The 144179-nt window shown below is 42.2% G+C and overlaps 2 protein-coding genes and 1 long non-coding RNA gene across 3 annotated transcripts; 1 reads left to right on the forward strand and 2 right to left on the reverse strand.

The window, feature by feature from the left end:
* Positions 1-9954: 9954 nt before the first annotated feature.
* kat7b (K(lysine) acetyltransferase 7b) lies at positions 9955-80948 on the reverse strand. The gene is made up of 16 exons (XM_078424506.1): positions 80800-80948; positions 60540-60603; positions 54126-54273; positions 50178-50354; positions 45319-45558; positions 42562-42644; positions 40689-40778; positions 39375-39473; positions 36105-36215; positions 34699-34890; positions 32447-32536; positions 29571-29711; positions 20527-20620; positions 18933-19079; positions 16083-16189; positions 9955-11650 (listed from the first exon to the last, which is right to left on the reverse strand). The coding sequence occupies exons 2-16, from the start codon at positions 60561-60563 to the stop codon at positions 11549-11551; spliced, it is 1845 nt and encodes a 614-aa protein (XP_078280632.1). The 5' UTR covers positions 60564-60603; positions 80800-80948; the 3' UTR covers positions 9955-11548.
* LOC144607659 (uncharacterized) lies at positions 68506-80181 on the reverse strand. Its single transcript, XR_013549121.1, has 2 exons — positions 79989-80181; positions 68506-70558 (listed from the first exon to the last, which is right to left on the reverse strand). It is a non-coding gene; the product is annotated as an uncharacterized LOC144607659 (long non-coding RNA).
* An 8348-nt stretch (positions 80949-89296) lies between the features above and the next one.
* On the forward strand, positions 89297-111051 carry LOC144607602 (glycoprotein-N-acetylgalactosamine 3-beta-galactosyltransferase 1-like). The gene is made up of 5 exons (XM_078424529.1): positions 89297-89499; positions 94418-94585; positions 97081-97276; positions 100462-101129; positions 110181-111051. Exons 3-5 carry the CDS (start codon positions 97087-97089, stop codon positions 110349-110351), a joined length of 1029 nt encoding a protein of 342 aa, XP_078280655.1. The 5' UTR covers positions 89297-89499; positions 94418-94585; positions 97081-97086; the 3' UTR covers positions 110352-111051.
* The last annotated feature ends 33128 nt before the right edge of the window (positions 111052-144179 follow it).

A 144179-nucleotide genomic window follows, 5' to 3' on the forward strand; every position in this document is an offset into this window, starting at 1 on the left:
TCTTATACAATCCTTAAACTACATGTTTATTGACACCAGGTTATTTCCTGGTAATTTCCTCAAAAGCCTTGAAAGAAGAGAAAACTGCTCAGACAGCTTTAATGCAGCAAAATGAATCAATAGAAGTGTAACTGTCGCAACATTTTTAGCTTTACCCTTTCTTTCCAAGCAAGAAAAGCATTTGGGGGAAATTATACATTTGGGGAAATCAACTACAGTAGAGCGAAAACTCTTTCATAAAGTAACGCTGCAGGAAAGGAAGAGTATGGAAGAATCAAGTTAGCCAAAGTCATCTGTTTCAACAACATCTTCAGGAATATTCAATGCACCCCTTCCATTTTCCACACGCCTCTTTTGGTCTCTTGCATTGAGTTTCCCAATCACAGCAGCAAGTACACAATTCAAGGTTAGTTTTGACCATTACTAATCAACCGAAGAAAAAGTCACCCGAAACTTTCACACAAAGCTGAGACAAATGTCAATGCAATTTACAAGCTTTGTTTGGTGAACTACAGAAATGAAAGGACAACATAATGATTTAGCATCACTCAGTACTTTGAAATGGCACATTTATTTAATGCAGCTGTGGTTCATTTCTCCTCTCTTATTCTGTACCTTAATGCATCTGCAACCTTTTACATGGCAAATTAATGGGCAGGCAAGGACATTTTGGGAAGCCTTAGTGACCACGAAAGGTCTCAAATCACCTTGACTGATGGAAAGATCATAAGATAATCAGAGCTGAGAAAGGCTATTTGGCAAATCCAACCGGAAAGACACCTATTAAAACATCAACTTGCTCTTGAATGATTTCATTGCTTGCATTTCACTAAATCCAGGAATTCATTTCATATGTTAACTGATCTTTGCAAATTTACATTTAACCGATTCCAACCTACTTTGTGCTGTGGTTTCACCATCCATTTAATTGTCTGAATTTATATCTTCCAATCCATTTACAATCTTGTATATAATTTAGAAGACTACTTTTTGGCAGATTCTATTCAAGGTTAGAAACACAGTTTCTCCTGAACTTCCTCCAAATACAAAATTCTAAAGCTAGGGATCAACTTTTGATTATTTGCACTTACACCAGGGACCAAAACTGCATTTAGGGTTTAGCCTCAAAAGCTTTTTTTTAAAGAAAAAAGCCCTTCTAGTTTCTCTATTTGTATCCCTTCATTATCACCTCTTCCACAGCCAACAATGGACCATTGTGGGCTCCACCTTTCTTGAGCCATCGGTGCCGGCTGTGATTTGTTCTGTACCTTTTCATACCTCGTGTTTCCCTCTCCCATGACTCTCGGTTTGGGGAGGGGTCTCGACCCGAAACATCACCTGTTCCTTTCTCCAGACACGCTGCCTAACCAGCTGGGTTGCTCCAGCATTTTTAGTCTATCTTTGGTGTAAACCAACAACCTACACATTTTAAACGGTGATCTTGATTCCTACTGCTTGTAATCGGTGATTTTGCTGACAAAGTTAACTGTTATTTTCATTATTGCACTTCTGAATTAGCCAGATAATATGAAACTCAAGCCTCCTGGGTTTCTTTCACTGCTACTCTCCACCACATCAACATTTCACCGTATTACATCCATGTAGATATTTTGTCCAGCTTATTCTACAATTTCTAGTTAAATTCTACAATTTTACTGTCTCATCTAAATTATCTTTAATAAAGAAAATAGACCAGATCTGTTTATTAATTTAGTTTCGTTTATTTAGTTTAGTTTATCCTACACACTATGGTCAATTTACAATTTTTACTGAACCCAATTAACCTACAAACCTGTTTATTCACAAAATGCTGGAGTAACTCAGCAGGTCAGGCAGCATCTCGGGAGAGAAGGAATTGGGTGACTTTTCGGGTCGAGACCCTTCTACAAACCTGCATGTCTTTGGAGTGTGGAGGAAATTGGAGCACCCAGGGAAAACCCTCAAGGTCACGGGGAGAACGTGCAAACTCTGTACAGGCAGCACCCGTAGTCAGGCTCGAACCCGAGTCTCTGGCGCAGTAAATACCTCTAAGGCAGCAACTCTACCGCTGCGCCACCATGTTGGCCGATTTGTTGAGGTCAAATTACTACTGCTATTCTCAATACTGAGTCCTACACTTATTTGCAGTTCTACTCCTCTAATCGGCGTTCCACAGTCGCTATAATAAACGCATGGTTTAATCCAATTTTAAATTGACACTGAATTTACCTAATAACCTAACATGCCTAACTTTGTCAAAAAGGCTTCTGGGATTCTTAAGTATAGATTGTAGTGCCTACTAGACCAAATAGGGTATGACCTATTCAAAGAAGTGAAGGTTAGTGAACCAGTATCTTTCTCTTTTGAACTCATGTTGACCGGTGTATATTAACAAATTTACAACCAATGTTTTGGGAAGTTAATGGACCTGTATTGACCAAGTAGGGCTTTTCACTTTAAACTGATGTTAATTTACTGCTATATCCCTGCTTCCCAGCAAGTACACATAGATTAGAAACACCACCTAATTTTCCTTTCTCCCATTCCCTTGTGGAAAAGCTAACATTGAAACCTTATGATTTACTATTTTTGAATCACGCCTGCCAATGAACAAACTTTCATTGTATCCATTAGTTTTGCTAAAAGATGAAGCATTACCCAGATTTTTCCTTTCTGACACTCAATGGACTCCATATTTATTTACAGCTTTGTTTTTGTCACCTCTTTCAACTTCATTAAAATGTTTTGGTTCTCATTACCTCCTTGCTGTTGCAATACTGCAAGTCTTACTACTGTCACACTTTGCATCAACAATGAAGATAGAATGCAGAACAGTGCAGCACAGGAGTAGGCCCATTGGCCCACAATGTCAAATTAATTCTTCTCTATGCACGCAATCCATATCCATCCATATCCATATGCTTATCTAAAAGTCTCCAAATGCCACTATATCTGCTTTCACTACAAGTCCTGTCAGTCTCAGGACAGCCTCACTACCCTCCCTGTCCTTCTCCACGGTGAATGCTGATGCCAAGTACTCATAAAGTACCTCGCCTACATCCTCTGACTCCAAACATAAATCCCCTCCTTTATTTCTGAACGGTCCTATCCTCTCCCTTAGTTAATCTCCCATTTTTAATGCATGTATAAAATGCCTGAGGATTCTCTTTAATCCTACTTGTGAAGGACTTTTCAAATCTTCTGATTGAGTTCTTTCATGCTTTTATTTTCCTCAATGGCCCTCTGGTTTAATATTTCTAAAACAAAGGATTACTTTCACTTTTTGACCAAATTTACAACCACTCCTGTCATCCAAGGTTCCCTTATCTTGCCATCCCTGCCTCTTCTCCTTATGGGATCTTGCCAGTCCTGACCAGTTGGATTTTCAAATGACTTCCATGTGTCAGATGTGGACTTACCTAATAACATCTGCTGTATTTATTCACAAAATGCTGGAGTAAATGCAGGTCAGGTAGCAACTCAGGAGCGAAGGAATGGGTGACGTTTCGGGTCGAGACCCTTCTTCAGTCTGAAGAAGGGTCTTGACCCGAAACGTCACCCATTCCTTCTCTCCTGAGATGCTGCCTGACCTGCTGTGTTACTCCAGCATTTTGTGAATAAATACCTTCGATTTGTACCAGCATCTGCAGTTATTTTCTTATACTAATAACATCTGCTCCTAATTTACATTCCCGAGGTCCTGCTTAATATTGTTGTAATTTGCCCTCCTCAAGTGTAGTGCTTTCCCTCAAGGTCCAGGCCTATCCTTATTCATAACTCTCTTAAATCTTGGGTTGTAAATAGTTTCCAAAATGCTCTCCCACAGAAAACCCAGTCATCTGGCCAGCCACAATTCCCCATACAAGGCCCACCCAGTAGGGTCACTCTACCAGTTCATAAGGTCATAAGTGATAGGAGCAGAATTAGGGTCATTCAGCCCATCAAGTCTACTCTGTCATTCAATCATGGCTGATCTATCTCTCCCTCCCAACCCCATTCTCCTGCCTTCTCCTCATAACCTCTGACACCCATACTAATCAAGATTATATATCTATCTCTGCCTTAAATATATCCACTGACTTGGCCTCCACAACCTTCTGTGGCAAAGAATTCCAGTCTCACCACCCTCTGACTAAAGTAACTCTTTCCTAATAGAACGTCCTTTAATTCTGAGGCTATGACCTCTAGTCCTAGACTCTCCCACCTGTGGAAACGTCCTCTGCACATCCACTCTATCCAAACCTTTCATTGTTCTGTACGTTTCAATGAGGTCCCCCACTCATTCTTCTAAACTCCAGTGCCATCAAATGTCCATCATAGGTTAACCTACTTATTGCTGGGATCATGCTTGTAAACCTCCTCTGGACCCTCTCCAGAGCCAGCACATCCACCCTCCGATATGGTGCCCACAATATTCCAAATGCGGCCTGACCAGCGCCTTATAGAGCCTCAGCATTACAACCCTGATTTTGTATACAAGCCCTCTTGAGAGAAATACTAGCATCGTGTTAACTTTCTTTACTACCAACTCGACTTGCAGATTAACTTTTTGGGAATCCTGCACCAGCACACCCAAGTCCCTTTGCACCTCTAATTTCTGGATGTTTTCCCCATTTAGAAAATAATCCACGCCTCTATTCCAACTACCAAAATGCATGACTCCACACTTTGCTTCACTATATTTCATCTGCCACTTCTCTGCCCACTCTCCTAACCTGTCCAAATCCTTCTGCAGAGTTTCGCCAAACTACCCGCCCCTCCACCTGTTTTCGTATCTTCTGCAAACTGTGCCACAAAGCCTTCAACCCCCTCATCCAAATCATTCATTTACAACGCGAAGAGCAGAGGCCCCAGCACCGAGCCCTGCGGAACTCCTCTAGTCACTGGCAGCCAACCATAAAAAAAACTTCTTTATTGCCACTTTGCCTTCTGCCATCCAGCCAACCTGCTTATGCATGCTAGTATCTGCCCGTTGATACCGTGGGCATCTTCCTTAGCAGCCTCCCGTGTGGCACCTTATCAAAGGCTTTCTGAAAATCTAGGTAAACAACATCTACTGACTCTCCTGCTATTTACTTCTTCAAAGCATTCCAGTAAATTCGTCAAGCAAGACCTCCCATTCACAAAGTCATGCCGACTTTGGGCTATTTTATTGTGAACTTCTAAATACTCCGTAACCTCAACCTTCATAATGGACTCTACAGATGTAACTATTCACTATCTAGGAATCTTCTTGAGTTTATCCAACAAACACTGCTGTGTCTAACCTTTCCTTGGTCATTGGTGCTGACTGATTTGTTCTGTACCTTTTGGGCGGCAGTTGCTGGTTTACAGCACCAGAGACATGGGTTTGATCCTGACCACGGGTGCTGTCTGTACGGAGTTTGTACGTTCTCCCCGTGACCGCATGGGCTTTCCCCGGGATTTTCCCTGCGAAGAAACTGTCCAAAGACGACTTTGTCCTACGTTGTGGTTCAGCGGAGCCAGATGTGGTGCCACTACACTGGCAGCTGCTGTTATTAGCCCATGAAAGGCCATGCAGTCAATGGTATCCAAAGTGGAATACTTGTTTGAGAGGGAGATAACCTCAGGAGACTGCACTACCTGCCTGGCTCAACTGGCAGTCACCCATCCAACTAGCAGAACCTTTGGTGTGACCATCTCCCTGAAACTAGTTTAGAACCATCTCTGCCTCCTGCATGTTCCTCGCCCTCGGTGTGTCTAACTACTGCTCTAACCGATCCATGTAGTCTGAGAGGAGCCAGACATGCACACTTCCCGCTTCATTTTAGATATTTACTAGACCAAGTGGACCCGTTGGGCCCAAACCTTTCTTGCATTGGTGCAGCACCCTCTCCTCGCCCACCCCTCTCCCCTTCCTCCCCCTCCCATCCCCCTCAACCCCCCTTATCCTCTCTCCTCCCCCCTCCCTCCACCCCCTCCCTCCCTAGATTTAAACTTTAAAATGTGAATAACTTTAAAAATATAACACCGATTTTAATGAAACCTCTTCCATTAGGACCAAAGGGACGACGGTGAGTAAGGTGGGCCTAAAATTGTCACGCTATTGTGTACCGTTTTGACTATAGTTCAGGAACAAACAAACAAACGAGAGTTTAGGTATATAGATAGAATTCATCTGATCATAGACAATAGACAATAGCTGCAGGAGTAGGCCATTCGGCCCTTCGAGCCAGCACCGCCATTCAATGTGACCATTCTCAATCAGTACCCCGTTCCTGCCTTCTCCCCATACCCCTGGCTCTGCTATCCTCAAGAGCTCTATCTAGCTCTCTCTCTTGAATGCATTCAGAGAATTGGCCTCCACTGCCTTCACAACTCTCTGACTGAAAAGGTTTTTCCTCATCTCCGTTCTAAATGGCCTACCCCTTATTCTTAAACTGTGGCCCCTGGTTCTGGACTCGCCCAACATTGGAACATGTTTCCTGCCTCTAATGCAGACATGTCCAAAGTCCGGCCCGGGGGCCAATCGCGGCCCGAGGTCAGATTTTATACAGCCCGCAGCTTCCGTCTTAAAATTTATTATTTATGGCCCGCCAGCACTGTCTAACAGAATGAATAAATCATACAGGTTCAAAATAAAATTCCTCTTTTCACATCATGGTGGCAGCACCACTCTGTAACTCTGTCTGGGAGATTTCTGCCATGGCTACTGTAACTAAAAAGTGGAAAGTTTGTACTGAGGGCCGCCGCTTCCAGGAAAGATGGAAATTGCAGTATTTTTTCAATGAAAACCAAAACAATTGTGTTTGCCTAATTTGTCAAGAGACTGTTGCCGTATTTAAGGAATTCAATGTAAAGAGGCACTACGAAACAAAACATGCGAATGCATACGACAGGCTAACAGGAAGCGATCGTGCTGAAAAAGTAAATCAACTCCATGCTGCCTTGGCCTCACAACAGCGGTTCTTCTCGAGGGCCCTCGAGTCAAATGAAAACATCACCAAAGCAAGCTACGAAGTGGCCACGTTAATCGCTAAACCGTTTACGGAGGGTGAGTTTATTAAAGACTGTGTCATGCAAATGGTGGAGAACATTTGTCCCGAGAAGAAGCAAGAATTTGCTAATGTTTGCTTGGCTCGTAACACTGTGGCACGGAGAATTGAAGACATATCATCAGATATTAAGAGACAACTGGGTGACGGGGATGAATTTAGATTTTTTTTCATTAGCCTGTGATGAAAGCAGATTTTTTTTGAGAGGAGTTGACGATTATATCAACGTAGCAGAAGAGCTGCTTGACATTCAAAGCCTTAAAGGCCAAATGGGAGGAACGGATTTATTTGCTTCTGTTTGTTCAGCTGTTGATGACATCAAACTACCATGGAGTAAAGTTAGTGGGATTATTACCGATGGCGCGCCTGCTATGGCTGGTGAACGAAGTGGATTATCCACACTGATCTGTAACAAAGTTAGTGAAGAAGGAGGCAATGCTATTAAACTCCACTGTATAATTCACCAGCATGTTCTCTGCGCGAAACATTTGAAACTTTATCATGTTATGAAACCAGTGGTAAAGACAATTAACTTAATTCGCTCTAAAGCCCTAAACCATCGGCAGTTTCAGCAGTTCCTGCTCGACATCCAGGCTGAATACGGAGATGTATTATATCACAACGATGTGAGGTGGCTGAGCCGAGGGTCCGCACTGCAGCGATTTTTCTCTCTTCGAGGGGAAATTGGACAACTTTTGACTCAAAAGGACAATCAGCTTGTTCTTGATGTTATTTGATTCTTTAGATATGAAAGGCAGAATTGTTTTTAGGTTTTTCGCACCTGAATGGCTTACATTTGGGCACATGTTCATTTAAAAAATGACTATTGTTGTGTCATTGCAAATAAAATAGTTATATAACTGGATTTGTATGTAACTTTTATGGTTCAAAAAGTCTCGAGAGGGGCCATTGGCCCTTGGGTATTTTCACATTATCAAATCTGGCCCTCTTTGAAAAATGTTTGGACACCACTGCTCTAACGTGTCCAACCCCTTAATAATCTTATACGTTTCGATAAGATCCCCTCTCATCCTTCTAAATTCCAGTGTATAAAAGTCTAGTTGCTACAGTCTTTCAAAATATGACAGTCCTGCCATTCCGGGAATTAACCTAGTAAACCTACACTGCACGCCCTCAATAGCAAGAATATCCTTCCTCAAATTTGGAGACCAAAACTGCACACAGTACTCCAGGTGCGGTCTCACTAGGGCCCTGTACAACTGCAGGACCTCTTTGCTCCTCCATCCTTCTTAACGTTTCTTTCTATCCAAACAAACCTCATTTCTATTCTTACTCAGGGGTGCAGTGCTGCCAGAGCTCCACTCCCTGGCACCTCTGTACAAAAAAAGCCAAAATAAACAGCGGGGAATTTTAACAGCGGCTACTCCGGCACCAGTGACAGGTCCGGCACCTAAAAAATCAGCACTGCAACACTGCTCTAACTGCTGGGATGATAAAGGTTTTTAGAGTCAGAGTGAGATAGTGTGGAAACAGGTCCTTTGGCCCAACATGCCGACACCGGCCAACATATCCCAGCTACACTAGTCCCACTTGCCTGCGCTTGGTCCATATCCCTCCAAACCTGTCCTATCCACGTACCTGTCTGTTTCTTAAACATTGGGATAGTCAGAGCCTCAACTACCTCCTCTGGCAGCTTGTTCCATACACCCACCATCCTTTGCGTGAAAAAGTCACCCCTCAGATTACTATTATATCTATTAAGGTGGTACAGGTTGTGAGAGTGGGCAAAGAAGTGGCAGATGGAACACTGCGCAGCAAAAAGTGTCCGGTCATGCACTTTAGTAGTAGAAATAAAGACTATTTTCTAAATTGGGATAGGAATCTGAAATCAGAGGTGCAAAGGACATTGGAACTACTGGTACAGGATTACCAAAAGATTAATTTGCAGATTGAATTGGAATGCAAATGTAATATTAGCATTCATTTTGAGAGGACTAGAATATAAAAGCAGGATGCAATGCTGAGACTTTCCAAGATGCTGGCCAGACGGCATTTGAAATATTGTGAGCAGCTTTGGACCTGATATCTGAGGAGGGATGTACTGGTGTTGGAGAGGGTCCAGAAGGGGTTTATGAGAATGATCCCAGGCATGATTGGGTTAATGTATGATGAGTATTTGACAGGTCTAGGCCTGTACTCGCTGGCCGACGGGGGACCTCACTGAAACTTACCGAATAGTGAAAGGCCTGGGTAAAGTGGATGTGGAGAGGCAGTTTCCACTAGTGGTAGAGTCTGGGACTAGAGGGCACCGCCTCAGAATGAAAGAATGTGCCTTTAGAAAGGGGATGAGGAGGAATTTCTTTGCCAGAGGGTGGTGAATCTGTGGAATTCATTGCTGGGATGAATGAATTCCAGCAATGGGATTCCTCCCAACATTGAGGTCTGTGGAGGCCAAGTCTTTCGGCATTTTTAAAGCAGAAATTGACAGGTTCTTGATTAGTAAGGGTGTCAAAGGTTACGGGGAGAAGGCAAGAGCATGCGGTTGAGAGGGAAAGATGGATCAGCCATGATTGAATAGTGGAGTAGACTTGATGGGCTGAATGGCCTAATTCTGCTCCTATGACATGAACTTTTCTCCTTTGGGTTTCAACTAATGCTTTTGCTACGTTCAATCTGCTCTTTCATCAAACATTGTTCCATGACTTTCTTTGTGCTTCTTTCTTATTCTATTTCCTTTCCTAAGTATCAAGTCACATGACTTCATTCATTGTCAAAACCTTGGAAAAATTCACACTGACAGACTAACGTTTTTCTCTCCTTTAGCCCAGGTTAGTATTCCTTTTTTTGCCCCTCATCAGTTCATTTCATTTATGAGATTTCCAAGCCGTTTTATTTCTAACATTACAGTCTGGTAAATATTTGAATCAATCTACTGAAAACTAACAAAAATCAACAATCTCTTCCAAACTATTAATTTGTTGGAATTTACAAGGTTCTTTTTAATATAACATCAAAAAAAATCATTAACAAATGTTGAAAACACACTGTACAACATGCTTTATTTATAAGCAGGTACAGAAGGCATTACATCACATTTGGTACAACAAGTAATTAAGCAATGTTCCTCAATTCTAACTTTGGCACAGCAACGTCTGTGACTAATTGCGTACCCCGGTTCCATTCTAAAGGGCAAAACAGGTACCCTTCTATTCAGACCAAACAAGGCTCCATTTACAAAGATGCCAAGCTTTTGTTTAGTGCTAAGTTTAGCTGCCAGTGATATAACTTTAAAAGTGTGTTAAGACACCACGTGATAACTGTGCGTACTACAATACCAAATACAGCCTCACTCAAAACTTTGTATCTGTAAAAGAGTAAAATGGGCCAGTTTTATAGAAATCTCATGAACAATTCAATACCTTCACCAGCAAAACCAGTTTTGTCTGTAACGATATTTTCCCAATACAAAGCTTCACATACATCACATGCATTCCCTCATTTGGATTGAGATTTGTTTTTAACTAGTTAAAACATTTTAAATTTGCCTACAGTACATACCCTATAAGGGAATTGTGGGGAAGGACGGAGTGCTTATTAAATCTATGCTGTTGTCTTTACTGTGTCAGGATAAAGCTATATATTGATACATTGCAGAATTTTGTAAACAATAGTCAAGGTACCAATTTTTCATCACGAATTATGTTTAGACGACTATTCTGATAACATAATTTCCTTACGGGCTTTGTATGTGAATTATCTTGGGTGCTTTAGAGATTTTTTAAACCAAAATTAAGCTTTATTAAATTGTGCTTTTCAATATAATAGTGCTAACGAGGTACATTTGGGGGGGAGGTTAGGAGGTCAATTTAATCTCATGACTACAAGATACTACTTTACCAAATATCTCATGAAAAATACACAACTTGAATGGCATTTACAAGATATCAGATGATGACATCTAGCTGATGTAACAAGCAGTAGATAAGTCATCAGGCTGGTGAAAGAGATGAACATTGCACTCTACCCCCCCCTGCTGTTTTGCAATCACTCAAAAAATGTACCATTCATGAAATTCATTAAAAAGCAAGTTCAAGCGTTTAAAACGGAGGGCGAATTAATAACATTACTACTTAAAATATTTAAAAAACTCGAAATGACATATCAAACAACCCAAACGGGGGATTGCAACATTCTTATTTATTCATCTTTGACGTATAAAATTCTTCTATGCCTTCAGGATTAAGGCTGAACATTTCAGAGAAAACTTTAAAAGCATCAACCTTTAAACAAACAAAAAACAAGTTTGTGATTGTTTGAATATATTTCAGATTGTACAACTATAAATTTCAAGCCCATTTGTCTCTCCCAACAACATGTGTCAAGCTGCATTGTTGGAAATGTTACCACAAACAACAAATGGGAGAAAAGCACAATTCTATGCTTGCTGGGGTAGTACGCGTTACTATGCCCGCTGCAGGACAAACACGGGTAAGGAATACCATGTAAGGCTAAACATTTGCTATGGATCTTCTGCTTTGCATTCACTAGCTGTTACAAGGAGATGTCTTGGCTGAGATAGAAACAATGACCAGCTAAGTTCCTTTTGGTGGCATCCACTTCAAACAGCTGGAGTCTATGGTTTTGTTTCCATTTGTTCGCTTTGCTTCTTTGTCCAGCCACTCATCTATTAGATCCTAAAGAGACACAGAAAAAGCAGATGACTGGAAGCTTATGCATCAATTATTATATAAGACTGTTGCAGGGCTATCAAATCATAACAAGCAATTTGCCAAATTAAGATAACACAAAAAATTAATTATTATTTACTATTATCATGCTGACGCATTACTGTAAAGTTATTGGCATCCAAAATTCAGAAAATTATTTTATGCAGTTTCGACTTTAGAGACACAAGGTGGAAACAGGCCCTTCGGCCCACTGAGTACACACATCACCAATCACCCCATACACTAGGAATATCCTACATACTAGGGCCAATTTCCAATCTAAAGAAGCCAATTAACCTACAAACCTGCATGTCTTTGGAGTGTGGGAGGAAACCGGAGCACCCGGAGAAAGTCACAGGGAGAACATACAAGCTCAGTACAGACAGCAGCTCTAGTCAGGATCAAACCCGGGTCCCTGGCGCTGTAAGGCAGCAACTCTACTGCTGCGCCACTGTGCCAAAACATGTTTTAGACATAGAGTCATAGAGTGATACAGTGGAGAAACAGGCCCTTCTGCCCAACTTGTCCACACCAGCCAACAATGTCCCAGCTACCCTAGTCCCACTTACCTGCACGGTCCATATCCCTCCAAACCGGTCCTGTCCAAATACCTGTCTAACTGTTTCTTAAACGATGGGATAGTCTCAGCCCCAACTATCTCCTCTGGCAGCTTGTTCCATACACCCAAATCATGGGTGAAAAAGTTATCCCTCGGATTCCTATTAAATCTTTTCCCCTTCACCTTGAACCTGTGTTCTCTGGTCCTCGATTCCCCTACTCTGGGCAAAAGACTGTGCATCTACCCGATCTATTCCTCTCATGATTTTGTGTAGCTCTGTAAGATCTCCCCTCATCCTCCTGCGCTCCATGGAATACAGACCCAGCCTACTCAACCTCTCCCTATAGCTCACACCCTCTAGTCCTTGCAACATCCTCGTAAATCTTTTCTGAACCCTTTCAAGCTTGACAATATCTTTCCTATAACATGGTGCCCAGAACTAAACACAATGTTCTAAATGTGGTCTCACCAACGACTTATACAACTGCAACATGACCTCCCAACTTCTATACTCAATACCCTGACTGATGAAGGCCAAAGTGCCAAAAGCTGTTTTGCCCACCTTATCTACCTGCAACCCGACCTTCAAGGAACCATGCACCTGTACTCCTAGATCCCTCTGCTCTACCACACTACCCAGAGGCCTACCATTTACTGTGTAGGTCGTGTCTTTGTTCAACGTCCCAAAATGCAACACCTCACACTACTCTGTATTAAATTCCATCAACCATTCCTCTGCCCACCTGGCCAATCGATCCAGATCCTGCTGCAATCGTTCACAACCATCTTCACTATCTGCAAAACCACTAATTTTTGTATCATCAGCAAACTTGCCAATCTTGCCCTGTATGTTCTCATCCAAATCATTGATGTAGATGCCAAACAGTAGCGTGCCGAGCACCGAACCCTGAGGCACACCACTAGTCACAGGCCTCCAGTCCGAGAAGCAACCTTCCACCATCACCTTCTGCTTCCTTCCATGGAGCCAATTTGCTATCCATTCAGCTATCTCTCCTTGGATCCCATGTGATCTAACCTTCCAGAGCAGCCTACCATGCGGAACCTTGTTGAATGCCTTACTAAGGTCCATGTACACAACATCTACAGCTCTGACCTCTTCAACCTTTTGGCCACGTCTTCAAAAAAACCCAATCAGATTTGTGAGCCGGCCTCCCACATACAAAACCATGCTGACTATCCCTAATCAGCCTTTGCGCATCCAAATGCCTGTGTATCCTATCCCTCAGACTATGCTCCTATAAGTTACCAACTACAAATGTTAAGCTCACCGCCCTATAGTTCCCAGCATTTTCCCTGCAGCCCTTCTTGAAAAGAGGCACAACATTTGCCACCCTCCAGTCTTCCGGCACCTCTCCTGTATTTAAGGACGACTCGTAAATTTCAACCAGAGCTCCCGCAATTTCCTCTCTAATTTCCCGCAATGTCCTCGGATATATCTGATCAGGCCCTGGAGATTTGTCTACCTTCATACACAATAGTACCTTCAGTACTTCTTTGACAGTAATCCTGACTGCTCTCAAGCCACTTCCAGTGACTGCTCCAATTTCCTCCGTCCTACTGTCTTTCTCCTCAGTAAATACAAATACTAATTTTGGCCTGTGCCCATCTCCTGTGGCTCCACACAGAGGTGACCGCTTTGATTCCTGAGAGGTCCCACTCTCTCTGTAGTTACCCTTTTCCCCCTTACGTATTCATAAAATCTTTTGGGATTGTCCTTAATGCTACCCGCCAGAGCTATCTCTTGGCCCCTTTTTGCCCTTCTGATTTCCTTTTTTAGTTTACTCCTTAGTTCCTGAAACTTCTCCAGGGATGCACTTGATTCCAGCTGCCTATACCTGTCCCATGCATCCTTCTTGTTTTTGACTAATGTATCAATTTCCCTCGTCAGCCAAGCTTCCTTACGTTTGCCTGCTTTGCCCTTCACTCTAACAGGGACCTACACATCCTGAGCTTTCTTCAGCACACTTTTGAAAACATCCCACTTGGCCGATGATCCTTTCCTCCCAAATAACCTGCTCCTAGCAAGACTCGAGAATCCAAACAGGCAGAAGTGACTAGGTATTGCCCTTTTCCAATTTAGAATTGTGCTACCTGGGACAAAATTCAGGGCTTTGTTGCTTCTGAAGAAGGGAAAGCCAGCAGAGGGTAAGGCAAGCAATAGGGAGAAGGGACAGATGGAGACCAAGGAACTGGAGATCGAGGATTTGAGTAGTTCAGGAGTGGAGGAAGAGTAAAAGTGATAAGAAATCTACCTCATCAGGGTTTCAATCCAGCACTGCAGCATAAATACCACTGCCATTCACTTCCCCATATGTTAAATCAAAGTTCTCTCAATCAGCTTCAATAGGAATAATGCAGGAATAACATTATCATAAGAGTGATGTCAAGATTGTAGAATGGTCTCTCGCGTTTTGAACTGTCTGGTTACATTTACAGCTTGATGTGAAATGTTTGTTATATTTCATTTCAAGAAACAAATTGCCCAACATGGGAAATAATGTGTGACCCAATTATTTGATGGGTATTTTAAAGGGAAATATCAGATATAATCAAAAATTGAGAGCTCGAAATTCAATGGCATAATGCATTTTTTTTAAATATTACATGACTAAAAATTGATTCTGCAGAATTATATGTAAAATCGCTCTTCCCTGTGGCTTCACATCACTCTGGAAATTCAACAAGGCATTACTGGAACAATTCACGTGATTTTATCATTTCCTGCACGGCTCACTATGCACCACTGTGCCTAAAGTTTGTTTGAGGAACCACCATTATTAGGGATTCCTGATTCAATTAGATTTCAATGCTGTTTGCTAATTGGGAATGCTGGAAAGCAATTCCTCCCACATCGGCATCCCCAATTTTGGCACTGAATGCCCTAATGTCCCGATGTCACTGCAACCACTCAATGTCCTGGCACCTTTCTCAAGCCTCAGACATTGCTGAAAGTTGTAGTGGTGGGCACATGACCAAAGCTGACATGGGCATGCCACAGCAAGCCTTAACTATTTACCTATTTGTAGACAATTGTTTTTCATCGAACTTTGGGCTGGTTTCTGGATCAGATTTAGTGTTCAACCACCTTTCTATAACCTGGTCAGTTAAGTCAATGCATTTCTGAGAAGCAATGCATTGCCTGAAGTAATCTCTTTCAGACAAGATTTCAAGCCTTGCATTCCATTTAACAGATAAAGCAAATCTTAAAACCCAACACTAATTGAAGGAATGTAAAGGAATTTTGGCCAATAAGTATAATTCAAAAACTATAGAAAACCTTTATCTTATTGTTCTTTACAGGGAATTGACTACTATATTTGCTTACAAATGAACCGTGTTGAGAGTTCAAATATAACTTATTGGCTCTGAAGGACTTCAGGACAACTGTGAAAGGCACAAATTTAATACGTTCAATCCTTTTCAATGAGTACTTTCACATTAACTGTTAATCAGAAATATTTCAGCAATTTGTCATCAGATTCTACACACGGGAGAAGGGGACATGAGCTGATGTACATCACCAAATGTTAAACCTAACGTGCAAGTGGAATCAACAAATATGGGGAGAAGGCAGGCACAGGTTACTGATTGTAGATGATCAGCCATGATCACAATGAATGGCGGTGCTGGCTCGAAGGGCCAAATGGCCACCTCCTGCACCTATGTTTCTATGTTTTGTTATGTTCAATAATTAATTTACTTGGTGCTATGTTTTTCAAAAATATTGGTGAAGAATGCCATATTTCAGCATTGCACTTGATATGAAAAGACTGAGGAAATCCTAATCAATTTGTTCTATTAATAGGATTTTTAAATTACCTGTCGCTTTAAAACCAGGTGTTTTCCTTTCCAGTATTTCAGCATCTGTAATGCCTGAAGGGTGCTGACAATGTCCACAGGATTAACAGCAGTTTCTTGACTTATTTCTGGAGAGAAAGATTGTTGGGTAATTTGAGGAAACCATCAATGCATTATAAAAGTGGTGACAAATGCCCATGTATAGAGCATTTACATCACAAAGAGAAAGTACAGATTGCCTACAAATTCAATGTAGCCTCCTGAAAGAAAACGTGACTCTAATAACATCTGCCAGCAGCCCTTCCAGATGTTTTATTGTGCTTGGCAATGAAAACACATTTGGCCTTGACTAAATTTTTAATTACCAGTGGTTTAATTTTCCATGGGAAATGTGCCTTGAATGCATGATCATTTACATGAGATTAAATCTTTAAAAAGTATTAGTAAGTTTGTGTTCATTTTGCCAAGAATGGAGTACTATGTTACGTAAAGTTCTATTCATTAAGACAAAAGCAATATATTTATCCGAGCTATATTTAGAGATACAGTGCAGAAACAGGACCTTTGAACCACCGAGTCCATACCAACAAGCGATCACCGTACGCTAGCAGTATCCTACTAGGGATAATTTATAATTATACCAAGCCAATTAACCTACCAAAGCTGTACGCCTGGAGTGTGGGAGGAAACTGGAGATCCCAGAAAAAACCCTTGCAGGTCACGGGGAGAAACTAAAAACTAAAAAGACAGCACCCATAAACAGGATCGAATCTGGGTCTCTGGCACTGTAAGACAGCAACACTACCGCTGTGCCATCGTGCCGCCCCAATGTTGGAATCTGAACAAAAACAGAAAATGCTAGAAATGCGCAGATCAAGCAACATCTATGGAGTAAAAGAGTAAACACTTCAGATCCAGAAATAATTTCTTTCTTAACAGATTATGCCCATCTTGTTTTGAATTTTGAATATTTTCTGTTTTATTTTAAGGTTTCCATCTGAATATAAATAAGTGCCCTCAATTATACAGACTATTTTGCAGATCTATTAACAAATTTGGACCAACACAAACAAACAATTGTAAAAATTGTTTGATACCCATAAAATCAGACATCAATCTTAACATTCAAATAATCTTGAGAAAACTATAGGAGCAGAATTAGGCCATTCAGCCCAACAAGTCTACTCCGCCATTCAAACATGGCTAATCTATCTCTCCCTCTTAACCCTATTCTCCTGCCTTCTCCCCATAACCCTCAAGGTCCAGGCCTATCCTTATTCATAACTCTCTTAAATCTTGGGTTGTAAAGTTTCCAAAATGCTCTCCCACAGAAAACCCAGTCATCTGGCCAGCCACAATTCCCCATACAGGGCCCACCCAGTAGGGTCACTCCTCCAGTTCATAAGGTCATAAGTGATAGGAGCAGAATTAGGGCCATTCAGCCCATCAAGTCTACTCCGCCATTCAAACATGGCTAATCTATCTCTCCCTCTTAACCCTATTCTCCTGCCTTCTCCCCATAACCCGACACCCGTACTAATCAAGAATCTATATATCTCTGCCATAAAAATATCCATTGACGGCCTCCACAGTCTTCTGTAGCAAAGAATTCCACAGATTCACCACCCTCTGACTAAAGAAATTCCCTCCTCATCTCCTTCCTAAAGGAACGTCCTTTAATTTTGAGGCTATGACCTTTAGCCCTAGACTCTCCCACTAGTGAAAACATCCTCTCCACATCCACTCCTTCCAAGCCTTTCACTATTCGGTAAGTTTCAATGAGGTTCCCCCCCCCACCCTTCTAAACCCCAGCGAGTACAGGCCCAGTGCCGTCAAACGCTCATCATATGTTAACCCACTCATTCCTGGGATCATTCTTGTAAACCTCCACTCAAACCACTCCAGAGCCTGAAAGTTACTAAGTTTTTGCAAGTTGCTAAGCTGCTCATCTCATCTAAAGGTATCAGTGAATCATATTTAATCATCAATGTAATTTAAGTTAGCTGAATTCAAATGGGGAACTACTATTATCTGCAGTGTTGGTAGCCTAAGTTTGGATCGAGATGGTGCAGAGAGGGTGAGGCAATTGCAACAGCAGATGCCTCGACAATCATGTAATTTTGTTGGCTTCAACAGGAAAAACGATGACAACACAACCAGCATTGTGTATTACGCATACTTAATAGTAGGGTGGCATGGTGGTGCAGCGGTAGAATTGCTGCCTTATTGTGCCAGAGACCCGGGTTCGTTCCTGACTACGGGTGCTGTTGATACGGAATTTGTACATTCTCTCTGTGGCCTGCGTGGGTTTTCTCCGGGTGCTTCAGATTCCTCCCACACTCCAAAGATGTACAGGTTAGTAGGTTAATTGGCTTCGGTGAAAGTTGTAAATTATCCCTAGTGTGTGCAGGATAGGGTCAGTATACAGGGGTCGCTGGTGGGAGCAGACGGAGTGGCGGAGGCCCGCTGTTCACGCTGTATCTCTAAACTAAACTAAAACTAAATATTCAAATATAACCTGGTCTATTTTTCAAATAGCAAACCATAATCGGAAATAGGAAAATAATTAAAAGTTTAAAAGGCACCAGCACTAGAGGACATAACTATAAGGTAGGAGGGGAAAGTTTAATGGAGATGACGGCAGATAGGATAGTGGCACATGAGAGGCTTTTGGTTCGGCAGTGGAAGTGAAGGGAATAGGATCATGTACAGATGAGATTAGTTTAACTTGACATCATGTTCGGCACAAACATTGTAGACAGAAGGGCCGATTTCTGTGTCGCATGGTTCTATGTTGCATGTAAAACAACAAAACATAAGGTCCTGTCTTAAAACTGGCACATTATGCGAGAGTCCAAAGATAATTTTCACCTTTGATTGAAATTTCTTTGCCCTGGAAGTTGTGCAAATAGCGTAGTAACACTTCCTTCCAATAGCTGCGATAGCTGATGAGCCCCAGGTCTGACAGTGGCCGTTCCGGGGATCCCACCTTCTCTTCTACCTTCGATAACAAATAGCCTTTTAAGGAAAATAAATCTGCATTACAAGGATGAACTCATTTTGCAAATTCACATGCAAGGCGAATAATTATCTGCCATCCCACATTTAAATGATCAATACGCATCAAAAACTCGATGCATCCTTATGCTATGGTGAAAAAAAAAAAAAATATATATTATACATGTGGATAAAGCATTTGCCAATCCGAGAAATTAAATGACAGCTTCACCCAAGAGGTGAAACATTAAACAATCTGGATTTATTTCAGAGTTACAACTGACAAAATCATCCTTGAAAGAAGCAAGAGAACGGTCCCGATATTTAATTCAGAAAATCAAAGATAATGCTGAAATTTCACAACAGATTAAAAGGGCAATCAGGACCAAAAAAACCTAGCCTTTTATATATCTACGAAACTTTAGCTAATAACTTGTGCAAGACACTCAAATGCCAACAGTGAAAAAAAATCCATCTAACCTGGAATCAATATATTTTTGTTGGACATGGGGTTGAGTCAACTATTACTCCCTTCTTTCAAACACTATTTCTAGTCAATTTAACAATTTTTCCACCCCAACATACAAATTTTGTCTAAGACATTCTGGAATTAGCTGTTTATCACAATCAACTTTCTCTTTCATTTTGAATGAAAGAGAGAAATGAAAATTCTAATACCAGATCATTTATGAATATAGGAAATGCACCAATTTTCATATCCACTCTATTAAATACATCCCACTGAACAAAATTTACAGAGATAATATGATTGAAAACAAGTTTATTGTAGCATGGGGGATTAATTTCCCTAACAGGTTATTTGAAAACTACAAAATAAGTAATGTTACATCATCTCGAGGGAGGTTTGACACTTCACTATTAATAGAAAAATCTAAAAATAATTAAGTATTCGTTATGCTGAATTCAGATTAAAAATTGGCAACTGCTGTGATTTTTGTCGGCACCCTTTACAAGGCGACTCCTGCATACTTGTATTCTCTGCAAACAAGGGATCTCACTGTTCCAAGTATATGTGACAATAATGTATCAATCCAGCATTTGCACAATTTGTTAGGATGGCAATATTAGTATAAAGAAAAGGCTTGTGTTTACAAAGTGCTTTTCTTGATACCAATACATTCCAAAACACATTAAACTCACTGAACGGCTTTTGAAGAAATTTCCGTAAGCAATTTGCATAGGAAGATCCCACATAAAATACTGCAATAAAACTTTGGTATATTGGTACATAAACAGAGGGAAAAAATAGTTGAAATGAACTGAGCCTGCACCTAATTTATTCCTTTAAAGGTAATAAAACACCCTCCTCCTGAGGTGGCTGTCCTCTTTGCTGTCACAAAATCAAGATACAATGTCAATTTATATTCAGTATTTGCATTAAACCAGCATCAGAACAGTATTCAGTTAACAGTCCAAATAGTTACTATCATTATACTTCAATACGTACTGAAGTCAATAAGCATTTTTCCAAATCCTTGTCTCATATACTGTGGCATTGTCAAAATGCATGACACATTATAGTTGAGGAATGAGTTCTTCTCCTGAAATGAAAATGAAATCAAACATATATAATGCACCAGGTTTTGTTTACTTGTAGATCTTCAAAGCATATTCCTCTATCTTCAATCTCTTAACAAAAACATCATATACGAAAGCCATCAATTTAATGATTGAACACTGCACTGTGATGAAATTATTCCCATGTAGCAATCTCTCATCCAACTACATGACATTTATGTACCTTTCTTTTGACAGGCCAATAAAGTTGATGAAAGCCCATGCCTATTCTTTTGAAAGTGTATTTCCATAACTATTTTCACACATGGTAAAAAACACTATCTCTATCAGCTAATTGTGTTGTATCTGGTCATCAAGTTCAGCACAAGAATAATTGTGGTCCCGGCTGCCTGTAATGTAACTGAACAAGAATTTCTAGAAACAGACAGGCACATGAAGTAAATGCAGCTTACTGGTGAGATATAGTGGGCTAGCAAAGACCCTCAGCAAGGGTAGCTGGTAGGCGGCACAGTGGCGCAACTGGTAGAGCTGCTGTCTTACAGAGCCAGAGATCCAGGTTCCATCCTGACCTCAGGTGCTGTCTGTGTGAAGTTTGCACATTCTCCGTGTGACCTCGTGGGTCAAGAGTGTTTCATTGTCATATGTCCCAGATAGAACAATGAAATTCTTACTTGCTGCTGCACAACAGAATATTTAAACATAGTACACTGTAAACAATATAATAAACGCGAAAAAAAAGTTCAGTGTGTATATATACACACACACATATATACATATATATGTATGTACACACACACATATATACATATAAAACAAAAAAACAAACAATTGTAGTGCAATAATAATAATAATAATCTATTGTAGTTCAGAGCTTATTTGAAGTTGTAGTGTTTAATAGCCTGATGGCTGTAGGGAAGAAGCTGTTCCTAGACGTTACAGTTTTCAGGTTTCCTGCACCCTCTTCCCGATGGCAGGGGTGAAATGAGTGTGTGGCCAGGATGGTGTGGGTCTCTAATGATGCTGGCTGCCTTTTTGAGGCAGCGACTCCGATAAATCCCTTCGATGGTGGGGAGGTCAGAGCCGTGATGGACTGGGCAGTGTTCACAACTTTTTGCAGTCTTTTTCGCCCCACATCCCGAGACGGGTTAATTGACCTTTGTAATTTGCCACAAATGTGTAGGGAATGGATGAGAAAATAGGATATCATAGAACTAGTGTGTTCGATTGTCAGGGTGCCTCTGGGGCCTCATGATTTTAAAACATGTTTGCATTAAACTTCAACCTACCCTCAGTTTGTTCCACTTCCTAAATGGACCACTCATACAAAATTTGGTTGAAATCAATTATTGTCTAGGGGGTTCACGAGCCAATCATAATTGTATTACATTTGTCATTTTATGCAAAAGGCAGCTATATTAGTCAATGAGCTACTCTGAAAAATAATAGCTCCTGTATAATCATTCTGCATATTTGCCCTATATAAGGTTACGTTGAATCATTTCACTGTTCATATCCACAAAATTAAGCATGAGGCAGCTATTTGATAGATATTGACATAATTAAAGAATAGCTGCCTTATGTTTTATTTGCATCCGAGTTGCCAATGACACTAGTTTTGGTGATTTCAATATATTGTGTGGAATGAAGGCAGTTGTTCCAGTATAGGTGCGTCCTATTGCGCTCCAAGGAATTGAGTCCCAGCCTACTCAACCTCTCCCTAAAGCCCTGGCAACAACCTTGTAAATCTTTTCTGTACCCTTTCCAGCTTGACAACATTTTTTCTATAACATGGTGCCCAGAACTGAACACAAGACTCTAAATGCAGCCTCACCAATGTCTTCTACAACTGCAACATGACCTCCCATCTTCTATACTCAATACTCTGACTGATGAAGGATAATGTGCCAAATGCTTTTTTGACAACCTTTCGACTAGTGGACATGTACAAATAAAGTTTAAATGCAGAAAACTGCGTTGATATTGCTTGATAGAAAGAGTGCGAGAAAATCCATACCAACAGATACAATGCTAGAGAGGTGTCGCAAGGATACAGATCTGCAGGACTTTGAGCATAAATCTTCAAACGTTACGTTGAATCAGAGATAGAAACATAGAAACATAGAAAATAGGTGCAGGAGTAGGCCATTCGGCCCTTCGAGCCTGCACCGCCATTCAATATGATCATGGCTGATCATCCAGCTCAGTAGCCTGTACCTGCCTTCTCTCCATACCCCCTGATCCCTTTAGCAAAAAGGGCCACATCTAACTCCCTCTTAAATATAGCCAATGAACTGGCCTCAACTACCTTCTGTGGCAGAGAATTCCACAGACTCACCACTCTCTGTGTGAAGAAATGTTTTCTCATCTCGGTCCTAAAAGACTTCCCTTATCCTTAAGCTGTGACCCCTGGTTCTGGACTCCCCCAACATTCTTCCTGCATCTAGCCTCTCCAACCCCTTAAGAATTTTATATGTTTCTATAAGATCCCCCCTCAGTCTTCTAAATTCCAGCGAGTACAAGCTCTATCCAGTCTTTCTTCATATGAAAGTCCCGCCATCCCAGGGATCAATCTAGTGAACCTTCACTGTACTCCCTCTAAGGCAAGAACATCTTTCCTCAGATTAGGAGACCAAAACTGCACACAATACTCCAGGTGCGGTCTCACCAAGGCCCTGTACAACTGCAGCAGAACCTCCCTGCTCCTAAACTCAAATCCTCTTGCTATGAATGCCAACATACCATTCGCTTTCTTCACTGCCTGCTGCACCTGCACGCTTGCTTTCAATGACTGGTGCACCATGACACCCAGGTCACGTTGCATCTCCCCTTCTCCCAATTGGTCACCATTCAGGTAATACTCTGCTTTCCTGTTCTTGCCGCCAAAGTGGATAACCTCACATTTATCCACATTATATTGCATCTGCCATGCATTTGCCCACTCGCCTAATCTATCCAAGTCACTCTGCAGCCTCCTAGCATCCTCCTCGCAGCTAACACTGCCACCCAGCTTCGTGTTATCCGCAAACTTAGAGATGTTGCATTCAATTCCCTCGTCCAAATCATTAATATACACTGTAAATAACTGGGGTCCCAGCACTGAGCCTTGCGGTACCCCACTAGTCACTGCCTGCCATTCCGAAAAGGACCCGTTTATTCCTACTCTTTGCTTCCTGTCCGCCAACCAATTTTCTATCCACCTCAAAACTGAACCCTCAATACCGTGTGCTTTAAGTTTGTACACCAATCTCCTATGTGGGACCTTGTCGAAGGCCTTCTGAAAGTCCAGATATAACACATCGACTGGTTCTCCCTTATCCACTCTACTAGTTACATCCTCGAAAAATTCTATAAGATTCGTCAGACATGATTTGCCTTTGGTAAATCCATGCTGACTTTGTCCGATGATTTCACCACTTTCCAAATGTGATATCATATCATATCATATATCTACAGCCGGAAACAGGCCTTTTCGGCCCTCCAAGTCCGTGCCGCCCAGTGATCCCCGTACATTAACACTATCCTACACCCACTAGGGACAATTTTTACATTTACCCAGCCAATTAACCTACATACCTGTACGTCTTTGGAGTGTGGGAGGAAACCGAAGATCTCGGAGAAAACCCACGCAGGTCACGGGGAGAACGTACAAACTCCTTACAGTGCAGCACCCGTAGTCAGGATCGAACCTGTGTCTCCGGCGCTGCATTCGCTCTGCTATCACATCTTTAATAACTCATTCTTCAGGAAACAGGGCTTCCCCTCTCCCATTATAGATGAGGCTCTCACTAGGGCCTCCTCTATATCCCGCAGCTCCGCTCTTGCTCCCCCTCCCCCCACTCGTAACAAGGACAGAATCCCCCTTGTCCTCACCTTCCACCCCATCAGCCAGCGTATCCAACAAATCATCCTCCAACATTTCCGTCACCTACAACGGGACCCCACTACAGGCCACATCTTCCCATCTCCTCTGTTTTCTACGTTCCGCAGAGACCCTCCGTAACTCCCTGGTCCACTCGTCCCTCCCTACCCAAACCACCCCCTCCCTGGGCACTTTCCCCAGCAACCGCAGGAGATGCAACACCTGTCCCTTTACCTCCCCCCTCAACTCCATCCAAGGACCCAAACAGACTTTCCAGGTGAGGCAGAGGTTCACCGGCACCTCCTCCAACCTCGTCTATTGTATCTACTGCTCTAGATATCAACTTCTCTACATCGGCGAGACCAAACGCAGGCTCGGCGATCGTTTCGCTCAATACCTTCGCTCAGTCCGCCTTAACAAACCTGATCTCCCGGTGGCTGAGCACTTCAACTCCCCCTCCCACTCTGACCTTTTTGTCATGGGCCTCCTCCAGTGCCATAGTGAGGCCCACCGGAAATTGGAGGAACAGCACCTCATATTTCGCTTGGGCAGCTTGCAGCCCAGTGGTATGAACATTAACTTCTCCAACTTCTCCAACTCTGTCCCTCTCTTCCCCCCCACCCCCTCCCCCGTTCTCCCACTATCTTCCTGCCTCCATCTATATCCTTTCTTTGTCCTGCCTCCCTGACATCAGTCTGAAGAAGGGTCTCGACCCGAAACGTCACCCATTCCCTCTCTCCTAGATGCTGCCTGATCTGCTGAGTTACTCCAGCATTTTGTGATACCTTCGATTTGTACCAGCATCTGCAGTTATTTTCCTACACTTCATATCTTTCAAACTCTGTTCCCAGCCAATTTAACACTGTTCCATGAAGCTTCTCATATTTTTTCACCCAAAGTTACAGCAATGACAAGTCTGTGTAGGAAAATAACTGCAGATGCAGGTACAAATCGAAGGTATCACAAGTCTATAAATGACAAGTCTATAAATTTGCCCAAGATATTGGCTTCGCCACAATCAGCCATTCCATTCCTTTTAATTAGAGAAAATTGCAAATTCCCAAACCAGATTATTTACGAATAAAGAAAATGTACCAATTTTCAAATCTAGTATAATATTAAATGTATCTTACTGAACAGAACCAACAAAGAAACTATGATTAAAACCAGTTTATTACAGCAGTCACATAATGCAAACACCAGGAAGCTTTGCTGACTACATTACAATGCAACTTTGTTGTAAGTACAGCTTCGCATCTAAGGAAGGATGGTTGATGAGGTACTATAATTGTCGGGATTAGAGATTAATTAGATGGATTAACTGAAAAAAAAATGAAGTTGTTCACTTGGGCACAGCAAGCAAAAAGATTTGGCAAAGATATTTAAAAATCTCAAAAATAAAAGCAGGAAATATTGATGGTATTCAGCAGGTCATGCAACATTTATAGAGAATGGTACAGAGGTTCAAATAAAATTGGAACGGCACGGTGGCGCACAGGTAGAGTTGCTGCCTGACAGCGCCAGAGACCCGGGATTGATCTTGACTAGAGCTGTCTGTGCGGAGTTTGTACGTTTACCCCAAGATCTTTGGTTTAATCCCATACTTCAAAGACGTACAGGTTTGTAGAGTAATTAGCTTCGGTAAAGATTGTAAATCCTATTGTCTAGGATAATGCTAGTGTACGGGGATCGCAGGTCGGCGCGGACTTGGTGTGCCGAAGGCCTATATCTCTAACTAAAATGACCCTTCATGTGAAGAAATCTTGACAGGGTAAATGCATGACTGTTGTTTCCCTTGACTGGGATGTCTACACTAGGGCCATGGTGTCAAAATAAATTTCAACCATTCAATGGCGGGATGAGATGACTTGCAGAGTATATGAATCTTTGGAATTTTCTAACTGAGATGGCAATGGAAGTCCCATCGCTTATTATATTCAAGACTGACTGAGAGTTAAATATTGAGGGAATCAAAAGATATGGGATTAGTGCTTTAGTGATGCTGAAGCACAAAATCAGCCATAATCTCACTCAATGGAAGAGCAGCATAAGGGGTTAAACAACCTCTTCCTGCTATTTATTTTGTCTTTAATGTATTAATAATCCTGATAATGCAAATCCAAATCCCACTGCAGCCATTTAGTATAGTACAGCCACTTAGTACAGGAACAGGTCCATCAGCCCATCAAGTCTACGCCTATCAGTGATCCCCGTTACACTAGCACACACTACAAACTAGGGACAATTTCCAATTTTTTACTGAAGCCAATTAACCTACAAACCTGCACGTCTTTGCGTGTAGGAGGAAACTGGTCACGGGGAGAATGTACAAACTCTGTACAGACAGCACCCGTAGTCAAGATCATCTCTAGTGCTGTAAGACAGCAACTCTATGGCTGCGCCACCAGCCGTTTAATTTATAAAAGTTCCAATGTACTTATTGCTATTAGTTTAAAAAAAAGGTCTTGCAGCTACAGGTTTGTTATAAGAATCCAAATTGATGTTCAAAACAGGAAATTGTCATCCTTATCTAGCCTTGCCAATACATGACTACAATTCCATGATGTGTGGATGACTTTCAACTCCCCGCCGGCAAGACACTCAGTTGCATCAAAAAAGAAACAGATCTGCAGTAAATCAAGAAGGCTGTCCAGCCTAATCATCTCAGCACAGCAAGGGTTAAGTAATTAGGCATAATCTATCTATCTTTGCTACTTCTGAGAATATATATTTTTTAAGTAGTCAGATCTGTTGTAACCTTTGAGACTCCAGATTAATTTAAAATAACATTCAAGAATCTAAATTAATTTAAAATAGTTTCACAATTTTTTTTAAGCATATTCAAACAAAACCATATTTGTCACAACATCGAGCTGGGATAATTGATGGATGAACTCTGACGTGCCTAAAGAATGTTTTCCGTTCTCTACTCTTTTTTGCAGAAATTTCAAACCTGGAATAAATCACTATTTTTGTTGTTAGTGATGACAGAGCAAAGCAATGCTCGAATCCTTCAGAATACAAAGTCTATACTGGCTCTAGGCATAATTGATAACATCCCTGCTATTATTTCCCAGATGGCTTGTATAACTGCAGAATCTATTCAGTGAAATGTTTACTCCATTTGCACAAAGCCTCCTGGGTTTGATATGCTCTGACCGAATGCTGATTATGGATCTGAGATACTGTGAATACATCGGCAAAAAGAAACTCATCTGTGAATAAGCTGAGACAGATTCAAGCAACATAAACAAATTAATTTCTCAAAAGGAACCGGCAGCTCAATTGCCCTGTGAGGATTTGACAGTTGCTTCAATTGCTTATGAATTTTATGCTAATATTACATAACCTATACACTATTTGCGCTTTACAAAGTATTTATTTAAACATTCCCTTGGTAAAGAAACCTATTATGTTTGAATCCCTTATCTTCCAGATTGCAGATTGTTTTTTAAAATTGTAAAAACTGGCCAAGATGTAGTAATGAAACAAAATTAGTTGTCAGGTAGTTTGATTTGCTCACGTGAATAACCCACCCAACACATTATTAGTTTACTTTAGCAATGCAGCACAGAAACAGGCCCTTTGGCCCACCGAGTCCAAGCTGACTATCGATCACTCAATCATACCAGTTCTATGTTATCCCACTTTTGTATCCTCTCCCTACACATTTGGGACAATTTACAGAGGCCAATTAACCTTTGGGATGTTGGAGGAAACTGGAGCACCTGGAGGAAAGCCACGTGGTCACAAGGAGAACGTGCAAATTCCTCACAGATTGCACCCAAGGTCAGGATCAAACCCGGGTGCCTGATGTTGTGAGGAAGCGGCTCTACCAGCTGCGCCACTGTGCCGCTCATCTTTTATATATTTACACAAGTTTGGTATTGGACGGTGCATCAATGTTGTTATAATATTAATTATTTCAGTATGTTCTGCAGCCCATAATTCAGCAACATCAGCACATAACCATAAATTGTCATTTCATTAACCAAAATTTTAAAGGAAAGACATTTAATGCTAATGGAGCAGTTTAAATTACTTCATTAAATTAATGCACGAAAAAACATCTTATAAACATTTTCCGGACGGAAGCATTTTGTGTCTGTCCCATTAGATGTGTTCTTTCATCTCTTAAATATTTTGTTGCTTTGGTTTCGGTGAGTAGGCTCCATGTAAGGAAATTGGAATTAGGGCACATGATAGAAGCAACAGCCTCTCTCCTCAACCAGTGAGCCAAAAATAGAAGCAGAAATAAAGTTAGCCAGCACAGTGGTGTAGCAGGATGGCACAGTGGTGCAGCGGTAGAGCTGTTGCCTTACAGCGCCGAGACCCAGGTTCGATCCTGACTGCGGGTGCTGTCTGTACGGCGATTGTACGTTCTCCTCGTGACCGTTTGGCTTTTCTTCAGGTGCTTTGGTTACCTCCCACACTCCAAAGATGTACAGGTTTGTAGGTTAATTGGCTTCAGTAAAATTGTAAATTGTCCCTAGTCTGTGTGGATAGTGTTAGTGTACGAAATGATCAGAGGTCGGCATAGACTCAGGGGGGCCAAACGGCCTATTTCTGTGCTGTATCTCTAAAGTCTAAATTTAAATTGAGAGGTTGATTTAAAAAGGATGACAGGGAAAGAATACATTTTAAAATGAGAAATTTTGATTATCTCTTAGAATAATTTATCTAATGATGGAACAAAATAGAATGGTTTCAAATGTTCATCTGAGCTACAAATTAGGTGGCATTGCTGCTATGAACAATAGGACTCGTGCAAGGTTGCTATAAGGCTTTTGCAGGATGTTTCATCAGTTTCAACTTCTTGAAACTTACCAGATTAACCCAAAGGCGACTTTTCATGAGGCTACCAACGAAGTAATGCAAATCATCAAGCAGTTTGCAACAATTTAAAATTGACGTAGTGTCATTACCCAATTAAAAATATTTGAATTATTTCAAATAACAACATGGAGATTAAGCTCATTACTTTGATGGTAAATTTCCAGACCAGTATATGTTCAGCATTTCATCAGCAGTAATTTAATGCCTAAGGCTTTAACATCTTTTGCCACGTCAATCAAATTGCCAAAATGAGGCATAAAACCATCACCATCCTTTACCTTGGAGAAATATCCAACAAGATGACATCCTGTATTATCAGCTTCTGTCATCACATAAAACAAGAAAGGTTCTACATCGTAATATAATGTCTTGTGGTCCAAAAATAGCTTCGCCAGAAGGCATAGGTTCTGGCAGTAGATCTAGAGTAAAAGAAAAAATAGATTAAATCAATCCATTTAGAATAGACAATAGGTGCAGGAGTAGGCCATTCGGCCCTTCGAGACAGCATTCAATGTGATCATGGCTGATCATTCTCAATCAGTACCCCGTTCCTGCTTTCTCCCCATACCCCCTGACTCCGCTATCCTTAAGAGCTCTATCTAGCTCTCTCTTAAATGTATTCAGAGAATTGGCCTCCACTGCCCTCTGAGGCAGAGAATTCCACAGATTCACAACTCTCTGACTGAAAAAGTTTTTCCTCATCTCTGTTCTAAATGGCCTACCCCTTATTCTTAAACTGTGGCCCCTGGTTCTGGACTCCCCCAACATTGGGAACATGTTTCCTACCTCTAATGTGTCCAACCCCTTAATAATCTTATACGTTTCGATAAGATCCCCTCTCATCCTTCTAAATTCCAGTGTATACAAGCCTAGTCGCTCCAGTCTTTCAACATATGATAGTCCCGCCATTCCGGGAATTAACCTAGTAAACCTACGCTGCACGCCCTCAATAGCAAGAATATCATTCCTCAAATTTGGAGACCAAAACTGCACAGAGTACTCCAGGTGCGGTCTCACTAGGGCCCTGTACAACTGCAGAAGGACCTCTTTGCTCCTATACTCAACTCCTCTTGTTATGAAGGCCAACATTCCATTGGCTTTCTTCACTGCCTGCTGTACCTGCATGCTTCCTTTCAGTGACTGATGCACTAGAACACCCAGATCACGTTGTACGTCCCCTTTTCCTAACTTGACACCATTCAGATAATAATCTGCCTTCCTATTCTTACCACCAAAGTGGATAACCTCACACTTATCCACATTAAACTGCATCTGCCAAGCATCCACCCACTCACACAACCTGTCCAAGTCACCCTGCAACCTCATAGCATCTTCCTCACAGTTCGCACTGCCACCCAGCTTTGTATCATCTGCAAATTTGCTAATGGTACTTTTAATCCCTTCATCCAAGTCATTGATGTATATTGTAAATAGCTGCGGTCCCAACACCGAGCCTTGCGGTACCCCACTAGTCACTGCCTGCCATTCTGAAAGGGACCCATTTATCCCCACTCTTTGCTTTCTGTCTGTCAACCAACTTTCTATCCATGTCAGTACCCTACCTCCAATACCATGTGCTCTAATTTTGCCCACCAATCTCCTATGTGGGACCTTGTCGAAAGCTTTCTGAAAGTCGAGGTACACCACATCCACCGGCTCTCCCCTGTCAATTTTCCTAGTTACATGAATAAAATGTCAGATGAAAAATCAGAGCTTTCCTCACATAAATTTACTTAGCAGAAGTTATTAGAGAGAAATTAAAAGCAGGCGATCTCTTGAAAGGAAATCAAGATAAGTCGAACACTCCTACTGTTATCAAAACATTCCAAGCTTGAAATCTTTTATATTGGGTATCTGAGCATTGAGTGGAGAGAGCACATTCAATCTGCTGAGCAAAACTCAGTCAGACAGGCAGTATCTTTGGAAGGATACTTCTTCAGACTCAACCTGAAACGTCACCAGTCCATTCCTTCCACAGATGCTGCCTGACCTGCTGAGTTCCCCCAACACTTTGTATTTTGCTCAAGATTCCAGCACCTGCAGTTCCTTGCGTCTTTGTCTTAAACAGCTGAACTGTTCATTCCATAGAAGATTTGAGGTTCTAACAAGTGACAAATCCATACCCTCCGCACCAAGAGCAGCAGCAAAACAGAACAGAATATGTGCACGGCGTGGCTCGGCCGCGGGACTGAACAGCGCCCGGTGCGGCTCGGCCGCGGGACACCATTCTGCTTTAGTTAAACATTTTGTTCAAGATGGCCGCGCCGTTGTGTTTGGCTGCCTGCCACTGTATGTTTCTTTTTTTTTTTTTCCTAATCAGATGTGCAGCACTTTGGTCAACGTGGGTTGTTTTTAAATGTGCTATACAAATAAAATTGACTTGACTTGACTTGACTCCTTTACCAGCTGCAGATCAAATAAAACATGTACTCTTGTTTATTCCAAGAAATCCAGCACATTTTGAAACCCTACTCTCACCAAACAATCACAGTCAGAATGTGATCTCCATCCCTCAACTCACTTCCCATACGAGTTTATAGGCCAAACGAAAATAAACATAACTTTCCTTCATTGCACTTTATAAAGCCAAGACATCAGATGACAATGAATTTCTGGGCTGACAGGATGTTGAGACCCATTGCAACTGGAAGGTGTGTAGGTTATATAACAAAAGTTGATTTGCCAACAATTAAAAGTCATTATTTGTCCTGGTTTAATGAAGTGCCACATAACAGACTCGTCACCAAGATTGAAGCGATGGCTTAAAAGGAGCAGCAGTTGTGTGGGTAAGAGGTTGGCTGAGTGACAGAAAATCATGGCGGATAGCTATTTCTTAGGATTGAAGATCTCCTCGGCAAGCTTTTTACTAATAATATATTCATTTTAGGGATTGGATATATAGGGTATAATTTCAAAATCTGCAGTTGGCACAAAACCTGTAAGTACATATCACCGAGTTTGTTCGAGGAAATATACATCAATTATTAATAGCTTTTGAAATCGTTACTTGGATGTTGCAAAATAATTAAGCTTTGAAATGGGATTGATTCAAATATATTTGGTATGCCATTTCCAAGAGGCTTTCAATAAATTCAAAAATGGTAATTTCAAGATTAACATTATCCATGATCTTTTTTTAAAAAACAGAAAGTACCTTATTTTTCTTCCCATCCACCTCAAATACTGAAATATTTCCTTTTCTGTAGATTTCATCACCTGGAGGGTGTTTCCATACACATTTTGCCTGGAAGTAGTAAAAGAAAATAGAGCAATTGAGCTTACCCACAGAATAAATTATTAACATTTCTATTTCATTTCCGTGAATTGTGTTAATTTTATATATCTTCTGTTTAACATAAAACCAACGTGAAGTTCTATAAACTTAGAAATGAGAGATCAAATTTACTTTTCTCTGGTATGGAGAAAATTTTATAACATTAAATTTCTCCTTCATAACGAGGTAAATATTTGCAGAGTACAATACAAGTCGCCAAAAGTGTTCATTAATAACTATCCATTATTTGGTTATTATAAAACTGCAATACCTATGCATAAAACATCCGATGGTTGCATTTAAAAGCAGTAAAGTAACCCAGAAAAAGGTTGACAATCTTTTTAAGCGAACTTTGAAATGGTCATAAGTGATAGGAGCAGAGTTAGGCCATTTTGCCCGTCTACTCCACCATTCAATCATGGCTGATCTATCTCTCCCTCCCAATCCCATTCTCCTGCCTTCTCCCCATAACCCCTGACACCTGTGCTAATCAAGAAATGATACTAAACGGTGCTCTGTGGCATGCTGAAAGGTCATCTTCAAGAACTGAATGTAATGTTCTTTTTACAGTTGAGTAAAAGATTAGGATAGATAAACGTCAAGATACTTCAGGGAACTAATCTAAAGCCCAATGATAAACCACAGCAGACAGCAAGTGCAAGAACAGCCAAGATTCAAACAATCATATAAAACGGACACCAGCCCCCAGTTGCAATAATCTATTTTGTTCACCCCACATTCCCACCAACTTTCCTCAGGCTCTACCATTCACCTACATATTAGAGGGGATTTACAGTGACCAATTAATATACCAATGTACACAATGATTTGTGGGAGAATACTGGAATTCCTAGAAGACATTCACATAGTCACGTGGATAATGTGCAAACTCTACATACATAGCACAGTCAGCATTGAACCTGAGTCACTTGAGCTGTGAGGCAGCTGTTGTACCAGCTCTGCCACTTGTGCTGCATGATCAAGGACACAAGAAAATCTGACTAGTAGAAGGCCTTCAGGCTCCAAGTCTGGCCCTCATTTGATGTTCTCACGGCTGATCTATGCTGACCACAAATCCTCTTCTTCAGCTTTTCTCCAAACCCCTCAATTTTTAGGTCTATCAAATATTTATCCTCTTCCACTTCAACTAGTTCATCGTGATCCAACTTCCATACTCATTTTCAAAAAAAGTGATAATTTAATGTTTTAGAAACAGTTTTTAAATAATGTTCAGGATAATTACTACAGACAGCTGAACATAAAATATTGTTCACACAATTCAACACAGAATAAAACTCAAAATTAAAAAAGTGTTTGACATACTGTACATTAAACGCTACAACACAGTTTTTCCCAACTTTCTCCACTGATTTTTAAAGTAATATTACATTTTTTACATTCTGACAGATGCTGGCTGACCTGCTGAGTTACTCCAGCACTTTGTGTCCCATCTGCTACATATTTTGATTTTCATTTACTATTAAATTCACTGAACCATTCTCCTCAGGGGGGATTTCTGCCTGTCCATTTCACCTTAAGATCTGTCAAAGGCTCGTAGACCAAAATATTGAATGTTTCTCTTTTCACAGAAGATGGCCATCTGATGAGTTATTCCAACATTATCTGTTTTCATTCTATATTATTTTTTTAATGCATTGTTTCTGCACCTCGCCAACAGTAAACTATAATTTCTGTGCTTTTTAAAGACAATTACATCACAAATGTAGTTGGCAGAGATGGCAAAACCTGCTGCAGGTAAGACACCCAGGTCAAATCTTTTTTGACCACTAAGAACAGGACAGCAGAGATGCTTCTAATTGAGCTTCTGCACCACAGCTCCAATGACCCAGGTTCAATCCTGACCTCCAGCGCTGCCTGGGCAGGTTTTGTATGGTTTTGCTGCAACTACTGTAAAAATCGCAGCAACTGAATGTTATTGAAAATAGGGCAGCCATGTTAGATAAATCAGTTATCACCTTTAGTTGCCTGCAAAGATCAATTTATACCGGGGCTGCTGCAGAACTTCAAATCACCGACATACCCCTTACAAAGGAATTGCCTTTGCGTAATTATTAATCTTGAATTAAATCTGAACTAATTCAATACATCACTTTTGCTACCAAATGACTTACCATATGCCTCCGAAGAATGGTTTGACTTTTCATGTATTTAAGACAGAACTCGCACATGTATAGCCTTCCTAGACGAGCGTACTCTTCAGGATAAGGAGAATGGTACCAGGTATCCAGTTCATATCGACCAAACACAATGGTCTTAATCATGTTACTGCCTTCTGTGATTTGCCCTTGTAACCTCAATTTCTCCTACAGCAAAGAAAGACAATTGAAGGTGTATAATAATGTTCAAGTAATCGGAATGGCTTGCAACTCTGGTCTCGCAATAGGAAAAAAAGTAATAACAATTACATTATTATGCGGCAGTGCATATTTTCAATTTACTGTTAGTTATATCCCACATGAAAATATTTCAAATTCTGTCTTGTTTATCTGCATAAAAAGCAGCGCTCAATCACACAAACTAATACATATTATTGAAACCAATAGAATTTTTTTGTCCCAGAAACAAAGAAAAATACTGTTCACTTTGCTTGTTTAATAATGAATAGTTCATCAATACTGCCATCCAGTGTTAGTACCAAGCTCTCAGGCTAAATACACTAGGAGACCGGGACAAAATGTGGTTTCATGCATCTTACACCTTTATTACTGTATACCTTTTATGATTCAGAACATAAGCCAACCCACGTCATATTATGGGCACCCATGGTTGCCAGGAACTGGGCATTAGTAGCCCAAATTTATTTATTTTTAATGTTTTGATAACTCAATGTAGACAAGGCTAAATGCAAATCATAGTCCCATAGGGGAAATGACACGTTTTTATCGTCATGATCTGTAGCATAAACTTTAAGATCTGTTTTCCTGTGATGTTTCCGCATAAGCCGTAAGTGCTAATGATGTGAGATCCAAGTGGTTACAAACATTAGCAGTGTGAGGAATATAAATAGACACTCAATTTTCAACCAAAACTTCCACAATTGCATACAACGTAATTGTTGAAATTACTCATTTTCTCGGCTTTGACATGAAAATTATTTTGTATAATTTAAACCAAAACCTTTTTTTGGCATTAACAGCAAAATAAATCTAAAAGAATAATCTTATTCAACTGTTTTGCTATTAACTCTTCCCTACCCCAACTCTCACACATTACTAGAAACAATAATCAATGTTGATTTTTCTGAAACAACTCTAAATTTTAAAAGTATCCAAAGGTGAGGTCTGAAAAAAAAATAAGTTTGCTTAAAATTGGTTTTCAATTTTTTTGCATTATAAGAACAAATTAAACAATCATAGACTGTAAAGTTTACTGTTGAAAAGCGACTGTATAAAACCATTTCCTTCCAGCAAATTTCTAACATGCATATGCTCAGTACTAAATTTCATATTTATTTCTCTACATTCCTACTTCAATGGAACAGAGATAAGGTGCAAAATAGACTTAAATCACTTCATACCAGATCCTCGGAGGCTCGTGCTTGAGCTTTACGGAATAATTCTAAGTCAAAATCAGATGTAAGATTGTCCAAAAGGGGTTCTCTTGTATTTCCATGCAACTGCCGATGCTCCTGAAGGCAAATATTACATGGGTATAATTAAGAGACCATACCAAATCAGGTATGCTTTCAGATATAAACAGAATAATAACCCAAAACTCTAATTACAAATGTATAGTCAACTACTCTGCTTGACTTTGAATAACACCACCATTGCCGTATCTACCACTAATGGTCACTGTAGCCTACAAGGCAAACTCAATCACCTACCCCAATTCTACGGCTATAAATGTAGTGCAAAGACCAAGTACTCTTCACTGGATAGTGTTTCTGTAGACAAAAGGTGCCGGTATGCATACCAGTTAAAAATTAAGCAAATTTATCATAAATGTTTTTCCATCAATATACCACCCCTCTTCTGTCTTGATTTTGTGACCTCATAATTTTACGCAGACAACAACTAAAAAGAATAAAAATTAAAAACAAAAAACTTGAAATTCCAGCAAAATCACAACAAAAAAAACACTGACTAGTGGGGTGCCACAAGGCTCAGTGCCGGGACCCCAGTTATTTACAATATATATTAACGATTTAGACGAAGAAATTAAATGTAAAATCTCCAAGTTTGTGGATGACACAAAGCTGGGTGGCAGTGTGAGTTTGGAAGAGGAAGCTATGAGGCTGCAAGGTGATTTGGATAGGTTGGATGAGTGGGCAGATGCAGTATAATGTAGATAAATGTGAGGTTATCCACTTTGGTGGCAAGAACAAGGCGGCAGATTATTATCTGAATGTCAGATTATGAAAAGGGGAGGTACAACGAGACCTGGGTGTTCTTGTACATCAGTCATTGAAAGTCAGCATGCAGGTACATCAGGCAGTGAAGAAAGCAAATGTCATGTTTTGCGAGAGGATTTGAGTAAAGGAGCAAGGAGGTCATACTGCAGTTGTACAGGGCCCTGGTGAGACCACACCTGGAGTATTTTGTGCCATTTTGGTCTCCTAATTTGAGGAAGGACATTCTTGCTATTGAGGGTGTGCAGCGTAGGTTCACCAGGTTAATTCCCAAGATGGCGCGACTGACATATGATGAAAGAATGGATCGACTGGGCTTATATTCACTGGAATTTAGAAGGATGCGAGGGGGTCTTATACAAACATATAAAGTTCTTAAGGGATTGGACAGGCTTGATGCAGGAAAAATGTTGCCGATATTGGGGAAGTCCAGAACCAGGGGCTCACAGTTTAAGAATAAGGGGTAGGCCATTTAGGACTGAGATGAGGAAAAACTTTTCCACCCAGAGAGTTGTGAATCTGTGGAATTTTCTGCCACATAAGGCAGTGGAGGCCAATTCACTGGATGTATTCAAGAGAGAGTTAGATATAGCTCTTAAGGCTAACGGAAGCAAGGGATATGGGGAAAAAACAGGAACAGGGTACTGATTCTGGATAATCAGCCATGATCATATTGAATGGCGGTGCTGGCTTGAAGGGCCGAATGGCCTACTCCTGCACCTACTTTCTATGTTTCTATGTTTAAAACTGGGATGATTTATTTAGCAAATTAAGAAGTATTAATTTAAAGAATACAACATAGGGTATTAAGAAAAACAAAGAAGTATTGCAATTTGGGAGCAAAAGTAGGTCATTCAACCTGAACTGCCATTCAATATGATCATGGCTGCTCACCGCATTCACTACCACCTTCTTTTCCCATAACCCTTGATGCCTTTTGCATTGTATCTATTGCCCTGAATATATATATTCAGTGATCTGATCTCTAAACCCTCTAAAGCAGCAAATTCCACAGGTTCGCCTTCGTCAAAGTGGAAACATCTTTCCTCATCACAGTCCTAAATTCTTTGCCCTGTAACCTGAGACTATGCCGAAGATAGACCCAAAAAGCTGGAGTAACTCAGCGGGACAGGCAGCATCTCTGAAGAGAAGGAATGGGTGACGTTTCGGGCCGAGACCCTTCTTCAGACTATTTGTAGACTATGCCCCGTATTCTTGGCTCCCAGGCACGGGGAAATATCCTACCCTATCAGAATTTTGTTAAGTTTCAACGAGATTCCCCTCTTATACTTCCAAACGCAAGTGAATAAGAACATAAGTTGACCAAATCTCCCGATGTGGGAAACCCACCAACTCAGCATTCTGTCTGATGAAGCTTCACTGTGCTCTCATGGTAGCAAATATATCCTTTCTTAGGTAAGGAGACTAAAAATGTACACATTACTCCAGGTGTGATGTCACCATATATTGATGCACAATATTTGTTGGGAGAAGTCAAATTCTGGTCAGACATACAGAGCAAATGACAGGAGCGATAGGAACGTAAATTCTGAGAGAAATATTGGAACGCAAATCCGTCCGCCAGTGTAAGACCACTGACTCTTCAAAACAGAACTGTCTAGTTCATGGATAAGTCAGAGATCGGGGGGAACAAAATGTGTCCTCAGTTATTTGTGCTAAACATGTTATTCATGAGTGGCTGCACACCAGACATACCTTTTGAAATTTAGTTCTGTTGCAATAAACTCATCAAATTAGCATACACTAGATGATATGCTGGACTAATTTTATTCTGTCCTAAATCTAAGATGGTAGTCCTCTCCCACATCACACGTAACTGATGATGACAGATCTCCATTCCACAGTAGTACCCAGAAGCCAACACTTGCCCCTCACCTTCTGCTGACCAACCTGGTCCTCAAATCTCCCTCTGCACCACCCACCATTGCTTCCTCCCCTCCTCAAGGCTTCTCATTTATTTAAGTCTTACAAGTTACTGATTTTTTTTAAAGGCAAAGCCATTGTTCATTGGCTGATTTTGCAGGCACTTATTTTGTAATAAGTGCTGGATAGAACAGCGTGCAATTTTCTGTATATGAGCAAAAAAACTTAAAAATAATGGTTCCAGTGGATTCTAAATGAGTTAAGGACCTGCAGATAATCAAATGATTAATATATCACATCAGCAAAAATTGTTCAATGTCCTCTGCAACCCCTTCCACCTCAACTCCATTCCTAATAATTTGCCAGGCAAGGTAAAAAAATTCAAAAAAAGAGGGAATAAGAACGGAAAACAAAATACCCTTCACAATTTACTCAATCAATTAAAAATTAGTTCACTTCACTTATGATGATGAAGTGCAGTTCCTCCCTTTTGCACATAACCTCAACCACACATGAAATATGTAGAAATAAAACTTGGCAGAATAATCTTACCATATATTTTTCTTTTTGCTCTTTGGTCAACCCTGAATTCCGTTTCTTCCGAAGTTCTGCCACCTTTTCCTTGTATCGCAATTGTTTTTCTGTTGGAGCCTGCAGACAAGGGGCAAGTTTGAGAAAATATTTATCCACACCAGTCCAAATTTGCTGAAAATTATAAAATAGTTCCACGAGAAAAAAGGTTTAGCGCACCAAAAGATTAAATCCAATTCTAGATACAAAATATAAATTAATATATAAATGAAGCAGCCAAGGCAATTTCCTAACATTAAAATAAAAATTATTGACACTCATTTATTTTTTCCTGCATTCAAACTAGTGTATTGAAAACTGAATCCTGGCAAATGACAATAGAAGTACAGATAGTTCTGCTGTAATGCGTGTTTCAATAATGCTAATTGGATATATTTGTAATTGTAATTAATGACTTAATTAATTAATCACTTTTTATGTTATGCAGGCCGAACTGGTTATAATGCAATTTAAATCGGGAACAAGAGAACCAATTTAAAGTTATTCTGGAAATTGACATGCTGTGGACGGAAAAAAAAATCAATGTTTGAAGAAAAATTGCTCTACATATGACCACCCCACAGTAATAAGATACCATCATCTCTTCAGAACACAGCTATTAGTTTCACCACTAGTATCATAACATTACTTTACCATATTCAGTCAATAGACAATAGGTGCAGGAGTAGGCCATTCGGCCCTTCGAGCCAGCACCGTCATTTAATGTGATCATGGCTGATCATTCACAATCCGTACTCCATTCCTGCCTTCTTTCCATACCCAAGGGCTGAAACAGAAATTACCAACTGGAAACACCCCACACCCCTCAGATGCATGTCTTCTTAGCAGCACCTTCCACCATATGCAACTATCCGGACAAATCTTCCCAATACATAGGTGAGCATGCTACCTTTCATACCGTATTAACTTTCCATTCCTCTACATCTGCCAACACTTCTTCCTTATCTCAACACTCAGTGAATGAATTTCCCATTCAGGACATCACTTTGCCCTACCTCCTTAGTTAGTCATTTAACATTGCCTTCTTCACTCCTTGACCACAGCTCCACTTCTTTACCATTTATTCTTTCCATGTGAATTTGCTTCCCGCCACCCTCCTCCACCTGAGATTTATTGTCCCTCTGGATCTCCTACCTCATCTACCCTTAACCCTCAACTTATTTTGAAATACTTCCTCCTCCTGGAGATGCATGGAAGAATGACCAACTAAGGATAGCAGACATGATTACAAATGTTCCATTTTGTCCCACTGTAGTAAAGGTTTAGAAAACATACCTGATGTCTAGTTGCATGTCTGTTATTTTCATCTTGTCTCTGTGATAATGCTCTGTCGTCAATCTGTCTTTCACGTTGCTGAGCTCTAACCTGCAAAGGATAATAGACAGCAGAATATGAACAATTAGATAAATACTGGATTTATTGGATGGGCAGAACATTAGTTAACCATCTCCTAAGTATTTCATTAAATAGCCCAATTCAAACTTAACAAGCATAATCCTAAAAGTTCCTACTCCACTATTTACTGTAGTTTGACTTTATAGAAGCAATCAATAAAGAGGTAGGGCTCTGCATCTTCTCTACGTGCTGATCAGTTCAATGCCTCAAACACTTTTGCTTCTCCAAACTCCGTCCTTAATCTTCCAGGCAACTTTCTTCATCCATGAAGACACAAAGTACTGGAGGAACTCAGTGGGTTAGGTAGTATCTCTGGAGAACATAGATCGGTGATGTTTCAGGTCGGCAACCTTCTTCAGTCGAAAACATAATCTATCTATATTCTCCAGTGATGCTACCTGACCTGCTGAGTTACACCAGCGCTTCTTTTGTAAACCAGCACCTCCGGTTCCTTTTTTCTAACTTTCTTCAACTATGCTTTATTTTCCTTCTTGTCTCTTCTTCCTCATTTATCTTTAACCAATTACTCCCCTGCAAACACCTACTCCCTCCTCCCTTTCCAGAAATGTATGGAGTGATGGCAACTAAGAATACAGGAAGAAAATACAACAATATTGATCCACATTGCCTTTTATTCTTCTGTAGCCAGAATATGGTACAATGGTCTACATTCAAATATGAAATGAAATCAAATGGTCTTCAAGAGTCCAGCAAGAGTCTTCAATAACTAAAGGCAATTCACTGCTGTGACATAGATTTGCTTAGTATGAAATCTTCGGAGACCAATTGTAACAAATCAATTGAAATAAATAAACTCCTGCTTTGTTTCTCCAACTGGGCTATCAAAACAATTGTCGGCTCACCATTCAAGATCCTTACATATTATGTCGGCAGTGATTTCCCAGTTCTGAGAAGTAGAAAACAAAGAATGATAGTGTAGTTCCTAGTTTGTTTCTACCATGGATTCAAACCAACGTGTTAAGTAGGCTGAACAGTTCACGTTCTTCACGCTGACCAAGAGTAACAACCAGATACTATATCATCCATATATGAATCATCAACTGCAGAGAATTCAGCACTCACAGGTTCCTCAAATAAATTAGTGGAATGAGCAGTTTAGCAGAACCAAAGAATGAATGTTCATATCATTCGTTACAACAATGCATGTGTAACGCAAGTTGCAATATGTTCCATAACAGTAGTGCACGGTGGCGCAGCAGGAGAGTTGCTGCCTTACAGCACCAGAGACCCGGGATCGATATTGACTACAGGTGCTGTCTGTATAAAGTTAGTATGTTCACCCCGTGTGTAGGATACAGGGATTGCAGGTCGGCACAGACTCGGTGGGACGAAGGCCTGTTTCTGTGCTGTATCAGTAAACTAAACTAATGTAAATTCAAATATCATACACAATAAATATGCTTGAAAGGTGGTGTATTTGCTAAACCTGGGAGTGAAGACAAGCAACAATTTTCTTTTGAAAGAAATACACCTGTCCAAAACTGCAATTAATTACTAGACTTCTTAAAGCCCATGGATTTTTTGTTTAAATTGTGTCAGCCATTAAGCCAGGCCAAATATGATCATAAGGCAATCCAAAAGCAGAGCAATAAAATAACTTCCAAAAAGGTATGGTGATGAATGGTCTCATCACTCTATCCCCTTCGTCACCTAACAGAAATGTAGTGTTATTTTCAGCAGAATTGGTATCTGTCTACATATATAGAACAGCATCATGTATAATGTACATTACCTTACATTCATCTGCAGATAGATTATGGTACAATGGACAGCCAGATATGGAGAAATGCCTTTCATGTTTTCCAGTCAAGTGACCTATATTTAACCAAATGAACTACATGTAAGAATGTATTTCAAAACACATTTTAACCCATATCGTCAGATCTTAAATTCACCTGTAAAAGTATTAAAAACACATCTCAATTCAAATTATAATGTGCATCAGATAGTGACATGATCAGGTATGTTCTCAGTTTTAAATTACCAATGCAAATTTTCATCCAAAACAGAAAGGAGATTGAACTTTTCCCCTTTTGTCTATTGCTTTCTAACTTTCAGCTTGTTTAAACATTATATTCTTAACCAAATCAAAGGATTAACTGGTTACAAGGCTGTCACAAGATTCAAGCATATAATCTAGACTAACACCTCCACGTGATGTAAAGTTAAATGCGTCATCTTTTGGGAGCTATATCCAATCAAGTTCTATCTGAGGCTTGAAATGGTTGTAGAAAGTCCTGATTGTACTTGAAATGCAAAAGTGTTCTTAGTATGAACTCTCTCAACCTCAATCCAAAACAAATGGTCTCATCACATGTTACTTTGCCATTTAGGAGACAATGTCAAGTTACTTGTGACATTTGCCTATAACGATAACTGCATTGCAGAAGGAATTATTTATATCAAATTAATTTGTAATACCCGAAGGATTTGAAAATGTTACATCAGGATCCATAAACAGTAATTATTCCTCTTCAAGAATACAGTTCAGACGAAAATTAAACTCATCATATTCAATTCTCCCCCACAGATTGCATATTGGAGAATATTTTGTGTGGGCTTGTCCAAAGTTATTTTGGCAAATATAAACAATTCTACAGCAACTGGCATTTAATAGAAGCTGAGGAGAAACGGAAACTCAGCTGAAGTTCCACTAGGTGTCAGCAGAGACAATAGTACAGATTTGCTGCTTCAGAACTCAAGTAACAAGGAAAAGAGAACATACTTCTTCTATCCATTTCAAATATATAATTCTTTGCCATCAGTCACACTAAATACATCATCATACTGTACATAACCAGGCTTAGTACACATAAAAGATAAAACAGGCCTAAATATTTTTATTGCATACACCATTAGCATTTCCTTCTTATCGTGGGCAGATTCTGTGAGAGCTCCTCATTAGAGCACAACAAAGAAAAATATGCTGAAAAGCAAATTAACCTAGTTCACTCATATATACGAATGTGATGAAGGGACTGTCATAAATCCTAGAGAATTCTTTAGAATGCAATATTTTAGGGAACAAATTTAAATGAGCTGGTGACAACAAGACAGAGAATGATATTTATGAACCAAAGCAGACAAAATGCTGGAGTAACTCAGCGGGACAGGCAGCATCTCTGGATTGAAGAAATGGGTGACGTTTCAGGTCTTCAGTCTGAAGAAGGGTCACAACCCGAAACGTTACCCATTCCTTCTATCCAGAGATGCTGCCTGTCCCACTGAGTTACTCCAGCATTTTGTGTCCATCTTCGGGGTAAACCAGCATCTGCAGTTCCTTCCTACACAATTAAACAAAGCAATTTGGCCAGGCTGATGGTGGCAAGAAAAGGAACACTGCAGTCAAAAAATGAAAACCGTAATAACATGCTGGGCGATGCAAGTGCACAAAAACATAAATGTTAAATATGCAATGATCATACCTTGTGAATTGAATGAATGAGATTAACACTCCAGGAAGACCCGGTTTCGAGACCGGCTGAAACAAATGGCCTTGGGTATCCATAGATAGGGAAATGAAGGCAGAAACACAGGGTATGACTTCCACCCACTATATTATTAACCACATTGGAAATATTTAAATCGGAATATCCGATGAGGCAGAATCCTACATAAAAGGTATGTTTCCAAAGAATCAGGACAACAATATCTATCAATATATAACACCATCGTAAAGAACAAAGTATGAGGTGGGGAAGAATTATTAGAAATCATTATTAGAGTAATAGAGCATGGAAACAGGCTCCTTGCCTCACTACATCTGCACCAATCTGAGCTAAATCTGAGAGATCTAAATCAAGCACCCACTTGTACTAATCCCATTTTTATTCTCCACGCCTTGGTAAAGTCTTCCTTCGATTATTATTTTGTCTTTGTATTTTATGAGTGTTTTAGCTCTGGATAACAGGCAGAAACTATCAAGAATACATCCTCATTTTTGCAACCCAACATTCTTTATTGGAAATAAATGGATACTAGGATTTCATCTCACAATTATCCTTCCATGGAGTGGGGAAAGTCAATTTGAACTACTTATTCATTATATTTCTGAACAAGCTACATGCCAACGCATTATGTTCCTCAAAGAACTGCAGAAGAATTGTGAATGAAATGTAAAATAGGAGCAAATTTCAGTCACACAAAAGAAAGTCTTGCCTGTTGATAAAACACCAGTAACCCATTTTGTCTTTTTTGGGGCAAACAAAAAGTACTAAAGAAACTCAGAGGGTCATGCAGCATCCATGGATGTCTTTTTTGGGGCAAACAAAAAGTACTAAAGAAACTCAGAGGGTCATGCAGCATCCATGGAGAGAATGAACAGGTCACATTTTGGGTCAGGACCCTTCTTCAGGTGGGTCTGATGAGTACCTCCAGAACATTGTGTCATGCTCAGGATTCCTGCTTCTGTGGTTTCTTATGTTATCCTTTTGTAGGGTGAATTGAGAATATTCTTTAAACATTCCGCAAACAATGAAAAATGTCTTACCTAAAGAATTACAGCCTGGGGTAGGGCACTTCATATTGAAATTATAACTCTCATGAAAACGTCGGCGCTTTGGCCTGTGTGAAAGGTCACTCCCAGAGTCTTTCATAGAAGCATCTTTTGCTACGCTTTCATCGTGTGACGCATTTGGACTGGAAATATCAATATCAGACTCAGACGATGGAGCATTTCCTGTAGGAGTACGTGGGGGAGATTCATCGTGGTCGACTGCAGTTTTGGTATCTAAAAATAGAGGTTTTAAAAGTGCAAATTAATAAAGTCTCTAATATTTTTACATATCCAATTCTTAAAAATACTTGTGTGAGCAGCCCATTTATGACATGGTTTAAAGACATTACCTGGACCGAAAAGTACAATAAAAAAGGCAATGTGGTGGTAATATTCAGGTTGCATTTAAAAGCTTTAAAAAGAAGAAATACTGACAGAGGCAAGCCGTTCCACAACTAGACGTCTTTGGAGAAAGCACAAGCAGGAGACTGAGAGGTACTGCCTTTTCTTTTAAAAGTGAGGGGAGACAAAGACAGACCAGTAGTTTTGCAGTTTCTAACGAATGTGATAAGAAAATAAAGGATCACTAAGAGAGAGAAAGTGACAAATATGTTTCAATAAAAACGTTTGGACACAAGCTAGATAGTATCTATCATTTTAGCAACATTTTCTGCTTGTAAGCCATGTAGATTGATGAAATTTCCTGGAATATAACATTCCTAGTTTGGGAATTTCATTCACATTTTAGGGAAGACTTCAAGGACTGGGACTATGAAAGTGTTTAGATAGAGGAAACAATGAATGTTTTGGCGAGTGTGGCTGATATGAGGCACACAATGTCCTGAAATTGTAACATAATTTTTAAATATTTTGTGCACGGAGCCTGTATTTGGTCTGAGGCTCTCCCCAAGCACAACTTTATGATGTACAAGACCCACGACAACAAGCACAATGGAATAGACTTACTGAGAGAAAAGATAATTTTCATCAAGTGAATTCCTTCTACCTTTCCAAATAGGGATTGCATACAAAATGAATAAGTGACCAGAGTTTGGTTTGGGGCAACAGCCCCCAGGAGTTTATGGTGGGGACCACAACTGTGATCACCAGCAATCAAGACCTTGGTAATATCCGGCAGTTAGGACCCCTTCAAGTAACATCAAAGCAAGTCTCAATTCTGGAGTTAAGACCTGCCTCAAGCTATAATATCCACACAATTCAAGACCCATGTGGTGCAGTAATTTTGTGCAGGCAAAATCAATTCAAGCAGTGCACAGTTTAAAGTTATTCCGTTCTGTCCCATAGCCTCCCTCCATATGCACACACATACACCAAGGACCTTCAGGTTAGTAATTGGATTTTTGATAAAAATAATCAAAATGGAATTTCTGGCACAGAAAAGCATGGCGATAAGTCTATGCCTTTGAAGAAGTAAAATGAGGAAGACATCTCAAAGATAGACACAAAGTGCTGGAGTAATTCAGTGGGCCAGGCAGCATCTCTGGAGAAAGGCTGGGCGTCATTTCGGGTTGGAACCCTTCTTCAGACTGTTTAAAGAGAATTACTCATTTATTGATAACACTGGGAGGACTCATCACTAGGAGTTATTGATGACATACAATTTGAAAAAGATTTGACCAATTTAAAATTGAATTGCTGTCATGTGGTGAATGGAGCTGAAAATGCAAGAAAGAGGAGCAACGAAGAAGTGATTAGTTAATACTGGAGCAGGAATGTTTGTTTTTTCCCCCCACAGGTCCGCATGAGGAAATCTTCCCAAGATATTCAAGATGTTCCACAGGCCAGAATTAGGTTAGACAATAATATGGAAATCACAAGAGGTCCAGAAATTCTAGACTTAAATGAATGAAGAATTCAACAGTCTTAGAGATAACTTTGTCATGTTACATCAATCCCACAACTTATTTTCAAATGAACAATCCGTAGACCAAATTCAGAAAACAACCCTCCTGGCAATTACATTTTAAAGGACATTATCAATTTACTGCTGGAATCATGACTAGTTTTCTGCTCGATTCAAATTCTATTGAGCAATAATTCTATGTGTCCTTGAAAATCATTACCAATGAATTTGTGCAGATTCCTGTAATTTTCTTTCCCTTTGGGATTTTCCAATTTAAAATCCCATGATCATTTATTCAATAGGACGCAGAGTGCTGGAGTTACCCAGTGGGTCAGGCAGCATCTCTGCAGAACATGGCTAGGTGATGTTTTAGGTCGGGATTCTTCTTCCGACTGGAAGGTGGTGGGTGGACACAGGCGCTGGGGGGGGGGGGGGTTGAGAGGCAGATGGTTGAAACAAAGACCCCTAGCCTGTGTCTATCTATCAGCTGCCACACTTTGTCCGGCTTCTCCTCTCTTCTAGCTTCCCCCCTCCCTCTCCACAATCAGTCTGAAGAAATGTTCCAACCCGAAACATCATCTAGCCATGTTTTCCAGAGATGTCTGACTCACTCCAGCACTTTATGTCATTTTGTGTAAACCAGCATCTGCAGTTCCTTGTTTCATCATTTATTCAATGTTCTGTTTTTAGCATCAACATCTGTAGGTTTCATCCATGCTTCAGATCAGAAGAAAAATTGTTTTACTGGGTTAATTAAATGGATCTTTACAGCATGTAGAATGAAGTCTGTTTCAACTTTTTAGCATGTTTCAAACATACCGTTTGCTTTCTCCAGAATTCATTATTAACATGAAGAAGCACAACAGATACATTTTTAAAATCTAATTGCACCAGAGGCTTAGATAATGCGTGGCAATCAGGGAAACTATAGCACGAACATAGCATTTCCAAATAAACATGATGTGGAGTGAATGAGATGACTCAGACAAATATGGTTACCATGACACCGTAAACCTCCTTTTGTGTTCAATAAAAGCGCAGGGCACATGTCTGCTGTGGACAGAACAATAAGCTATATAAACAAGCTTCAATGAAAGCATGCAAGAACTTAAAAGCAGCTCCTACACAAGCATGGTGACCCTTCAGATAAATTCTCAGCTCCCAGATAAGCCATGTAAAACCCAGTCTCAGCAATAGTAGGATCTGAATTTGTTGGCAACCGAATAGATGGAATCTTTTCTCATTGACATTACAGTGCAAAAAAGAAGCTTGTTATCTCACTGCGTGGCCTTGATTTAAAAAGGCAGGACAGTTTACAGCAAGGCGGGATCGCAGCTGAACTATTTCAATCAATCTATAATACGAGCAGAACACTATGACACACGTCAGATAGAGGTGGAACGGACAAACTATTTTAACGGAACATTAATCATTGTCACCTAGGATTCAAAAATTGTATAATTGATAAACGTTCCACATTTTTTTTTAAAGAATCTTTACAAACTTTCAAATCGTGTAATATTTTGCTGGAGTTGAAAATTACTCGAGCCCCTTTCCCACCCAGCCCAACCTTGTAAAACGAATTAACCATCACAATAGAACATCAATATTTGTAGTTTTATGAACAAACTAGACAAATTGGACCCGTTGGGCCCAAACCTCTCCTGCATTGGTGCAGCACCCTGTCCTCCCCCCCCCCCCCGCCCCTCTCTCCTCAACCCCCCCTCCCCTCTCCTCCCCCTTCCCCCCTCCCCCTCCCCTCTTAAACTTTAAAATGTGAATAACTAAAAATATAACCGATTTCAATAAAACTACTTGCATTATCACTAAAGTGACAATGGTGAGTCAGGTGGGCCTAAAATTGTCGCGCTATCGTGTACCGTTTTGGCTGAAGTTCAGTCACAAACAAGATAACAAACGAGTTTTAGTATATAGATAACCAAAATAATTAACTTTGCTATAGCTGTCTGGTCTTCTTTCTGATTGTTGTGTGAAATACACATGCTATTAAAAAAAGGATATATTTAAGGTGGTTATATTACAAATAAATTAGATACCAGCATGCAATTTAAGAAAATATATGGAAATGAAAAGTTAAGAATGAAATTACTTTTCTAAAAATTTATATCTAAATTGCTAAAATATTGTGTTTTAAAAAAATCATTGACATTAAAACAAGTACCGCACACAAACAAAACAAAAATTTACAACAATGGCTAAAATCCAATGGGAAACAGCAAAAAGTGATTTAGATTCAGAGAGAGACAAAGCTAAAAATAGAACTTTACAACCGATTCCTTGCAGGAGCTCAGTCAATTCAACACAGCAGGGGAGTTAAAGGAACACTTCAGCATCACACACTTGTCTCCCATGGAGATGACAGGGTTTAGTGAGGAGGGAGATGGCTCTCTTATACACTCAAAGGTATGTGACAATCCTGATAAACAAGATACATTCCCAGAGGGAACTCCGTGTGCCAGTAGGAGTAGTGGAGATGACGGCAGGAGACCCAAGGTCCACCATGAGGAAACTGGCAGGTGGTAGCTACTGTGGTCACCTCACGCGGCAACAAACCTACCAAAATGGAGCAATGCAAATAAAATATGAATCTGCTTATGAGTGATATGCACAATTTTACAACTGCGGACTGGAGATCCCCACGGAACAAAAATTGCAATTTATGTGGAGGTCTGAACTACCACCCATTACGAAATATAGAATAGCACAGGAACAGGTCTTTTGACCCACAATGTCACTGTTGAACACGATGCCGTTAAACTATCCCCCTCTACCTAGATGTGACCCACACTCCTCTATTCTCTGTGTATCCAAGTGCCATGGATAGGAAACGTTTTGAGGGATATGTGCCAAACGTGGGCCGATGGGACTAGTGTATATGGGGCATCTTAGTCAGCATGGGCAGGTTAGGAAGAAGGACCTGTTTCCGTGTTATATGACTCTATAGCTCTAAAGTCATCAATGATTTTACCTTTGTCGGAAAACTCGACAGGATGTTCTGTTTCTGATCCAGAGGAGCGGGTCTGTCGCAGAGGGTATTTCTTCGGTGTGACTGGAGTGGTCTGTTGTTGGCTGCGTGTCACCCTTCTTGTGGCATAAGCAGGCTCATCTGAAGCATATGAAGTTATCTGGCGCACTGGACTGGAATCTGTCAAAAGTTTGAGGCAAAAATCAGATCAACAACATCGGACTTAGAGAAACAAACTACAACCAACCCTTATTAAATTTAATTAAAAATAAAGTAATTTAATTTGGTGCTTAATATGCATTGCATTGTTTATTTTCTTAAAACTACGTGAAATTTTAACCATATAACCAGTTTTAATTGAGGTACTCAAAATTAAATTTGGATCGACCAATTTGAAAACAGGTTCAAAGTAAATAAATCAGGTAAAACTGAGCTTATGCAGACCTGAACACACAAGAAAATGCCGAGATTTATCCTATTTATTTAACAAACAATTGCCATACTAAGCACAACTTTGAAATTCAACTTATCAGCATATTTTTGATGATCATTCATTCTTACACAGTGAAGTTCCAGCAAATTAATGTATAATAATTAACATTTGGCCATAATTAACATTTGGCCTCCATCAAATGTTAATTATAATGGAGGCCATCCCCAAGTAACAAATAAATTTCATTTTTTACAGATGTGTAGGAAATAACTGTAGATGCTAGTTCAAATTGAAAGTAGACACAAAATGCTGGAGTAACTCAGCGGGTCAGGCAGCATCTCAGGAGAGATGGTATGGGTGACGTTTCGGGTCGAGACCCTTCTTCAAACTGATGGTCTTCAGTATGAAGAAGGGTCTCGACCCGAAACGTCACCCATTCCTTCTCTCCTGAGATGCTGCCTGACCCGTTGCCTTACTCCAGCATTTTGTGTCTACCTTCATTTTTTACAGAGGTTCATAAGTCAATTTTGACAAGTCGTAAAATACATTAAAAAAACATTTGATATGGTAACCGTACCTGCATAGTATTGTAATGAATAGCATCAGAAGACGAATGAGAAAGAAAAACTAAAAGTGGAGAAAGGAAACTAGTTCTGCTGTTCGAAGAAGTTCATGTATGCATGCATGTCAGACTTTTGAATTCAATCCTGTAATATGGAAGCTCGCTCATATGTAGAGATAGGTTTGGTGTTCATAACCTGGGGATGGCCTATAGTATAGCATATCGCGTTCAGCTTTTGTTACAATCAGTCAAAGTACTGTTTTTAATATGTTTTAATGTGATTACTAATACAATTTGTACCGAAACAACCAAGGCTTTATACTTTATCTTTGAAAATCTGCTACTTGTTTTCCGTGAGGGTTGCTGCATTTCATCTTCTTTGAGGATAATGTCAACATCCACAACTGTCTGTACAAGCAAGTGCAGGTGCTGGAATCTTGCGTAGAACAGAAAGTGCTGGAGTACGTCAAATGGTTAGGCATCATTTCCGGAGGACATGGATAGGCGATGTTACAGGTCAAAACCCTTTTCAGGGAGACACAACCTAACCATCACTTATCCATGTTCTCCAGTGACACTGCCTGACCTGCTGAGTTACTCCAGCATTTTGTGTTCTCCACAAATGTATTATTTTCTGCCCTGTTCAAAAATTTCCAATAATCTTAACGTAAACATATCTTCAGGAACAATGGAACAAAAATCTTCAATGTATATTTTTAAAGTATTGAACTTGTGGAAAAAGTCAGTTGTGGAACTGCACACAAACAATGTATTGCAAGATTCATTTTTATGGAAATGATGCACATATCAATCCCATCATTACTTTGTAATGATCTCAATAAGTCATTCTGTGCTTCACCTTGAACATCGTAAATAATTATTTGCTTCATTCTAATTATGTCAGTCTCTTAAATAGGAACACAATAAAATGCTTCAAAACGCTTGATATTATGAATTACTCAAAGTTCATTAGTTTCTTTCAACAATTGGAGAAACCTAATTTCAAAGAAATGAGAACAGACCTAGACTGAGTTAGCTGAAACCAAAGACAATAGATAATGATAAACATTGGGATGACTTTAAAGTGAATATGTTTCAGATATAGTTTAGCCAGAAAAGGATTGGAATTATTTGAAATTAATATCAGAATATTGAATATTAATATCAATTGGAGGAACAGCACCTCATATTTCGCCTGGGCAGCTTGCAGCCCAGTGGTATGAACATCGACTTCTCCAACTTTAGATAGTTCCTCTGTCCCTCTCTTCCCCTCCTCCTTCCCAGATCTCCCTCTATCTTCCTGTCTCCACCTATATCCTTCCTTTGTCCCGCCCCCCTGACATCAGTCTGAAGAAGGGTCTCGACCCGAAACGTCACCCATTCCTTCTCTCCCGAGATGCTGCCTGACCTGCTGAGTTACTCCAGCATTTTGTGAAATAAATATATGATCTACCGTCTGTGGTTCAAAAATGCTTTACATCTGTTTTCATCAGCAGGACATTAAAACAATCCGGTTAAGGCGTGAAGAATATTCGATATGATAAGCAAAAAGAGAAACTACTCAGGAGACTGGCATATTTAAAAGTATATAAATTAAACCTGAATAAGGTGGACCCTAGGCTGTTAAGGGAAGCAATGGAAGCAAAGCAGAAACACTAACCGCCATTTTCTAATTCTCTTTGGTTGTAAAGTTATAATCATAAAAAGAAACAAGCCCTTCAGCTCAAGTTCACATCAACCATCACCATTCATTTGCACTCATATTACATTGACTTCTTAAATTCTCCTTGCATTCTCATCAACTCTCCCAGATTCTGTCACTTTCCTGCACACTCAGGGAATTTTACAATAGCCAATTAACATACCCACCAGCATGTCTTACGGACGTGGGAGGAATCTGGAGCATCAGAATTAAACTCGCATGCAGGGAGATTGTGCAAACTCCAGACACAGCATCCAATGTCAGGATTCAACCTAGGTATCCGGCACTGTGAGACTGCAACTCTGCTAGTCTATTCTATTCCACTGCTCCACCCTATAAGTATGTGTCTGGAGCACTTTAAAAGCATTAAAAGAGCTCCATTGTTTAAAAAGAATGGAGTTGACTGAACAATTAAAGGTTAATCAGCATAACATCGGTGATGGGAAAATTACTGAAGTAAGTTTGTATTGACTGCCATTTGCAAAGTTACAGATTAAACGCACAAGGTCAGGAGAGATTTATTTGAAACATGTACAGCTGTATTCTTTGAGAACCGTGGTGAAAAAGGTTATCAAATTTAGAAGAGCATACATTTGGCACTGCCCCATGTGCCAGAAGTCATACTACAGATCACCTTTAGTAGGATTAGTATAAGAAAATAACTGCAGATGCTGGTACAAATCGAAGGTATTTATTCACAAAATGCTGGAGTAACTCAGCAGGTCAGGCAGCATCTCGGGAGAGAATGAATGGGTGACTTTTCGGGTCGAGACCCTTCTTCAGACTGATGTCAGGGGGGCGGGATAAAGGAAGGACATAGGTGGAGACAGGAAGATAGAGGGAGATCTGGGAAGGAGGAGGGGAAGAGAGGGACAGAGGAACTATCTAAAGTTGGAGAAGTCAATGTTCATACCACTGGGCTGCAAGCTGCCCAGGCGAAATACGAGGTGCTGTTCCTCCAATTAGGATTAGAGTGCAGTCGAGAAATAAATATTTCCAGGCAAACGTTGGTGTGGCCTGGAATCCATTTCTTGAAAAGATGCTCAACACAAAACCTTCCATATTTCAAGTGAATGATTAAATACTTTTTTTTAAACTCGATCAAAGTCGACAAGACTTTTTCACTACATATTGAAAACTGATCAGTCCAAACAGTTCATTGTTGTCCAGCATGGAAAAAGTGATCATCAGGTCGTTTTCTCTGCAGTGAATTAACTCTTACTTAATTTTCCTCCTGATATCTTGCAATAATACCTTGAGAACTCTGGCTATTCCGTAGCGAAGACCTGGTTAATCTGGTAGATCTGCGTGGCTGTCCATCACTCTCAGAGCTGTCGGTATGATCCAGATCAGCGGAAAAGTCTGAATCTTCGGTGCCGTCAGAGCTGCTACCTGCCTGTCGCTGAATCAGAATATACAACAGATCAACTTTAAAACCCCAGAATACACCATTGACATACATTTAGTCTCTCAAGAAATGGTTGACTATTGAAAAGGTAAAAGTTAAAAGTTTGACAGGATCAATCAATATTCCTTTTAAAGTTAGTGCAACTACGATAATGTGCAAGTCTTATGGCTTTACTGGTCAAAGGTGCAATGCACCATCAAATAATCAGCTAAAGTTTTTACTTTGGCTCTTTTTAACATTCAACATTAAATTAGCATCTCAATTCACTTACAGTACGCAGCATAAAACTATCTATAATTTGACACATATCGGCAAATTTGCTTAAAAAGCTCATGTAATGAAAATCCTATAGTTTAGTGTTGCACAGCAGGGAATGTCCCATTGATCATTCAAAGAGAAGCTGTTGCAGCACTGGAAAAAATAGCTTCATTGCACATTTAACCAAAGCTCTACCTGACCCTAGAAATCTTGATGTTTATACTGGAAACAAAATTAGAACACTCTTCTGTTTATCAGTATTGCCATCCTCCATGTAATGAGGGCAGCACATTCCCATTATTATCTATCCCTTCTCATTTTCGTAACTTCTGAGCGTTTGACACATTTGAACACGGTTTCCCCCTACACTTCTCCTGATGAGTGCATGTTAACTCGCTCAATTTTATATATTATCTATTCCATTGTAAAATATCCAATACTTTCCATTCACGAGATCATTAACCTGTGCCTTGAAGAGATAGACCGTGTCCATGTACACTGCTGATATGCAGTTGCAGCATTTATTAGCTTCTTTGACCAATTCATTTATTGTTGACCAAAGGACAATTAAGATTAGAATTTTTAAACATTTTATATATTTTATATAAATTATATATAAAACTATGATTGACAAATTAGCTTGAAATGTATCAGTTTTCCCCAGTTAAATCAAAGCCGAAGTCATTTTACGCCAATACTAATTCCATCAAAACTACACCCTAATATTCATGAAAAATTACAGCCCATGTTGAGCTTTCAGGCAACCCTTATGTTGCTTGTAGATATCGCCTATCTTACCCAGGCCCTAGTCATCTGCCTCCAGCCCTCACCCTCCCCCTCCATCCTGCCACCTCACTCTTGCATGACATCGTTTTACAATAATCAGTGCTGAAACCTATCGCACTTGTGACAAACATTCATCATGTGTGATTTTACCATCATTTCTAAATTTATAACTCCATAACACCTCTGGAAATTAGCATAAAGTCAAGGATACATAAAAAAATCTTTGGGATTTTTTTTATCATCTACCGAAAATTAACCACTATCTTTTAAAATATATATTTTTGAATGAACTATAGAATAAATAATTCATTTTCTTAAATTGTCTTATAACTTGAAGTTATAAGAGATGACCAATGCTTTTAAAAATATGCATGCACCAGGAGATGTTGGCCTAGCTTTTGTGATCAGTCCAAACCACGATTTCTCATTTTGATTGTTAACTGGGAAAGCATGGGTCACTATGTGTAGAACATCTTTAATATCATGAATGATACATTGGAAATTCTGTATCAGAAAATATTTACCTTGAGGTTGCCTCACACCAGCTTGAAAATGAAATCCAACCTTGAAAAACCAATAAAAATGAAGGCGGCTTTCTTGCCTCCCAGTAATGAGTCACATGTGCTTACTATGCTGAATTACTATCATAAGATTGAAAGTATTACATTTAAACACAAAAGGCCACTAGGCCAAGGGGAAAAATAAGGCCAAAACTCCTACTCTTCATTCTTATTTAGCAACTGTTGCAGATAGCCCACACGTAAAAATGAACAATCACTTGGCCATTATACATCTGTAGTTAAATAGCCTAATTACAACAATGAGCCACACAGGAAAATAATGATAGATTACAGCAGGTGTCAAGAGCTGCCCAGAAGCATTAGATCAAGAGGCCAGAAGGGAGGATAGATCATTAAACAAATCAAAGCAGAGAAAATTAACACAAAAAAAACACTTCTGCCATTGTAAACTTCCCAGATTATGCATTCTGGAAGAATCCCAGAAATATTGATAAATTAGCCAGTCAATCCACCTAAACACTGCAGAACGCCTATTGATAAAGCTAATAATAAATGTTCAACTTCTAGACAGAACAAGATTGTCATGAAATGATGATGACATTTAAAATGCATTAATTGAGAAACAAGGTAAATACTAAAGCTCATCAAAACAGAAGGCACATAGTCTATGGTGAAAGAAAGGCATAAGTTGTGGTAGGGATAAGAAACGTTCTGTGGCTGTGGCTACAATTCCCTGTGGCTGTCAAACTGTACAACTCCTACCCTTTCTGTCATGGGGTAGACTGACTTCCCCCCCCCCCAGCCATCTTTACACATCCTCCAAACCTTTCCACTTATCACTTTAATTTCATGTATATTGTGTTTTATGACTGTCGGCAGACCAATTTCCCTCCTGGGATAAATAAAGTTCTATCGTATCGTATCGTAAATATGGAAGCAGCATGGGATTATGCAAAAGATAATTTGGCAATTGATACCAAGCGATCCTCCTTCGCACAATGAGTCTGAAGAAGGGCCTCGACCCGAAACGTTACCCATTCCTTCTCTCCTGAGATGCTGCCTGACCTGCTGAGTTACTTCAGCATTTTGTGAATAAATACCTTCGATTTGTACCAGCATCTGCAGTTATTTTCTTACACTCCTTCGCACAATGATCACCAAGTAGAAGTTTTCCATGGAGAGCAATGGAAAATCTGGCCGTTTAGGCAATTATTCATAAAATGGTTAGGGTAGGTCTGGCTAAATGTCCAATTAAATGAGTTAATAGTGAAACACAAATTATCCTGCATGCTCGGTTAATTTCCAAAAGGTGTAATCAAGGCACCAACTCAAAATATTAACTGTTTTTTTCTGCATCAAAAATAGTTCTTAAAATTATTTATCTTAAATCAAAATTTTCTAACAACCCTGCAAGCACACCATGTGGGAAAAAAATTAGCCTTTGCATAAAGTATTAAGCAAATTCAATGCTTTGCTTCTCATCTTTCCTTTCCTCGCCCGGCTTCCCAGTTAAACAACACATTAATTTCCACTATTGCAAAGATTACATGCAGACAAAACAAATCAAGTGACAAAAGAAAAAGAATCAAGAATAGGCTGACAGTTAACAAGGAGAGAAAAACCCTACTCTTAAAAATGGCAATCATGCATTCTTATAGGGAGAAAAAAGACCTGCAAAAAAGACAAATCTGATGTTTTGAGCTCCAATCAAAATCTCATGTTTTTTTAAATTCAAGCAATCACCACTATTAACAGTCATGCAATGTGTTTTCAAATGATTGCACTAAAGAAAATTATCTGCCTCTCCCTCAATTCATTTTAAGCCAATTAAGAAAAGAGTCTGAATGTATGTTTTACTTTTCACTTTTTTACGAGTATAATGCGAAGCAGTTTCTCAAGTTAGTATGAGGCTGAAATAACTGGATCACAATTGAGATTAGAAGCTGAGACAGTTAATAAAATAGCAAGAATTAACATGCAAACTTATGGATTGCAAGGTTATCTATTTTCAACCAAACTAATGGCACTGTATTTTCTTTTTTTTAAGGATAAAAAGCTAAGAACATCCAATAAAAAAACAGGATCAATGAAAATCCTACAGGAATTGGGATTCATTTAAACAGCTTACTAAGTGGATAGAGACCAAAAAAAACAACAATCAAAGAGGTAAAAAAAGGACTTGGTATGAAAACAGTATCACTAATGGTACTAAAAGTTAATCATTCCCTCTATTTGCTTGGTACACTAATTTTAAATTTAGAAAAATCCACAAAATTTTAATAATCAGGGGTGTAAAAGATGTTTAAACAAATTAGATGGTTAGACTACTGTTTGTTTCTTGCATTTAAATAATGCTTTCACACCTTTTTCAGGATATCACAAAATGTGCTGCAGCCAATTAGGGTCCTTCTGTCATAACTGATTAATAAAACGTGACAATTTGCCCAAAGCATGTTTACACAAAATTCTGATAATTATCAAATAATCTGTTTGTTTTGTAATATCCAAGATTCAAAGGACAATAATGCAAAATAATCTTTAACTTCCATTTGAGATAATCTGGGGAATTTGTTAATTAATTTCATCAACAAAAAGGCAGCATCTTCAATTGTGCCACACACCCTCAGCACTGTACTGAAATGTCAACCTAGATTTTTCATGCTCAAATCTCTGGTATAAGACTTGAACCAATAACAAGGGAATGAGGAAAAAAAGTGTTGATACTTAAATCAGCCAGCTGAATGGCAGGACTGATCAGGACAAATCACCCATGATCACATTGGCTCAAAGGGCTATTGTTTATTGTCTATTGACTGTGTGAGATGACTGGCATATTCCTGTTCCTAAGGAATGTAAATTTTGCAAGAGAAGTCACAAGAATATGTTCAATAAATCTGGAAGCGTAAGCGAAAATGGTAAAAGACTAGATGGATACTTCAGAAATATTTAAAGGAGAATGCTAATAAAACTCAGCACATCAGGCCATAGCTGGGGAGAGGGAACTAGGAACAACATTTCAGTTCAATGACAGTTCAATATTAACCCTTTTTTTGGCAACTGTTGCTGAATGATCTACTTAGTATTTCCAGCATTATTGTAAATCTTGATTTTCCTTACACCAAAAGCACCGTGGCAAACAATGTCCAAGTTCAACCGTGCAAGCAGGCCATAACCTTTAACCCAACATGATTATAGATGAAGCAATATATGTTTTTTACTTTGCCTCTTCCTGGTTCACAATTTTTCTTTCGCATTTTTTTTGCTTTTTCTTTGCATTATATCATCATAAAAACTTGCTAACTTTCCAACGTGACAATTCGGCTAAAGAAAATTCAGGATTTCCTGTCTCTTTGCAATATACTCATAATAGCCAACATCTCTTTTCTTCTGAAGGAAAAAGTCTGAAGAAGGGTTCCGACCCAAAACGTCACCCATCCATGTTCTCCAGGGGTGTTGCCCGACCCGATGACTTACTCCAGCACTTTGTGTCTGTCTCTTTTTTTCCTCCCTATTGGATATAGCTTGTTGCTCTTAAACAAGGATTTTGTTTTTAATCAAGCCAATATTTCTGGTGTTCATTTCCTCCTGTAAACCTTCACTATAGGATTTTTCTAATATTGAAGGCAACATCCGGCTAACCAAATCAAAACAGCTTGAACGTAAACAAATGCAGAAGTTCAGATACTTATGTACAAAATGTAGATTAAGAAATGGTAAATAAGCAAAAAACAGATAATGGCTGATAATATTAAAATTTGGCAATGTTCTAAACAGGAAAGTCACCAAGTCCATTTTAGGTTAATGAAGGATGCAAGAGTGTGAAAATACACATCACAATTCTGCTAAAAAAGTTCAAACAAGTAACGATAATCCTGACAACCTTATCTCTCCGTGTAGGAAGGAACTGCAGATGCTGGTTTAAACCGAAGATAGACACCAAGTGCTGGAGTAACTCAGCGGGACAATCAGCATCTCCAGAGAGAAGGAATGGGTGATGTTTCGGGTCAGGACGGTCTGAAAAAGTGTGGATAACAGATTTGGTAGCAATACTGAAGCCCATGAAATTAGCAACTGGGTAAACATCAGAAGCAACAGAAGTGATAAATGGCTGCATATAAAATAGGAGGGAATTGGTATCCCTGGGGATCTGCACTTGGTTCACAACTGCTTTTGAAGCACATTAGTGACTGAAGCAGTGGTACAGAAATAAATATGTCAAAGTTTCTAACACAAAACTGCCTAATGTAGATTGGTAAAATGGGCAGCTAAAATCATGCAAATCCCTGGAAAGGCAAGGTCAATCAAGGAAGCCAATAACAAAGCATATTTAACTTTAAAACTGGTTACAGAGCAGGACTATTTAGAGATTGCCATAGCCTCAAAGAGGATGCAGCAAATGTGTTTCAATGATATCAAGGACGAGGGGTTGCATAAAGGATTTACAACATTAATTCTCAATCCACAGACATTTGGCCCGATATTCAAACAAAAAGCACCATCCTAAACATAAGTAAGCATTTTGTAATCTCTTTTGGCATTTATTTTATCCTGTCAATTTAAAAGTAAACATTAAAAGTCCTATTTCCAAATTACTGTTTTCAAAAATCATAACATTTCATTCCTTTACTACTTATTGCTAATGGGTTAATCACCCTGTTACCCCTCCCCCCAAACATATAGCCACAATGTCCATACCTGCCTCCTTCGATCACTGTCCATTTACTCACTAGGCCTCCACTTCACCTTGTTTGGATGCCTCCTGAGGGAACACAATCAGCATGGTATGATTACAACAGTGAAAACTTGCCCTATTCATTCTTTGGTTCCTAACTCTGCATTGACATACAAACACTAGAGGAGTAGACAGTGGGTTATTTGATCATAGTAATGATGAGTACATATGTTTGAGGGGGGTAAACAAAATGCTGGAGTAACTCTGCGGGACAGGCAGCATCTCTGGAGAGAACGAATGGGTGACGTTTCGGGTCGAGACCCTTCTTCAGACTGATCGAGGGAAGTCAATTGGTTATATTTCAACATATAATTCAAGATACGGGTTAGAAATCAGGCCACAATTCCATTCCCAGAAAATAAGAGGACCCTGGAATAGGTTCAAGGTTTCATATAGTGGGCAGCAATTCATCAAATTCCTTCAAACTCATTCTGATAGACACTGGGATCACATTATACAAAAGTTAGGTACTGCAATTCATTTTCAGGACCAGAATCAATTCCAAAGAGTATATTAACTTTAATAACTCCATGTTAATTCTGGATTATTATCTGGAAATAATCCAATTATTTTTTATGTTTTTCTTCTGAAGTCTTTAACAGGTTATGGACCATTCACCATTTGCCCTTTACAAACAGTGTCCTATTACCACATTCCTAATAACAGATCCTAACTTTTGTTATGACTGCTCCCACATACAAAGTCACCTGCTAAAACTTACTAAGAGCTATTGAGGGCGTGCAGCGTAGGTTTACTAGGTTAATTCCCGAAATGGTGGGACTGTCATACGTTGAAAGACTGGAGTGACTAGGCTTGTATACACTGGAATCTAGAAGGATGAGAGGAGATCTTATCGAAACGTATAAGATTATTAAGGGGTTAACACGTTAGAGGCAGGAAACATGTTCCCAATGTTGGGGGAGTCCAGAACAAGGGGCCACAGTTTAAGAATAAGGGGTAGGCCATTTAGAACTGAGATGAGGAAAAACTTTTTCAGTCAGAGAGTTGTGAATCTGTGGAATTCTCTGCCTCAGAAGGTAGTGGAGGCCAATTCTCTGAATGCATTCAAGAGAGAGCTAGATAGATCTCTTAAGGATAGCAGAGTCAGGGGGTATGGGTAGAAGGCAGGAACGGGGTACTGATTGAGAATGATCAGCCATGATCACATTGAATGGCGGTGCTGGCTCGAAGGGCCGAATGGCCTCCTCCTGCACCTATTGTCTATTGCCTATTGTAAGAGCTCTGTCAATTAAATTAATACTCTCACACAGGAACTCGTATCCAAGAAACAATATTACATGAATTACACCCCCCCCCCCCCCCCTCCCTCAGAAAAAAAGATTCCATAATATGATTGATTTTGATCGATTAATTGAAAGATACAACATGTAAACAGACTCTTTGCCCCAAGTCCAGTTATCCCACTTTCTCATCCACTCCCTACACACTTGGGGACAATTTACAGATTTTAATGCTTTGGCACATCATCCAAATGGTTATTTACAAACTGAGTATCATTTAATACCAGAGCTAATGATAAATTAAACTAAAGGGAAAGTTACAAGATGGAGTTTTTTGAATGTAATATAATCCTTCATTACTATTTAGTGTGAAATATGATCAGTTATCAGTATTTTATCCGGGTTGATTGCATTTAAACACAAGGAAACATTTTTTTCTGGATAAATTGCTGAACAATGTATAATTCCAAGTCGTGTTAGTATTAATCAGTCACGGGGAAGCTCAGGACCCCCAGGGATCTTGTGGCAGCGTTATTGTGAGAATTTGTGGAAGCAATGACATAAACATGGAACATCGAGACATCCATTTGGCTAACTTCCGAGGTATGTCAATAAAATTTCCATAAATGGATAGGCCTACAACACACTTAAAGATCTGACAAGTGCTTACAGGTAACTGGGACAAAGACGTGTAACCTTGAATATGGATACAGAAACAAACCAAAAGGATAGAAATAACTAATTTTGGAAACCAGTCAAATAAGATGCAGGTTGGTTGACCAAAATTTCGTTAAAGGTTTAGTTGAGCAGCATCTTAAAGAAGAAAGGGATTGTTGCGCTCAGGAGATTGGCAGTTGAAGGAAGATGTTGCTGCCAAGAGTGGTGATTAAATACAGAGACGTGGAAGGATACATTCTAAAGCCAGGCATAAAGCTCAGATGGATAAAGACTGGAAGCTGTTCAAAAATGAGGAATGGCGATATCACAAAGGTCATTGTGAATTGTGTCAGTAGGCACAGTGGTGATGAACAACATGCAAATCAATGAAAGTCTGGAGCAATTTGGGATCTTATCAATGTTGGATTTTATTTGGTTTAAAGACTATTTAAATGAAGAAAATGCCACCCAGGTATATACAACACCAATGAAATCTGGTGGCAACAAAGGCATGGATGAAAGCTTTGGTAGCAAATGAGGTGAGATACCAGTTACACCCTGCTGAATGAAACTGTTGAAAAGAAGTGTTTGAAAAGGGATCACTTAATGTCACAATAGGATAAAGCAAACTACCTCCTGCTCTACGAAGATCATGTAAAGATGTTGCATGCTCAAATGGAAATATTTGAGAAGCATTTTTTAATTTTAAGTCAATTTAAATTTTTTTCAATCCTTTACTTTGCATCCAATGTGAGCACCTCTAGTTCAACTGCAACAATAGTTAATTTTTATCATTACAACATGCCTAAAATATTCTGTAAATATATCTGTAACATCTGAACATTACAAGCATAAAACTGCAACATTATCAGTTGCATTGATCAGTGCGTCAGTCCATGTGTGTACATGCGATTGTACGTGTTCCTATGTCTGCGCGTGTGTGCGTATCTGCACATCTGTCCGTGTGCATCCGCTTCTACGTACGTGTGCATCTGTGTGTCTTCAGCAACGGTCTTGAACTTGGAATACATTACAACTTACTTTTTGCGACATAACTAGTCTTTCTCATATTTTTAAGTTAGCCCCATCACTAATCATGTCTCTTTGTGCTAGAATTGTTGCAACTTTTTTTTTTAAATACTGCTTTCTTCAAAGTTTCACATGGATCCTACACAGCTAATAATTTTAAAGCTAGAAGCCTTGTGAATGATTTTCTTGGTGGATTGCGCCATATGATCCGAGGCTTCAAAAATGTGCAAAATACATTAATTGGCAGTAAACTAATACAGAGATTACATGGGAGAAAAGCTGGTAAAACTAACAATCAACTTTGTATTTACTCTATTTTACCAGTAAGAGAATTGTTTCCAAGATTGTCTTCACTCCTTGTATTTGCCAAATGAAAAATGCATGCCTTTATTTCATTCATAAATACAACATTTGCCTTCGTCCACTTTATTTGGTGTGCATATATTCCAAACCGATTCCAGTTAGAAGACTATGGATAATATATTCATTTGTACAGATGTTTGCTATTACATATATACATTGAGTGTGTTAACTCCAGATTATTGCGTATAGGACTCACTTTGGGAAACTTGTGAAAATAGGCGAACAAGTAAAAATGTGACAGTTCTGAAGTCAGTCTCACTCTTTAGGATTTGCGCTTATTATTTACATGAACCAAAAAATAGACAACCTGAGTTATCATCAATTTCAAGGATTATGTGCAATGTTATTACTATATTTAACAACTATATTCAGCAAGAAACTCATTTTATACAATGTAGACACCTGACCAGTAGCTTTAAAGATGGTAATTGATGGATTTACAACCATTTTTGGAAAAATGGTAAGTGAAAAGTGCAGATTCTGACTTTGAGCAGTCGTGCTTTCTAGCACTTTACCAAAAAATGATGTGTTTTCTTTTACAGTTATCAATGCAATCTATAATTCAGAGACATGCCTGCTCTTCTAGAAGCAACATTTCTCTACCAATGCAACAATTCAATAATATAAAATACAAATCTGCATAAGGATCACAATCTCAGTTTTTGGCCTGGGCCTTGTTTGAAAAACAATGCTCCATCACCTTTACCAAATATGAATCGACACTTAGGTGCTTTCCATAAGAAGTACAGAGTGAGGTGTGGGAGCAGCAGTGATGAAGCATCTGCAATCCCTTGAGCTTGCATTGCCAGTCAATGAGATTAATGTGACCTACATCTTTATGCCTGCCTTTGTTTTATATTTTTAGCACCCACAGGTATTAAATCTATTAAGCAATCCAAGTTTAAATTACAAACGACCTACAATAAATTGTCATGGGAAAGAGATCGTCACTTTCTACCATAGTGCAAAAGGGTTTCCTAATTCTACATCCCAGCGTCATCTTAAAGATGGTCCAACCAACATTTAAAAACGTGCAGAGGCATTGTTGAAATTCCAAAACTTTGAAGTTTCAGTACTGGAAGTTCAAAAGCTGGTCACCATTGAACATACGACTCGTATAATCAAAATTAAACTGTTGCTGGGAGAACCAAGGAATGTACTCATGGATGCAGTAAAGAAAGCAAAAGCAATGGATGTAAAGCAAAGCAAACAGGGATGTAATGCTGAAGCTTTATAAGGTGCTGGTCAGGCCGCATTTGGAATATTGAGTGTAATTTTGAGCACCATATCCGAGGAAGGATGTGCTGGCGCTGGCGCTGGAGCAGGTCCAGAGGTTTATAAGAATGATCCCAGGAATTAGTGGGTTAACATATGATGAGCGTTTGATGGCACTGGGACTTTATTCGCTGGTGTTTAGAAGTGTGAGGGGGGACCTCATTGAAACGTACAGAATAGTGAAAGGCTTGGATAAAGTGGATGTGGAGAGGATGTTTCCACTAGTGGGGGAGTCTAGGACTAGAGGTCTGTAGATCAACCATATTAGATCGCCTTCACTATATCTATCACCTCACTTATTATGCATGCTGCACATTCCACATGTGATCCAGTCCGGATCTTCATCCCTACCTGGACTATGTAAGGTGCTTCCACTGTCTCACAGCAGATTTGATGCTGACTAAGAAGACGATAGCATGTAATGTTTCCTCCGCTTGTGTTACAATAAAACTATGAGTTGTTACTCCTGTGTATGGGTTTTATTCAAACAACATGGTGTCAGAAGTGGGATCGAGATGTTTACCAGACAGGTCCGACAAGGAATGTATGAGGATGTTCAGTCCTTCGATAGCAGGCAAATCGGGCTCGTTAGGCTCAGGGAGTTTAACGTTAAGCTGTAGGAGTTGCGTGGGAATGTTCTGGCTGCAGCAGGTGCACAGATTGTTTTGTCTCAGGTCTGTTCCCACGGGAACGACCGCAACGGAGGAAGTGATTTTTGCGTTTACAGTAATTGCAAATTTTTCCAAAAGGAGGACATTGTTCACGAATTCCAACATGCGAACCTCCACAGTTCCCACATTTATAATGCAGACCTCACACTGGAAAGGGCTGAGAATCGCTGTCGTGTTGCAGAGTTGACAGACTCGCACACTAAGACTCTGAGACCGGGTCCCCATTCTGCTTATGATATAAATGTTGCCGGCACGTTTTACCGGGTTCAGCGCCAGGCTTCAGCAGTGCCCGTAGTAGTTCAGCAGTAGTAGATCCCATGCCGGATTCATCAATAAATGCAAGACTGTACCGTACACGTGCAGGTCACACCTGCCAGCCTACCATAAAGTACCAGGCCTAACATAAAGTACCAGGGCTACGTTTGAACTGCCTTTGGTGTCATTCTCTATCAGCTTATTTATACTTGTCACATATAATCGATGGTACATATATTTTGCAAGTGACCACCATAATCTATATCTATTTTATTATGGGTTAATTCCTTAAGAGGAAGGATGTAGATCAACCATATTAGATCGCCTTCACTATATCTATGCATGCTGCACATTCCACATGTGATCCAATCCGGATCTTCATCCCTACCTGGACTATGTCAGCTGCCTTCCATTGTCTCACAGCAGACTTGATGCTAACTACAGAGATGATAGCATGTAATGTTTCCTCCGCTTGTGTTACAATAAAACTATGAGCTGTTACTCCTGTGTATGGGTTTGATTCAAACAACAAGGTCATAGCCTCAGAATTAAAGAACGTTCTTTTAGGAAGGAGATGAGGAGGAATTTCTTTAGTCAGAGCTTGGTGAATCTGTGGAATTCTTTGCCACAGAAGGCCGTGGAGGCAATGTCAGTGGATATATTTAGGGCAGAGATAGATAGATTCTTGATTAGTATGGGTGTCAGAGGTTATGGGGAGAAGGCAGGAGAATGGGATTAGGAAGGAGACATAGATCAGCCATGATTGAATAATAATAATAATAATAATGTATTTTATTTATATAGCGCTTTTCATATACTCAAAGACGCTTTACAGAGATTTAGAGAACATAGGGAAATGAATAAATAGATAAATAAGTAAATAAATAAACGAACAGAGAAAGGAGACAGAAGGTGAGGTGACCTTCAGTGGTTGAAGGCAGTACTGAACAGGTGAGACTTCAGCGATGTTTTGAATGTGGTGAGTGTGGAGGAGTCTCTAACGGTTTGGGGTAGTGAGTTCCATAGGGTGGGAGCAGCGATGGAGAAAGCCCTGTCCCCCCAGGATCTGAGTTTGGTCCGGATGTGGGGGGATAGGAGATTGGCAGCAGCAGAGCGGAGGGTGCAGGTGGGAGTGTGCCTGTGGAGGAGGTCGGTCAGGTAGGATGGGGCCAGGTTATGGAGGGCTTTGTAGGTTATGAGGAGGATTTTGTACTGGATTCTCTGGGGGATGGGGAGCCAGTGGAGTTTATAAAGGACGGGGGTGATATGGTCACGGATCGGGGTGTGGGTGAGTAGACGGGCAGCGGAGTTTTGAATGTATTGAAGTTTACTGATGATTTTTGAGGGTGCGCCATACAGGAGGCTGTTGCAGTAGTCCAGACGGGAGGTGATGAAGGCGTGGATGAGGGTTTCTGCAGCTGTGGAGGAGAGGGATGGACGGAGACGGGCAATGTTTTTGAGGTGGCAGAGTAGACTTGATAATGGCCGAAAGGGCTAATTCTACTTCTAACACATGATCTTATGATTATGATCTTATGGATGCAGAGATTGAGAGAGGTGGATGGAGGGGGCAAGGGCAAGGAAAATCAGAGATAGGAGAAACAAATGTTAGACGCAATTAGGTGTAACTGACACCTCAAAGTTAATAATGCAGTTTGACAAAAATAAGGCATATAAGGGTTGTGAACAATAGAAGCAAAGGGCAACAAGGAGACAATTGGAAAATTCAAGCAACATAGCACTGACCTCTGAATTTCAGCAGCAAGTAAGAGAACAGTGGGATGGATGCGAGCGATGTTAAGATGAGGAAAAGGTTCCAATAAATTATAAAGAAAGGTTTTCTTGAAACATATTGACATTCTTCTTCATGGGATTATTAAGCACATAATCAAGAGCATCCAGAATATATGTCTAAGATCAGCATGCCTTGATTAACAAAAACCCAGAAGAAAAGCAACCAGGAAAAATAGTTTTAACAATCAAATGGTGAAAGGGCAATCTCAGATGAATAATGAAACGTACAAACTCATGTTTGTACTTACAAACATAAAAAAATAAAAAGGTGCAAAACATGAAGAGGTTGGCAACATTTTTAATTATTCCGTCCTTCAGAATTAAAAGGGGAAGGCAAAAGCAACAAGTCATTGAGTAATCCACATAGAAATGATTGCACTGAACAAAGAGGGATAATTCTGAACATAAAATACCAGGGACTACTGCAAAACTACTAAGCATGTAAAACAGCAACTGTGCTGATAAGTGATGAACACGGCAGAGCATGTTGAACAGGCTTACTTGCCGCCTAAATTCACCAAGGATTACCATGCATGTTCCACAACTGAATCATCAACTGACTTCAGTTTATTACTATGTAAAAAGGATAGAACTAGTTGAAAGGAATATAACTTTATAATAACTCCAGTAAGCCCTTGTATTAGTGTGTGTGTGTGTGTGTGTGTGTGTGTGTGCGCGTGCGTGCGTGCGTGCGTGTGTGTGTGTGGGGGGAAGAGAGGAATGGTGTCCATTATTGCCAATGGTCCACTATAATGGAGTAAGGGGTTTTCCTCCATTGACATCACTGCCCAGGCGCGAGGTCAGAATCCTGGAGCACTGGCACTGAGAGCCCAGTGGGACCTCCCTGACCACACGGAACGCAACAGCCCAAGAAGATCGCCTGGTAACATCTTGTCCACACACCTGGGGAACAGTATAACTGCTGTCCCTGCTGCTGATTCCCGTATTCAGAGCAATAGATTGAGACCTCCTGACTGGGGTGTTGGGATGGCAGGGTAGTGAGGAAACCCTGTCCCTCTCTAACTGAGACTCTCACAACAAACTGCCCGCCCGGAGTTCAGGGTGAAAGGATATCAACCTTAAATGCTAACTCTATTTCTCCTTCCGAAGACACTAATCTGCCTAACCTGCCGAGTGTACAAAGTTCTTTTTAACAGTTAAACATGTATTTTTGTTCCTGCAAACTAAAATACTAAACACCGTTACATTATTTAAGAGTTCAGTGTCCTTGAAGCAATTGATTGTCAATTTCAATGCTTGTCAATATCAATGACCTTCGCTGTGTAACTAGCAGCCTGTGTCCTTAAAGAGACAGCCCCCCTATAACCGAAATCCATTGTAAAGAGGTCTGTAATAATGTTTGTAATCCTCAAATTAGTTGTTAAGTCCTTAGTTCTTATGGGATTGGACAGGTTAGATGCAGGAAAAGATTTCCCAATGTTGGGGGAATCCAGAACCAGGGGTCACAGTTTAAGAATGCAGGATAGGCCATTTAGGACTGGGATGAGGAAAAACGTTTTCACCCAGTTGTGAATGTGTGGGATTCTCTGCCACAGAAGACCAATTCACTGGATGTATTCAAGAGAGTTAGATATCACTTTTAGGGCTAACGGAATCAAGGGATATGGGGAGAATCGGGGTACTGATTTTGGATGATCAGCCATGATCATATTGAATGGCGGTGCTGGCTCGAAGGACTGAATGGCCTACTCCTGCACCTATTTTCTATGTCTATGTTTCTAAATTGAACACCACAGTCTGTTAAAGATATTGTGATACAGTTTACCTCAAACACCAACATCTAGCTACATATTAAAAGAAAGCAGAATATGGGCATGCTGTCGAGTTTCGAATTTACTACCCATCTCCAATTGCCCTCAAGGAAGTGCAGGTGAGCTGTCATCGATGATGTGGTTCCAAAAGCCACCATCTGCACACCCAAATCAGAAACCCTGGGTCGGACGGGAAATCCATGCTAAACTTAAAGCACGGACAACTGCCTTCAACTCAGGCGATCTCAACACCTACAAGGTAGCCAGATATGACCTCCGGAAGTCCATCAGGAAAGCCAAGAGAGACTACAGAAACAAAGTGGAATCTAACTACTACAGCTCGGACTCCAGACGCATGTGGAGTGGATTACACTGCGTCACAGACTACAAAGGGAAAAACAGGAGCACTGTTCAGCCGACCGCATCGCTCTCAGACGAGCTTAACACCTTTTACGCCCGGTTCGATGCAGACAACACAGCGCCCACCCCGAATCCACAGGTGTGCAGGGGGACTACCACACTGTCCTTACAAACGGCAGACGTGAGGCGGTCCTTCAAAAAGGTCAACGACCGCAAAGCTCCAGGGCCAGATGGTATTCCAGGGCGGGCCCTCAGTGCGTGTGCTGATCAACTGGCAGAGGTGTTCACCAACATCTTCAACCTCTCTCTGAGTCAGTCTGTGGTTCCCATCTCCTTCAAAGCATCCATCATCGTTCCTGTTCCAAAGAAACCAGTAACCTCCTGTTTAAATGACTACCGTCCTGTCGCACTGTCATCAGTCATCATGAAATGCTTCGAGCGACTAGTCAAAACTCACATCTGCTCCTCTCTCCCTGACACCTTGGACCCTCTTCAGTTTGCATATGGACCAAACAAGGCCACGGACGATGCCATCGCCATGGCAATACATACTGCGCTCACCCACCTGGACAAAGGAAATACATATGTGAGAATGCTCTTTATTGACTACAGCTAGGCATTCAACACTATTATTCCCTCAAAACTCGTCCCCAAGCTCCTTGATCTTGGACTGAAGACCTCCATCTGCGGATGGATATTCGATTTCCTGAGGGGCAGGCCCCAGGTGGTGAGAATTGGCAGCCACACCTCTTCCTCACTGATCCTCAACACAGGCACACCACAGGGCTGTGTGCTCAGTCCTCTCCTGTACTCCCTGTTCACGCACGACTGTACTGCTAAGCACAGCTCAAACAGCATCCTAAAGTTTGCTGACGACATGACCATCTTGGGCCTCATCACAGACAACAATGAAACGGCCTACAGAGAGGAGGTAAAGGCACAAAACAGCTGGTGCCAGAAAAATAACCTCTCTCTCAATGTCAGCAAAACTAAAAAGATGATCGTGGACTATCTCTTTAGTCCACAGCAGAAGAGTGGACACCTCCCCATCCACATCGGTGATGCTGAGGTTAAAAGGGTCAGCAGCTTTAAGTTCCTCGGTGTGCACATCACTGAGGACCTTTCCTGGACACTGCACACGGACACAATAACAAAGAAGGCCCACCAGCGGCTCTTTTTCCTGAGAAGACTGAGGAAGTTTGGCATGAACGCCAGCATCCTCACAAACTTCTACAGATGCACCATCGAGAGCCTGCTGACGGGCTGCATTACAGTCTGGTACGGGAACTGTTCTGCCCACAGCCACATATCACTACAGAGAGTGGTGAAGACGGCACAGCACATCACTGGCAACTGTCTCCCGGCCATTCAGGACATTTTCCACCGGCGGTGCCTGCGGAAGGCACGCAGCATCATCAAGGACCACAGCCACCCAGGCTGTTCTCCTTGTTACCGTCAGGCAAACGATACAGGAGTATGGCTGTGCGTACCACCAGACTTAAGAACAGTTTCTACCATCGGGCCATCAGGCTTCTGAACTCATAAACACATTTCAAATCATATAAGTTAATTTTTTTTTAATTGTCTTTTTACCTATTTTTAATATTGTCTTTTTACCTTACTAATGTCATTTTTGTAATCTTATTTATCCTTGGAATATTACTGCTGAGGTGACCCGTTGTCTTGTCAAATACATTTCATTGTACCGTTGACCCTGTGCCAACCTACATATGACAAATAAAATTTATTATTATTATTATTATTATTCTTGAACCCCAGCATTCATGAAAATTAGCGGTCCCAACATTGACCACTGCGGAACACTACTAGTCAGTGGCAGCCAACCAGAAAAAAAATCGCCTTTATTCCCACTCATTGCCTCTGCCATTCAGCCAACCTTCTATCCATGCAAGTATCTTCCCTCTAATACTATGGCCTCTCATCTTGTTTAGCCACCTTATCAAAGGCCTTCCGAAAATCCAGGTAAACAACATCCATTGACTCTCCTTTGTCTATCTTATTATTTACGTCCTCAAATATTCTAACAGATTTGTCATGCAAGATCTCCCCTTCACAAAACCATGTTGATTTTGGCCTATTTTATCATGTGCTTTTAAGTATTTGGAAATAATGGACTCTAAAATCTTACCAACCAGTGAATTCAGCCTTGCTCCCTCTTGAAGAACAGAATAACATTTTTAGATAATTCAGAAAGATGCCACTAAACAGAACTAGAACGAATAAATGGTTAAGGTTAAGTGCAAATCAAACAGGCTGTTTTCTCCACAATGTCATTAAGCTTTTTGACAGTTATTAATGCTGCACTCATCCACACATACGGAGAGTATTCCATCAAGCGTGTTGTGGATTGGGGTATTGTACATGGTGAAAGAGCTCAAGGCATGTCATTCATTGTAGAATATCCAGTCTCTCACCAGGATATCCCCTCTCTCTCACAGCAACAAGATTTGTGTGGCTGCTCCAGCTGATTTTCTTTTCAATAGTTATTCCCAGAGCACTAGATATTGTAAAACAGAGATCGAGGATGCAGGCACATAGTTCCATGGACGTGGCGATACAGGTAGACAGAGTGGTGAAGAAGGTATTTGGCAAGCTTGCCTTCATCGGTCAGGGTATTGAGTACAAATGTTAGCACATTATGGCTATTCAAGATGTTGGGAAGACCACATTTAGAGTGCTATGTACAGTTCTGATCACTCTGCATAGGAAAGATGTCATTAAACTGGAAAAGATGCTAACAAGATTTACAAGGATGTTTCCGGGTCTGGAAGGTTGGTCTGAATTATAAGGAGACGCTGGTAGGCTAGGTATTTTTTCCGTAAAACTTAGTAGTAAAACACACCAGGGCAAGAGAGGGTACAAGGAGAATGACGACTGATAGTGAATTGTGGCATTGGGCTTAGGGTGATTTTGCCAAGCAAGGAGCAGAAGCCTAATTTCAGGATGGTGACTGGTTACCTACTGCTAACCTCTGAAATCTGGCAATACGGGTAGCTATCAGCTTATCATTTTGTTTTAGTTTAGTTTAGAGATACAGCGCGGAAACAGGCCCTTCGGCCCACTGATTCCGCACCGACCAGTAATCCCCGCACATTAACACTACCCTGCACACACTAGGGACAATTTTACATTTACACCAAGCCAATTAACCTACAAACCTGTACGTCTGTGGAGTGCGAGAGGAAACCGAAGATCTCGGAGAAAACCCATGCAGGACACGGGGCGAACATACAAACTCCGTACAGACAGCACCCCATAGTCAGGATCGAACCTGGGTCTCTGGAACTGTAAGGCAGTAGCCCTACCGCTACGCCACAGTTACGCCCGTTTTGTTTTGATCAGTCCAAAGTCTGGCAAACACATAAATTACATAGTTTGAGAGTATACAGAGATTCTACGAAAGAAAAATAAATTCTGTTCCTGGCTATAATAGTATCCTCTTATAACTCAGGATGGTATCACTGCACTAATTTTGTCACAGAGTCTTTCAGAAATACATCCCCTCTGACTTTTAAGGGTTACGTAAACCTCTGGATCTGTGTCAGTTAAAAATATTTCTGTTCTTTGCAACATCTTCTAGTTTTGGTCCGGGCCATTGGGAACTTTGGCGTGAGAAATATCACATCACGTAGTGACCATACTCTTCTCACAAAGATTAGGTTTAGGTACATTACTGCCATGTGCACTGAAGTTTTGCATGTTATCGAAACAGATCAGATGTACCATACACAAATACAATTAAGTCAAAGCTGTGCATTATAGACAGAGCAAAGGGGAAGAATATAGTTTTCAGTATCGTAACGTTGGACAAAGTCCAATGTTCACAAGGGGTAGTGGTGAATCAGACAATACCCTAGCTTATGGAAGGACCGTTCAGATAACAGAGGGGAAGAAGCTGTTCTGGAGCCTAGTGGTGCATGCTTTAAGCTTCTGTAGGTTTGGCTGTTGGGAGTAGGGTGAAGGAAAAATGACCGGGGTGGGACTTTGATTATGTTGGCTGCTTTTCTGAGGCAGCTTGACGTGTAGATGGAGTTGATGGTGGGACATTTGGTCTGTGTGATGGACCAAGCTACATCTACAACTCGGACACAGCTGTTCCAAAACTAAGCTGTGATGCAATCCAACAGTAAGCTTTCTATGTGCATCTGCAGCAGTTTGTAAGTCACTAGAGATATACCAAATTTCCTCAATCTCATCAGAAAGTAGAGGTGCTGGTGTGCCATCTCAGCTATCATATCAATGTGGTTGGTTCATGACAGATCCTTGGTAACATTAACTGCAAGGAACTTGAAGCACTCAACTATTTCCACTTATTATATTATTATTATATTTTCATATTTCAGATACAGCGCGGAAACAGGCCTTTTCGGCCCACCAAGTCCGCACGGCCCAGTGATCCCCACACACTAACACTATCCTACACACACTAGGGACAATTTTTACATTTACCCAGTCAATTAACCTACATACCTGTACGTCTTTGGACCATTGATGTACTTCCGCACCATTGATGCTGATTGGGGCATGTACTCCACCATGCTTTATGAAATCAATTACCAGCTCCTTCATCTGACTAACATTGAGGGAGAGGTTATTGCCCAGATACCAAGACTCTTTAAGTTTTCCATTTTGTTCTCGGTCTCGTCATTGTTCGTGATTCGGCCCACCATAGTGGTGTCATCTGCAAACTTGTAGATGGAATTAGAACTGAATTTAGCAGTACAGTTGTGTATACATAAAGAGCATAGTAAAGGACTGAGAACACATCCTTGCAGGACCTCCTTGAGAATTATTGTGGAGGTGTTGTCACCTACCCTACTGACTGTGGGCTGTGGGTCCGAAAATAGAGGATCCCATGGCAGTGGGAGAACTGATTCTTGGGTCGAAGAGTTGAGAGATGAGTTTGGATGTGATTATGGTGATTATAGTAGATAAATAGGAATCCTTGTTGTCTAGGAGTTCGAGAGATGAGTTTAACGCCAGGAAGATGGCGTCAGTTGTGGACCTGTTGCGACAGTAAGCAAATTGCAGTGGAACAAGGCTGGCTGCTGGAGTTAATATGCGCCATTACCAGTCTCTTGAAGTAAATACCCATGTCATTCAACAAACACAGCCTCGTGGATTGATGCTGCAACAATATGCACAACCTTTTACAGACCAAAATACCGACTCCACAGGCTTGGATATAACATTTGATTTTAGCTTTATTCGAAACAAATAACACCAAGAAATCTTTGGCTTGTGGTATTACTTCCAAGAAGCATTGCTGCGATGACAACTGTGACCATCTCACTCCAAGAATACCCATATTCATAAAGTCTCCAAAACCAGAACCAAGCAAAGATGTATGGACGAAATATATGCACAGAGGCTAAAGTCCAAACTGATACCAATGGTAGTCGTTTTCCATCCAGAATATGGTGCGGGTCTCGAAACACTGCCTGTGAGACTGGTAGAAATAGAAACTCTCATCCTTTTTAAACAGTCGAGCGACACAGTGGCAATGTACAGTTTGTATGTTTTCCCTGTGACTACGTGGGTTTTTTCCAGTTGGTCTGGTTTCCTCCCAAATCCCAAAGACATGCAGGTTTGTAGTAATTGGCTTCTGTAAATTGTCCTTGGTGTGTTGGATAGTCCTAGGGTACAGGGTGATCGTTGAGGGCCTTTTCCCCGCTGTAACTCTAAAGTTTAAAGTATTTGGACGTATTGTTGAAAGCCCTGACCTGCAGGACCATGAAGCTGGTGCCCGGAAAGTGAAATAAAGTGGTTTTGGTGATATATTTACAACAATTCAATTAAATCATTGCCATTTCTTTCTTCAAAGCATACTAAACATCTGTAAAACGAAAGTGCTTCACTAATCTACTGCCACTGTCCGTTGATGTACAAGTAACATGAATTGTCATCAACGCACTGTGAACAATGCCTCTGCAAAATCTTACAAGGCCACTAGCAGGATAGGCCACCCAATGTCAGGGTCTTCTCCATCCATGGTAACAGAGGTACTAATCAAACTCAACCAGCTCCAATGAAAAACCACATCTATCAGATAGGATAAATGCAAAGGAACACATCAGAATGCCAAAACAACTTCTCCACTCCGAGCTCCAACACGATAGGCGATTACCAGCAGATTAGAGAAAATACTTCAAGTGACATCTTCAACATTTCCTTACACAAAACTAACAACTTTGGGTGATGCAAGAAAATAATTGATCCTTGGCTGCTCAAGCTAAACTAAACTACAGTTCAAATAAAATGGGCAGAAAACAATGTCAAGAAGATATGAGACAGCTCAAACCTCTCTCACTGAAACACCTGGAGACCAGGCAAAAAGTTTAATGAGTGACTGACAATTCAAACAACACACATGTGCCAACCACAACAGAATCTACCAGGTACCCATAACATTCCTGGAACGTGGGACGCATAGTGGAATCAAGTCATCTTCTACCCGAGGGACTCCCTAAGAACACAAACCTACGAGATAGGTACTGTACAGTGCGGTTTACTCCTCAGAACTGACCTTTACACCAACATATCTTTCAGGTTATTGAATCTGCCAGAGCTGATAGATCTTGCAGCAATCTTAACCTCGAAGAAGATTGTCACCAGCTTTTATTCAGCAGGTAAGGTAGTTTTCAGTCCACACTTGTCAAAGAGAAGAACGTCTTTATGAAAACCATTGCAGCGTAACTCAGTACAAAATGCGTAAACTGAACACCATAAATACAGAGCGGTAATAGGAATGTGTTGCATTGTTGGAGGTGCATTCTTTCATGTAGGTAGGCCCAAAATGCGGGAGTAACTCAGCGGGTCAGGCAGCATCTCTGGAGAGAAGGAATGAATGACGTTTTGGGTCGAGACCCTTCTTCAGACTGATGTCAGGGGAGGGGGCGGGACAAAGATAGGATGTAGTAGGAGACAGGAAGGCTAGTGGGAGAACTGGGAAGGAGAGGGGAAAGAGAGGGACAGAGGAACTATCTGAAGTTAGAGAAGTCAATGTTCAGACCGCTGGGGTGTAAACTACCCAAGCAAAATATGAGATGCTGTTCCTCCAATTTGCACTGGACCTCACTATGACAATGGAGGAGGCCCAGGACAGAAAGATCAGATTGGGAATGGGAGGGGAGGTTGAAGTGCTGAGCCACCGGGAGATCAGGTTGGTTAAGGAGGACTGAGCGGAGGTGTTGAGCGAAATGATTGCCGAGCCTGCGCTTGGTCTCGCCGAAGTAGAGAAGTGGACATCTGGAACAGCGGATAAAATAGATGACGTTGGAAGAGGTGCAGGTGAACCTCTGTCTCACCTGGAATGACTGTTTAGGTCCTTGGATGGAGTTGAGTGGGGAGGTAAAGGGTCAGGTGGTGCATCTCCTGCGGTTGCAGGGGAATGTACCTGGGGAGGGGGTGGTTTGGGTGGGAATGGACAAGTGGACCAGGGAGTTACAGAGGGAATGGTCTCTGCGGAAAGCAGAAAGGGGTGGAGATGGGAAGATGTGGCCAATAGTGGGATCAAGTTGGAGGCGACGGAAATGTTGGATAATTTGTTGTATGCGACGGCTGATGGGGTGGAAGGTGAGGACAAGGGGGACTCTATCCTTGTTACGAATGGGGAGAAGGGGAGCAAGAGCGGAACTGCTGGGTTATAGAGGAGACCCTAGTGAGAGCCTCATCTATAATGGAAGAGGGGAACCCCCGTTTCCTGAAGAATGAAGACACCTCTGATGCCATAGTATGAAACACCTCATCCTGGGCGCAGATTTTAGATTTAGAGATACAGCGCGGAAACAGGCCCTTTGGCCCACCGCGTCCGTGCCGCCCAGCGATTCCCGCACATTAACACTATCCTACACACACTAGGGACAATTTTTACATTTACCCAGTCAATTAACCTACAAACCTGTACGTCTTTGGAATGTGGGATGAAACCGAAGTTCTCGGAGAAAACTCACGCAGGTCACGGGGAGAACATACAAACTCCGTACAGATGGCGCCCGTAGTCAGGATCGAACCTGAGTCTCCGGCGCTGCATTCGCTGTAAGGCAGCAACTCTACCGCTGCGCCACCGCGGATGCGGCATAGACGGAGGAATTGGGAGGAGGGGATAGAGTTTTTACAGGAAACAGGGCGGGAAGAAGTGTAGTCAAGGTAGCTATGGGAGTCTGTAGGTTTGTAGTAGACGTCGGTCACGAGTCTGTCTCCTGTGATGGAGATGGTGAGATCCAGAAACAGTAGGGAGATGTCGGAGATGGTCCAAGTATATTTAAGAGCAGGATGGAAATTAGTGGTGAAATTTATGAAGTCAGTGAGTTCTGCATGGGTACAAGAGGTAGCACCAATGCAGTTGTCAATGTAACGGAGGTAGAGTTCGGTGATGGGGCCAGTGTACGCCTGGAACAGGGATTGTTTGACGTACTCTATAAAGAGGCAGGCGTAGCTGGGGCCCATGCGAGTGCCAATAGCTACGCTTCGGATTTGGAAGAAGTGGGAGGAGTCAAAGAAGAAGTTGTTGAGGGTAAGAACCAGCTCTGCTAGGCGGAGAAGAGTATTGAGAGATGGAGATTGGCCGGTTCTGCGATCGAGGAAGAAATGGAGGGCTACAAGACCATCCCGGTGGGGGGTGGAGGTGTAGAGTGACTGGACATCCATAGTAAAGACGAGGGAATGGGGGCCTGGAAACCGGAAGTTATTGAGGAGACGGAGAGCATGTGAGGTGTTTTAGACATAGGTAGGGAGGGATTGGACCAGGGGGGGGTAGCATGGAGTCGAGGTAGGTGGAAACTAATTTGGTGGGACATAAACAGGCAGAAACAATGGACAGTTCTGTTTGTGGATTTTAGGGAGAAGGTAAAATGTAGCATCTTTTGTTTCTCTACTAGTTGCAAGAGTTCATGATATCTTTCAAAACGATGAACGCTGATATTCCAACCAATATTTACTTCTTAATCAATCTCACCATTGACAGATTTCCTCATTTCTATACTTTCTGTCTGTGAGAGCTGACTATGCATAAACTAGCTATACTGCTCCTTTGAGTACAATAGAGATTGCATTTCACAAATGTTTAATTACGTACAAATAATCTTGGCACATCTGAAAACTGCTGCTTAAATGTAAGTCTTTTTAAAAACATAGAACAGTACAGTCCTTCAGCCTACAATATCTGTGCCGAACATGATGCCAAGAACAAACACCACGTCTTAAATGACATTTCCATTTTTTGTGTTGGAAATATAACTTTAATTGCAAATACGGAGCCTGCTTATCATCAACCACAAGAAGGCACTTTAAGGACAAACAACAAAATACAGTTGACACCGGAGATAAGAAGCAAGCAGAAAATGCTGGAAGTGCAGTGTTTGCAAGGTATTTACTTGTTTCATGCATTATATTTTAAATGAAACTGGGTGTATGAGGAATGGAAACATTTACTACACTGTTTATACAAATTACTGCTGTTTACACAAGTGTACAAAACGTCAAAGGGCTTTAAACTTAGTGCTTTCAATGATGCCTAAATATGTAAAAGTATGTTACTCCAAAAAACTGAAGGTAATCAGGCAGGCGCATGTTTACTGGTCGGCTGCCCGCAACTGTAATGAACTAACTATACACATGGATCAACAGTACAAGTAAATCACATCAAAAGTTCATCGTCACAAAAAGAGCTTTATCAACTTGAGAGACACGAGGAACTACAGATGCTTGAATCTTGAGTAAAACACGGATTGCTGGTGGAACTCAGCCGGTCAGGAATGGACAGGCGACGTTTCTGGTCAAGATTCTTCTTCGGACTGAAGAAGATTTCACAACTACATCTACAGATGCTGCCTGACCCGCTGAGTTCCTGCAGTACTCTGTGGTTTTTTTTATCAACTCGAAACTGAATTGCAACATTAAAAAAAGGTTCAAGGCATCAGATACAAGAAAATGATTCGAAAGTAGGAACCAAATTTAAAATTGTAAATCATTACCGGAAACATTGATCTAGCAATGACAGCTTTGTTCCAAGGTTATTAGTTTAAAGTCTAATACATGCAACAAATGTAGTTACAAGTCAGCTGCATGCAATAATAATGTAATGGCATTTGCTTTGCACTACAAGGCTTGGCCCCGGCCCCCACCATGAGCAGCTGCCACTGTGTTATTTTGCACAGACCGCGTCCATTCTCCTGCAAAGCCCGAGGGCAGAACAAGCAACGCCCTCGCCAGCAACCAATGGGCTGGGCGGGTAACGGGCTGAGTGAGAGGCGCGCAGCCAATAGGAGCAGCGGACAGGCTGCGAGGGTGGGGTTTACGCCTCCGCTCCCGCTGCAGCCAATCAGGAACGGGCTCGGCGGGGAGCGACGGCTCCTCCACCAGTCGGAGCAGCGGGCGACGGGTGGGGGCGGGACACATTGCTGATCAGCCAATGGGAGAAGCGTTGGGGCCGGAACCGGTGCTGAGTGACGAACGCTCTGCCAATGGCAGCGGGGCTGGGGCGGAAGGGGGCGGGTCCGGTGCGTTGCTGGGCCCCGCGCTCAGCGCAGCGGCTTCTGGAGCTTTCCGTGGGCCAAGAGGAATGCGGCGGACCCTGCCTCTCTCTCTCCGCCGGCCGGCGGGCGAATGGCGGCGGCAAGGAAGGGCGCGGGGTGTGAGCGGCCCCGACCCCGCGGTGGGCGGGTGAGGAGAGGAGAGAAGGGGGCTGGAGGGGAACCCGCCGCGAGCGGGGGAAACCCGTGGGTAGGACGCGGGTGCGGGCGCGGCGGCCGGCCGCGACACTGCGCTGCGCGGCGAGACGCCCACCTTCCTGCGGGGCATCCTCCTGCAGCTCCGGCCTGCGGCTCCGGCCTGTACTTGTGGCTCCAGTCCACGGTCGTGGCGGCGGCGGCTCCGGCGCTCCAACAATCGGCAGCCACTCGCGCCGTTGACCGTTGTTGTTTTCCGCCACTTCCGGCACACCACCGGAAACCAACCCCCCCACCGGTCCGGGCGGAACAGAGCCAATCGGTGCCGCGGGCGTTTGATTCCGGATTCATGACCAATGGAACAAACTGCGCCTTCACAAATCTGGATTAAAATGTACATTTTACACGTGGTTTCCCCATACCTCCATAATATGTTAGAGGAGCAGTCTTGAATCCAGCAGACTAGAATGCTAGTTTAGTTTCTAGTTTAGAGATACATTGTGGAAACAGGCCCTTCGGTCCATCGAGTCCGCACCGACCAGTGATCCCCGACCACTAACACAACCCTACTCAATCTACAATTGTCCTAGGGACAATTTACAATTCGTACTGAAGCCAATTAACCTACAAACATGTACGTCTTTGTAGTGTGGGAGGAAACCGGAGCACCTGGAGAAAACCCACGCGGTCACGGGAAGAATGTACAAATTCCGTATAGACAGCACCTGTAGTCAGGATCGAACCTGGGTCTCTAATCTGTAAGGCAGCAACTCTACCGCTGTGCCACTGTGCCGCCCAAAACGCTGTTCATTCTGATTTTGTCAGTGATCGTAAAATTTCAATACATCCGTTAATATAATCTCACATTTTGATTTATGGTCCAGATTAACAATTGATTGAAAGATGCAGCATGGAAACAGGACATTTGGCCCACTGAGTTTCCGCCAACTATTGATCACCCATTCACACTAGTTCTATGTTATCCCACTTTCACATCTACTCCCTGAACTCGAGAAGGCAATTTGCCGAGGTCAATTAATCAAATGCGCCACCGTGCTATTTATTAAATTCAATCCGTTATTTTTAAATATCAACCATATTATTCCAAATGTGCAGAGAGCTGCTGTCAACTGCATTTGTTTGAAGGATGTTAAAAGCGGTTGACACCAAATGCAGTTGACAACAGCTCCCTGCACATTTGATATAACATGGTTGATTTCCTGACTACAGGTGCTGTCTGTACCGTGTTTTATACATTCTCCTTGTGACCTGCATGGGTTTTGTCCGGGTGCTCCGGTTTCCTCCCACATTCCAAAGACGTACAGGTTTGTAGGTTAATTAGCTAGTCATGCTCGACACTGACTCGGTGGATCGAATAAGGCTGCGTGCTCAGCCTTATACTCACTATGCTGTGTAGCCAGGCACAGTTTCAACTCCATCTTCAAATTCACCAACGACACCACCATTGTTGGATGAATTACGGATAATGATGAGAGAATATAGGAGGGAGATTGATTGTTTGATTGAATGGTGCCAGACAACAACCTTGTTCTTGACGTCAAGTAAGACCAAGGAGCTAATTGTTGACTTTGGAAGAGTCCTGGCTGTGCATATTTCAGAAGATCTGTCCATCAATGCTACTTCCTTAGAAGACAGAGGAGATTTGGGATGTCAGTGAATTCTTTCTTGAACTTCTATAGATGTACAGTAGAGAACATATTGACTGGTTGCATCATGACCTGGTTTGATGTCAAATACCTAGGAATGTAGGAGATTACAAAATGTAGTAAAAACTGTCACTTTAATTTCATGTTTCATAGATTTTGTGTTTTTATCACTTGGCAGATCAATTTCCCTCCTGGGATAAATAAAGTTCTATCATATTGTATCGTAAATACTGCCTGGTCCATTATGGGTACTGACCTCGCCACCATTGAAGGAATCTTTAGGAGCCGCTGCCTCAAAAAAGCAGCCGGCATCATCAAGGACTCACACCACTCGAGACACACTTTCATCTCATTCCTGCCATGGGGAAGAAAGTGCATGAGTCTGATAATTGTAATGACCAGATTAAGGATCACCTTCTTCCCAATAACCATCAGGCTCTTGAACACTACAAACACCAATTAAACTATGAATACAAACTGTCTTGGTTATATAATGGACTTAGGGAGTTTGTTTTGCACTAATAGTGTTTTTTTTAAATTTATTAAACTTTCTTTTGTTTATTATGTCATCTATGAGTACTGTATTTACAAAACTAGAAGATTTATGCTGCTGCAAGTAAGAAATTGATTTTTCCCTTTTTCGGTGCGTATAACAGTTAAAACACTTTGGACTGATCCCTGGCTTAGTGTCTAGCTCCAAAATTTTGGAATTCTAACATAAGCTTTGTCATTCCCCTATAGACAATAGGTGCAGGAATAGGCCATTCGGCCCTTCGAGCCTGCACCACCTATCTCACTTCACTTTATGATACTCCTTAGAAAATTTCCCTATTTCAAAAGATTAATGAGATCTGGAGTCAAATTTTGTTCGTTGAACTGCTGTAAAGCACCTTGGGACAGGTTTAGGTGTGAAGAAGTGTACTGACTCAAAACATTGCCTGGTCATCTCCCAGAGATGCTGCCTGCCTGCCTGCTCAAGATTCCAGCGACTGAGTTTCTTGTGTCTGCTTGGGACAATTTATTACGTTAAAGGCACTTCGTAAATGTAAGTTGCTTTTTTAATTTAGTTGGTTTAGGGCAAATACCATATTTAATAATCAGATGATAAACTAGAAGATTTATACATCTGTAACCCATCTTCCCATCTTAGAGCATGGGCTGAAATGACAGATCATGAGGGGCAGCACAGTGGTGCAGCTGGTAGAGCTGCTGCCTCTGACAGCACCTGAGATCGGGACCAAACCCACACCAGAGACCCAGGTTCGATCCTGACCTCGGATGCTTTCTGTGTGGAGTGCGCATTCTCCTTGTGACGGGGTGATTTCCCCAATCCTCTGGTTTCCTCCCATATCCCAAAGTCATGTGGGTCTGTAGGTTAATTGGCCTCTGTAGGGAGTGGATGAGTAAGTGGGATAGCAGAACTAGTATGCAAAGGCCATCAATGATCGGCATGGTCTCAGTGGGCCGAAGGCCTGTTTCCATGCTGTATCTCTAAAATAACCAAATGAATGAATACTTTATTATCAAGTCACAGTGAAATTCTTTGCTTGCAAATTTTGCAAATATTTCCAAGGTATGCAAATAGTCACCACATAAGGACGCCGACAAAGTATTCACAGTATCTAAGCCAGGTCCCCCTTTGCTGGGAGGTGTCCAATGAATGAATACTTTATTGTGACATGACGAGTCGCAGTGATGTTCTTTGTTTTGCATACCAAAGAGTCACCGTATAAATAGCGCAAACTTACAAAGTATCTCATGCCGGGTCTTCCTTTGTTCCCTACGGCGTGTGTTCTCCGACTCCCACGTGGCCTGTCCTCTTCCGCCGGCGCCCTCATTGACCGGCGCACCGACCTCCTCCTGACGCCTCTGATCCAGGCCCCAGCCCCAGGGCTAGATGGTTCATCAGGAGATTAAATATTCTTTAAAGCTTTGGAATATCATCTTGACACTTTTCTTGCTTTCAATAAAGTGATATTAGACCCGGAATATTTACCTATAGTCTAAATAAATATTTTTTTCCCAAGAATTGCAAATTCTAGAAATAGTTCTGAATCTATATTCAGATTGGTATTGAACTGCCCTCTGCTGGTTCACTTGGATTAATGCAGACTGACTGAAAAGAAACAGATTTAATTATCACAGAGTTAATCCAAAAATCCAAAGCAACCGACTGGTTGTGAAATTCTTAACTGGAATATGGGATTGTAATGATAAACTTTTGCTGGAAGTAAGCTATCATCTTCTTAGCAAAGAACGATAAAATATAATAATACACTATTGGCATAAAAGGCAACAAAAGTTGGATTTCATTTAAAGCAGCATCAAATAATATTGCTTTCACATTAAAGTGAGTATTTTTGCAAATCAGCACCACAGAGACTTTAACAGAACATGTCATTCTGCTATAACAAGGTAGTTGTGTTCCTAGAAATCATAATTGAAAATCCAATTATAAAATGACTGAGTCAAAGGAGATGGGTGGCTAGGAATTATAAAGTTACAGATTCAGGATAACAAGTTATTTTTAATAACTATAAGTTTATTTTTTAGTGCAACCTAAAAATACTAAAGGCTTTATGTTACATTGTACATGTACTGTAATGTACTGTACATGTGCCAATGGAAGCGGTTGCTTAGCAAATTCTATGGCCACTCATGGTGAAATTAGCAGCCAATGTTCTTAAGAGACAACAATGCTGTGGGGAGGTTACAGAGAAAGTTTTTTTTTTCATTTTGACTGTTTTTTTCCCAATACAGCTGTTTTTTTCTGCTTGTCAATTTCAAAGTAACTTTTAAGTGGTTCTGTAGTGGCCTGGCGGAGGCCAGAGAAAAGGCAAGACGCAGTTCTCTCATTCCCAATCAAAATCACATTATAACCAATTCTACCCAGGTAATGTAAACAATGTTTGCCCCAATTCATCTATCCGTAATATCCAACCAGAGTTATGGAAACATATGCTATAGCAGAGCTACCTTCACTTCAACTCCCCCTGAAACCCAACTAACATAAATTAGTCGGGTTTCAGTGAGGACAATGTGACCAGTATTTTAAAATAGTAATTGATGGAAATGGCTAGTGAAATGGTTCCTTTTCAACTTTTTTAAACCTCGGGTTTAAAATCTGACTGCAGTTAAGATTAAAGGAAAAGTTTGGTCAATCTGAAGAAGGGTCAGTCTGAAGAAGGGTCTCGACCCGAAACATCACCCATTCCTTCTCTCCCGAAATGCTGCCTGACCTGCTGAGTTACTCCAGCATTTTGTGAATAAATCGATTTGTACCAGCATCTGCAGTTATTTTCTTATACTATAAAGTTTGGTCAATGATCAAATGCATTTGAGTCTAAATCTCTTCAACACAAAATGTAGATAATCTTGCATTTGATGCACAATATTTATTTGCACAACTTAGAGGGTGGTGCAGCTGGTACAGCTCTTGCCTCACAGCACCAGAAATCTGCATGAAATTCTGACCTTGTGTGCTATTTGTGTGGAGTTTGCACATTCGTCCTAACCGCATAGGTTTCCTCCAGGTACTCCAGTTTCCTCCCATATCCTAAAAGATGAGTAGCTTTGTAGGTTAATTGGCCTCTGTAAATTGTCCCTCACGTGTAAGGAGTGGATGCTGAAGTGGGATAACAGAACTAGTGTACAATGATAGGTATGGATTTAGCGGGCCAAAGGGTCTGTTTTTGAGTTTAGAGATGCAGGATGAAAACAGGCCCTTCGACCCACCAAGTCCACGCCAACCATTAATCACTCGTACACTAGTTCTCTGTTATCCCCACTTTTGCATCATGTACAATAGGACCAATTTACAGAAGCAATTATCCTACAAACCTGTCTGTCATTGGAATGCGAGAGGAAAAAAGCGGAGCACCCGGAGAAAACCCACACAGTCCCTGGGAGAACGTGCAAACTCCGTACAGACAGTACCTGTAGTCAGGATAGCACCCAGGTTTCCGGCACTGTGAGGCAGCAGCTCTACCACCGTGCCACGAGCATGTTTCCACACTGCATCTTTTAATCAAATTAATAAATTATCCCCTACTGGTTATTGATAGACTCGCACAGCACAAAAAACAGGTACTTCCACCCACTAAGTCCTTACCAACCAACCACACCCCCTTACACTCATAACACACTAATCCCATTGTATTCTCCCCACATTGGCATCAATTTCTTACCCTTCACCTGCTCTGGCAGCCAATTTATGTCCTGACCTGAGTTACTTTGAGGCTTGAGGGAAAACCAGAGCACTGTTGTACTTCGTGGTCCAGTAGCTGTTGTACCTTTAGTGACTCTGGAAGGACCACAAGTACACTTGTGTAAAAGGTTACATTGCTGGAGCTCAACTCCAGGCTGTTTATTCCATGGCCACCTGCATCCAGAGTGGCCGCCTAATCACACCAATCACTTATTATACACAGGCATACAAGTAGTCCTTGTGACCAACAAAGTAGTCCCAGCAATATCACAACATCCCCCTTGTCTTATATATTACAACATCCCCCTTGTCTTATATAAAATTGTTCTCTTTACCATTCGAGGGCTAAAATATATTTAACAAACAAAACCAAAACACCATTGCTTTTTGCAAACAAAACCAATAACACAACTAAACACAATTAAACACAATTGCTTTTTTTTCGCCATCATGGTGGTCACTCCTCTGCGGTAGTTCACTCAACGCCAGGTGGTCACTCATCTCTGTGGTCACTCACTCCCTGTGGTCACTCATTCCCTGTGGTCACTCCACAGATATATACATTTATATACAAAAGCATCAAGTATAATACATTAAGCTTTCAGTACACAGATCACTACACAGATCATTAAACACAAAATATTCATTTTGTTCCATATCTTCCCCTCAAGAAGACGTGCTGTGTAGATCAAACGTAGTGTAGGCTCTAGATGCTCCACCACCATGATTTGGCTGCCACTGCTGGGCTCAACTCCAGGCTGTTTATTCCATGGCCACCTGCATCCAGAGTGGCTGCCTAATCACGCCAATCACTTATATACACAGGCATACAAAGTAGTCCTTGTGACCAACAAAGTAGTCCCAGCAATATCACAACAAGCACCTGGAGGAAACCCATGCAGTGACAAGGAGAATGTGCTGATGTGTGAGGCAGCAACTCCACTAGCTATGCCCCTCTTCCATCCTCCCTCCTCGCGGGGACTCAATTACACCTTTACGACTGCATATCTTTGCTAATTACTATGTAACCACTCAGCTTTCTGAAAAAATGCAGTGATAAAATGGTAGATTGTGAAACCAATGGTCTAACATCTGTGACAATTGGAGAAAGAGTCATTGAGCACTTTGATAACTTTGAGAAAGTCAACATGGATTTGTAAGGGGGGTGGTTAATGTGATAGGGAGAAGAATGTATATGGATGCATTTTTTATGAGCAGGAGATTAATTAGGCAGAAGATTATAAACTTATAAGGTCACCCCTCAGTCTCAGGTGAAAACAGAGCCTTCCCAATCTCCTAATAACTACAGCCTTCCATTCATGGTAATATCTTGGTAAATCTCTTCTGCGCAAAATCTATTGCCACTGTATCCTTCCTGTAGTGTGGTGACTAGAGCTCCACACAACAGCCTGTCTAGGTGAAGACTAACCAATGTTTTGTACAACTGGATCATGACATTCCAGCCATTGTTCGCAATGCCTCAGTTTATGTAGGCAAGCATACAAAATGGCTTTTATTTTACCTCCATCTCCACCTGTGTAGCTACTTTCAGAGAGCTATGGACGTGCACCCAAGGTTCATCTCGACATCAACACACCTTAGATCGCTGCCATTTACTCCTTTTATTCCAGAATTTGATCACCCAGAGTACATTTCCTCACACTTGTCTGGATTAAATTCCATCTAATACTTTTCTGCCCAATTTTCCAGAGGTCCTACTGTCCCTTTAAATAACCTTAACTTCCTACAAATGCATCAATCTTTCTGTTGTCTACAAATTTAATAATCAGATAATCTACATTCTCATCCAAGTCATTACATACACCACTTGTTACAGATTTCTAGTCAGAAAAACACTCATCCACTGCCTCCTGTCATCCAAGCCAATTTTCGGTACAGTTCTCTAGTGGGCCATAACCTTCTGGGCCAGCCTGCTGTGTGCTTGTCAAAAGGTTTACTGCATCCATACAGACCAGGTCTACAACTGCAGTCACCAAGTTTTTGGGATTCACCCAGAGAGTTGTGAATTTGTGGAATTCTCTGCCACAGAAGGCAGCCGAGGCCAATTCACTGGATGAATTTAAAAGAGTTAGATAGAGCCCTAGGGGCTAGCGGAATCAAGGGATATGGGGAAAAAGGCAGGCACGGGTTACTGATTGTGGATGATCAGCCATGATCACATTGAATGGCTCAAAGGGCCAAATGGCCTTGTCCTGCACCTATTTTCTATGTTTCTATGTAAAATTGCAAAGATAAGCAATATGTATTTGTACCGGAGGGAAGTATTTAATGATGACCCTGTACATCTGGACTCAGTCATTCACAATTTATGTCAGACCTGGTGTGTAGGAAGGAACTGGTTTAAACCGAAGATAAACACAAAATGCTGGAGTGATTCAGCGGGACGGGCAGTATCTCTGGAGAGAAGGACTGGGTGGCGTTTCGAGTCGGTCTGAAGAATGGTCTTGACCCGAAACGTCACCCATTCCTCCTCCCCAGAGATGCTGCCCGTCCCGCTGAGTTACTCCAGCATATTGTGTCTAAATTCAGTGCAAACCAGCGTCTGCATTTCCCCCCTACACATGTTCTAACGTTGTTCACCTTGGAGTGCAGGTAAGGCTGCCTTCATCTCGGGGCTCCCCGCCTACTGAGAGGATCTGCGTGACTCAGGTGCCACATACATTCCCCCGACAGCTGAGAGTGGATGAGATTACAAACATCAGACAACCCCATCGCGGGCAGTCAGTCGTTCAATTCTCCGGGTGTTTCAAGCCCTCAGTTGGAAACAATCACGGGGAACCAGGAGGGAGATGAAGGTAGCGAGAGAATGATGATGGAGGAAACGTACGGCAATTCATCAAACCAGCTGAAGAAGCAACGGCTTGGTCGGGAAAGGCGTTCATTTGTCAGGAGGTCGTGAATCCAACCCTTTAAATATAACAATGTGAGTAGCCCTGTGAACTGATGGTCCCCACTGGGCACTGGGCACTGGGCACTGGGCACTGGGCACTGGGCACTGGGCACTGGGCACTGGGCACTGGGCACTGGGCACTGGGCACTGGGCACTGGGCACTGGGCACTGGGCACTGGGCACTGGGCACTGGGCACTGGGCACTGGGCACTGGGCACTGGGCACTGGGCACTGGGCACTTTCATTTACCTGAGATGTTTTCTGCTGAAGTCATTTTCATTGCATTTCCACCAAAAGGGAGGGAGGGAAGGGGGGGGGGGGGGGAGGAGAGGAGGGAGTAGGTATATTATAAGAAAACAACTGCAGATGCTGGTACAAATCGAAAGTATTTATTCACAAAGTGCTGGAGTAACTCAGCAGGTCGGGCAGCATCTCGGGAGAGAAGGAATGGGTGACGTTTCGGGTCGAGACCCTGCTTCAGACTGTAGGTATATTAGTATTTTCTCAAGGGAATAGAATAATTACTTTGGGATGGAGGTGTGGATGGCTGCTTATTGCCCCCGATAAGGCGGGGTGTGCTGAGAAGGTGAGATGTGCTGTAGCCTTGAACAAATGCAACTTTATCATATCATATCATATCATATATATACAGCCGGAAACAGGCCTTTTCGGCCCACCAAGTCCGTGCCGCCCAGCGATCCCCGTACATTAACACTATCCTACACCCACTAGGGACAATTTTTTTATTTTTTTTTTACATTTACCCAGCCAATTAACCTACATACCTGTACGTTACAGTGCAGCACCCGTAGTCAGGATCGAACCTGAGTCTCCGGCGCTGCATTCGCTGTAAAGCAGCAACTCTACCGCTGCGCTCCCACAGTGTTGCTGGGCACATTCCTATGACAGTGTTTGTACTTGCAGTTGAGTACATTGTGTAACTTGGAGGGAAATAAGTCATAATGTCATAAGTGATAAGAGCAGAATTAGGCTATTTGGCCCATCAAGTCTACTCCGCCATTCAATCATGGCTGATCTATCTCTCCCTCCTAACCCCATTCTCCTGCCTTCTCCCACTGACACCCATACTAATCAAGAATCTATCTATCTCTGCTTTTAAAATATCCATTGACGGCCTCCATAGCCTTCTGTGGCAAAGAATTCCACAGATTCATCACCTTCCGACTAAAAAAAATCCTCCTCAACTCCCTCCTAAAGGAACGTCCTTTAATTCTGAGGCTATGACCTCTGGCCCTAGACTCTCCCACTATTCCCATCCTCTCCACATCCACTCTAACCAAGCCTGCAATCCAAATCTGCAGGGAGTGGTGTTTTCATGAGCAGGGGTGGTTTGGGTGGGAAGGGACGAGTTGACCAGGGAGTTGCGGAGGGAACGGTCTCTGCGGAAAGAGGTGAAGATGTGACTAACAGTGGGATCCCGTTGGAGGTGGCCAAAATGTCAGAGGATTATGTACTGTATGTGACGGCTGATGGGGTGGAAGGTGAGGACAAGGGGGACTCTGTCCTTGTTACAAATGGGGGGAGGGGAAGGGAGAGCGGAGCTGCGGGATATCGAGGAGACCCTAGTGAGAGCCTCCTCTACAATTGAAGAAGGGAACCCCTGTTCCCTAAAAAATGAGGACATCTCCGATGAGCTGGTATGGAACACTTCATCTTGGGCGTAGATGAAGAAAAAATAGCTGTTCAGGCTCAAACTGTTTATATCAGGGCCCTAGACATAAGCAATCAGGTCTGTGAGTCTTCCAGCACGTACATAGATTTCTTGGGAATTGTTTAAGAAGGAAATGATGTTGGGGATGTGCTAATATAAAATGATGAGCCAAAGGTTGCAGGGGGAAGGCAGGAGGATGGGGTTGAGAGGAAAAGATAGATCAGCCACGATCGAATGGTGGAGCAGATTCGACGGGTCGAATGGCCTAATCCTGCTCCTATGTCTTCAATGGTGCTTCATTGTCATGTGTGCACTGCCCAGTGAAATTCTTTTTGCACAGATCAGGCATGCACGAGTGGTCATATTTTGTCACCATTTACAAAAGTCCATGCGCTCAATGTATGGAGCACTCTTATGACCATGAGAATACTGGAGTGCATTAAAAGCTATTCTAATTGAAATCACTTGTTAGTATATCACAGAAAGCAACAAAAAAAAGTTTTGTTTAACAAACAATACATAAGTTAAAGAATAATTCTCATCCTAACCCATCAGAAATTGGGTGCAGGTGCGAATGGGGAATGAGGCTTCAGAAGTCAGATGTGACACTCAGGAGGTACACTGTCTCACTACAGGACCTCTTTCACATTGCTTAGACGTGTATTAACCATCAAAGCAAAGGATACATGTAGCATTTGCATACAAATCCAAAGTCAAGATGATTAGTTAATGTAAGTCATAGAGTCATAGAGTGATGCAGTGTGGAAATAGACCCTTCGCCCACACTGGCCAACTTGTCCCAGCTACACTAGTCCCACCTGCCTGCGTTTGATCCAGATCCCTCCAAACTTGTCCTATCCATGTACCTGTCTAACTGTTTCTTAAACGTTGGGATAGTCCCAGCCTCAACTATCTTATCTGGCAGCTTGTTCCATTCACCCACCACCCTTTGTGTGAAAGGTTACCCCTCAGATTCCTATTAAATCTTTTCCCCTTCACCTTAAACCTATGTCCTCTGGTCCTCGATTCCCCTACTCTGGGCAAGAGATTATGCGCATCGACCCAATTTATTCCTCTAAATGATTTTGTACACCTCTATAAGATCTCCCCTCATCCTCCTGTGCTCTAAGGAATAGAGACCCAGCCTACTCAACCTCCCTCCATAGCTCAGACCCTCTCGTCCTGGCAACCTCCTCGTAAATCTTCTCTGAACCCTTTCAAGCTTGACAATATCTTTCCTATAACATGGTGCCCAGAACTGAACATAATACTCCAAATGCGGTCTCATCAACGTCTTATACAACTGCAACATGACCCCTCAACTTCTATACTCAATACTCTGACTGATGAAGGCCAATGTGCCAAAAGCCTTTTTGACCACCTTATCTACCTGCGACTCGACCTTCAAGGAACCGTGCATCTGCACTCCTAGATCCCTCTGCTCTACAACACTCCCCAGAGGCCTACCATTCCTATGTAGGTCCTGCCCTTGTTAGATGTCCCAAAATGCACCTCACATTTCTCTATTAAATTCCATCAACCATTCCTCAGCCCATCTGGCCAATGGATCAAGATCCTGCTGCAATCTTTCACAACCATCTTCACTATCTGCAAAACCATTCACTTTTGTATCATCAGCAAATTTGCCAATCTTGCCCTGTATGTTCTCATCCAAATCATTGATGTAGATGACAAACAGTAACGATTTAATATAACTGTAACGGTTTAAAGTAACTTTAACAGTAACTGAATCCTGAGGCACACCACTAGTCACAAGCCTCCAGTCTGAGAAGCAACTTTCCACCATCACCCTCTGCTTCCTTCCATGAAGCCAATTTGCTATCCATTCAGCTATCTCTCCATGGATCCCATGCGATCTAACCTTCCAGAGCAGCCTACCATGCGGAACCTTGTCGAATGCTTACTGAAGTCCATGTATACAACATATACAACTCTTCCCTCATCGACCTTTTAGGTCACGTCTTCAAAAAGCTCAATCAGATTTGTGAGACATCCTTGCCCATCCAAACGTCTGTGTAACCTATCCCTCAGAATACTCTCTGGTAACTTTTCCAACTCCACATCCTTACAGATGGGGATTTTATTACAGTAAAGTGCCGCTGATGGCAGTTCCGCAGTGTTAAAGTCAATCAGAACAATGGAGAACTGGACCCTGTCCAGGAAGTATGGGACCTTGCCTAGATTAGTTCTATCACATGTTCCAAATAAAATGTGAAGCAGATGCTTTCTCACAATTACCAGATGAGAGTTCAGATATAGCGACTGAGAATAAAAGCTGATAATTTTCTAGTTACAGCATCAGACACAAAAAGTCTATGAAGTCCACTGCAAGATATTGTTCAAAAAACAAATACGTGAAAGAAATTCTCATAACATGTAAATGGTATTAACATTTTGAGGTACTAATAAAGGGTTAATGCCAGGCACAGGCAGTGGAAGGTGCAATGATACAAGTCCTCCCATCAATCAATTCCCTTTATGTAATAAAAAGGAACTGCAATTGCTGGTTTACACCAAAAGTTAGACACAAAGTGCTGGAGTAACTCAACGGGTCAGACAGCATCTCGGGAGAAAATGGATAGGTGATGTTTTGGGTCGAGAACTTTCTTCAAAGCTTTCTGAATTCGGGCGGCATGGTGGCGCAGCGGTAGAGTTGCTGCCTTACAGCGCCAGAGACCCGGTTTCGATCCCGACTACGGGCGCTGTCTGTACAGAGTTTGTATGTTCTCCCCGTGACCTGCGGGGGTTTTCACCGAGATCTTGGCTTTCCTCCCGCACTCCAAAGATGTACAGATTTGTAAGTTAATTGGCTTGGTATTAATGTAAAATTGTCCCTTGTATGTGTAGGATAGTGTTAATGTGTGGGGATCGCTGGTCGGTGTTGACTTGGTAGGGTGAAGGGCCTGTTTCCATGCTGTATCTCTAAACTAAACTAAATTCCCTTTATGTTTTCAGGTGGCTTTTGTTTTACAAACCAAGTAATGGCTTCTCTATCTGAAATGTTATCGCAAGCATGACGAAAATAAATTTGTTTGCCTAAGCACCAACAGTCACTGTGAATGTTCTGTTACAAAGCGTGTTAATAATTTGCGAATATACATCTGTAATTTGTGATTCAGAGCGCTTTAATGGAGGAGGCAGGAGGGGATAATCAGCAATGAGCTAAACACTGAAATAACTTGGGAGACAGTTGCTTGCTCTTTTCTAACTGACAAGAACAATTCTCATCATCACATTCATTATCTAATCCAAATGCAGATCTGAAGCAGCAATGAAATAAAGAAAAGCTTGTCACGGAGTAAAGAATCAAAAAGCTGTTTGAAGAAGTCCAGGAAAAGAACTAAGGAGGAGACTTGTCGGTCGAGAGGCCCGAAGAAGAGAAAGTCAGAGGCGTGGAAGGAGCAGCAAATTAAGATTATTTTCAAGGTTGGTGAAATGGTTTAAACCTGATGTAACGGGAGTGGCAATAATAAGGTCTGGAGTATTCAGGAATGGATGTCACAGATATGAAATGGTTACAGACTGTGTGATTTTTAGTATTAAATACATTGAACTTGCAGTAATGATTGGTTCCCTCCAACATTAAACTCTTCGCCCAGGCTGGAAACAGCATCACACCATTACAGATGGCACCGTGGCATAAAAGTTACCATGCTGCATCACAGTGCCAGAGGCCCAGGTTCATAGAAACATAGACAATAGGTGCAGGAGGAGGCCATTCGGCCCATCGAGCCAGCACCGCCATTCACTGTGATCATGGCTGAACATCCACAATCAGTAACCCGTGCCTTCCTTCTCCCCATATCCCTTGACTCCACTATCACTAAGAGCTCTATCTAACTCTCTCTTGAATACATCCAGTGAACTGGCCTCCACTGGCTTCTGTGGCAGAGAATTCCACAGATTCACAACTCTCTGAGTGAAAAGGTTTTTCCTCATCTCAGTCCTAAATGGCCGACCCCTTATACTTAAACTGTGACTCCTGGTTCTGGACTCCTGGTTCAATCCTGATTACGGGTGCTGACTGTTCGGGGTTTGCACATTCTACCTGTGATCATGTGGGTTTCTCCGGGTGCTCCGGTTTCCTCCCACATTCCAAAGACGTGCAGGTTTGAGGGTTAATTGGCTTCTTTAAATTGTGTGTAGGATAGAACTAGTGTATGGGTGATCATTGGTCGGCATGGGTGCGGAGGGCTAAACGGCATGTTTCCATGCTGTATCTAAACTAAACTACACTAAAATAAGATAAACTACACTGAACTAAACTAAACTAACATAAAGTAAACTTAACTAAACACAACTTGTATGTGTATTGTAGTTTAGTAAAGTAGAATGTTCCAATGACATTGACAGCAATCTTATCAACGAAAGTTTGATATGAAGTGATTTAGGCAATGATAGGAACAGGATAAAAGAGGTTTTAAGGAACATTTTAATAGAAGATAAGAGTTGTTGAGAGCCTTCAATGTACATTCCTCAACTGAGTTAACTAACCGTTGTGGAAGAAATCCTTGATTGATTTCAATGGTTTGAGACTGGGGAAGTGCAAAGAATTTGGTGAGAATCCTCCTGTAACTGCCATCCATTGCACAACAAATGTGCTCATATCGAGAGCTGACACAAACAGCCCTGTCTGTGAGTTCCAAGATTAATTATACCTCTAGCAACGACATCTAATATCAGGCACGAGGCGTGACCAGCCTTTACCTAATTGGCTATTTAACAATTCAGGGTACTCTGCTGATTGTGGAGGATATGTAATAAGGCGACTGAAGTGAGCAAATTCCACAGCTCATTACATGAATGCAAAATGATTTGTGGTGCAAGTGGCCTCAAACCTAATTTCATAATTTCAGAGTCAAGATCGCAATCTGACATGGTCGAGTCAGAACGTATCAAGCTGCTTACAGACAGTAGTATTGCCTGGCCCATACAGTGTTGGAGTGGAGCCTAAACCAAATGGGATTGTATCTTAATTTGAATGCTTCTTATATCAGCAATGACATGGTGCTGTCATTGACTCTCTTCTAACATTGAATGATAATCAAAATAGATAAACATGCATGTATTGAACTCTTGAGATCCAAGGAACTGCACATGCTGGTTTACAACATAGATTTGGAATACAAAATGGTTTTTAGATCCTGACCCAAAACGTCACCTTTCCAAGTTCTCCAGAGATGTGACCTGACTTCGAGGTCTTTTATTTGTAGAGAACTGACTGTGACTATAGAACAGGGCGAAATGGTGGCACAGCGGTAGAGTTGCTGCCTTACAGCGCCAGAGACCCGGGTTCGATCCTGGCTGCAGGTGCTGTCTGTATGGAGTTTGTACGTTCTCCCCTATGAATGCGTGGGTTTTCTCCGGGTGCTCCGGTTTCCTCCCCCACTCCAAAGACGTACAAGTTTGTAGGTAAATTGGCGTCGGTAAAACTTGTAAAATTGCCCCCAGTGTGTAGATTGGTGCGAGTGTAAGGGGATCGCTGGTCGGCACGGACTCGGTGGGCCACAGGGTCTGTTTCTGTGTTGTATCTCTAAACAAAACTAAACTAAACTGCTGGCAATTCTTCAACATCAATCCCTCAGTTAATTGGCCTGTTAATATTACACTGCATTATGTAGGTAACACATCCAATAAGGGTAAATATCACCATAAATTAATTTTCAAAAACAACATTTAAATGAGTATATTTTTCTTTTTTTCCCTTCCAACCCCTAACCTGCTTATACTAAAACATCGCCCCTCGGTTGAATTACAGCTACTACAAAGCTTGCAGTTAACCTTCAAATGTGTCCTTGAACAAGTCATGGTGAAATCTATTTTGCATGTGAGTTGATAAAGTAGATGCCTTGGTAAGATTAAATGCAGTTTAATTCATTGCCTTCTTGACTTAAACAGTGATTTGTTTTTGTCGTTCCCAGAACACAATGGCAGTTTCAAGATCCACGAGGTCCTTTATCATATACATCATTGGAATTGCAATAGGAATTTTCACCACCACTTATTTCATTAACACGGTCAAATTACATATTCAAGGCAGAACGCAAAATAATCATAATCGTTACAACTCCCATCATTACTGGTTTCATGGTAATGGAATGATGAATTATAGTTCAAGTAAGTAACTAATCTGTTATGTGTCACTGAAAATGTTAAGTAATGTTTTGACTGATCATTTCACCTCCAATAGTTAGCAAAGCTGCTGCAGTTCAAATTTTATTTAACCTCTTTATAGCTTGACTGGGCTTATATTCACTGGAATTTAGAAGGATGAGAGGGGATCTTATAGAAACATATAAAATTCTTAAGGGATTTGACAAGCTAGCTGCAGGAAAAATATTCCCAATTTTGGGGGAGTCCAGAACCAGGGGTCACAGTTTAAGAGTAAGGGGTAAGCCATTAAGGACTGAGATGAGGAAAAATGTTTTCACCCAGAGAGTTGTGAATCTGTGGAATTCTCTGTCACAGAAGGCAGTGAAGGCCAACTCACTGGATGTATTCAAGAGAGAGTTAGATATAGCGCTTAGGGCTAACGGAACCAAAGGATATGGGGAGAAAGCAGGAATGGGGTACTGATTTTGTTTGATCAGCCATGATCATATTGAATGGCGGTGCTGGCTCGAAGGGCCGAATGGCCTACTCCTGCACCAATTTTCTATGTTTCTATGAACATTTCATTTTCATTCTTCTATAGCTGCCAATTATCTGCCTTGAATTAATGAATCATAGACTGATTACATTTAAAAGGAGGCCATTTTGCTCACCGTCTTCATCTGCTGGGAGATCATGGCACTGTGGGAACAATTGAACCACTCTGGTTGAATCTAGTGGAGCCAGGCTGTTTAGTTATCTTCCTTCACTCCATACCTTGTCTGGAAATCTTACAGGATTTGTCGAGCTACAGTCGATTAAGGAAAGGCTGACTCCATATAAGGAAAATCTCTGTGCTTATTCCACATCAGCGTAGGGGTGACACGGTGGCACAGCGGTAGAGCCTTACAGTGCCAAAGATCCTAGTTTGATCCTGACTACAGGTGCTGCCTGTATGGAGTTTGTACATTCTCCCTGTGACCGCGTGGGTTTTCTCCAGGTGCTCCGGTTTCCTCCCATGCTCCAAAGGCATGCAGGTTTGTAGGTTACTTAGCTTCTGTAAAATTGTCCCAAGTGTGCAGGATAGCGTTTTGTGTATAGGGTGATTACTGGTCGGTGCAGACTTGATGGATCGAAAGGCCTGTTTCTGCACTATATCTCTAAAATCTAAAGTTATTCTCAAAGTTCTAGTTGAGAAATCACATCCCACAGTATAATTATAATGTATTTCACATATGGACAACTCTGGGTCACTATTGATCAAAGGTCAGATCACTTGTTTTAGTTACAAAGGGAGGATAAACCAAGTCAACAGTGAAATCTATCACAGCCCAGCATATTTATCTACACATCCCAATTTATTATGCCATCAGATGGATGAGTTGGTAAATAAGCCAGTTAGCCTGCTCAAATTAGCTTGTGATCGGTGTGTGTGAAGCTTGAAAGAGAAACTGCAGACACAAAGAACTACAGATGCTGGAATCTTGAGTAAAATACAAATTGCTGAGTAACTCAGTGGGTGAGGCAGCATCTGTGGAGGGTATGAGTAGATGGCATTCCAGATCGGGACACTTCTGACTCGGAGAAACATCAGTTAGCCTCCCATTCGCAGGCTAGTGAGAGGACGTATCATCTCAGATTCCTGCCCCATCATTGGAGAGAGGGCAACTGCAGTAAAGAGTACAGATTCAGTGAAGACAGCATTGCACTTTACTGGCATTAAGTATCTTTGCTTTAAAACAGCACTTGGGCGTTTATTATAGTTTAGTTTAGAGATACAGCGTGGAAACAGGCCACTCGGCCCACTGAGTCCCACCGACCAGCGATCCCCGCACATTAACACTATCCTACACACACGAGGGACAACTTAAATTTATACCATGCCAATTAACCTGCAAACCTGTACGTCTTTGGATGGCCTAGGCAGGTCTAGACAGGATGGCCAGATCTGGCTAGACCTGGATGGCCTAGGCAGGTCTACACAGGATAACATGAAACTTATTTCCCTTCTCGCTGAAGTCACTGATTTGGAGTCATGGACTTAAATTAATTGGTAAAAAATCATAGGGTAGATGAGTAAAAGATCGTCCATTCAACATATGACGGCTGATGTTGGAAACCTGAGCAAGATAAAAAAGGTTCTGAAGAAACTCTGTGGATCAGGCAGCATCTGGGGAGGAAATAGACAGGCAGCATTCCAGGATGGGACACTTCTTCCGACTGATTTGAGTAAGGGGGAGAAAACTGGAAAGAGAGGTGGGCCGAAGGGCCTGTTTACATGCTGTGTCTTTCAATCAATCAAACCCTCATTGTCATATGTAGACACAAAGAATTGCAGATGTTGGTTTACAAAAAAAAACACAAAGCGCTGGAGTAAATCAGGGGGTCGGACAGCATCTCTGGAGAACATGGATGTGATGTTTCGGGTTAGGACCCTTCTTCAGACTGATTGTGGGGGGGAGGGATGGAAAGCTAGAAGATAGATAGGAGGGGCATGTCAAAGAGTGGTAATAGGTGAACACAGGACTTCTTCGGTCTTCTGAAGAAAGGTTCTGACCCAAAATGTCACCTATCCGTGTTCTCCAAAGGTGCTACTGACCCACTGAGTTAGTCCAGCACTTTGTCTTGTTTTTCTCATTGTCCTATATTGTTTTTTCTCCACGTTATAATTGTTACCAGTATTTTGGTTTTTGAATGATGCTTGAAACAGATTTACTCCATTACATAGGCACCAGCACAGTGGTAGAGTTGCTGTCTTACAGTGCCAGAGACCTGGGTTCGATCCTGACTATGGGTGCTATCCATATGGAGTGTGTACCTTCTCCCAGTGACCTTTGTGGGCTCTCTCCGGGTGCTCCGGTTTCCTCCCACATTCCAAAAACATACAGGTTTGTAGGTTAATTGGTACGGTAAAATCATAAATTGTCCCTAATGTGTGTAGGATGGTGTTAGTGTGCGGGGATCGCTGGTCGGTGCGGACTCGGTGTGCCAAAGGGCCTGTTTCCGTGTAGTGTCTCTAAACTAATCTAAATTAAATTAAACAGAGCAGTGTTGGAAAAAAACTGCAAATGCTGGTAAAAATGGAAGTTAGACACACAATGCTGGAGTAATTCACGGGTCATGCAGCATCTCGGAGCTATTCCAGCATTGTGTGTCCACAGAAACAGCTTGGATTTAATGACGGTGTTGCAATGTGTTTTTATTGTTGCCAGAAAGAAATCACTCAGCGTCAGATGATTTGTACAAGAAGGTGCGCATCCTTTGTTGGGTGATGACGGCACCTGCCAACCTGGAAACTAGAGCCAGGCACATCAAAACCACCTGGGGCAAACGCTGTAACGTCCTGCTGTTCATGAGCTCTGAGAGCAACCCGGATTTCCCCGCAATTGGACTGGAAACCAAAGAGGGCAGAAATCAACTGTACCACAAAACCATTAAAGCCTTCCACTATGTGCACCAGCATCACATCAACCAGGCCGAGTGGTTCCTGAAGGCCGACGATGATACCTACGTCATCGTTGAGAATCTCAGGCTCCTGCTCTCCAAGTACAGCCCCGATGATGCTGTGTACATGGGCAGGCACTTTAAGATGTATCACAAACAGGGCTACATGAGCGGAGGGGCCGGTTACGTCTTGAGCAGGGAAGCACTGAAAAGGTACGTGGCGGCCTTCAAAGATGAGACCTGCCATCATACTTCCCATGTGGAGGACGTGGCGCTGGGAAAATGCATGGAGACACTTGGAATTGGACCAGGAGATTCCAGAGATAACCACCTGCGAGAGACGTTTTTGCCTCTTTCACTGGAGAATCTTTTGGTTCGAGGTCGGTATGGCAAAAGCTTCTGGCTCTGGAAGTTCACCAATTACACATCTGGAGACGTAAGTCCACTACTCACTGCACACTATCAACATCAGCACACATTTCTGTAGCACACAATGGAGTAAAATGTCCAGCCTAATGAGGACAGAGGACCCATGCCAAGGAGCTAATTGATGTGCAAACAGCTGGGGTGTAGGATATAACCTGGCAAAGATAAGGCATGTGTGTACACATATGCACGCACCATCCATGCACACATATATATACACACACACATATATACACACACACATATATACACACACATGCGTATACACACATATACGCACAACCACATATGCACACACATACTTAACATACATACACACACACATACATACACACACACATACATACATACCCACATATACACACGCATACTTACATACACACATACCTACGCACACACACACATAAACAATACACTTAGACATACACACATACACAAACACATGCGCACACATACATATACACAAACACACACACACATAAACGCATACATATACGTACACACACACAAACACATACACACAAACACACACACACACACAAAACACATACACACACACACACACACACACACTCCAGTTACCCAGAATGTCCTCTGAACATCCTGAGGACCACTGTGATTTTTCTATACTTATTCACAAAATGCTGGAGTAACTCAGCAGGTCAGGCAGCATCTCAGGAGAGAAGGAATGGGCGACGTTTCGGGTCGAGACCCTTCTTCAGACTGATGTCAGGGGGGCGGGACAAAGGAAGGATATAGGTGGAGACAGGAAGGCAGTGGGAGAACTGGGAAGGGGGAGGGGAAGAGAGGGACAGAGGAACTATCTAAAGTTGGAGAAGTCAATGTTAGTCCCAAGAAAGCAGATGTGGCTGTGGTAGCGAGTTTGGGTCAAAATGTGGTCGTAGAGCAGGAGAAATCACAGAGGGGGGAGCAGCGAGAGAGCATGTTGCTAAACTCTCATCGAAGAGAGGAGGAGAACTTCTTTAAAGTGGACACCTTGAGGAGAAATCGCAGTGGAGCAACAGGTAGTGTAAGAAATGAGTGGAGAGTGGAGGTCAACTCACAGCCCACTGTCCTCACCAGGGGGCACTAGGTTGACGGCTATGACTTAATCTTTACTTCTTGCCCCAGAGACTGCAATCATTTATTGCACCAATGACATTAGGAGATCAATAAGCAGAAGCAAGCTCAAAATAGAATATGAAGTCCCAGTGATCTCTGGAAATTGTCAAATGTACCTAATGTTTGCGATTTAGGTGTAAGTTTAGGTTTATTATTGTCATGTGTACTGAAGCACAGTGAAAAGCTTTGTGATCCAATCAAATCAGGTAATTCTATACATAAGTACAATCCAGCCAAACGTAAGTACAGTAGGTAGAGCAATGGGGAAGATACAGAGTTCAGAATACAGTTCTCAGCCTTGAAGTGCACCAGTTCCACAGACAAAGTTCAATGTCCACAATGGGGTAGAGGTGAATCAGACAGTAAGTACCCTAGCTTATGGAAGGACATTTAGAAGCCTGATAACAGAGAGGAAGAAACTGTTCCTGAGTCTGGTGGTGCGTACCTTCAAGCTTCTGTATCTTCTGTCCAACGGCAGCTGGGAAAATATTTGTTTCCTTGTGTTGGCTGCATTTCCAAGGCAGCGTTCAACACAGATGGAATCAATGGTTAGGAATGGAGATGGGAGACACAATGGAAGCATAATGTAGCACAATGGAAACATGCAGACAGAATGAGGTAAATCTCGATAGAATCTAGGTAAATTAAACTTTACATTCCTATAATTAAAATACTTGTTATTATAACTTAAATAAGTTAATGTGTATATTTATTCCTGTTTTGTCACAGTAGTGTGTTTTTTTTGATGTGTTGAAAATAATGCACATGCTACAAAAGTAGACTTGCTCCAGTATATATTGTGACCGGAGGGATGAATATTATTTTAATTTAAAAAGTAAATTTGAAAAAGAGGGCATGTTGATGTAGCGGTAGAGCTGCTGCCTTACAGCGCCAGGGACCCAGGTTCGATCCTGACTACGTGTGCTGTCTGTGCGGAGTTTGTACGTTCTCCCCGTGGCCTGCGTGGATTTTCTCTAGGTGCTCCAGTTTCCTCCCACACTCCAAAGACGTACAGGTTTGTCTGCGGCAAAAATTGTAAATTGTCCCTAGTGTGTGTAGGATAGTGTAAGTGTACGATGTTCACTGGTTGGTGCCGACTCGGTGGGCCGAAGGGCCTGTTTCCATGCTGTATCTCTAAAACTAAAATAGTATACTAAGGTGAAACCGAGTTCCTCTGACTCTTGTCCTTTTTGACTTCCTGAACAGTGCTGGAAGTGAGCACAGTGTAGTGGACCTCTCCTGTGAGGACCTGGCGGGGAAACGAGGAACTGGCTGGTTGACCCACATCCTCCCTGAAACTGACTGTGGACGCTCTTAAAATATTGGTCACCGCGAGGCAGCATTGGAGTGTGGGCTTCTGAAACTCTTTCACTTTCCCTGAATGCCTTCCACAAATTCTTCCACAACCCAGTGAACCGGTTACACTCCAACAGGAAGGGCACCCGCCCAAAATATTATGGTTGGCCTGTGCCCAGTGTTTTGAACTGGGACAGGGATGTGGGTACGCAGAGCCCATCCCATTCCTGGTTCACTACCACCTCACCAGGAATCTCCGGCAGCCGCTCCTCCAAACCATTAAAGCAGCTGGCTTGACCTTGTTTATGGAAAAACGTTTGCTCTCCATGGGAAGCTGCCAGCTCACTGATTGGTTTGGCATGGGAGTCTAAACTTGGCTCGCTGCAGAAGGGAGAGAGGGAGAGAGGGATCAATTGACTGGGTAAATGTAAAAATTGTCCCTAGTGTGTGTAGGATAGTGTTAATGTGCGGGGATCGCTGGGCGGCGCGGACTTGGTGGGCCGAAAAGGCCTGTTTCCGCGCTGTATCTGAAATATGAAAATATGAAAATAATATGAAGAGAGAGAGCAAAGAAAACAAACGTGATCGCTAAACCTTTCAATTGAAAAGCCACAAACTGCCTGATACTATGATTATAAAAGCTGCTTTATAGGGTCTTTCTTCAACAGGGTCTATGGCCTTGTTAATACACCAGTCAGAGATGCCAATGGAGGTATTTGTCCCTCAATGCCACTGTAAACCGAATGGCAATTAATCAATATATGTGATAATATGTGATGTGGCAATTAATCAATATATATATTCTGCACCATTCCTGTGTTGAAATGATAAAAAAGTTGAACGACTGGATGTTTCTATATGCTGGACTTTCTATAAACAATTTGCATTGTGATCCCTGCTGATATCAATGTCGGCTTTATCAGACATGCTTTTAATATAGCCCATTCAATGGAAATAATTCTATCTCGGTTTGTTTATGCCCAGCATTGGGTGTTAATAGAAAATGGTATCAACTCACAGGGATAACACAGATCAAGATTAGAATTTGAATGCCCTACAAGCATTTGGGAAATCTTTGCAGCAAGCAATAAAAACACAGCTGGTCACTTTAAATGGATTCATCCCAGACTCCAAGTGGGTCATCCATCACCATATAGAAGAGTCTGAAAATGTAGTCATTGTGATGTGGCTGATATTTAGTGTTGTTGGGGCTTGTTTAAGCAATTTTTCAGAAGGATGGCAGGTCTGGCTGTGATCAGTCTGAAGAAGGATCTCGACCTGAAACGTCACCCATTCCTTCTCTCCCGAGATGCTGCCTGACCCGCTGAGTTACTCCAGCATTTTGTGTCTACCTGGCTGTGATAATATATTTGGACGAAGATATGATATTTTTTTAAATGAAAGACCAAGACCATGGGATCTGTTTAGAGACACAGATAATCTGTAGGTTAGTTGATTTCTGTGAATTGCCCCCTAGTGTGTAGGGAGAGGATGGGAAAGTGGGAGAGCATGGACCTAGTGTGAGTGGGTGATCAATGGTTGCCGTGGGACTTGGTGGGCCGAAGGGACCGTTTCCAGGCTGCATCTCCAAACTTTAAACTCTAAACCTAAAGCATTAATCCTGATTATCAGTCCATAGACGCTGCCTGGCCTGCTGGGTGTCTGCAGCAACCTGTGGGAAAGCCCTCACCGAGTTGTTTTGTCTCAAGTGACTCTACACGACCATCGATCACCCGCTCACAATAGACAATAGGTGCAGGAGGAGGCCATTCGGCCCTTCGAGCCAGCACCGCCATTCAATGTGATCATGGCTGATCACTCTCAATCAGTACCCCGTTCCTGCCTTCTCCCCATACCCCCTGACTCCGCTGTCCTTAAGAGCCCTATCCAGCTCAGAGAATTGGCCTCCACTGCCTTCTGAGGCAGAGAATTCCACAGATTCACAACTCTCTGACTGAAAAGGTTTTTCCTCATCTCCGATCTAAATGGCCTACCCCTTATTCTTAAACTGTGGCCCCTGGTTCTGGACTCCCCCAACATTGGGAACATGTTTCCTGCCTCTAACGTGTCCAACCCCTTAATAATCTTATACGTTTCGATAAGATCCCCTCTCATCCTTCTAAATTCCAGTGTATACAAGGTATACACTAGCTCTATGCTGCCCCACTTTCTCATCCACTCCCGACATACGAGTGTGCAGTGAAGGTAACGGTATAATCCGGAGGCTTGAAATTCACACTAGTGGGAATATTTTGCTCTGTAGCCATTCCAAAACCTGTGGCAAATAAAGAGGCAAAAGTTACACAGCAGGAATCTGGTAAAAGGTTAGAAGAATAGAAAGTAGACACAAAATGCTGGAGTAACTCAGCGGGACAGGCAGCATCTCGGGAGAGAAGGAATGGGTGACGTTTCGGGTCGAGACCCTTCTTCAGACAGAACTTAATTTAGACCACACTTTTGTGTCCAAAGTACTTCACAGCCCATTGAAGCTTTGTGCTGATGTAATATGGAATAAACAGCTTCTATGTTAAGCACAGAAACATCCCATAAAGACTATAATGTGACCACTGGACAACTGTTTCAGTGATATCTGCTGAGTAATATGGACCAATGCTCTCCAGTCCCTTGTTCCTCCATGCAATGTTGCCAATGGATCCTCTGAATTCACCAGAGGGGGTGTCCATGGCCTGACTTCGTGTTCCCTGCTTCACGTGAGCCAGAGCATCTCTGACAGTGAAGCCTCTCTCTCAGGACCCCGCAGATACCCAACAGGCCAGGCAGCATCTGTGGATAGATAACCAGAGTTAATATTTCAGGTTCAGAGTTTAAAGTTTAGAGATGCAGCATGGAAACAGGTCCTCGGGCCCAATAGGTCCACGCCGACCACTGATCACCTGTTCCCACCGGTCCTATGTTCTCCGACTTTCCCATCCACTCCCTACACAGTCGGGGCAATTTACAGACGCCCATTAACCTACAAAGCAGCAAGTCTTTGGGATACTGGAGGAAACTCACGTAGTCACAGGGAGAACGTGCAAACTCAACATGGGCAGAACCTGAGGCTAGGATCAAACCCAGGTCAAGATTGAACCCAGGTCTCTGGCACTGTGAGTTATCACTCTACCAGCTGCGCCACTCTGCCACTCAACACCAAAGGTAGTACTTTCCCCACACAGATTGTGAGGAAACAGAAGGGAGATTATGGACAAACAAATAAAAGATCTGAAGTCTGCAGAACGGTCTCAACCCGAAACGTTACTTATTTCTTTTCTCCAGAGATGCTGCCTGACCTGCTGAGTTACTCCAGCATTTTGTGTCTTATTTTCAGTGTAAACCAGCATCTGCAGTTCCTTCCTACGACTAAAAGATCGATTTAGCAAATATGATGTTGCAATAATATCAGGCATGATAGCCTGTAAAAAAATCAAATCAAAATTAGTGGAATTAATATCATGTGGCAGTGTTAGCTTGCTACATGAGGAATTAAACTATCTTCTTGATTGCACAATTCAATATGATGCGTGACATGCTCTCTGCTATTTCCCACGAGAATGCTCGATGCTGATTTATTATTTGGGGATAAAGGAATCAATAAATATGGGGGAAAAGCAGGAACGGGGTACTCATTTTGGATGATCAGCCATGATCATATTGACTGGCAGTGCTGGCTCGAAGGGCCGGATGGCCTACTCCTGCACCTATTTTCTATGTTTCTATTATGAAGGTTAATGAAAATCCTTTAAAGTGAAAATAAATTACGAGCATGTTTTTAATTAGAACACATAGCAGTGGTTTACCTATGGCATGGCCCCGGCAAGAAGCAAGTACAGCTAATCACCATCATCTTGTTCACTCTGAGAGCCTCCGTTTTGGTTCAACAGGTCGGCAGGTGTTCGCTGTGTGTCTTGTAATCTCATGGGTTTATATCCTTTGACTCATTTTGTGGCAGATGGCAAGCAAGGAATTGTCAGCAGAGCAAACATCCGCCATTGAAGGATGAATTTGTGAGCAATACCCTGTGCCAGTTATGTTGTTGTGACCCTGGAGTGAGAATAATATTTGACCACCGGGCAGGTGCAGCAAGTTGCATTGGCGATTCTTATCAGTTTGTATCCTTGAAACTTTCTTCCTGTTTCTGAAGCTTACCGTATGTTTCACATCTAAAACCTATCATGCAGGTCATATATTTTCATCAACAGATCAACACCAACTCCACAAGTGGCAGCTGCCGCAGTTTATAGCTAATCCATTCCTATAAAAAAATACAAGGTTTAATTACTGGGTTGTGCCTGAACGTTGATCAGAATACAAAAAAAAACTCTGCTGACTGCTAAGGTGAATGCACCATCTTTTCTTAGTTACCGTATTGAACGGCACATTAGTGCAATGGACATCTTAGTTTATTTTATTTTTAGTTTAGTTTCGAGACACAGCGCGGAAACAGGCCCTTCGGCCCACCGAGGCCATGCCGACACAAAGTGCTGGAGCAACTCAGCGGGTCAGGCAGCATCTCTGGAGAACATAGGTAGGTGACGTTTCACGGAGTGGTGGAGTAACTCAGCGGGTCAGACAGCATCCCTGGAGAACATGGATAGGCAACGTTTTGGGTCAGGACCCTTCTTCGGAAGCTCTGGCTTCTTCAGGGCTAACAGATCTCAAACTGGCCAATGGTGTGGGCCACGATGTTTAGATTGAGTAAGGTTTAATTTTCATCTTCATGTTCAAACAATACAAGTTAGGTGTCTGCAAATCAAATCTCCACTGAAATAGCTGCAAACTGTCTTGCTATCCTGCCCCAACACTTTACCCTTGCCATGAACATAAAATTGAATATAATGAACACAACTTTGCTCCAGTTGCACAAACAAAACAAACATTTGGTTTCTAATCAGAAATGAGATGTCTCGTGGGTTATGTGGAGACTTGGAGCGAGAGGTTACATAAAGTATGGTTGATTTGTTGTCATTTAATAATCTCCAAGAGGATCTAAAATTAATTATAAAATGATAACAATCTGAGCCAGAACTGGAGTGCAACATGTAAACTTCATGGTGAAGGAAAGACCGGATTGGTTCAGACTCACCATTTGTAGGAATGGAAAATTATTTTTTGAGTTGGATAGGCTTATCTCTGAGGAAAAAAATTGCACTCAGAACTTATTAAAAACTGAAGTATTACCAAAATATTAAAACTTGCATGTACATCTTTTATAGTCATAGTTTTAATACAGATTAATATCGTGGCAATGTAAAATAGCAATTCTAAGTTGTGAGCCATCTACACATCCTCCACCGACCTCACACCTCGATCTCACCTCCTCCACCGACCTCACACCTCGACAACAAAAAAGGACATTCTGTAGAAGGAGGTTAGCACATTGTTTTGTAACTTGAAATTACTTTAATTCTACTTTGGAGAGAGAAGACGTACATATCTTGCCTTCATTGGTCAGGCCGTTGACAGCGAGGGTCAGGAAGTCATGCAGCAGCTTTGGATGGGCTGCGTTTGGAATATTATACACTGTTCTGGTTGCCCCGTAACATGGAGGATGTGGACATTTTGGAGAGGATGCAGAAGAGGTTTATAAAAGAATGCTGCCTAGATGAGAGGGTTTTAGGTATAAGGAGAGATTTCACTAATTTGGAATAAAAATGAACAGCCAAAGAATACTGAAGAAGCGTTTCAACCTGAGTCCAATTTCTCCAGAGATGCTGCCTGACCCATTGAGTTACTCCAGCACTTTGTGTCTATCTTGAACAAACTTGGATTGGTTTCTTTGGAAAGTCAGAGGCTGAGGTATTTATGATATACAGGATATGTGTGATAAAAGTATATAAAACTATACGGCATATATGATATATATAGTTAGGGTATCTGTGATGTGATAGAAGTATATAAAATAATAAGAGACATAGATAGAATAGGTGGTCAAAACCTTTTTTCCCAGGGGTGGAAATATCAAAGACTAAAGGCGATGCTTTTAAGGTGAGAGGAGAAACGTTTAAAGGAGACATGTGGGGCAAAGTTTTTTACACAGAGAGTAGTGGCTGCTTGGGTCATACTGCCAGGGATGGTGGTAGAGACAGATACACCAGTGACATATATGTGCACATGGATATGCAGGGAATGAAGGGATATGGATCATGTGCAGGCAGATGAGATTAGTTTAACTGGCATCATTTTTCATATCATATCATATCATATATATATACAGCCGGAAACAGGCCTTTTCGGCCCACCAAGTCCGTGTCGCCCAGCGATCCCCGTACATTAACACTATCCTACACCCACTAGGGACATTTTTTTTACATTTACCCAGCCAATTAACCTACATACCTGTACGTCTTTGGAGTGTGGGAGGAAACCGAAGATCTCGGAGAAAACCCACGCAGGTCACGGGGAGGACGTACAAACTCCTTACAGTGCAGCACCCGTAGTCAGGATCGAACCAGAGTCTCCGGCGCTGCATTCGCTGTAAAGCAGCAACTCAACCGCTGCGCTACCGTGCCGCCTATATATATGTGTATACAACACAAATATATGTTCTATATATTTGTGTATACAGAAGTGATGTGCATTGTTTAAAAAAACTGGTGAAAAGATTGTTTTTGATGAATGACTAATAATTCCTTTTCTCTTTCAGGGACCTGAGTGCTGCTCAGACTTGGCGATTTCTTTTCACTACGTAAATCCCGTCTTCATGCACACGCTGGAGTTCTACATTTATCATCTACGTGCTGTGGGTTACAAGTTCAGAAAAATCACTGATTTCCCAAACCCACCCAAAGTGGTGGAAGGGAAAAGCAACCAGTGACAATTTAACAAAGGCAAACTGATCCGGAAGCTTGCTTCATCTTCCCCGAACAAATGTGCAGTTGAGTCTAAAGAAGGGCCCCGACCCAAAACGTCACATATCCATGTTTCCAGAGATGCTGCCTGACCCGCTGAGTTACTCCAGCATTTTGTGTCCTTTTTTCCATTTGAGAGAATTGTATCTGCTTTGCAAATATCTTGTGACCACAGCAGTTTGCATTTACCCAATGTCTTGTATACAGTGAAACGCTCCATGGTACTACTTTGGATGTTTGGTATTGGTTTAGTATTGTCATATGTACTGAGAAACGGTGGAAAGCCTTTTGCTTGCATGCTATCCTATTAAATTAGATATTACTGGACATTAGTACAATCAAGCCAAATACTAGTACAAGATGTAGCGCAAAGAGAAAAATGCCAGGTGGAGGGGTAAGTAACACTAAGTAAACAGAGCATCAACAGAAGGACTTGGACAAGTTGGGAGAGTGGGCAAAGAAGTGGCAAATGGAAGACAGCGTAGTAAAGTGTACGCTCATGCACTTTGGTATCTATATACTAAAACTCTCGTTTGTTATCTTGTTTGTTACTGAACTTCAGCCAAAACGGAACACGATAGCATGACAATTTACCCACCTTACTCACCATTGTCACTTTAGTGATAATGCAAGTAGTTTTATTGAAATCGGTTATATTTTTTAAGTTATTCACATTTTAAAGTTCAAAAGGAGGGGAGGGGGAGGGGAGGAGGGAGGGAGGGGGAAGGGGGGAAGGAGGGAGTGGGGGAGAGGGGAGAGGGGGGCTGAGGAGAGAGGGGAGAGGACAGGGTGCTGCACCAATGCAGGAGAGGTTTGGGCCCAACGGGTCCACTTGGTCTAGTAAGCAATAAAAGCGAGGACTATTCTCTGAATGCATTCAAGAGAGAGCTGGATAGAGCTCTTAAGGATAGCGGAGTCAGGGGGTATGGGGAGAAGGCAGGAACGGGGTACTGATTGAGAATGATCAGCCATGATCACGTTGAATGGCGGAGCTGACTCAAAGGGCCGAATGGCCTCCTCCTGCACCTATTGTCTATTGTCTATTGTCTATTGTCTATTTTCTGAATGGCGAGAGGATTCAGAAATCGGAGGTGCAAAGGGACTTGGGAATGCTGGTGCAGGATTCCTGAAAGATTAATTTGTGGGTTGAGTCAGTTGTAAGGAAGGCAAATGCAATGTTAGCATTCCTTTCAAGAGGTCTAGAATATAAAAGTAAGGATGGAATTCTGAGGCTATATAAGGCACTGGTCAGACCACATTTGGAATAAGGTGAGCAGTTTTGGGCCCGATATCTTAGGAAGGATGTGCTGGCATTTGAGAAAGTCCAGAGGTGGTTTACGAGAATGATCCCATGATGATTGGGTTAATGTATGAGGAGCGTTTGAAGCCTCTGGGCCTGTACTCACTGGAGCATAGAAGGATGAGGGGTGATCTCCTTGAAACTCACCAGATAATGAAAGGCCTAGATAGAATGGATGCGGAGGATGTTTCCAGTAATGGGAGAGTCTCGTATCAGAGGGCACAGGCTCAGAATAAAAGGACGTACCCTTTAAAATGGAGATAAGGAGGAGTTTCTTTACCCAGCTCACAAACATATACAAGGAACTGCAGTTGCTGGTTTACAAAAAAAATGACACAAAGTGCTGGAGTAACTCAGCAGGTCAGGCAGCATCTCTGGAGAACATGGAGAGGAGGAGAACTTCTTCAAAGTAGGCAGATCAGAACTCTTCACGTACTCTCTAAATGTGATGCAAGTTTCCAGCTCTACCATCTTTCCACTAATAAGTTGCAGATCTCCACCTTCCTCACATTAAACAGAAAGTTTATTCATCTGCACATTAATCCTTCCAGCAATTACTTTAATTATGCATATGGATATGCAGGGAATGGAGGGATATGGATTCTATGTAGACAGATAGGAGTTGGTCTTGGCATCATGTTCAGCACAGATATTATGGCCTGTTCTTTGTGCTGAAGAAAAGAAAAATAAATAATATGTCCTTTTAATTTGCTTCACAGGCAGTCAATTCCTGGTTATCTTTCAATCTTCCAAGGTCAATACATCCTTCCTATTTACTCCATCAAGTTCTCCAAGATTTTACACACCTCAGTTAAATCTCACCTCAACCACCCCTGTTCCAACAAAAACATCTCCAGTCTGGCCAACCTTTCCACATCATTGGAATTTTCCAGTCCTGGCAATAATCCCTCCATTCCATCTCCAGCTCAATGCCATCTTTCCCATATGGAAGTGATAGTATTGAAGTTGGAAGACAAGTTTAGTTTAGTTCAGAGATACAGCAGGTAACCGGGCCCTTCGGCTCACAAAGTCCTCCCTCACCAGCTATCCCCGTTACTCTAGTGCACACAAAAGAAACTTGGGACAATTTACAACTTTTTACCGAAGCCAAATAACTTACAAACCCGTACATCTTTGGAGTGTGGCAGGAAAGTGGAGCACCCGGAGAAAACCCAAGTGGTCACAGGGAGAATGTACGAACTCCATACAAACAGCACCCATCGTCAGGATTGAACCTGGGTCTCTGGTGCTGTCAGGCAGAAACTCTATCATTGCACCTCCTTTCACCGTTGTTGATCGAGTAGGGAAAATCCAAAGACAAACATAATTAATTATTTTTTAATTAATTAAAAATGGGGATAAAAAGCAAACAGGAATTATTCCAAATGTTAGCGCTCCTCTGGTGAATATTCTCTTGTATTCAAATATTTAACAAATAGAAAAATGTTGGAATGCCTCAATCGGGTGTCGAATAACTGAATTACTGTGACTCTTATCAAATGTGTCATGATCTTACAGAAAATCAATTCAAGATGAATGATAGTGATTTTGCGCAGTCTATGAATAAGTGCAACATGGATTAATTCAGTTGGGTGATGGCCAGGATTGAGCAATTGCTAAAAGTTTATCCATTTGAGATACTTTACACTTTTCTCTCGGTTATGTCAACCCTTGTGGCAGATGAATTAATGAAAAATGATCTAACTGATGTACAATTATGTATCTTTGCTCCCAATTAAACATTTTAACTTAAAACATTTAGCATCACCTTCCTTCTGTCTCCTGTATCACTCTTTGAGTAGTAAAGATGTCAGGGGTTATGGGGAGAAGGCAGGAGAATGGGGTTGAGAGGGAAAGATAGATCAGCCATGATTGAAAGGCAGAGTAGACTTGATGGGGCCAAATGGCCTAATTCTGCTCCTAGAACTTATGAACTTACAAAATTATCACGCAGTGGTGTTCCGACACTTCCCCAGTCTGGAAATGGACTGAGATAAATGGAGAGAATGCCGCAAAAGGCTAAATTGTAGAGCTTGTTCGTTTTCCTGAAAAATTATGTGTTATTTTGAACAGCTCGTATATCAGAATTTTCCCACAATTTCATTCCAGCACATCTTTCCCTTGTGTTCAGATGGTTTTGATACTCACTGGCATGCAATCTCTAAGCATGAGATGTTCACATATGCCCAATGCCCATTATTAAATCAATGAGGACTAGACATCTCAACAGCATAAATGTGTAGTCGCATGCAGAGTCACGCTCACAAAGACTGGACCTCACTCATGCTCACGCACATGGATTAACATTTACATTCACATCCTCATTCATTCACACTCACATACTTCGTTTTTAGAGATCCAGCACGAAAACAGGCCCTTTGATCCACCAAGTCCATGCCGACCAGCCGACCCTGTACATTAGCACTATGCTACACACCAGTGACAATTTACCTACAAATCTGTACATCTTTGGAGTGTGGGAGGAAACCGGAGCACCTGGAGAAAACCCACGCGGTCACAGGGAGAACGTACAAACTCCGTAGAGACATCACCCGTAGTTAGAATCAAACGCGGGTCTCTGGCGCTGTGAGGCAGCAACTCTACTGCTGCGCCACCGTGCTGCCCAAATACATGCACACTTTCATAACCACATTCACATACATGCACTGACAAATGCACAACGACATGCGTACACATTGTCGCTAACTCACATGCATGCACACAGTCTGTGGAACACTCACATACACACAGACGTGCATCCATTTGAACAGGAGGCAATAAGCAGCAGGAATCCTGTCTGCTGTTTGTCCCCTTTCCTAGGCTGGGCAAGACACACAATTAAAAGTAAACTCTTTGCACATGCCATGGTCCTTTGCTCCAGGTTCTGCAGTGGCGATGCTTCACCAGCAACAACATCTGGCAAAAATCGATGGGGAAAAAACATTGCTGCATCAATTATGTTTATTCTGGAAACAACGCTGCCAGTATTTTTAATTTGCTTCGTAAGCGCTCACCTCCTGACTCTCAGCGGCACATGATCTGACCCAGCGTTCACTGCCTCCTGACAGAACGTCTTTCATGATACATCTCTACAAATGTGTCAGAAATGCTCGAGAGTTGCTGCTATTTCACTTGTGGTATCCACGCTACTTCCTGCAGACTGTAAACAAACGCCGAGGCACAATTCTGCAACTTGTTCGAAAAACGGGACGGTTTTAAAAATAAGTCAAGCCAGGGCCCTGCTGATGAAGGCAAACGTCCAGAGCAAACTGGCTGTGTGCCTGCAAGGAGTAGCGGGACTGACTCCACAAATATGAAGATCAACCAGGCGGAATTGCAGGATTCCATTTTCGAAAAGCACAAAGTAAGACTTCCTTTGAGGCGAATACTTCCTTTGTGGGGGATAAAGATTCATAAGATTCATAAGATATAGGAGCAGAATTCAGAAGTCTGAAGAAGGGTCTCAACCCCAAATGTCACTCATTCCTTCTCCCCAGAGATGCTGCCTGTCCCGCTGAGTTACTCCAGCTTTTTGTGTCGATCTTCAGCAGAATTAGGTCATTCAGCCCATCGAGTCTGCTCCGCCATTTGGTCACGGCGGACTTATTTTTCCCCATTCTCCTGCCTTCTCCCCGTAATCTTTGACATGGTTCCTTCTAGCCTGGGGCAATTCTTGCTGGAATTGCCCTTTCTAGCATTTACTTCCTGAATGGAAAATGGTGGCAAATGAGGGTGTTTCGGATGCACGGGCTGTGATATGTAGATGTGTAACAGGCACCATTTTCTTGGTGAAGGCATATTCCCAGCTGGGTCTAAAGGGGGAATGAGGTCTCTATTAGCACAAAGGAGGGGTCCAATGACTATATTAGTTTAGAGGTACAGTATGGCTACAGGCCCACCGAGCCCAGGCTGACCATTGATCACCCATTCACACTAGTTCTATGTCATCCCACTTTCTCATCCACTCGCCACATACCAGGAGCTTCTTTTACAGAGACCAATTAACCTACAAACCTGCACGTCTTTGGGATGGGGGAGGAAACCGGAGCATCCGGGGAAAACCCACGTGGTCACAGGGAGAACGTTCAAATCCACACAGTCAGCATCTCAGGTCAGGATCCAACCCGGGTCTCTGGCGCTGTGAGGCAGCAGTTCACTGTGCAGCCCCTAAATCTGGCCCTGCCAGCGATGTCCACACCCCATGAGCAAAATTCAGGGATCGAGGCTGGTGGTCTGAATTGGTAATATTCAAGAGTCAAGAGTGTTTACTTGTCATAGTCATACAGTCATAGAGTCATGAAGTCATACAGCATCGAAACAAGTCCTCTGGCTCAAGTTGTCCATGCGACCATGATATCCCATCTACACTAGTCCTACCTGCTTGCATTTGGCCCATAATTCCTCTTAAACTTTCCTATCCATGTACCTGTCCAAATGTCTTTTAAATGTTGTCATAGTATTTGCCTCAAGCACCTACTCTGGCAGCTCATTTCATTCACCCACTACTGTTTGTGTGAAAAACTTGTCCCTCGGGTTCCTAATAAATCCTTCCCCTCTCACCTTAAACATGTACCGACCAACAGAACAATGAAATTCTTAGTTGCTGCATCTTAATGTACATCTACTCCGCTGGAACGACTATTTTCTTTATCAGTCCCTGTTGCTTTGGATCACTTGGTAGAACAACAGAACAAGTCACCCATGCAATGTGATCAGTGGGGCTTGTCCTACGAAATGTTCTTCAGTTTACCACAGGGTAGGGCAGAAATACAAGTGAAGCATAGCCATTACTGGAAATTCATGTCTGGAACCAAAATTTTAAAAAAACAAATCTTAACCTACATGATCTCCCGGAGGCTCAGCACTTCAACTCCTCCTCCCATTCCCAATCTGACCTCTCTGTCCTGGGCCTCCTCCATTGTCCGAGTGAGGCCCAGCGCAAATTGGAGGAACAGCACCTCATATTTTGCTTGGGTAGTTTACACCCCAGCGGTATGAACATTGACTTCTCTAACTTCAGATAGCCCTTGCTTTCCCCCTCTCTCTATCCCCTCCCCCTTCCCAGTTCTCCCACCAGTCTTACTGTCTCCGACTACATTCTATCTTTGTCCCGCCCACTCCCCTGACATCAGTCTGAAGAAGGGTCTCGACCCAAAACGTCACCCATTTTTTCTCTCCCGAGATGCTGCCTAACCCGCTGAGTTACTCCAGCATTTTGTGTCTACCTCCTGGAAATTCATCGTTATGTTTGTGTCCATCAAGACCAACATAATTTTTCATTGGTTTCACTGATGCTTGGTTAATGGAATTAACAAAATATATTTAAACATTTTTGTAAATTCCTATTATTGATGGATCTTTAATAATTGTGAATTCTACAGCATAACAAAACCTACCTCATCTTGGCCACTTCTAGCATTCTACCACATTAACAAGGGAGAAAAGGTTCACGTGAATAACAGTAATCAAAAAGCAAAACAACTGCAGATGCTGGAAATCTGAAATAAAAACAGGAAACAGACAGCAGGTGAGGCAGCGTGTGTGGCGAGCGCAAAATAGTTAACGTTTCAGATGGATGGTTTTAAATCAGAGCTGGTTCCAACAGTTTCCTTTGTTTCCAGCGCTGTTTTCGATATTGATAATAGCAGACAACAAACTTTAACAATGACATAATAACAATACCCATTCTAACTTATGAAACAATAGTTGACATTGTTGAAGGGCGCTTCAACTTTGACTTTTACCAGTTGCTCAGATGAATTCTTGCTCGTTCCTTTGTTCTTCTCACTCACATTATGTTCTCATGTTCATTTGCAGCTAGTTTGCTTTGCTGGTAAACATGACAGGAGATGGGTGGAGTGTGTTGTGACATTTTTAAATGCTGGGAGTTCCCATTGTCAGCACTTGGTGGAGCACGGTACCAAGGAGTAGATTGGACAACTTCTGGCACCTGCCTCTCTCCGGCTGAACATGGAAGTGCAGGTTTTAGTTTTAGCTTTAGAAAACAGGCCCATTGGCCTACCGAGTCCACACCGACCATCAATCACCCGCTCACACCACTTTCTCATCCACTCCCTACATGCTCGGGGCTATTTACAGGGGCCAATCAATCTGATGAAGGGTCTCGACTCGAAACGTCACCCATTCTTTCTCTCCAGAGATGCTGCCTGTCCCGCTGAGTTACTCCAGCATTTTGTGTTACCTTTGGTGTAAACCAGCATCTGCAGTTCCTTCCTACACATACAATCCCACACTTCTTTGGGATGCATGGGAGGAAGCCGGAGCACATTGGAGGAAGCCCATGGGGTACAAGGAGAACGTGCAAACTCCACACAGACAGCACCCGAGGTCAGGATTGAACCTGTGTCTCTGGTGCTGTGAGGCAGCAGTTCTACCAGCTGTGCCACCGTGCCACAGTGTTTTCCTTACTGCTCCACCCTGAGGGAAAATAAACCAGACCATAATTGGTCAAACAGAGAGAGAGAAAAAATATCTTAAAGCGAGTTTCTGATGGACTGACCTTTTTACCATTCACATTTTCTACCAGCTTTTATTTATAATGCTTCTTCCAAACGAGTTAAATCCTCAATCAACCTCCGCTTGCCTCTGCTGCTCCCTCATCCCACATCAGCCCCCTTGAACCTCTCTCACAAGGCCCACTCCTTATGCTTCATCCCTACAAACCTTTTGCTTAGAAACCTGATTGCAAATTATTTATTCCAAAGCTGCACGACTGAAAATAAAGAGGATAGCTTGCTCCACATTACTATGGAAATTCAGTTGGGCACCATCTAGAGTGAGCCACGTCTGCAAGTCTGGTGTAGTTTAGGATTGGACACCCACCCATCATCTATGCCATGTTACTTCTGGAACATTGCCAGAGGGGAAACTGTACTATGCTGTTGCTGGGAACACCTGTCGCCCAGTACCCCTGGAACAACCTTGCTTGCAACACGTGTTCTGGACTGGGTTTGCATGAAATTTCATAACATAGCTTCTCTTCTATAGTTTCCACACCCCACCACCATCACCACCATTGCCATAGTACAGACCTGTGCCACGTGTTTAACAGCACAACAGATATGTAAACATAGTACTCTGTAAAGACAACAAAAATGTTCAAAATATATTTATATGTTTCTCTCTCTCTCTCTCTCTCTCTCTCTCTCTCTCTCTCTCTCTCTCTCTCTCTCTCTCTCTCTCTCTCTCTCTCTCTCTCTCACACTCTCTCTCTCTCTCTCTCTCTCTCTATATATATATTTATATTTATTTATTGATATGCACACACATATATTTCTATATATACAGATAAATAAATAGACAATAATAGTACAAAAATAATGTCCCCAATTCCATATAGTTCAGAGCTTATGTGGAGGTTGCCGTGTTTAATAGCCTGCTGGTTGTATGGAAGGAGCTGCTCCTGAACCTGGATGTTACAGGTTTCAGGCTCCTGCACCTTCTTCTCAATGGCGGGTGTGAAATGGGTGCGTGGTGTAGGTGTCTGATGATGTTAGCTGCCTTTTTGAGTACCTTATCCTATTCTTCAAAAAACCTCCTCCCAAATCCATGAACTTCCAATTGCCAGCTTCCCAAAATACCACACCGCCAATTACCAGGCACTGACCTTTCCCTCCAACAAGGTCCTGACTGAATATTTGATGTGACACCAAGTGCCACTTGTAGCTCTCAACTGTTTTCCCAAACGCTGAACTGCTTTCCTTCTCAGACTCCAGACAAGGGCATGAGGTGCTACTAGGATTTGCAATGGTGGGCCCAAGGCCAGAGCACAAAATGGTAGCTTTGCACAGTGTACCTTCTACACTGCAGTCCACCCTCAAGCCTTTTGCTCATCCAAATTTGTTTTTGCTGCTCTAGCACTGACACCTGGGCTTTCACCAGTTAGTTGTAAATTTCCCCGGTGTGGGACGAATAAAGGAATATATTATTATCATGATTTTAGTTTAGTTTAGAGATACAGTGCAGAAACAGGCCCTTCTGCCTACCGAGTCTGCGCCGATCAGCGATCCCCACTACACTATCCGACACATTCTAGGGACAATTTTTACCAAAGCCAATTAACCTACAAACCTGTACGTCTTTAGAGTGTGGGAGAAAACCCAGGACCCCTGGAGAAAACCCATACGGTCACGGGGAGAATATACAAACTCCTGGCTTACAACACCCATAGTCAGGATCGAACCCGAGTCTCTGGTGCTGTGAAGCAGCAACTCTACTGCTGTGCCATTGTACTGCCCTCTGGGTGATCTTTGCCCAAAGTGGCATGAGGAATTTATCTTGTGCGCAGCATATGGTTAAAACCCAGCAGCGGCACCAGGTTTATTCTCACTGAGGTGGAAACATTCAGGTGCCCAAAAAAACATCAATCGGTTCCCTTTTCTGTAAATTCTGGTTTGAATTTGCATAATTACTGTACCTACAAAGAATGCTTACAATTTGAATCCACGCCCTTAAAACATGTAAAACTTGTATGTATTTGCCTTAAAAAGTAAAAAAAGTTTGATTGAATGGATTATGTATCGTTTTCCTTTGGAAACAGCATTAATTCAGCGGTGCAGTTTGTATGTTCATAAGTTAGAGGAGCAGAATTAGGCCATTCGGCCCATCAAGTGTACCGTGCCGCCCTTCTGATCTTGACCTAAGCTCCAAGCTATCACTTGACATGTAAGAAGATCCGTCGGAAATTTGTCAAATACGAAGCCCTATCTCAAAGGGATGGGTAGTTATTTTAATATAATTGCTGCCCGTTACAATTTTGGTTACCAGGAACGTTGAAGGAAAGGTCATAAGTGTTATGAGCAGAATTAGGCCACTCGGCCCATCAAGTCTACTCCGCCATTCAATCATGGCTGACCTGTCTCTCCCTCCTAACCCCATTCTCCTGCCTCCTCCCCTTAACCCCTGACACCCTGATAAAGTGTGCTGCTGCTTCTCAATAGTTCAAGGGAGATGACGATGAGTTCTCTGCTGGGATTTTCCCACAGTCTCAGCTGCTTTGCTGAAGGAAAGGAGGATCGACTCGGGAAGGGCAAGCATTCTTCACCAGAGATGCTCTTTGCTTATCTACTCAACTCTGTAATGGGGGATCTGCAGGAAGACAAATATAGTTCCATCTGTAAGCGCGGTGGGTTGAGAATGAACCTGCAACTGAATCATGTAGCGTGCTTTATCCAGGAATGGAGCAGAGTTCCTCCAGAGGCGTGACACCATCATTATCCGCCAAGGCCATAACTGCCTTAGCCTTTCTCTTTGAAATCGTGCTAGCCTTTTACAGGAGACATCAGTGTCGGTCTGTCAGTTAGCCATTGATGTGTCAAACCTGGTTGCTCAAACAAGCAAAGTCACTTCCTTCCTAATAACCAACGGCCAGCTGCCTGGGAGAGCCAGCCTTGTACAGCGACAGGATGCCTGAAGCTCCAGGGAGTTAGAGATTGCACCGGGCGATCCTAAACCGTCCTTGCCCAATACCACCGTCTGCACAATGAGAAATGTTCCCACTTTCTCAATGGCCCGGGTCCCACTCACCTCCCCAATGCTTTTCATAAGTTCATAAGTCATAGGAGCAGTATTGGGCCATTCGGCCCATCGAGTCTATTCCGCCATTCAATCATGGCTGATCTATCTTTCCCTCTCAACCCCATTCTCCTGTCTTCTCCCCTGACCTTCGACACCCTCACTAATCAAGAGTCATAGAGTGATATTGTGCGGAAACAGGCCCTTCGGCCCAACTCGCCCACACCGGCCAACATGTCCCAGCTACACTAGTCCCACCTGCCTGCGTTTGGTCTGTATCCCTCCAAACCTGCCCTATCCATGTACCTGTCTAACTGTTTCTTAAACGTTGGGATAGTTCCTGCCTCAACTACCTCCTCTGGCAGCATGTTCCATACACCCACCATCCTTCGTGTGCAAAAGTTACCCCTCAGATTTCTATTAAATCTTTTCCCCTTCACCTTGAACCAATGTCCTCTGATCCTCAATTCCCCTACTCTGGGCAAGAGACTCTGTGCATCTACCCGATCTATTCCTCTCATGATTTTGTACACCTCCATAAGATCACCCCTCATCCTCCTGCGCTCCACGGACCCAGAGACCCAGCCTACTCAACCTCTCCCTATAGCTCACACCCTCTAGTCCTGGCAACATCCTCGTAAATCTTCCCTGAACCCTTTCAAGCTTGACAATATCTTTCCTATAACATGGTGCCCAGAACTGAACACAATATTCTAAATGTGGTCTCACCAACGTCTCATACTGGTGTAGATGTGTTATGTTGGTCAATGTGGGCAAGTTGGGCCAAAGGGCCTGTTTCCATGCTGTCCATGGCTCCACATGGTGCCAAGAGAATTTTTGCATCCATTTGAAAAGGTGGATGAAACTTTGGTTCCACATCCCAAACAAACGTTGTCACCTCCAACTGTGCACAGTCCCCCAGATCTGCTTTGCATTGTGGGTTGGATTATGTGCTCACATGTGTCAGGACATGTGTCAGGAAAACAAGAAGTGGAACTACAGACATACATACATGGAGGCTTCACCCAAAGCACATGGTCCGTACACTGAAAGCACAGGTCCCACTAACAAAAGCAATTTAAGTAGAGATTTGTGTTCTCTGGGGAGGCATCAGCAGATGTAAGTATAATGGTGTAAGATTATCTACAGGGTTAGATAATTAGTGACTCTAATTGCTTCATCCATGGCTCTGAACATGGCAGCAGCTGTTAATTTCTTGGGGGCTGCATTGTTTGAGACCCCCTGTAATGTGAGACAAAGCACTGTAGGTAGGTAGCTTCAACCAGCCCCAGGAGAGTCACCAGGGACTGTAAGCCAGTTAGCCTGAAGATAGACACAAAATGCTGAAGTAATTCAGTGGGTCAGGCAGCATCTCTGGAGAGAAGGAATGGGTGATGTTTTGGGTCGAGACCCTTCTTCTGCACAAGCCTGTGCAGCCAGGGTTCACAGGAAAGTGCTGCAATCTATTAATAAGGAAGTGCTAACATCACTTAGAAAAATATGCATGATTACGAAGGGGTAGACACAAAGTGCAGGAGCAACTCAGTGCTGGGTCAGCCAGCATCTCTGGAGGAAAGGAACAGGTGATGTTTTGGATCGGAAACCTTCTTCAGGAAGGGGTAGCAGGGCTTTATGTGAAGTAAAATTGTGTTTTTTACATTTTGCTGAGCTTCTGAGGTCGAGGTCACAGCTTTTCAAGATGTTGGTGAGGCTGCACTTGGAGTAATGTGCTCATTCTTGGACACCTTGCTGTAGGAACGATGCCATTAAGCCGAGAAGATTTACAAAGATGTTGCCTGGACTCGAGGGCCTGAGTTACAGGGGGAGCTTGGGCTGACATGGACTCTATTCCTTGGATTGCATGAGGCTGAGGGGTGAGCTTAGAGGTGTGTGAAATCATGAGAGGAATAGATAGCATGAATCCCCAGAGTCTTTCTTACGGGGTAAGGGAATCACGAACTAGAGGGCAGAGGCTTAACAAGAGCTTTTGAGGTTTATAGGTTAACTAAAGGGACTTAGCACATATGGAGGCCTATATAAGGCCTATATAAGTAGCACATATGGAGTCCTATGTAAAAGGTCATTGCAAATTAACCACAGATGGGTGGTATATTAACATGGATAGGTTGGTTGGTTAACGTATTAAGCACAAAGGAGAGTTAAACAACTGATTTTCAGTTGGTAACCCGTAACTACTGGAATGATGCAATAATCAGTGCTGGATCTTAGGTACTTACAACCGTTTTAGTGACATGGATAATGAAGGTGTGTTGTAATATCTGTACACTGTGAATGGCTCAAATGTAATCATGTATTGTCTTTCCACTGACTGGTTAGCACGCAACAAAAGCTTTTCACTGTACTTCGGTACATGTGACAATACACTAAACCAAACTAAACATCTCCTTATTTGCCGACAGTACACATTTGGTGTGTATTAAAGTGAGAAAGTACGCTGTCAGGAGGACACACAGATTCTGAAAGCGGATATGGAGAGATTAACTGAATGGGAAATGTGATGACAGATATCATTTTTCATTGGGAAATATGAGGTTAACATTTTGGTAGAAAGAATGGAGAAGAATAATAGTTTATTATTAAAATGTTGCCTTAGGTATAGCTGTTCATTAAGATCTGGGAGTCGCTACCCAAGAAATGTAGAAAGTTATTTATTCAGTTACAGCAAGGAATTTGGAAGATAAATAAAATGTTGGCCTTTGTTGCAGGTGAGATATAGTGAAAGAGCATGGAGGTATTGGTGCAACTGTAGAGGGCTCCAGTGCAACTATAATCTTAGATACATAGATAATAGGTGCAGGAATGGGCCATTCGACCCTTCGAGCCAGCACCACCATCAATGTGATCATGGCTGATCATCCACAATCAGTACCCCGTTCCTGCCTTCTCCCCATACCCCTTGATTCTGCTCGCCCTAAGAGCTCTATCTAACTCTCTTTCGAATGCATCCAGTGAATCGGCCTCCATTGCATTCTGAGGCAGAGAATTCCACAAATTCACAACTCTCTGTGTAAAAAAGTTTGTCCTCATCTCAGTTCTAAATGGCCTACCCCTTATTCTTAAACTATGGCCCCTGATTCTGGACTCCCCCAACATTGGGAACATGTTTCCTGCATCTAGTGTGTCCAATCCCTTATTAATTTTATATGTTTCTATAAGATCTTGGTCTCCTTATTTAAGTATTTACTTGCCTGAGGGGTGGCAAAATGAAGGTTCTTAGGATGAGTGGACTACCTTATGAGGAGCAAGAGAGACGAACAAGCCTAATCTTTCTGGAGTTTTGAAGAATGGGGGCGATTTCATTACAACATGAGATCCTAAGGGGTTTTCACAGGGCAGTGCAGAGAGGATATTTTCTCTGGTGGGGAGTCTAGAACAAGTAATTACATTCTCAGAATGAAGTCCTCCATTTAACACTGAGAGGAATAGCTTTTTTTATACTGTTGTGAATCTTCAACAATTTCTACTCGTGAATATGTAAAGACTTCTTACATAAACTCGTGAAAGACATTTGAACAGGTCCACGGAGAGGAAAGATTTAGAGGGATATGGGCCAAATGCAGTCAGGTGGGACTAGTGTAGATGGGGCATTAAAGGGCCTGTTTCCATGCTGTATGATTCTGTGAATCTATGAATGCAAAATTCTCTGAGTATCTTTAAGGCTATGACAAATGGATTGGTGGACTTTAGGGAAATCAAGGATCACGATGGTAGAAAAGTGGGATTGAGGCCAACAATCAGAGAAACCTGATCAAAATGAATGGCAGGAATGGTGTAGGGGACTTACTCCGAGTTCAATTTGTTATGTTCTTGCAAATGGGGAGCTATGCAGAAAGGGAATGCAAGGAAGGGGATTGAGTGGCAGGATTGGCCTTAAAATTATGATCGCTTTCTTTTAAGCACAGGTCCTGGCTGGAAATCTACCCACATTTCCAAGGAAGATTTGCAGAAGGTGAAACATAGAAACATAGAAAATAGGCGCAGGAGTAGGCCATTCGGCCCTTCGAGCCAGCACCGCCATTCAATACGATCATGGCTGATCATCCAAAATCAGTACCCCATTCGTGCTTTCACCCCATATCCCTTGATTCCGTTAGCCCTAACAGCTGTACCTAACTCTCTCTTGAATACATGAGAAAGTTCCTATGTAAATGAGCTGCAAATCATTGGAGGCTGCTACAACTGAAGTCGATAGCCCCATCGGCTGAAGCTTGCCCTTCCCAATGTGTGCATTTGATGACGAATCCCCATGACAATTATTTCTGCCTCTCACTCCTCCACCTCCCACAAAGTTACCTCCACACTTTAACCTCCGCCAATATGTATTACATCTCTCAGCCCTGTGTGCTATTGTCAACATCTTCACAAGCAAACATCTTTACTGTAGGCCCAGGTACGGGTCTGGTGACTTAAGAGGGTTTATACGCAATCACTATCTGTATACTAAAACTCTCGCTTGTTTGTTTGTTTGTTCCTGAACTACAGCCAAATCGGTACATGATTTGGCCCACCTTACTCACCGTCATCCCTTTGGTGCTAATGGAAGAAGTTTCATTGAAATTGGTGTTATATTTTTTAAGTTATTCACATTTTAAAGTTTAAATCTATCTCCTAGGGAGGAAGGGGGGGAGGGAGGGAGGGAGGGGGGAGGATAAGGGGGGTTGAGGGGGATGAAGTGGGGAGGAGGGGAAGGTGGGGAGGGGGAGGGGAGGGGGGTGGAGGGAGTATGGAGGGGGAGGGGAGGGGAAGGGGAGGGAAGGTGGGGAGGGGGAGGGGAGGGGAGGGGGGTGGAGGGAGCAGGGAGGGGGAGGGGAGGGTGCTGCACCAATGCAGGAGAGGTTTGGGCCCAATAGGTCCACCTGGTCTAGTTGGTATTAAATATCAGCTGTAACTATTTAGTGTGCTATTGGCGAATGTTATTTCAAGGTGCTGTATTTAATGAATTGCAACATTAACAATGGAATGAACAAAGTCACTGCCGCGTAACAATCCTTGTCAATCTCCCATGCTCTGATTTCTTTTGTTACAATGTCCCATTCCACTGACTCGAGTCCCCCATCATCCACCATTTGCCACCCTCCCCACTGCCATCAATGTCTTCAGCCATCCAAGTCATACACCATGTACTTTCCATCTTAAGTCCTTCTGATTTTCCACCTCCGTTTTCTCTGTCATGGCCTTCCATAAATTCAATTTCTTGGCCAAATCGTTGATCATGAATCCTTATACTTAGGTGTTGGAATCCAGCTTTGTTCTTGTACCTCCATTGTGAACTTTGTGAGTTTCTCAACAATGATGCTACATGAATGCATGTTTACTGCACTCAGCTTAACACTCAGGGGGATAAATATGAGTATTCAGGATGCACGATTCCATTTGACATTGAAAGCACAAGACCCATCTTTTCATCTTTCAACAGTTCAAAAACACTAACAATTATAGTAGACTCGGCGATCATCTGTACGATTTTTTATTCTATTTCATCACTACCCAAAAAGAAACTTATCCTTTATTGCCATTGCCTCTTGGAAAGATGCATTCAAATATGATCTGAATCTGTCAAGGTTTAAAAAACAATCTAAGCAAGGCAAGCATTCTTTGCTTTTACTGCTTTTCTTTGGTTGTTAACTGCACAAACACTGACTTGCCAATAAAGGAAGGAAAGCTGATAGGACTAAACGTGTTGATAACCTTATTTATGCCCCAGGCATTTTTTGTAGCTTTCATAATTAAGGGAGTGGAAGGCTGTGTGGATCTTTTGTATAATGAAGCCCACACAGTCAGCCTTACCTGCTCTGGGATCTAGACCTCAGTAACTGGGATCCTAATCATTTCAAACTGTTAACAAAACAGCAACTCCCACGTCTTGTTGAATCACTTGTATGGTTCTGTATAACTGCGTTACAAGGATCTTGAAATTTTAGATACTTCATCTGGCCTCTGCTTTGTAACTTTAGAAATGCAAGCTATAAATTTCAGAGTGCACAGCTCACAGAAACCAGCTCATGGTATGTGGTACGCTCCGCTGGCTTATCAACGGCATTTGTGTGGGCTGAGGGAAGTGTGTTGAATTTGGCCACAGAGTGGCTGATGTCAAAACTGTTGATCAGAGTGAAGGTGCATCACCCAGAAGCTGAGATGGATCCTCGCCAACGAGAAAGTGCTTAGATACAAGGATTCTGCCATTTGAAGATTTTATTTTCCAGTTAAGTCATGAATTGTGGCAGTCATGGAACTTGGTTTTAATTAGGATCAGTTTTGACCAAATCGATGAATCTGTTGGAACAGTAAGGTATTGGAGACATGATCAATCAAATGCAAGATCTAGGGCTAAGGAATGGAAGTTCCTACCTTGGCCCCCAGTCTGATTCCAGCCCTGATTTATTTGGGAACATCTGTATTGTTTTCACATTCAAATTTTTGTATATCTTCTTAGTCATAGAGACATCGAGACATGGGGTCTTACAGTATGGAAACAGGCCCTTCTGCTCAACTTCCCCACACTGACCAACATGTCCCATCTACACCAGTCTCACCTACCTGCGTTTGGCCCTTATCCCTCTAAACCTATCCTATCCATGCACCTGTCTAAATGTTTCTTAAACATTGCAGTAGTACCTGCCTCAACTACCTCGTTCCATACACCCACCACCCTCTGGGTGAAAAAGTTACCCCTCAGGTTCCTCTTAAATCTTTCTCACCTCACCTTAAACCTATGTCCTCTGGTTCTTGATTCCCCAACTCTGGGCAAGAGACTCTGTGTCTACCTGATTTATTCCTCTCATATTTTATACACCTCTATAAGATCACCCCTGATACTCCTGCACTCCAAGGAATAGAGTCCTAGTCTGCTTAACCTCTCCCTATATCTCAGGCTCCCAATTCCTGACAATATCCTCGTAAATCTTCTCTGTTTCCTTTCCAGCTTGACAACATCTTTCCTACATCATGGTGCCCAAAACGAAACACAATACTATAACTGCAGCGTTTTCTACAACTGCAACATGACCTCCCAACATCTACACTCATTACTCTGACTGATGAAGTTCAATGCGCCAAAAGCCTTTTTGACCACCCTCTCTACTTGAGATGCCACTTTCAACAAACTATGTATCTATACTCCTAGATCCCTCTGCTCTACAACAATCCCCAGAGCCCTACCATTCACTATGTAGGTCCTGCCCATATTAATGCTCTCAATTAAGCTCACTGAATAATGTTTCCCATGCTCTTTTTAAGCACACCAAGCTCAATTTGCAGTGTTCTCCTTAAACGCACCTGATTATGTTTTCCACACTTACTCTAAAGTCACCCAGGCCATTTCCTGCACTTTAAAAACTACTAGGGCCTTTATCATCCTGAATTCATTTTAAACACACCGAGGCCCTGTTTCCTGCCCCACCTTTATACTCAAGGGGCCGAACTTCATATGTCCCTTTTAAACAGTCCTTGGCAGAATGGATGTATTCTTCAACGTTTGGAGATGTAACCATGAGGAAAATAAGAAAGGAATCTTGCTTCCAAGCATGACTTTCACTGAAGTGGGGACTGGGCAGAAAGAAATAGAAGTTGGCCCGGGAATGGTAGAAACTATACAAATATTACACTCGGAAACACTGAGAAGATTTAGATCTCTCGAATAGGAAATTCCTTTTAGAAAGCAATAATAAAGACAGACATGAATTGAAAGGCATGCATCTGAGGCAATTTGGCCGCAAATGGACAGGGATGTAGAATGACACTCTCTACGGTCTGGGCGTGATTCACTGCAGTAGAGATTCACATTGGCAGCAACTGTCTCTTTACTAAATACAATGGTTCTTGGTTTCTTGGATATATCAATTTGGAATAATTGATGGTTAGGAACAACTTACTTCATCAGATGTTGGAAGGAACTGAGCAGAACCCTGGTGCCAGAGGAAGATGCAGCTGGATCACCATCAAAAGAAGAGGAGGAAGTGACCTGGTTTTGGAAGGGACTTCAGAGGAAGGATTTTCTAAACATTACCAAACAATGATTTGATTTTCTCTTCTTTTTGCGGCTGGCATCAAATTCCATTTGATTTTACATTCAGCCGAGCACTTCATTGCCAATATTTAAAAACCTCACAAGCTTCCCCTCACGTTAATAATTTCCAATCTCATCATTTCCGTCTCTCGCAGTTTAGTTTATTTAGTTTACTGTCACATGTACCGAGGTACAGTGAAAAGCTTTTTGTTGCCTGCTATCCAGTCAGTGGAAAAACTATACATGATGACAATCCAGCGTCCACAGTGTACAGACACAGGATGAAAGGAATAACATTTAGTTATCAGCCACGGGACAGTTAAGTTGCCTGATAATAGCTGGGAAGGAACTGTCCCTGAAACTGGAGGTGTGTGTGTTTTCACCTCCTGTTTGATGGGAGGAGAAGAGGGGATGTCTGGGGTGAGACGTCCTTGATTATCCTGGTGGCCTTGCCGAGGCAGCGTGAAGTGTTGATGGAGTCAATGGAAGGGAGGTTGGATTGCATGATGGTCTGGGCAGTGACCATCATTCTCCTCAATTTCTTGCGATGTTGGATGGAGCTGTTCCCAGATGGAGCTGTGATGCATCCTGATAAAATGCTTTCTGCAGTACATCTGTAGAGGTTGTGAGAGTTGTTGGGGACATGCCAAACCCCCTCAGCTGTCTCAGGAAGTAGAGGCGTTGGCGTGCTTTCTGGGTCGTTGTTTCGGTATGGCTGGTCCAGGACAAGTTCCTCCTTGGTGCCTCAGTACTTGTCATCTCAGCTATTTCTTGTGAGTTTCACAATCTAACCATTCACTCCGCAAAGTCGTTGCCCAAAGATCTTTATTGGATTTATTACTGCATCTTCCATACGTACGCCCATACTCTGAATGGCCTTCTTTATCAAAAATAAATCTGAGAAATATGACAGATGCCACAGTCTTCTGCCACCATTCACTTAGCTAATCATTAATGTGAATACAATGGTTTGCCTCCACCATCTCTGAATTAACCAGTTAATTTGTGCAGATAAAATATACCTGTGCAAATAAGGGGGCAGTTATATCACCTTGAATTTGAGTAGGTTATCAATTCTCTATACTGAAGTCTGAAGAAGGGTCTCGACCCGAAACGTCACCCATTCCTTCTCTCCCGAGATGCTGCCTGACCTGCTGAGTTACTCCAGCATTTTGTGAATAAATCAATTCTCTATACTCCTTTCTATCTTAAGATGGAAATATCCTTTATAAGATCTATCAAAGTCAAACCCTGATCGTCCCTTTTCTAAAGAACAAGGAGCCAGATTGTTAATCTTTTCTGCATTACACCTTCTCCAGTCACTACCCTTTTCATAATTAGTTATTTTAGTTTAGTTTAGTTTAGAGATACAGTGCGGAAACAGGCCCTTCGGCCCACCGGGTCCGCGCCGACCAGCGATCCCCGCACATTAACACTATCCTACACCCACTAGGGACAATTTACACATACACCAAGCCGATTAACCTCCAAACCTGTACGTCTTTGGAGTGTGGCAGGAAACCGAAGATCTCGGAGAAAACCCACGTAGATCACGGGGAGAACGTACAAACTCCTTACAGACAGCACCCTTAGTCAGGATCAAACCTGGGTCTCCGGCGTTGCATTCACTGTGAGGCAGCAACTCTACCGCTGCGCCCTTACCATTATTCTTTATGTCCACTGCCTCCTGGTATATTTAAATCGGATTGCCATTTCTCATAACTTATGAATCTATAGCCTCAGTCTCCCGCTCAATTTCTCATGCCATTGAGACACATTTTCCAAGTATAAGGCTTTTTCTATCCATATTTCACTATATTTCATTATAAATTTATTAGTTCATTCAATGAGTGATTCTTTGTCTATTTTGGTACTTAATTAGATTTTTAATTGGGTAATTTTTTGCACATCTTTAGAATTTTTTCCACCCCTGTATAACTTTGTGTTTCCTTGCTTTACCCAACAGCAAGTGGTTGGATGCAGAGCAAATGAAATGTTTGTCAACTGATGTTGGTTTACGAATGCTATTTTACAGTTGGTTAAATTAATCTCCAACTAAATTAATCTCCTCAGCAATTTATGTGTAAGGCCTCTTCATTTGGACTATGCTTGTGACCACATGTTGAATAGTACAAAACATTGTCTATAAATCATTGCATTCATCCATCATTCTTCTCAGGGGGAAGTAAATGGACATTAAGATACATTTTTTTTCAATACTGAATTTTAAAGTTGCAGATTCTTCCAATTAACTTTGCCTAATTCCTTTCTCAAATTCTAAAAACGAATCAGTTTCTCATTTATTAAGAACTAGACCAAGTGGACCCGTTGGGCCCAAACCTCTCCTGAATTGGTGCAGCACCCTCTCCTCCCCCATTCCCCTCTCCCCCTCCATCCTCCCCTCCTCCCATCCCCCTTCCCCCCCTGCCTCCCTCCATCCCTCCCCTCCCCTCTTCCCCTCCCCCTTCCCCTTCTCCCTCCATAACTCCTCCCCCCTCCCTCCCTCCTCCCCTCTCCCCTCCCTCCCCCTCCCCCTCCCCACCCTCCCCCTCCCCTCCCTCCCCCTGCAGCAGAGTGCCAGCAATTGCCAGCAAACTCCAACCCTGTAAACCATTGCTGTGATGTTTGGAAACCAACATAAAATGGCTTTTGGACTTCTGATGGAACATATCCATCAACTATCTACTATCTACCTCTTTGCCCTTGGACTACCCTTGACCGGACATTGCTGGCTTGACCTTACATCAAACGTTATTCCCTTATCATGTGTGTCTATACACTGTAAATGGATTGATTGTTATCATGTATTGTCTTTAAGCTGACTGATTAGCATGCAACAAAAAGCTTTTCACTGTACCTCGGTACACGTGACAATAAACTAAACTGAAACTGAAACCAAGCGCTCAAGTTAAAAGCATCCTTTTTGTTGCAGTGGTCTACGCAGACATACCACCCTGGTCTTTGAGCAGCGAGTCACGATACGTTTGCTGGTATCATTCTTGCGGCTTCATCGGAGACATGTCTAATGGAGAGATGAGAAAAATGAAAGCATGCAAATGTTGCAAGTTGTACAACTGCACGGCTGCCAAGCCTCCTAGACGTGATTCTGAGGCTACGTAGAATTATTATTGCCAGAGAGCATGTTTCCAGGAGGCAGCGGGAACACATTAATATGTGGCCGGCAGCAAAGGGCCAGGCACTGGTTTCAATGCTGGCTTGTATTCGGCGATCCTGACTGCTGGGCAATGCAATTGTCAGCCGCAGGCTAAGAGACGGTGGCCTGCTTAATTATGATTTCTGAAGCGGGGAGAATCTGGTGATTAAAATTGCCGATCAAAAACAAAAAAGACGTCCCCTGCAATCTCCACAAACATCCAGTGGTTTCTTCATGTAATCTCAACCCTATGGTTAAATTATAGTCTGTAAATGCCGTCTACGATTTCATACATACTGTGGTATGAATACATGAAAAGACTAAAGGCAGTTAAATGTGGTGCAGGGATTATACCAGTGACTAAGAGAGCCTGCTGTGATCACAACAGTGCATGTTACTGACACATAATCCCCTGGAGGATATCAATGAGATCCTATATCTGCAAACCAGAACTATTTAGTGAATGAAATGCTTAATACTTTTAAAAATGTTGATAAGCCATTTCCCTCCATCTTGCATCAACCTTTAGTTCAGTTTAGTTTAGAGATACAGGCCCTTCGGCCCAACAAGTCTGCGCCGATCAGCGATTCCCGCACACTTACACTACCCTGTACGCACGAGGGACATTTTTTTACATTTATACCAAGCCAATTAACCTACAAACCTGTATGTCTTTGGAGGGTGGGAGGAAACCGAAGATCTCAGAGAAAACCCACGCAGGTCATGGGGAGAATGTACAAACTCTGTACGGACAGCACCCGTAGTCAGGATCGAACCTGGATCTCCGACGCTGTAAGGCAGAAGCTCTCCCGCTCTGCCACCGTGCCACCTTCTTGAGTTCCTCTTTCACAAATTTGGTATGAAGGAAGGGGTAACAATAAGTTATTCTTATTGAAAGGTAAATCGTAATAAACATCATCCAAATTGTAATGCTGAGAGACAGATCCCTGGGAATAATACGTTCTCTGGTTGACACTGTTTATTCATGGCATCTATCTTCACCCTGAAAGACTCAGAGAATAAAGAGTGCATAATCAGTCTTCAGCTTGCTTTCCGAGCAGGCATTCCTGCGCTTAATTTAACACGGTTTGACTAACTTACCCGCCTTCGCACAATAAAATGAATCAACGAAAGCCACTGGATGGAGTAGATGTGGAAAGGATGTTTCCATTAGTGGGAGAGTCCAGGACCAGAGGGCATAGCCTCAGAATAAAAGGACGTACCTTTAGAAAGGAGATGAGCCGCAATATCTTTATCCAGAGGTTGTTGAATTTGTGGAATTCACTGTCACAGACGGCTGTGGAGGCCAAATCTTTGCGTATTTTTAAAAGGGGACAATGGCAGATACTTGATTAGTAACGGTGTCAAAGGTTACAGAGGAATGTAACGGTGTCAAAGGCAGGAGAATGGGGTCGAGAGGTAAAGATAGATCAGCCATGATTGAATGGTGAAGCTCGATGGGCCGAAGGGCCTAATTGAGATCCTAAGACTTATGAACATGAATCAAACCTCAACATTCTGCGTACTGGGATATCTCATTCACAGAATTTAAAAAAAATAATCTTCAGATTATTTAGGACCTTTATTTGATAAACAGTCAATAGACAATAGGTGCAGGAGTAGGCCATTCAGCCCTTCGAGCCAGCACCGCCATTCAATGCGATCATGGCTGATCACTCTCAATCAGTACCCCGTTCCTGCCTTCTCCTCATACCCCCTCACTCCGCTATCCTTAAGAGCTCTATCCAGCTCTCTCTTGAAAGCATCCAACGAACTGGCCTCCACTGCCTTCTGAGGCAGAGAATTCCACACCTTCACCACCCTCTGACTGAAAAAGTTCTTCCTCATCTCCGTTCTAAATGGCCTACCCCTTATTCTTAAACTGTGGCCCCTTGTTCTGGACTCCCCCAACATTGGGAACATGTTATCTGCCTCTAATGTGTCCAATCCCCTAATTATCTTATATGTTTCAATAAGATCCCCCCTCATCCTTCTAAATTCCAGTGTATACAAGCCCAATCGCTCCAGCCTTTCAACATACGACAGTCCCGCCATTCCGGGAATTAACCTAGTGAACCTACGCTGCACGCCCTCCATAGCAAGAATATCCTTCCTCAAATTTGGAGACCAAAACTGCACACAGTACTCCAGGTGCGGTCTCACCAGGGCCCGGTACAACTGTAGAAGGACCTCTTTGCTCCTATACTCAACTCCTCTTGTTACGAAGGCCAACATTCCATTGGCTTTCTTCACTGCCTGCTGTACCTGCATGCTTCCTTTCATTGACTGATGCACTAGGACACCCAGATCTCGTTGAACTCCCCCTCCTCCTAACTTGACACCATTCAGATAATAAATCGAAACGTTTCTGTAGAGTTTCAAAAACATTTGATCAAATAGATCCAACATACTAACTAGTTAATCTTGACATCATGTTCGGCATAGATGTTGTGGGCCGAAGGGCCTGTTCCTGTGCTGTACTGTTCTCTGCCTCCATTCTATATATCTCTTGCAGGACTCCAGCAATAAATTAGTTTCTTAAGACAGTCAGCCCAGTCAGTTAATGAAATGGTTACCCTCTCAGTAGGCAGTTGCCATGTTCAATCATCATGAAAATCAAGTGGTGTGGTTGGTGTTTCAATGTTTTAAAAAAGATCTTCATTGTCAAAAGTGAAATTAGATTGAAAAAGGTGGCCACCATTTATTTGAAGAACAAGCAGCGTAAATTTACTTATATCTCTCGTTTCCCTTATCTCCAACCAGTCTGAAGAAGAGTCTCGACCCGAAACGTCACCCATTCCTTCTCTTCAGAGATGCTGCCCGTCCCGCTGAGTTACTCCAGCTTTTTGTGTCTATCTTTCGCTATCTGCAGTTCTTTCCTACTCACTTCTATCTTTCCTTTTTTTGCACACTGAACGTTCAGCTCTGTACTGCTGAGATCAGATCGCTTTGCTGCATTGTACACTCCAATCTATTAGTGAAACTGGATTGCCAAAATGCATTGCTGTTAAACCCCTTGCAGCTGGTGGGGGGACAGGTCCCATTATAAAGGATTGGAAAGAAGTCAAATTGAATAAAGGGCAGCGTCTGAACGATTCAACCACATTTACAAAAATTATTCTAATCCTTAGGTTAAATTATTTAGCCAGTTTATATAGCATGTGTCCCAGTTGACCTAAAAAAGAACAAGGGATATTGTGATGCTGAAAGTACAGGGCGGCATGGTGGTGCAGTGGTGGTGTGGCTGCTTTACAACGCCAGAGACCCCGGTTCGATCCTGACTGCGGGTGCTCCTGTATAGAGTCTCTACGTTCTCTCTGTGACCGCATGGGTTTTCCCCAGATGCTCTGGTTTCCTCCCACACCCCAAAGCCAGACATGTTTGTCGGTGAATTGGCTTCGGTAAAATTGTAAATTGTCCCTCATGTGTAGGATAGTGCTAGTGTACGGGGATTGCTGGTCGGCGCGGACTCGGGGTGCCGAAGGGCCTGTTTCCTCACTGCATCTCTAAAAACTAAAAACTAAAACGAGTTATTGTTGATGATCCTTTGCGATTAGATTCTCAAACAATGGTGGAGGGGCCATCACTCAAATAGATCACCACTTGCCCACAACACAACCCTGAAATTGCATGGAATCGCTCATCATTAATTGCAGACCCACTGGCAACACCTCCAGAACATCGAGCCGAAGGTCGATGAGAATGAATCTCATGCTGAAACTCGTGGATACCATTTGGGCAGTTCAGCCAACTGCTTCCATTGACCTGGTCCACCCAACTAGAATACTGCTGCTCAACCTGACTCAGGAAATGCCATAGAAAAACATGGTGTCCATATCTGCGAAGCCACTGAGACCTACATAGCCTGAGTGGTTTCCTGAAATTACCCACGTTGAACTTCCTGATGTCTGTAGGGAAAACATCATCCTGAAAGAACCACAGAAACGACTACACAAGAACTGCGGATATGTTGGAACCTTGAGCAAAGCACAAAGTGCTGGAAGAACTCTGTGGGTCAAGCAGCAACTGTGGAGGGAATGGACAGGTGACGTTTTGGGTCAGGGCCTTTCTTCAGACTCAGAACTGACCGATATCCCAGAAGGCAATCCCAGCTTCCCCATAGTGAAATTAAAGAACGGCTCAAATTGTGACCAGAGCCATCCAAGTCAAACCATTGGCCCTATCACCTTACAGACCTAAGAGATTTAGTCCTGCTGCTACCATAACCATTGGCATAGACTCACTTGAAGCCATTGAAGGGATTTCTAACCTTGACATGCTTCCGTGGCCAAATACGAACAACTCTGGCCTGTAAAGTGCATGAATATTTCCGAACATGGAGGTGGGCCTACAAAACAATTTGAATGCCTAGTTCAGGATGGGGGGGGGGGTTTGATTGTTTAGCCCAGAAATAGTGTGGAAACATGCTCTCAGGTCCGCCAGGTCCACTCCGACCAGGAATCACCCATACATGAGTTCTATCCTACATATTGGGGACAACGTACAGGAGCCAATTAACCTGCAAACCTGCACGTCTTTGGTGTGTGGGAGGAAACCTAAGCACCTGGAGAAAGCCCACACTGTCGCAGGGAGAATGTACAAACTCTATACAGACAGCACCCGTAGTCAGGATTGAACCCGGGTTTCTGCTACTGTAAGGCTGCAACTCTACCGCTGCGCCACCGTGCCACACTAAAATGCTGTAAAAGTATCACAACTCAAGGGTTAAAAGGAAGCTCCAGATCTCTTAATACAGGACCAAATGTTCTTCTCTCCCCAAGTGTCAATTGGCATTGGGCAATACCGACGTTAAAAATAAAGCAATTCACGGTTTCTAAATAAATGAGTTCTCCAGCTGTTTGCTTCTACATAATGTTGCTTGTTACGGCCCTACCATGCAGTCCAGGAATGGGGAGCCTCCACAGCTGTTGTGGAAAGAATAACTCTTCACTTCCTGAGTAATCGGCAGGCAGAGTACATTCCAGTCACAGGCTCGTATCACCATTCATTTTCAATCTGAAGGCTTACAGATCGAGCATTCCTGGGGGTTTTATGCCACATTTTTGGGGTTTACCAACCTCGCTTATTGCTGCTGAAACTATTCTGCAACTTCGGCATGCACCAAATCCTTTTGGTCAGTCTTCCTTCTTAATGTCCTCTTCTTCCCCTCTCGGCTTGGTTCTCCGTCTTTCTCTCCTCTCCCCTGTCTTCATGGGTACAACTTTCTCGAGTACCATCTCCATTTTCAGTACCATCAATCAAGTTCCCAGTGTCTTAGTTTAGTTTAGTTTAGTTTAGTTTAGTTTAGTTTAGAGATGCAGTGTGGAAACAGGCCCTTTGGCCCACCGAGTCCGTGCCAATCAGCGATCCCCATACACTTACACTATCCTACACACACTGGGGACAATTTACATTTATACCAAGCCAATTAACCTACAAACTACATTTTTTGTAGTGTGGGAAGAAACCGGAGATCCCGGAGAAAACCCACGCAGGTCACGGGAGAAAGTTCAAACTCTGTACAGACACCACCCATAGTCAGGATCGAACCCGGGTCTCTGGCGCTGCAAGGCAGCAACTCTACCACTGCGCCACCTGGATGTATTCCCACAAGTTAACCATCAGGTGACAAAATATATTACAAAATTCATTGGGTTAAATTATTTTGCCAGTTTATTTTGCCAGTGACAGGAGGACAAGGTGTGTAAAGAATTTGCATCTTGTGGAATGGAGTGTTGAGGAAAACATCTAAATTTCATTTCATAACGTAAACCTGGATATCAAGTATAATAGATAGAACTAGTTATGTTAAATGATAAAGACTGGAAATGAGTTACTAGGTTAGATTAGTTTAGATGGAAACAGCATGGAAACAGGGCCTTCACCCTTCAGAGTCCAAGCCAACCATTGATTACCCGTTCACACTCGTTCTGTTATCCCATTTATGCATCCAGTCCTTACACACTAGGGACAATTCATTGTGGCCAAACCCGCATATCTTTGAGATGTGTGAGGAAAACGGAGCACCCGGAGGAAACCCACGCAGTCGCAGGAGGCCTTGCAAACACCGCACAGACAGCGACCAATGTCAGGATCAAGCCCAGGTCTCTGGCACTGTGAGGCACTAGGTTTCATGTTTGCAGAACCTCGTAGAGTCATACAGTGTGGAAACAGGCACTTCAGCCCAACCTGCCCACACCGGCCAACATGTCCCAGCTACACTAGTCCCACCTGCCTGCGTTTGGCCCATGTCCCTCCAAACTTGCCCTATCCATGTCGCTGTCTAAATGTTTCTTAAACGTTGGGATAGTCCCTGCCTCAACTGCCTCCTCTGGCAGCTCGTTCCATACACCCACCACCTTTGTGTGAAAGGGTTATCCGTCAGATTCCTATTAAGTAGCAAAGACATTTAAAACCAAGAAACTACATTTGAGATATGGCCTGGAAATTAGATCCCCATAAAGCAGTTTATTTCAGCAGCAAGTCTTAATAATAGACTTGGGATGGAGTGAAATGTGATTATGAAGATTTCCGGGTTGTTTTGAGACAAGCTGGAAATGTGAGTGGATACCTCCTGGCGTGAGTCACAGTTGGACACCAGGTGCTATTTCCGCTGCAGACTTACCTCAATCAGCAGTCTGAAGAAGGGTCCCGTCCCAGAACGTCACCCATCCTTTTTCTCCAGAGAAGCTGCCTGACCCGCTGAGTTGCTCCAGCACTTTGTGTCTATCTTCACATCAAATGACGCTGTTCCCATGTAACATTTAGAACGGAGATGAGGAAGAACTTTTTCAGTCAGAGAGTGGTGAAGGTGTGGAATTCTCTGCCTCAGAAGGCAGTGGAGGCCAGTTCGTTGGATGCTTTCAAGAGAGAGCTGGATAGAGCTGTTAAGGATAGCGGAGTGAGGGGGTATGAGGAGAAGGCAGGAACGGGGTACTGATTGAGAGTGATCAGCCATGATCGCATTGAATGGCGGTGCTGGCTCGAAGGGCTGAATGGCCTACTCCTGCACCTATTGTCTATTGTCTATTGTCTATTAACACATTCTTGGCGGACAGCATCTCCTATTTCCCTTGGGCAGCTTAAACCCAATGGTATGAATATCGATTTCTCTCACCAGGTAGCCCCGGCATTCCTTCTCTCTCTATCCCTCCCCCACCCAAAGTCACACTAGCTTCTCTTTCTCACCCAACAAACAGCTTGCAATGGCCTGTTCCCTTTATCATCGTTACTTTTTTGCATATCTTTCATTCATTGTTCTTTATCTCTCCACATCATCGTCTATATCTCTCATTTCCCTTATCCCTAACCAGTCTCAAGATGGGTCTGGACCCCAAACATCACCCATTCCTTCTCTCCAGAGATGCTGCCTGTCCCGCTGAGTTACTCCAGCTTTTTGTGTCCAACACATTTTAAGGGGATTTTGGGAGCAATCATTGGTGATCATCCCCAAGACGGCCACGTGTACATCATTCAAAAGACAGACACAAAATGCTGGAGTAACTCAGCGGATCAGGCAGCATCTCTGGAGAAAAGGAATAGGTGATATTTCGGGTCCAGACCCTTCTTCAGACATCATGTAGACTTCTTCTTCTTCTTGCGTTTGAGGCAGCAGAAGTTATGAAGCTGCTTCTGCTTCTGCTGTCTCTGTTTGTTGTCGTTCGCCTGACGGAGGTCAGTTAGGGCTCACCACGGGGAGGTCGACACCGTGAACCCCATCATGCAGACTGAACCAAATTATTCTGCAGAATGCACCCATTCCCCACTCACCCAAGGCCATCATTGCACGTTTCTGAGCAATCTCTCCCCCATCCCCTGACCCACAATTTCCCCAGAGCTTCCTAGTTTTCTAATCAGTCAAATCGGCATTTGAAGTCCCCAACCAAGGCCCCAGCCCCTCACTCTCCGATCTTGATATTGGTTCTCTGATTGCCATTCTGCTCCTCTCTCACTCCTGGCTCATTTCGGCTGCTGCCTGTCAACAATTCTCCCTCAAAATTGGCTTTGATCCCACACGGCACATTTCATTTGTGAGAAACACAACATTGACAGTTGTAACCGTGCAACAACAATATAACACACCTATGGCAATATACCAATGATCATGCAACAGCGATATAACACACCTATACCAATAAACTAGGTCTAAACAAATATTCTTTCCAATTTGTATAAAGCTCAATCCCATTATGAACGATAACCAGTTTAACTACTTTTGGCCATATTTGGTTAGCTGAACACCTACGCTCAGTCCCCCTTGGCTTATGCAATCCTCCTTTGTCAAACATTTTAACTCCCCTTCCCATTCCTATACTGACCTTTCTGTCCTGGGCCTCCTACACTGTCCGAGTGAAGCCACACGCAAATTGGAGGAACAGCACTTCATATTTCGCCTGGGCAGTTTACAGCCCTGCAGTATGAAGGTTGATTTCTCTAATTTCAAGAAACCTCTGCCCTCCTGCCTGCCTGCCTGCCCTGCCTGCCCTGCCCTGCCTGCCCTGCCTCCCCTCCCCTCCCCTCCCCTCCCCTCCCCTCCCTCCCTCCCTCCCTCCCTCCCTCCCTCCCCTGTTTGCACCCCCGTATCCCTTCATTGTCACCTCTTTCCCAGCCAACAAGGGACATTATGTGCTCCACCCTTCCTTGGTCATCTATTGCCAGCCCTGATTTGTTCTGATCTTTGTTCCTACCTACAATTCCGACCGCCCCCTCGGTCCTTTACTTTCAGTCAAAAGAAGGGTTCCGACCCGAAAAGTCACCCATAATTTTTCCCCGGAGATGCTGCCTGACCCGTTGAGTTACTCCAGCACTTTGTGTCTACGTTTGGTTAGATAAGCGCTGGCTCGCAGAGAAGGAACATTCAGATAATTTTCTTTGAATGTTGCTATGGGCTTTATTTATTTGGTGGGCTGATGAGCCTTGGTTTAAAATAGCATTGGACAAAGGCCACTTCCAATAATGCAGTGTTCTTCAGTAATGTGCTGAAGTACCCATCTCAGTATTGTGCTCAAATTGGTGGGAAACAGGAACTCGTGATCTTGTGAGCCAGTACCAAAAGTGAACTCTCTCACTGGTTTCTTTGCATAATCCGCAATTTCATCATTTCCTCTCGGTATTTGCTTATAAGGAAATTCATTCAGAGGTGATAAAGAAGACACTCACATATAGAGAAAGCAATTCAAAGTAGGAGATAGGAAAGATTAGTATGAAGATATTGGAAAATTATTATCTCAAAATTCAGAGACAATCATATTTCTATTGTAAGTGGTTGAGATTAGTCTAGATATACAACATGGAAACAGGCCCTTCGGCCCACTGAGTCAATGCTGACAGTTGCTCACATGTTAAGGGCATTTAGGACTGAGATGAGGAAAATATTTTTCACCCAGAGAGTTGTGAATCTGTGGAATTCTCTGCCACAGAAGGCAGTGGAGGCCAATTCACTAGATGTTTTCAAGAGAGAATTAGATTTAGGTCTGAGGGCTAAAGGAATCAAGGGATATGGGGAAAAAGCAGGAACGGGGTACTGATTTTAGATGATCAGCCATGATCATATTGAATGGCTCAAAGGGCCGAATGGCCTACTCCTGCGCCTATTTTTCTATGTTTCTACGTTTACAGTATTTCTATGTTATTCCACTTTCTCACCCACTCTTAACACACGAGGGGCCATTAGAGACAAATTAACCTACAATCCTGCATGTCTTTGGGATGTGGGAAGAAACTGGAGCATCCAAAGGAAACCCACGTGGTCGTAGCGACAACGTGCAAACCCCACACAGACAGCACCCGAGATCAAGATCAAACCAGGGTCAGGATGTAAAGTAGCAGCTCTACCACCCACTCCACTGCTCCACCCTTAACATTACCGTAAAGGCAAGTTGGGTGACATGAGGTAAACTATTAATGAATTTTTTTTGTTGCTATTGAACGATTTCCTTTCCACAGACTTCCTTCTGGTTCAGAAAACGATGTGCGGACTTACTTTGACCTGGTTATCAGGCTCACGCAGCGGATCGCCGCTGGTGGGAGCGCTCCAGCCAGCAATCCCCACATTTCCGTGTCGAGGAATACTCCACACTGCAGCACACAGTCCCAGGAATTCAAATACGCGATGCAGACTCAAGTGAAAATAAACTCGAGTATACCACAAAAACATGAAGTAAACTGTGCTACAGTCTGCTTGGTTATTCCAGGTATTCATTTCAAAAATGCTCTTCTGAACATGCCAGTAAATAGACCATAGATATAACAGGGGTGGCAAATAATCATGCAGAAAAATGGAACTGCACATGCTGTTTTAATTTTTAAAAGACACACAGTGCTGGAGCAACTCAGCGGGTCAGGCAGCATCTCTGGAGAATCTGGATAACTGATGATGCGGGTTGGGACCCTTCTTCAAACCAAAAACTCACCTATCCATGTGCTCCAGAACTGCTGTCTGACCTGTGGGCGGAAGGCCCTGTTCCTGTGCTGTACTGTTCAAAGTTCTTATGTCCTATGTAATTAAAATAGACAAAGCAACTGGTGATCAGCGTCAGAACAGCAGTGGAACCTCTGATGGTTTTCAGTAAGACTTTTAGTAGTGAGGAGGTGTTATGGACTGATTACTTTCCGCAGGCACAGCACAACTACAGTGAGAGCTGAGGTCACCGTGCTGACAGTGGATGGTGATGAATGTCAAACACTACTGCAAATCTGTCAAACTGCAAAGGTGTGAAAGCTTCTTCACTGCGTATCAGCGAAGTTGCTTACTGAACCAATCTATTATTACTAGCAAAGTGTAGGAGGTTTGAACCATGAAATAGAGGAAAATTAAATGCCTTGACATTTTCTGCACATTTGAACTTTCTGCTGCTATCTACCAGTTCCTTAAAAGATGTCTGTTTAATGCAGCAATCTGTAACCTGACAGAGGGAACCATGGCAGATATAAAGATATAAGGAAGTATTACAAATAACAATGCTATTTGCAGTAATAACCAGGATCTAAATTTAGATTGGATCGTTTCAATTTGCAACATTTTTCAGAACTATAAAAATGCATGTCTCCAAAAAGAAATCACAGCAGAGTTAGAATGTTTGGCCTCAAAACAATATGTTATCACAGAAAAGAAGACGTGTGCAATTATATATGTGCAAAAGCAAAAGCATAATAAAAAGAATAGGAAAGGCAAACAGGCAGTGTGAAAATGGCCAGAGAATGTGGCAGCACCTTCAGGAAGGTGATGTGAAAGGTGTTGGGATAGGAGTCTGAGGGGAGTGGGGAAGAAGCTGTTCCTACGTCTGTACATCAAGGCTTTAAACTCCGACTACATTTTATCTCTGTGCTGCCCACTCTCCTGACATCAGTCTGAAGAAGGGTCTCGACCCGAAACGTCACCCATTCCTTCTCTCCAGGGATGCTGCCTGTCCCGCTGAGTTACTCCTGCATTTTGTGTCTATCTCGGTTTTCAAACACTTGTATTGTCTCTCAGACGGCAGGAGAGAAAGGGAATGGCCAGGATGGCAGGTATCCCTGACAATATGTCCAGTCCTCCTGATCCACAGATGGTTCATTGTTTTTCAGACAATCATGGTCTTCATGCAGTATAGTCAAACAGACTACTTTACAGTAATTAAGATCTACCACACTATTAAAATAGTTCCAAAACTGGAATTAACAAGAAGATGATGATTTTGATGTTGATACCTATGACATTGGTACAGGAATTTCACATCGTTTAGTATAGTTAAACAAAGCATCAAACATTAAAATGTAGTTGTGTAGGAAGGAACTGCAGA

This window comes from Rhinoraja longicauda, chromosome 29 (assembly GCF_053455715.1).
Source record: "Rhinoraja longicauda isolate Sanriku21f chromosome 29, sRhiLon1.1, whole genome shotgun sequence".
NCBI classification, from domain to species: Eukaryota; Metazoa; Chordata; class Chondrichthyes; order Rajiformes; family Arhynchobatidae; genus Rhinoraja; species Rhinoraja longicauda.

Coding starts and splice junctions, on each gene's coding strand:
- LOC144607602 (XM_078424529.1), top strand. CDS start 97,087: ATGGCAGTTTCAAGATCCACGAGGTCCTTTATCATATACATCATTGGA. Junction 97,277..100,461: donor AATGATGAATTATAGTTCAA/GTAAGTAACTAA, acceptor TATTGTTGCCAG/AAAGAAATCACTCAGCGTCA. Junction 101,130..110,180: donor CCAATTACACATCTGGAGAC/GTAAGTCCACTA, acceptor TTTCTCTTTCAG/GGACCTGAGTGCTGCTCAGA.
- kat7b (XM_078424506.1), bottom strand. CDS start 60,563: ATGGACAGTGATCGAAGGAGGCAG. Junction 50,355..54,125: donor GAATAGCCAGAGTTCTCAAG/GTATTATTGCAA, acceptor AACTTTTGACAG/ATTCCAGTCCAGTGCGCCAG. Junction 16,190..18,932: donor CAAAGAAATTTCAATCAAAG/GTGAAAATTATC, acceptor CTTTCTCTCCAG/AAATAAGTCAAGAAACTGCT.